The sequence below is a fragment of the Lutjanus erythropterus genome, chromosome 7, assembly GCF_056507025.1.
Source record: "Lutjanus erythropterus isolate fLutEry1 chromosome 7, fLutEry1.hap2, whole genome shotgun sequence".
In the NCBI taxonomy this organism is placed as follows: domain Eukaryota; kingdom Metazoa; phylum Chordata; class Actinopteri; order Lutjaniformes; family Lutjanidae; genus Lutjanus; species Lutjanus erythropterus.
In genome coordinates this window covers 15,496,181-15,623,099 of record NC_139323.1, presented here as the reverse complement: position 1 = coordinate 15,623,099, position 126,919 = coordinate 15,496,181, and the positions used below count along the sequence as shown (strand labels likewise).

Below are 126,919 nucleotides of genomic sequence, written 5' to 3'. Positions count from 1 at the left end.
ACAAAGAATATAATACATGTATGTGGAGACTACAATATATGCTAGGCACTAGGTACGCACAGTACATGTTATGGGATGTTACAACTGTAGAGTGGCTCAATAAATGAAAATCAGGTCCCTGACAAAGACACGCTTGTACTGCACTGATTTCACACACAGTGACTGACTGCCTGAGATCACCTGTTTGCTTCAAGGACATTAACAGTTCCTGGTGAAGATCTTAGTGTATATTATCTGACCTACATGTCTGTAGTGCCAGTACCAGTTAGTACTCAGTCACTGTATTACTGAATGCCATTTTACCAACCGACAGGGCTGGGATCTGAGAAAGAAAGAGTTAAGCCAACAAAAAGCAGGGATGTAAAGAAAATAAGAAATAAACGGTTGATAAATGGTTTGATATTAAATGATAAAAATACATAAACAACTACTATAAAAAATGCATTATATATTTTTCAGTGTTGGTGTGGTGGTTTTTAGGAGGAATGTTGTGTGACAAAAGTTAGTGACACAAAATCATGCCATCAGTTAATCCACACAAACAGCCCTTGTACGTAAACATTTTAAACATGCTGAAACCTCATGTTTTACTGTCACTGATAAACCAAAAGACACGTTTAAACAAAAATTGGGATGGAAAATAAAAGGATTCTGATTATTTGAAGTGGGGGTCGTATGAGATACTTATTGATAGTCAGTGCCATCTACCTCCAGTGGATGGTGGTTGGTGCGCCCCCAGTTTGTAGAAGTAGCAGATGTCTCAGTGTAGGAAGCTAAGTAATGTACAGCTGTGGACAGGACCAGCAGCAAAATATTTTAGCCATTTAAAATAGGCACAGCTAAAAAAAAAAAATATATTAGTTTAAGTGTACACTATATTTAGAATATTTTCACTGCTTTACCTCGATGTTAGACATCCTTTTGGGATTGGAAACTACCATTATATAAGACAAATGTCATGTTCTCCAAACCAGCCAGTCCTCATTGGCAATCATCAGAAATTTTACCACACAGAACATAGGAGTTGCTGGTCTTCTGCTGCCTTAAACGGTTAGTTTGTTTGTGTTGTTGTGTGACTTTGGTGTTTTAAAAACATAGTACAGATTCACTGAAGTCCTGCAATAATACAGACAAACTAACCGATCAAGGCAGTGGAAGATCAATTCCTGTATTCTGAAAAATAAAATTTCTGTTTTTGCCAGTTGGCTCTGGTTGAGCGTAAGAGAACAATATTAGGCTAATATAATGGTGGTTTCCCATTGGAAAAGGCTTTCTGATGTCAAGGTGAAACATTGAAATTATTTTAAATATAGTGTAGGCTTAAATTAATATTGATTTTTTTTTTTTCAGTGACTGAAATGATGACCCAAACCACAGCAGTACATTGCTGGTACTCCTCTCAGTCTCTCCAAACTGGGGGTGTGCTGACCACCATTTACTGTCAGTAATATCCTCATGCAACCTCACTTCAAATACTCTGAACTATCCCTTTAACTCTGGAGAAACTATAGTATTGAAAACAGAAAAAGGGGAGATTGATGAAGAAAATCAAGCATTTTGTAAGTGGGCAAATACAGATCTGTTGATGCTGATGTTGCTGCTGCTCCGTGTGTGTGTTGCACGGATGCCATTCATCCCAAAGCCTGGAGTTTGTACTGATAAAACTGAACAGCTGAGTTGTCGAAGCATTTACATAACACTAAATATGTTTGTAAAGTTGCAAAAACAGGGAAAAGTGCATTTACAGAGTTCTGGACAACATGCTGATTAGATGGCAGAGATGAAGGCATTGAAGGGGAAAAAAATCTAAAGGACCAGGCTTTGCAAAAGGACTGGGGTGTGAGATTAGAAAAATAAATAAACAACTTAAACAAACACAATAGAAACCATGCAGACCTCACAGAAACTGGCACAGGATTATATACACACTGTGGGTGGTTCTGTGAGCGACTGAAGAGAAAAAAGTGATACATCTCTTGTAATGCAAACAGTTTTGTTCTGCTTTAATTATATGCTCAAGTAATATCAGTTCATATCAGATGATAATATGCATTCTGTCAAAGATTAAAAAGATATTCCATTTTCACACATTTTCTTTTTCAGTATGTCTACAGTTACAGTAAACTAGGCTAAATAAATAAATAGTCCGTTTTACATGATGAACACCATGTTTACACAGAAATAACAACCATGTCAATCAAGTTATTATGTGTTTTAAATCTGAATATCTGTTCAAGTTCTTCCAAAAACAGACTTTAAAGAAACCCTCAGTAAAGTTTGGGAAATCAATCCGAAAGGCGAAATATTGCATCTTCATTAACACCCCAAGAATACAACAGAACATCATCTGCATAAACGCACCCTTTTTCAAACAGTTATTGCTTTGTGCGACAAACATCACTTTTATACAATATGACTGAATGAGTTTAGTGTAATATTCTCTGATTTGTATGTTTAGTCAGTGCGAATGAGTCAGTGTCTAACATGTCATTCATATCTTAACATTTTGAAACATTTGCATACACGAAAAAATACAGCCTTGAAACTTTGGTTTCACTCTGTCATTCTTCAGCTTTTATGAAGGGGACACTTCACCCCACACAAAATCAAAAATACTTATTTTTCCTCTGTTCTGTAGTGCTATTACTTCATCTGAGATGTTTTGGTGTGAGTTGTTGGAGACATCAATATATCTGCCTTATCTTGAATATAAATGAATGAGATGGCATGCATTGCTAAAAAAAAAAGAAGTAAAAACTAAACAGCAATGTTGGTTACTGAAGATAATCCACAGACCTTCTTGTGAGTAGATTAATGTGGAAAATTATTTTGTTTCTACCACACTACACTCACCAACTGTAACACAGTGCCAGCTAGCTCACTGGTGCTAATGTTACAACTCAGCTGAGGATGAAGGCATTAACGTTTACATGCCGCACTGTCACAAGCATGTTTATTCTAGGGTTGGGCAATATGTTAAAAATTTCTAAATGGCCACTGTCAGCCCATTAAATGGCAATTCAAGCATGTGTGTGTCTGAGGCCTTCCGCCAAGTTTCAGTCACGATTGGTGAGTTTGCTATGTTGTGTACGCTGCTACGTCCAAGAAATAAACAAAATAGACTCACAGAAAAACACAGCTGAACACCGCTGATCAAGCCTGTCTTGTTAACTTACTGTAAAAGACACTTCCTCCAAACCTGACAGAAGAATACAATAAAACTCACCAAAACCATCCTAGTTAGTCTTTCCACTGTTCCTACGATCAACTCTGGCTTGATTAGATGTGAAAATATTCTTGCTCTACAGGCTGTTTTCCTCGTCGTCTGGCTCGGGATGTACGGTGCCGCTGAATGAGACTGTGCTGCTGACAGAGGTGTCACACATGTGCAAGTCTTAACCTCAAAGTCTCAAGCAAATCCCAAGTTACTGTGGTGAGAAACAACTGAGGGTAAGCAAGTCTCAAAAATAAATAATAAATAAATAAATAAAGGTCCATGGAGCCTAATGCATGCTTCCTTCTGCACAGTCATTCGGTTGGCAGTGTAGTTCAGCAGACAGAAAGTAGTTCCTGTATGAAACTGCTCACAGCAAAGTCTATTGGTCGTGTTGAGTAACCAGGTCATGATTTCTTTAAATAGTATATCTGAGAGAAAGCAGACATATCTGCTGTTATCTCTAAAACCCAACAATTCACACCAAGACTAGGTGAATAAAAAGTACTACAGGTAAGAGTAAAAATATGTATTTTTGATGTTGAGGTGAACTGTCACTTTAAAATTGTGGAGTTGAGTCACTATACCTGCCTGTGATTTAGGTTTAGCTACTAAGCCTTTTTTTTTTGCATTGCATCCAGTCTTTATCTCCTTTGTCTTTCCTCTTCTGTCTTCCTCTACTGTGTGCTTTCAAATAAAGTACAAAATGTCTAAAAACTTATTTTGTCACTAAATGCATTTCCTGACCTAGGACGGTGCCTCCAGGACACAATTTGAAGTTCAGTAAAATACCAGTCTCATAACAAGCCTCTATATTAATTATTTTTGAGCATCCAAATAGGTTCCACAGGGCATAATTTGGGCATAAAACAAAACACAACAGACCTCAAAAGCAGTGTATAAAAATACTTACAAACCTTCAACTTTGTCCCATTCAGAACTCTCAAGGTGGATAAGAATGCAGGAACTGAAACCAAACAAAATGAAAATGCAAAAATGATCACAGAGGAGGAACTCATCATTGGCACTGTATAATGAAACCCAATCGAAGGAGAATATTAACAGTCCCAAACAGACCCGAGGGATTCCAATTTCCACTCTCATTACCCAGTAATGGTCCAGGCATTAGTGAGATGAGGTGAAGAGAATGTCAGGTCCAGGAGAAGAGGTTCCTTTCCTAATGCTTTTGGACACAAATCAGCGGCATCCGATGAACTCTCATTGAGGCATTAATGTCAGAGGCACACTGCAATATACATCCGGCAAAGTAACTGCACTGTCCTTGGCTGTTGGTCAAAACAGTAGCGTCTACAGTAGGGTTGAGCTTTGCAGGAGTTTCATTATCTGTAGGAATTGACTTTGGCATAGTGACACACTGGCCAAACTGCTGCTACAAGAAATGCAAGATTCAGGGATAGAAAAGAATGGATTTATATTTTGATTATGAGAGGTTGAATGAATTTACATTTTGAGTCATATAAAATTCTTTAACTGGCAGTGAATTATAATTTCTAAGATACAACAGAATACTTTCACGAAATGTGAGATATTACTACTCACATGACTACAGTCCATAAACCTGTTACTTCAGAGATCAAATCTGCTGTTCAAAGGAAGCGTCTTTTAAGCAGGTATATTTTTTATTAGATCTTGTTAATTCATTAATCTTAAAGCTGCATTAATCGATTTTTGGTCATTTGGGGGCACACAAACAGCCGTGACATATTGTTACCTTATTAATTTGTTAGCAAAGCCTTCACAAAGCCACACCCTCCATAATTACTGTTGCTGCAACTGTCAAGCTTTCCATTCTTGCACCGCACATATTCAGTTTACAATGACAACGCTCCCAGCATTAACATCGAAAGTGGCAGTTATTTTTGAAACACTAGGTCTTCAAGCCCAAAGGGAAGAAAGCAAAAACCGGCTTCTCATTTTAAGCTGACAACAGTGGATTTTGTCAGCTAAAATGACTCCCGCTAGCAGATTTCATGTAGCTAGCTAATGTAAGCTAATGCTTCAGCTCCTTGAATCAGCTGAGAAGTCGGTTTCCCTGTAAAAGGGTCTTAAGGATGTAAAATTACTTAAAATAATATAATGTTAATGTAAAAAGAGTGAGACTAAAGCCACACCCCAGAAAACACTGGTCAGACTGGGAAATACAAATTAACGTTACATTAACATTGGAAAAGGAAGTGGAGGGATTAGATTAAGTGCAGCGTACCTTGACCAGCTCAGACTCACCGCCACTCTGTGACTGCCCCAGAAAGAGAGCCAGGATAAGAGCTAAGCTAACCTAGCTTAGACCTAAGGCTGGAGATACACTTGCTTTTTAACCACGCATTTGCATTCACATATCACTAATTTCTACGTGCACAATCATTGCTTCAGATGGATGCAGGATACACGAGGCAGCCATGATGCATATAAATGCGTATGTGAACTTGTAGTTAAAAGTAAGTGTGTCACCGGCTTAAGACAGCGAGCCAGAGAGTGGGAGCCCTACTTTGTTTCTGCACCAGCGCACATCCTTCTCCTCAATCTCCCCACATAACAAATCCCAATTTAACCCCTGGTGGGAATAACTGCCATCTAACACAAGTTTTGCTGGAGGAAAAGTTACTGCAGGTAGTAAGCTAGTTAGCCAGACATATGCACACCTCACGTAAGAGCAGATAAAGACAAAGTTTAAAGCATTCCTCATGTTTGCTTGTATTTTAGGTTTTTGAAAGAACAACCCTTTAAACTATAGAGACACAGAGTATTGCTCTTCTTAGAGCCCCATGCAAAGCTTGATAGTCCTGTGGTGTCTAGTTGCAGTTTCTAATCTATGTTTGTTCAGTCGCTGTTTGGGGGACGGGCTTAGCAAAGAGTCAGTTGGCTACTTACATATCCAGCAGACACAAGCAACCACTGGAGTCTTCTTTCAGGCAGCAGAGTGGAGATTTCTGGCACAACTTCCAAGGTGCATTGAGAGGGGAAAAAGTCTGAAGAAATAAAAACCTCAGCAATGCTAGTGGTATGTAGAACGTTGAATTTGGAAAGTGAAGCTTTGACCTCTTCAGATCTGGTTTAGTCTACACCAACTAATCAGGAAAAATATGTCACTTTAGCTCACTAAATGTGCATATTACACATAAAGCTTTTTACTGCCTTTCGCTACTGGAAACAGGGTTGATGAGCAATAAGACTGAACTGTAAAGAAAATCTGTGGTCTTCAAACCCAAAAAGAGCTAAACTAAAAGGCTCTACAGAGATGCAGATTTGAGCAATCATTCTCTGTAGGTTCATCACTACGAGCAACTCCCCTCACATTACCCTTTGTCATTTGATTCACTGTAAATATAAAAAATATTGATTAATGCAGCTTTAAATTAAACAAACATGCAGACATTTCCTGTAGAAATCAATGACTTGGCCGGAACGGGACAATTTGTCCCACAGCTGTAATTTCAGTATGATGGACACTCATTGTCTGGGACTCAAATATTTATCTGTGGGGACTCTCGGAGGCAAGGAAGACTTAGAAAATAGGCCAGCTAGATTTTGAAAATGCAAGTTTGATTTATAAATATACCCATTCATTCATATATACTGTGTGTAACAGTATATATCCATATCAATAGTCTGGGGGGATAATATGGCTTAAGATAGTGTAATAAATTTTATTGAATATGATCTCTTATTGAATATGATCCAATTTTGTGCTTACAAATTTGGTATATAAGGATAGTTAGAAACATAAGAAAACACATCATTTTAATGTTTTTTTTTTTTTTTTTTTACAAAACCACAATTATCCTAACTTTGTATCATTTTTTACAGCCAGCCAACTGACACAATGTGGTAGATACAGTAGTTAAAACCCATTAAAGTGCTAACTTCTGATATCTGAAGCAGGTCCCTGATTTTCTTTTAGTCCAATCCAACCCCAAGTTTGAATTAAATGAGGTGAATGAAAGGATAATGGAGCAGATGTGCCCCTGTGTTGTTGAATATGTTGTGAAATACAGTAAATAAAGGAGTCGGGGATGGGAAGATGCTACTTTACCACTACTGATCTGTGCAACTAATATGGTCTGTGAGTAGAAACATCTCAGTGCTGCAGATTCAAAAGTCACCATACAGACTTTATTATGTTAGAACAGTCTCCTCCTGGATTCTCCCTGCTGCCACTCACTCGACATTCATACATTCGGATAGTCAAACTGGAGTGGGTAGAGAGAAGAGGAACTGTAGGAGAAAGAGCAGAAATCCCCCCGTGTCCCTGCAGTCAAGCCCCTCACTGAGTCACTCCTCCAGAAGATTTAATTAAGATCACAAGTTTGAGGATAGCCTGGATCTGACTTTAATGTGGTCTGTCTCAGGAATGCTTGCTATAGAGTCCTTCTTGGGGAGTCCCGAATCCCCCAGACCTGCTCCAACACCCCCTACTGCCATCCCTGCACCACCCCCGAAACCCTGCATAGAACCGGGCAGGGATGCTACAGGGAAGGCACCCACAGACATCTGGTGGGGCAGCACCACCCTATGTGGTACAGCGCTCCGGATGCCTGTGTGACCTGATGGGGTCTGGGGGGGTCCAATGGAAGTGGAGGAGACTCGTGTAGACTGGGGCGGACTAGGGGCAGCTGGTTGTGCCCCCTCATGAGGCAGTGAGGGCTGAGAGGCTGACAGTGCCCTGGCGTCTTGGCTCAGACTGCCCATTTGCAAGGAATGGGTACTCTTATGTGTGCTGGGCCGGTGTGCAGGGCTGGGTATGTGCTGCTGGGCTAGAGAAAGCTGGGAGCCTGAGGTGGGACCAGCTAGGGCACTGGATCCATACTGGAATGATCGTCCTCCAACTGCCAGCGGGCTCTGGACAGGGGGGCTGGACAAGATGGGAGCAAAGGCACCAGAAGCAAGGAACTGAGACTGCAGTGGAGAGGCTGAGACTGGGCTGGATACACCTTCAATCACCTGGAACCTCCTCACCATCCTGGGGGACTGCAGGTTTCCTGTTCCCACAGAGTTCCCTTGCATGGGGGCACAAAAGTTCATGGCTACGGCCTGCTGCAGAGTGGCGATTGCTGAATTCTGGGGCTGGGCGGAGAAACCTGGATGAGATGAGATCCCACCATGTAGAGGAGGTGTCATGGACATGGCCCGTGGTCGAGGTACATCAACTTGCTGGACCATCTCCCGATCATATTTAACTATCTCCTGGATCATCTCATTCTCACGGTTGTTGAAAACACCCGAGTTCAGATCATGCTGAACTTTGTGCATCAGGATTGAGTTCTTCTTGCCTGCAATGACATGGAGACACACAGCAGCATTGTTGCTGAAATAAAATGCTGAAATAAATGCTATTGGTTGCAAGAAAAAAACTGCCTTAGTCGTACAAGTTAAGTTTGTTCTCCCAGCATCATCTTACTTTCTCCTATTCTTTACTAGACACGGAAATAACAGCTTTATTGTTTACCTTTATCCTTTATTCCCGGCCATGATGGATATAGTAGCCTATATATGGAACTATCTGACATTTTCTCCATGCACAAAATCCAACACACACATACACACACACACACACACACACACAAATAGAGAGAAATAGAGAGCATCTCATCTTGTGCACTGATTCCTTGTTATGGGGATAGACCTGTGTTTTTGCCAGCCAGTGTTTTTGCAGAGTCATCTCAGTGCTGACAATGTGAGAGAAAGCATGTCTGTTGCCAAAGCATTTCTCTATTTGTGCTTTTAGGTCTGTGGATGTACTACCCATACTGGATTAGATTATACACGTGCTTATGTGGGTGTGTGCTTGCACATGGCCGGTTCTTCGCATGCAGTGGCCCTCCAGGAGAAATTAATAGTTATTTGGCTTTAACTCCTTCTATGAGAATGGGTGTGCTTGCCATCTAACAGGCCTTGCTGTTGCTCAACCCCCCAAAAATATGCAGCACTAGAGAAGCTGAATTAAATGGTGGCATGGCCTACGAAAGAGCAGCAAGCTCACAGCTCAGCTCTCCTTAAACCAAGAAACTGAGAAGAAAGCACCAGCTAAACACACTGCTGGAGGAAACAGACACAGTGAGTGGTCTGTGAATCACAATATTCACTGTGCATCTGTGAATACTTCGTGTTGTGGACAAGTTGACTAGTGCCGTGTTTCCACACACTTGAAAATGTGCATTGAAGTGAGAACACACCCAAAACATATGGAGAGAAATTACTATATGCAACATAGAATGCACAAACCTGCAGTATACATCAAGAAATGCAACAATCCCTGGTCTGGAGCCAAAAGACAACCTTTTCTGGTTGATGCTCAGCAGTCTATGCCATGCTGATATCCCTTTGCAAAAAATTTCACAGCAGTTTACACCTTAAATCAAGTGACTCTGATGACTCATGAATGCCACACCACCTTATTAACTCACATGTGACCTCAGCAACTCTCATGTGACATCAAGCTGTGTTAAACTCATAGATATTTTAATGGTTGTGATTTCGCACCAATAAGTTAAGCTTGGCAGCCTCTTGGAAGAGCACACTGAAAACTAAGGGCCTACCTACCTTGTTCTTGTACTTTGGGAATTTTCAGTTTTATCTGAATGAAAATTACAGGCATGATACTTACCTCATGCCACATTCTGGACCAAATAGCCAAACCTTGGCCAAAAGAACTGGTCTGGGTCCTGATCAAACTGAACCATGGTTTGATGGTTGGCTGGTTGTTTCTAGTGTAATTTTTTTTTTTTTTTTTTTTGATGGATTGAACTTTTGGACCAATTACAGGAGGTTTTGGCACTCACAAACATTCCTATATTTTTCAGTTATTTTCAGAAGGATGAGAGCGAAAGGAATTTAAGTAACAACACACCAATGACAGACGCACCCATCTGCAAACCAATCAACCGCAAGTACAGGGAGACGCAGCTCAAGTGGGTGATGATGACAGGATGTAGGTATGTCATGTATAGCATCTGAAATATGAAAATGAAACCAATAGGAAACCAAAACTAACCTGCTCAAATGCATGGAATGTAACAAAAACATGAACTTCAGGTGTGAAAAGGCCCTGAAACAACAAGTCCCAGATTAGAGGAGAGGGTCTGTAGAATACATCTCAGGTGTTTGCAGACTGGGAACTGAAACCGCTTTCACGTTAGTAAGATGAGTGTGTCAGAGACCAATGTGTCTGGAAACCTCCTAGAGCTTAATTTATAAGTTCATTCTCTCTGACATGATAACCAGAATGACTGATGGAGGAAGTAAACAGAGACATCTTTCTTCTTGATGAAGTGAGAGACAGAGCCTATTAGGGGAACAGTTCTTTATAACCCACAAATCAATTGCTTTGACAAGTGAAGAAAGGTAACGAATGCTGCATTGAGCCAGACAAACCCTCAATGTGTCAGCTGTTTGCTTTATTAACTTATACCTTAAGATACCAGAGTTAAAGAAAAAGGGATAAAGTCCAACCTAGGTGACATGCCTCTCAGTGTAGATACATGGAACCATTCCTCAACGGAAACAGGATGTTCAGTTTGAAGACAAGATTTTTCCTTGAAAGATTTGTTATGTGTTGGGCAACACCCCTTTTCATCCATTTTTTATTGGACTTCCTGCAGGCTCCATGGGGTTGGCACTCTATGCAGGCTTGCACTAAGCTGAAATGTTGGAATATTAGGAGCAGCCAGCCAATGATAATGATTTTAAAGGTCAGTCATGGTAGCTCTCTGCTCTCTGTTCAATGCTATTGGGGAACAAGGCTGGGAGCAAAGATTTCATCAGCTTGCTGGCCGTCTTCACTGTACCCAGATGATCCACCATCTGCATTACCTTGCGGGCCAACAGGCAGTCACAGGAGATGGTCACGTAAAGAAGTGTATGTGTGCCTGTGGGAAACTTGAGTAGCACATGTAGCTCTGCTGCTCTACTGTCACTAGTGGTCAGTTTATGCTGAGTTCACACTACAGGATTTCAGCTTTCATGTTCCACTTGCTAAAAGTTTTTGGAGATAGCAGACAAAACCTCCCAGATCAGAGGCAAATCAGCATCTGATTGCTATGTATGAACTGTTCAAAGATGTGATTCAAGAGTTTGCCAGTGTCTTGCAGACAACCAGCTGTGTCTGGGAGAAGTAAAGGTGCTGTGTAATAAGCTACAAGAGATGGAAGAGCACTGGAGCAGCAGCCAGAGAAGTCAAAATAGCAAAAAGTAGTAATAAAACAGTAGTATTAGTTCAAATAGTGCCATCTGCAGCGTCTAGAGCCATAATACACTGCACACTGATGTGTCTTCATGATGCGTTTTCATGACAAAACATAGTCTGGAGACCAGATTGACTCGTCTGGGAATCCTCCTCTCTCTGTCACTGATCAGTCATGTAGTGTGCACAGCATAGCAATTTCAAGATTCCAAATTAGAAAAGGAAAAGTTCTGTAGTGTGAACAGAACAGCGATCTGATGACTTTGAAAGTCATGTAGTGTGTCCAAAGCATCAGTCCTCTGATGCAGCAGGTGGCCTCGAGAGCTGGCAAGAAAGCTTGGTTGTTATTCAGCACAAGAGCATGAGTGATACCCATGAAACGAAGAGGTCAAAAAGCCTGGTGATGAACTTGTTCCTCTTTAATACTGTCAGCTGCCTGGCCAGAAGGAGAAGGATGGGAGGAGGCAGATCCAGACAGTGACGACTCCTGTGTCCTTCTAGCATTCTGTATGGGTTCCATCTGTGGACTGAAAAACAGGGTGTGGAGGGAGGAGATCTCGCCACCTACAGATCATTGTGGGGTTTCTACATGCAAGATAGTTGCTTGAACAGTAACAAGAATGGCTGCTAACAAACCTATGCCCCTTACATTTTTTCAAGGACACTCCTCTTCTCTTTCTCCTTTTTTTCAGTTCTCTACTGAGTTTCCTCCCAGTTTTAACAACGGCAGCTAGGAGATTGCCCGTAGTCTCTACTGAGTGAAGCGTTTAGAGACTGACTTGTGAGTCTAGGAAAAGCCTGGCCGTAACGTTTAGAGTTCTGCCTCTAGGTGCACCACAAGGTCTTTGCAGAAATGGCAGGGGTCGTTCTTGGTACACTTACTCCTGATGAGGGTAGAAACATGTAGAGGAGAGTGTCTCCCTCTGCCAGGTAGCACCAGCCGAGTGACCATCTTGGGCACTCATGGATGGCAAATATATCCTAGGATGACAATAACTTCAGATGGTACTTACAATAATGGTGCGTTTAAAGGGAACAGGAGACGCACCACCTGATTGGGAGGTAGGCACACAAATTATTTCAGTTCCCAAAGCAGAGTTTCACAGGAGGCTGAAACCTTTCAGAGGCCAGAGCTCTTTGGAAATGGAATCCATTGGTAAGTTAAAGTAAATCTTTAAATCACTTCTTCTACTGATATAATGTGACACTGTATTTACAATTTGATGCATTAAGTTATGAATACAATGGGCAAAGGATTAGCCGCCTATAGGAATGGCTCACAGGCCAGAGACAGTGTATGGATGGCTGCTGGAGGAAGCCTGGTACCATCAAAAACATGAGCAATTATGGTCTGTCAGGCTGAACTGATCCTAAATAAGCACTCCTGGTCACAGGTGCTCAAAAGACTTGTGGGTTGTTTTTTAAAGATTCATATTTGAAGCAATGGATTGGGGTGGATTTTAAAACATGGATCTTAAAGAGACACATTCAACAGTCACTATAAAAAGGAACAGAGCTTGTGTTATTATTTGAAGTCCGTATTTACATTTCATATTCTATACATGGCTTCTGATAACTGTCTCCGTGTTTGATCCAGATCCATTTTTTCCTGACAAACACTGTTGACAGAGCTAAACAAAAGAACACACTGGTGATTAATATTCATCAAGTGCACATGGCGCCCATTGGGAATATTTGGGTGGCGGTTAGGTCTTAAAGCAGACATGTCAGTCTTGCTGGAAATATGTGAGCCGACTGACTGAAGGCTGCTCATGTGAGGAATCTGGCTGCTATGGCAACAGCTGGCAGGTGGTGGATGCTGGGCTTTTGTAAACATGTTAAGTGTGGAGGGTGTGACATCAGCAGAAAAATAACATGTTTCTGTTTACACGCTAACAAGGGGATCCCAAGGCTTCACTAAGACAAGACAGCCTCTGTGCAACGTTTGTGTGTGTGTTTCTGCATTCAAACCAAAGACATTCAGACAGTTACTGCTGAGCAATCATTTTAACAAATCAATAAATTAATCTAGAGAGAGTACCAAGGGACAAAAAAGTGATTACAGTTTCTACTGCAATAAGTGTCACATATGTTAAGTAGCTGTTTTGACACATAAATGGCAGATATCCACAGGAAGCGTTCAATTGCTATGACTGATTTACAGTCGAGAAACTATATAATAAATGATTCAAAGCCATGAATACATTTTCAGCCTCTACTGTGTTCCTCCATCATCCACATCGTCCCTGTTAGGATCATTCATACAGTACATCACAGCTGTCAGACGGTGCAGCGTGTTGACAGAGACATCACGTTAATGAATGAATACATTTTCCTTATGCTTCATTTCATCTCGTGAATGACTCACATACTTATGAAGACACCATACCTGCAGCTTTTATCAGTGAAGCGTAATACTAATCATGCGTCACTAAATCGCCAAGACCCATTTCTTATATTAAGTCTGGAGGGAGAGATTGGATGTTGCATTTTTGTATTTTGTTCTAAAGATACAATAAATGGATTAAAGGTTGTTGACTGGACAGTGATTTGGCTTCTGTAGGGATGCCACTGTGAGGAAGGAAATAAACGTATGAAAATACTGATGTTACTGATTACAACAGACGTTTTACAAGATATTCAGCAATGGCGCTCACTATCTGTAGAGCACTTACTTTGATCTTTAATGTTCTACCCTCTTTGGTCGACCTTTCACTGCAGGGCCCATTTTGACAGCCTCACTCTTGTGATGCGCTAGAAGGTGTGTGTGTAGATCAGAGGTGTTGCCTCCAGATGCTGCCACCTTCATCAGTCAAAGCTTTCAGATTGTCTTTTTATTGTTACCAGGTTCCATCTAAAATCCATCCAAAATATTGCTAAATAGGCACTTTTTCTTTCAGAAAAATGATGACATCAAATCCACCACCATCATCTTGTTGGTCAACCCTTACTCTCGTCATGTGATAAGTGAAATCTGACCTCTGCTTGTCTGTGCTGCAACACACAGTTTATAATTGTAGTGTCATCGTCAGATGATGTATAGATAACACACTTACTATTATACAAATGTGATTTTTTTTATCTTTTTTTATCTTACAAACATGGTCACTGTATTTGATGTATGCCTGAACACTGAGTAACACCTGTAAATCCACAGCAAGCCTACTTGTCAGTCTACTATGGTTTTTACACCAAAATTAGCATGTACATGCACTTTTAATGCACGTACACATGGCTAAACTCAAAATAAGTGATTGACCATTTTCACATTACCAGTGTCGCTGGAAAGCAGGGATGTGTTTGTGCAGAAGAGCAGAAAAAAGGCATTTTTAAAAATGTCTTCATGTTCAGTTCATTTCAGATTAGTTTGAAGTTTTCTTTCTCTCCTGTGTTGCTAAAATCTTTAAGATAAAAAAAACCGGGGACTGTGACTTTTACTGCGAAAAAGTTAAATGTTTATCCACCTCTCAGACTCTCAACTAAAGATGAGCAGCCGTCAGTTAATTACACACCACCAAGCGGGCGCAAACTCTGCTGTACTGAGTCAAACTGAGTCAAGCCATGACTGAAAAAAGTAGCAAAAGGATCACAGAAGTTACTGACCCAGGTTTCATGTTTCCATCACTGCCGCTCGATGTGGAGCCGACTACTGCAGCGTCATTTGACCAGGGAATGAATGCCGATTGTATCCTTTCCCATTGAAATGTTAGTGGATAGTAGTGGATGTTTTTTTGGGCTTATGAGACTGAAACTGTGTATAAATCTGACATTATTTTAAATGGGCAAAGTGGAAAACAAGTAATGAGAAAAATACCAAGATCTGAATATAATAGTATCACTCAATGTGCTCGTGAGTTTCAAAGGTGCAAAACAAAACAAAACAAGATCCAAACTAAATCTTTGGGACTTTGACTGAGCAGTCTACAAAGGTTTGAAAACACCAATCAATACTACCATGTTAGATAATACGTTGCTAAATGATATCAAATAAAGGCAGCTGGTGGAGTTTTGTTGAACCAGATGGCCGTCTTACCTATCCTGTCCAATCTGTCAATGGCAACCGTCTCAAAGGCCCTCCTCATCATGGGATACTCCTCCAGCACCTCATTGAAATTGTCCACAGAGAGCGAGTACAGGCGACAGTAGGTGTCCGCTCGCACACTGGCCGTCCGTCTGCCACGGGTCAGCAGACAGATCTCTGATGGGGTGAAAGAGAGACCAGACGAGAGACGGTCAGATCACAAAATGGCAGACTGGCAGATTTCAGGGTGTTTCAATGACAGAAAAGAAGAGAGATACTGCAGTTTGAAATTGATACAGTGCTTTTACATTATTACAAAACAATATACACAAAGATCTTTTATTGGAGATGATTAAAGCCCAGTCCTGGTTGCTTGTTTTTAGTATTGTTAGGAAACTTTTTGGTCTTAGCCAAAGCTGATATCCACATGCATTAATACTTCTACTGGTGAGTAATTCATACCACCTTAGGTAAAAAATTTCCTCTAAATATCCCTTCAAGATACTGTATATGCAATAAGTTGGATTTTTTTCCCCCAGTTGACTTTAGTCTAAACTTTCAGTGTATTTCAGTCTGTACAAAACTCAAGGCCTTGAGCAAATGTGTAATCAGAATGAAATTGGTTTATACATGTTGTATGTAGTCAGTACGACCTGCTGAAAACCGAGTATTTCTTTCAGCACAGACAGACGTGTGAAGGAAGCACACTATATTTGAAGATGTGCAGCTAGGCTTCATTACATTCAGTTGTTCCCCTTCCCTTCCCCTGGTATCTTCTCTCAAGCTTTCTTCTTCTATGGGCTGGGGCTGACTGTTGTCTTGACAACCATATGCACTCCTTTCCCCCCCCCCGCCTGAGAGGTCGACCTCTCCTGACTATCTGTGCGAGAGTGAGAAAAATAACAAAAAAGCGAGGAGACTCCATTAAGGCCATGCATTGGGGCAATATAGTGAAATGGACTGAAAGGGCATGGGTCTACATAGATTTTTTTTTTCTGAGCACCAACATATTTGTTCAATTGCTCTCGATGAGAAAAAAACATCTGCTGCAGCTGAAAGACGCTGTGAGCATTTCCAGTTGAAAATCTGAACATTTCAGAAAGGTGCTGGTGTCGTCACTGTTGCTTTTATTCATGCAACGAATCATACATGGAGGAAAAGCTTGTCCTGTCCATGTCAGATGGAAACCCATCGTAACAGAGACAGACAAGCCCATTTACAGGAGCAGAATGGTTGGACACTGAATGTTGTTGGCGAGTGTTGTCCTTTTACCAACCTACTTGGTTTTTAACTGTGTAACAGCAGTTTAACAGCATTAAGCTAGCTTTATAGTTATGTCAATCATAATGTCAAACCATGCACACAGTTTTTTTTCTCACTGCACATCTCAGCAACCTGCCAGCAGCAGAAAAAACAAAAACTATGCAGGCACTTGACTAACTGTCTATTCATGACTGTTGGTTCTCCAGCTGCAAACAGGGCGCTGCACAAAACAAACAAACCAGGAGAAAAATTGCAGACAAACAAACAGACGCATGCCCTTAAAAAGCATAAAAACATTACAAGCATAAATAACTGTTCAATGTTTATTAGATGGATAGTTTGACATTTTGGGAAATACACTTATTTGCCTTAAAGAGCTTGATTGGATTGATTGGATTTAATTGATCATTTCTGTCATGTAATTTGAAAGTGCCACCTGCAGCCGGTTCGCATAACTTAGCACAACAACCAGAAACATACAGGACATAGTTAACCTGGCTCTGTCCAAATGTAAAGATAAGCTCATAAGAAGCGACAAACACTTTTTTTCCACGCAGAGTAAACTGATTAAACTTCAGTGGTAAAATAGAAACTATTAGATCTAATTTGTTTCAATCCCAGTCTATGAATTTTATCACCCCTGAACCTTTCTTTTTATATGAGGAAACACTAGAGAAGTTTGTTCTGGTTGATGCTAAAATGCTTAGTAAAGTAATTTCTCAATTAAAACCAACAACCTGCTTTTTAGACCCCATTCCCACATCATTTTTAAAACAGTTTATAGCTTTTTAGATGAAGACATTCTTAACATTATAAACCATTCGCTTCAGATGGGTTCCCTGCTGCTTTTTAGACTGCCATGATTACACCTCTTTTTAATCAAAATAATTTAGATGCTTCAGTGCTTAACAACTACAGAGATGTGTCCAATCTGACATTTTTTAGTCAAATTTTTAAAGAAGGTTGTTATTAATTAGTTAAATGATTTTATGATCTCACACAGCAGTCTAGTTTTCAAGCCAATCACAGCAGAGAAACGGCACTGATCAAGGTTGTTGCCGACCTGAGGTCAAAAAGGGATATGAAAAAAACTCTGTATTAGTATCACTCAATATTACTACAGCCTTTGATACAGTCGACCATTCAATTCTTTTTAGATAGACTTCGTGATTTGATTGGCCTCTGATACTATTTTTAACTGGTCTAAGTCTAATCTGTCTGACAGAATTTTATGTAACAAAGGATGAATGTTCATCAAAAAGCTAGAAAATGGATTGTGGTTCTCCCAAGGTTCAATTTTAGGTCCAACATTTTTTAATCTTTACATTCTGCTACTTGGAAACGTCATCAGGACGCATGGTATCAATTTCCCCACTTATGCTGATGATACACAGTTGTACATCGCCGTGTCTCTTGAGGACTCACGGCCAACTGATGCCCTTTTTAACAGGCAGAGAACTTTCTTCAACTCACCCAGGACAAAAGCGAGGCCTTGATTATTGGTCCTGAAAATCAGAGAGAGAAACTCAACGCAAAACCATAAGAACTGGCACTTTAACTCTGTCAACACGCAAAACATCTTCGAGTTATCAGTGATTTGAATCTTAGTTTTGAAACACATATTAGAAGTATAACCAAAACTGGATCTGATCATCATAAGAACATCGCCAGAGTGCGACCGTTTCTCTCTGAAGTCAACACAGAGACACTGATGCATGCTTTTATTACCTGCAGAATTGACTACTGTAATGCTCTACTTTCTGGTCTTCCCTACAGTTATTACAAAACACAGCTGCATGTGTGCTGATGAGGACAGAAGGTTTTATTATTTTTATTGTGTGAAGCACTTTGTGTTGCTTTCTGTTTGTATGAAAAGTGCTAAATAAATAAAGTCCAACTGATTAAGAAAAACAAAGTGTAACAAGTTAATAAGTGAGCTCACTAATTTCCTCTTTGTCCAGTGTTTATGCTGAGCTAAATTAACTAGCTGCTGGCTTTAACCGTTTTACCGTACAAACATGTGGTAATAATCTTCTTGTCTAAGAGAGCAAAAAAACCCCTTTCATCCCAAATCTCAGACTACTGTTTCAATGCAAAAACAAAGATTAACCATAATGGCTGGCATTTACATCGCAGACCACAGATGCCAGATATTTTCAGGGTGTCCTCCCTTACATGTGAGCACATACGTACACTGTCTCTATACAACAGTTGCATACTGCACTGCACATACAATACACACACACACACACACACACACACACACATTCACTGACTACGAGTCAGAATACAGTAGTTTTTTATTGAGAGGTTATTTAAGTGTAACCTTGAGACTGTGACTTTCCTCCCCATCTGATAAAGCAGATTAATGATTAATAGCCTACACAGACAGACGCTCCACTACTTACTGTATGTACGTCAGCTGCTGTAATGGAAGTAAGAGTGGTGGGATGTACTGTATGAAACCCTTTAGATATAAATATAACATGAAGTCAGAGCATTACTCTGTCAACTGATGAAAAATATGGTGAGTCTGATTATAAAGCATAGTCAGCGGAATGGCAGTCTTCAGTACCACGGTTTTGAGTTTTGTCCAGTCATGTTGGAGAAATGAAGGTTAAGCGTTATAGATGCTACAGTTTTGTAAGAGTCGGGCAAAAACTCTCCTCAGAATCTACAAGATGCCCCAGACGTCCTTGCATAAATTGTCAGTGGGGATCTCCCTGCTTATACATAACACAACCATTTGCATATTTTTAGAATCATTAGCGGGAAGTGCTGGGAGAGGAAAACTAATGAAACCATGGGGGCTGCATTAAAAAGCTGTTCAAACCACTGGGTAACCATTTGTAGCTTGTGGACAGGGCAACTGTCAAATCCTTAAATATGATTACAAATAAAGAGAAATCCAGGATGGATACAGTGAATTTTAGCAGTGACTTTCTTTAGTCTGGGATACACTGTTTCCTGTTCTCATTAGTGGAAAATATAATGGCCGGAATTCTTTGCTGATTTATTGCCTGATATGTTCACAGTGAAACTCCTTATTCTGCTCCTGGTACCAATATTAGCATATTTTTTCCCTTATTCTCGTCTTCTAGATTCTGAAACTGTATGCCAGTTCACGGATAATCAGTTAACTACATAAGCCCCTCCATCTGTACCATTATAAATATAAATGATTTTAATTACAAGACACAAAAGTGACTTTGAGGCAACATATTGTAAAAGCTTTGGTGGTTCACAACAGTCACCCAAACTAATAATAAGGCAATTGTGCAAAACTTGTTTCCAGTATTTTTTCACCAAACCTAATTTTGGCTGAAGATCCTATTTACTGAAAAAAAGCAACCAAAGTGATGTGATGGCTGTGGCTGGACAACTTGAGCATTGTTCTGCCAGACAGCAATTTTGAAAAAATAGCCAAAGGCTAAGCTGCAGATTCAGCTGCTTTTATAGCCGTAGAAAATTGTTTATAAAGCTCTGTCTTTTTCTAAATGTCATAATACAGTAATGGAGCCAATGTTCCCAAAGTTTGCTGATGAGAAATGTGTCCCAGTAAAACAAAACCGTAAATGGAAGGAAACAGTACAAGTAAGTGTCGTTGCATAAATCCTCTGTGTGCACGTATTCGATTAGTGCAGCTAATCTCACATACTACTGGACTCATCAGGCTATTTTTTTTGTGTGCATGAGTTCATGACTGTACACTGAAGGATCTCTGAGATTCACAATTTTGAAAAACCTTTAAAAAACTTTTTTATGCCTTCACACCAGCAGAACTGGAAAGTACTTACTTACATGTAACTAGTTACATTACAGTTACAAATCAAAATCATGATGATTACACCCACATATTATTTTCGCATTTGCCTGGCAGAGCTCTGAAATCTACTGAGTGCACTACTCTAGCTGTTGATGTAACGAAAAAAACACAACAGTTTATTTGCCCCCCATTTCCCTTGTCTTCTTCCTTCCAACCTCGTCCACGCCATCCTCTGACCCGTGACATGATGAACCAAAGCAGTCACTGATGTATTGCGTTCAATATTATGTTGAGGTCTGAAGCCAACATAAACACCCAAACAGACTTTCAAAGGACTTTCAAGGACTTGAAAAGCTCTTTTAATGACTAGCAGCCAACGAGTTTTCACAGAGTGATTAAGGCGAGGATGCTTCAGTGAAACAAGACGCGCCCAAACAATAAACGGCTGTTTCAAAGAGCCGACCTGTGTCTGTGTTGTGATGAGAGCTACTGTACAAACAGCCAAAATCCATTAATATAAACTGGAGCAAAGTCACTTATTTGGCCTGACATCACTATCTACTTCCTGCTACTGACTAATTGAGAGATTTTACCACAAACACACACAGCACAGCCATGGATAAACCATGTCTGACTAATCCAGCCCACTGCTAGTTTTGTGTGAGAAGAGACCGGTGACTTCCTCCCTGGCGGCTGGGATGACTCTGAACACTCCATGTATGGTATTACAAATGGCCCCATCATCACTGTTGTGCTGCTAATTAACTGTTATTAATTGGATGTGTGTATGTCTGATGTGTATGTGCGTGTGTGTCACTCCAGCAGTGCCCAGGGCTGCTGGCACATCAACATCGCTGCCAGTGGTCTGTTGCAGAGGGCACCGGATGGTAAAAATGTAGCCCAAACCATGCGTCTACAAGACTTTTAAAAAAGTGTGTGTTTATGGGTTTATGGGTGGTGATGGCAGCGGAGACACCACATGCTTTTTAACGACCACAGAGGAACAACAGCCGGGGAAAGTGGGACAGAAGTGGCTGTAAGGCAAGACTGCACGAGAAGTCCAAGTAAAATGTCAGGGTGCTGTTGTTTGTCCTCATCTGCTTGTTGCTACAATTCTTATTTAAATAGTAAACACACATCTGTGGTACCGGGGTGTAATCTGCTGCAAGCATAAATAACATATGGCTTAAACAGAATAGAACAGAATAGAAAAGAACCATCTATTGTCATGTTCTATTCTACTCTGTTTTATTATGTTGGGTTCTGTTATGTAATGTAATGAATAGAATAGAATAGAACATAACAGAGTAGAATACAATAGACTAAAACAACAAGACAGAACAGATAGTCTGCTCTGTTCTATTCTATTCTATTACATAATGTTCTATTCTATTATATTAAGTTATATTAAGTTCTGTTCCATTGTTCCATTCTATTCTGTTGTTATCTTTTATTCTGTTCTGAATAGAATAGAATAGAATAGAATAGAATAGAATAGAATAGAATAGAATAGAATCATAATTATGATGATCCCAAGGTGACAGACAGTGACATACCTCCAAAGTAGGAGCCGTCCATCAGCTTCATGCCCATGTTTCCTTTGGTCAGGACGCTCACCACACCGTGCTGGATGAAGTACATCTTCTTGCCGATGGTGCCCTCTCTGACGATGTAGTCTCTGGGCTGGAAGACTTCAAATCTCAGTTTGGTCAGCATGGCCGTCACAAAGTTGGGGTCAGCGTTGGCAAACAGCGGCATGGAGGCCACCAGCTTACGGCAGTTGAAGTTGACGATTTCCTAAACGGCGACAGGAGACAGCGTTTGATCATGATGTTGTATTGAACACTGTGAGATCGCTGGGTGTGCATGCTACACAATATTTGTTTGTGTTTCCATGTAGCAGTGTAGCATTGTTAAACAGTTACAGGAACAGACAGCTGTGGGAAACGGATGCTAAGATTCAGTGTTATTTGTTTAGGGGGTATTCTAGCATTTCAGAAAGAACATTTACAAAAACTATTGAGTTCATGATTGATTTACCTTTATAGATGTTTACTTTCCTTTTTTATTTGAAAAGGGGGAAATTAGGACTGTTTACTCTGAAAATCAGTTAATAAAGACAAATTCCACAACAAACACTCATCAGGAACCTTTTTTAATTACCTTGAAGGACCCTTGCATAGCTCCTCTGAGCGTTCTCTCTATTTTTTTTCTCTTCATTTTCTGTTACCTGAAGCGTACTCTGAGCTGTCCTTGAAGCAAGTAGAGGACTTTGTTTACTGTAAACTGGAGTAAACAGTTTCCGCTGGCAGCAGGAAAAACAGATTTTGGGTGCGTGGGAAAATAAAAACCATGTGAACCATTTATATTTCTTTAACATTCCTCAGCGATGAGACCATATCTGAGCATTATAATGAATTTATTCCGGTCCACTTACTTGCTGGAGAGTTGAGAAGTGTGTGTATTTGTGTGTGAACTGACACATTATCGTGGATGCATGGGTGTTTTCATACCTCGCGCAGAGGCTCATTAAGCTCCTCCAGGATGCTCTCTTCATCAAACATCTTGCCCTGGTATCTGTGCTCGTAGTAATCATGGATTTTCTGTCGGAAGTCGGCCGGCAGCTTGTGGAACGACATGTACTGCTCCACTTGTTTGTACTGAAGGATGGAGAAAGGCATGAGAGAGACAGAAGCATCAATGAAAACACATTCTAAGAAATAAGGGTTCCAAAAGGGTTCTTCCTGAAAGGCTAAGGTTCTACTCGGGCTGTGTATTGGCAAGAACCTGGTGATTGATACAATATGTATCATGATACAGAGGTTACGATTCAATATATTACAATGTATTGCAATACTGTAAGCAAGGTGATATATTGCAATTTTTTTATCTAATTTGAGGAAAACTGCCACAGCTTAAAGAAAACTACATCACAAGTATGACATTTAAGTGTAAAAATTTTATTTCTACTACAATCGGAACAGGAAAGTGGGATAAGAACACAGCTATTTAGCGGTCGGTTTCAAAACAACACCAAGAAACACAGACGGTTCTAGTTGTAACTCTTTACGTTGGGTTCTAGGTCAAACTCTTTGAAAGGGTTCCAAGTGCAACCTTCATTAAAAAGTTTAGCCAGGAACAGGTCTCTCCTATAGAGACAAGCCAAAAAAAAAAAACTTTTATGGTTCTAGTTAGCACCTTTATTTCTAACAGTGCAGGATTCAGCGTATCTTCTGTGTTATCTCTGCGATCTTACAACACAAGTTACAGCAGCTGTGGGGACACCACGCATTTTTCTCGTTTATGGTCAAAAAGACTTTTTCATTGGTTCTTTTTTTCACTGGTTATAGCTCGTTCATGAGCGCCGTTATTGAGACGTATGGCTCTGCAAACATGATGATCCTGTGACCCATTTACTCTGAGAGGAAAGCTGTGATGAAGCTGCTAGGGAAACATGAACAGATCTGTTAAGCCCATGAGGATTCATCACGCTCTACCGTGTTTAGAGAAGAAAGATGCTGTTACCATACATCTAAACTACTACAGTATGTCTTTCTGTAGTGGTGCACAAAATGTTTTATTTTGAAAGGACAATTCTACAGAAACTATAAGGCTTTAGTACAATGTTCTGTTTCATTTTCCATGAGAAAAATATGAATGAACTATGATCTATGAAGACCACAGTACAAGACACAGGTAAATAATTAAATGGAACCAGTGGGCATGTGTGTACTTGAGTTACTATTCTGAGAAAAAGATGTTTGTTATTTATGTTGGAATTGGTAAAGATGTAACTATGTGGCTAGAAAATAGAGGTTGGCTGCTGCACATAACATCTGCTCACCCAAGTGATTCGCACCATCATATGTTTATCTGCATCAATACAGCCTGAACGTCCACTTCTCTCAACTCATTATGACGCTCCATAACACATTTCATGCCTGGATTCCCTGAGAAAATAGCAGCAGCTGAATCTACTGTACAGCATCTCTTATGAGGCGGGACTGCACGGCACTGTGTCAGTAGGGGAATAAATCTCACCATTATTCACTGTAAACACAAATGGCTTTGGGATATTTTTTATTTATATCAAGAAGATGGGGCATTGTGTGTGGTTTCACACGTCACCACCTTCCTGTAAACACAAAAATACATCCTGACATACACACACAACAACGTCCCGAGGGTGAAAAAGTGACCACATGTTTCACAACAGTAGATAACTCCTGTATCTACATTCTTGGAAATTAGGGTTCCAAAAGGGTTCTTCCTGAAGGGCTAAAATTCTACCCAGAACCATGCGCCTCTGAGGAACCTTTTCTTTTTTTGAAGAATGGGTTCTTCAAGGGTTCTGTATAAGAGTAAGGGGTCCATTAAGAACTCTCTTCATCTACAGAATCCTTTTTCCAAGAAAGGTTTGAACAAGTCTCCCATCAAAGGTTTGCCGAGGGTTCTCTGTACCATAATATAAAAGGTTTCTTTGTAGAACCCTTAGATTATGTTCAAATTAAAAGGGTTCTTGGTATAACCCCCTGGGTAGGTTCCAGATGAAAACCCTGGCAGATACAAGTGTTCTCAATAGGACTCCCTGAGTGGGTTCTAGATAAAATCTTTGGAATATAGAAGGGTGTTTGGTAAAAACCCTTTTGTAGGGTTCTACTAGGTAGAACTCTCTGAAAGGGTTCCAAGTGAAACCTTTTTAAAATCTTCTGCGAGGAAGAAAAGAAAAAACACTTTTAGGTCTAAGAGTGGGGTGGAGAGCTGCTCACTTCCTGTTATATCAGCAGGAGACGAAAAAGATACGGAAACATGCAACACCTGGTACACAAACAAAAAAAATCAAATTGAGCAACAAGTTTCCGCCACATTATGAACTGTGATAATATGAATGAATGAGCTTTTCATTGACAAAAAGAGATCAATACTGTTCAAGAGGTACAACAAATCCATGTGGCCCTGTTGTATGAGTGGCCTTAAAATGTTACATAAGGTCTCTAAAGTGTGTGTGTGTTGAGCAGCGTGAGTCATCCCACTGTGGAATAAACTGAAAATTGGATGAGTAGTAGATTTCAAGGGAGGGTCAAGGGAGAACCTCCCCTGTGCAACACCACACTCGGAAAGACACAAGAAAACGCAGCTCAAATCTTCTACACGGAGCTCAGATACGAGGGTTAGATAGGTCCTGTTCAAACAGACTCTGGTAATAACACCGAATTTTTACAGCACCGCTTACTGGCAGTGAAAACGAAATTGATTGCACCCTGTCAAGCAAAGCCGCTGTTGTTTACAGCGTAGCCGTTGTTTTGCAACGTCTATATTAATCAGCAGTTATAATTCTTTTGCCTTTGAAGTTAGAGCTGCCGTGGCTCTCTGTCATGTCATTTTCACTGCTTTAACTTCACCTGAGGAATCATGTTAGGAAAACTGACTAAAACAAAATAAGTAATTTGGTAATAAAATCCTTTCAGTTATCAGTTAGATAAACTGAAAAATCATGGTCGAGCTAAAAAGACCATCAGCCCTTGGAAAATGGAAAATGTGGCGACATGTCCATCTGACATTTAACACCATCACTGTCATCATTGATACATAAAAGGAAAAAACAGAATGAATGAGTGGAGACACAAATGCAGACACATCCATACATGCTTCAAGAGGACAATGAATGTTTTGACAAGCATGAAAATGACCTAGAAGTGGACAAAACAGGAAAATCACAGTACATCTATTTTATATTGCAATATCAATACACATCACAGTCTGTTATTGTCTAATTCAGAAAATTAAATACCTGATAGATTTGGGTTCTTCATTACACAGATGATATTTAAATCTATACAATATAGCAAAATATCTGATGGTTGATAAAATTATGTTATCTTGTGTTGGGCAGTGACACATTCCTTAGTAACAAGTAATGTGATAACTTTTTAAAATAACAACTGGTGTGAGGAGATTACACTTCAACGCTCAATAATTACACAACAACTATGAAACACAGTATTGCTCTCTGACTTGACATGTATGGAGTCGGCTTTTACCACGAGAGAGTGGAGGTTTTAGGGCTGTTTGGTCTCTGTGCATTCAGAGGACCGACTGGTCCAGAACATGTTAGCTTGGCACAGTTGCTTGAGGGAAGCAGTAAGAGGAGGAGAACGCGGTCTCATTTATATGTTGTGTCTTCTTAGCTAGCTTGCTAATATTAGGGGGATAAAAAAGGAGTGAGCAGTCACTGGTGTTAATGTTAAGGTAGCTGTTGATGGTCAGTAAATTTCATTTTATACTTTGTGTTTTTAATTCAAAATAATGTAACCTGTGGGTGTGTAGTCTTGTTGTTGTTAAAAGACATCTTTGACAGAACTGGACTGTGTAACAAACATAATGTCATTTACTTAATTTTGCTGTTGAGTAATTAGTAAAAAGTGCAGTAATCAAATCTGGAGAAAGATGGTTGAGTCTCCTTCTCAGGTTGCTAAAATACTGTTTTGGGATTGAGATTCAGCAATCGTTGTGATTGGCCAAAGTCTCCTGTCACAGGCTGAAAACAGAGCCAAGAAGAGGAGCAGAACTCTACTTTTCTCTCAGACTGCTTGAATTAAATTATGCTTTTAAAGTTATTATTGAACTTTTGCCCAGTGACGCCAAAAATAACTTGCCTTCCTCAGCCTTAAGTTTTCTTATTTTGGATGCTTAGCACAGCAGATCATCTGTTTCCATCTTGCTGTCAAACCAGAAATCTAATAGGCTTTTTTTTTTTTATGTCCCAGGCCCTTCCTGGTGCAACTCTTGCCATTTACCCCAGTGTGGGACAAGCAATGCACTGGCTTGTACATCCCCAGTGGCTGGGAAGCAACCTGGGGTTCAAGGTCTTGCCCAGGGACACTCTTAAATGCAGACAGGGGAGGTTGGGATTGAACCGCTAACCCTGTAATCAGAAGACGACCTGCTCTATCGCCTGAGTAAGTAGTAATTTGTAAAATAATGTGACTAATTTGTCATGAATAATTGATTTCAGTGTTCAAGTAGCTTTCCCAACACAGGACATATCATCAGATCACTCAGCCCATATGTCACCACACCTCAAATCAACTGGACACCTCAATAAGATCTTTGAAAGTAAAAACACCAATGAAAGGAGATCTTCTGTTTAGACTTGGAGACTCTGTATGATGTCAGGAATCACTGGAGGTTTGTTTATACAGTAGCTCAACACTTGACACCAATCTGTATTTCATTAAGTCACTGGATGGTCAATAAACATATGTACCGACTGAGGTATAGAAACAGCGCAGAAGATATAACAAGATGATCTTTAGCTGCCTCTGTGTGTACATACATCCTGAATGTATGAAGGGGAATCCAATTCTTTAATCATCTTGAGTGCCAATAGCTTCCTATCTGTGAGTCTTGACCGGACACTCACGATTTATAAGGACACACCATGTATGGACGACCCGCGAGGGCGCTGACAATGACCTTGCTTGTAACAGTCGATGACACGTGCATGGGATGGGATGGCTCGCTGTCCAGGAAATTACATTTTGTCACACTGTATGGTGACATATGGGTTATAGAAGAAAATGGAGGCTTGACCCCGGTGGATTGGGTGACACGGCAAATCACAATATCCTTAATACAGCACATACTGGCTGTCATGGGAGGACATCATTAATTTTGTTTCTCTACAGCAGGATTTTCTCTCCATAATATGAAGCAGTGAGTGGTTTTCACCAAATGGGAAAACTTGGGTTTATGTAAGAATTGCAACGTCAGTGAAAGAGACTGACATCTGGCCCTATTTATTTTTATATGTACTGCACAAACAAAATACCACATACACATTCACTCTTAGATATAAAAATTCTAACTAGAACCATAAAGAGTACTTAGGCAAACCCTTTTTGGTTCCTGTTAGAACCTTTTAAAAAGGCTACACTTGGAACTTTCCCTTGAACTCAACACAAAGGGTTATACTTAGACCAATCTGTGAAAGGTTTAACCCAAAATGCCCTATGAGAGGTTCTACAGAGAACCTTTCTCTGGTGTAATGGTTCCACCCAGGACCCTCTCATGGGGTTCTATCCAGCTCTTTTAACCTTCTAAGGGTTCTTCTAACACAAACCTATCCAGGGGGTCTACCAAGAACCTTCTGATATGAAGTTCCACAGAGAACCGTTTTAAATTCCAAAGGTTTTATCTAGGTCCTACCCAGGGGGTTCTACAGAGAACCACTTTATATTATGGCCCTTGACAAAAGAGTTCTTCATGAATTTCAGCAATCCTTGAAGAACTCTCTCTTCCAAAACTAATTCTGTGGATGAAAAGGGTTCACAAAACAAAGGGTTCCTCGGAAGGAAATGGTTCTGCAAAAAACTTCAGCCCTTTAGGAAGACCCCCCGTGGAACCCGTATTTCATGTAGATACAGTATCTGATGACCTTATACATACATACATACATACAGACAAAATGACATTCTGCATGGATCACTTACTTTAACGAACCACATAATGATAATACATCTGCAAAAACAATTTACTGCATCCTTTTCTTTCTTACGTAAACCAATTTTAATCTCAATCTCATTCAGTTTTAATTAATTGCCTTGAGACATGGTTCATTCAGCATGAAAAGCCATGGCAGCACTGACTGAGAACCTGACAGGTTGTCATCCTCAGATATTTTTTCAGATCACGATGGTCGTGACACATTTGAAGGTAAACCCATAATCCAGACAACAAAAACTTTCTTTGCAAATTATTAAGATATTTTCATTTAATACATATGAAGAGACTCCCAAAAATGAAAGTAGCCTAACAAACCTAATAAAACAAAAAAATGACTAAAGTCGTTTTATTCAGACTTGACAAATTGAGGCTCATTTGCCGTGTGTCAGTAATAATAAAGATGCTGCCCACTACCAGAGTATCCAGCTCATTCAATCAGGCATGCTGGGGATAAACTGGGAGGCTTTCTATTAAGTGTTTCCTGCCTGGGGATTCAGCGTGTGGCAGTCTCAATTAAACTGAACTGACATCTCTATCTCTCTCGTTCTCTCGTGTCTTTAAAAGTGGTTGTTGAAGGAGCTGAGTTTTATTGACTTTCTGATTTTCTCAGCATTAGACTTAGATTAGTGACCGTGTCAGTCAAAGTCAGTGGGATCATGGGAGACTCGAACAGCCTCATGGTTCCAAAACAAATCTGCTCTCTTCTTAATTACAAAAAAAGACACAGTTTCAAAGTTGAAATGTGTTTCTCTCAAAGAGGGAAATATCAAGAAAATATGTTCTGGAAATCCATAATGCATGCTGTGTTGCCACATGGTTATGTTTGTTGCTTTTTGAGGAAAAAAATCATCAGGGAAGATGGAAGAGATGACGAGCGTCTGACACTCTGAACTGTCACTGAAATGCTCTGAATCACAAACACATTTAAAAACAGAGAACCTGAATATATCAACAAATCCCATGTTTACAGCCAGATACACACTCCTGCAGTGACTAGTTTCCAAGACAGTAGGTTTTCAGACTCTGAACTTCAAAATATTCTCTAAATTCCACTTCCAAAAAGGAATTTCCTGAAGTTTTTAGGTTCTACACAGAACCATTTGCTCCTAAAGAACCCTTTTTTTATGAGTGTCCCTCAGGAGTTCTTTGTGAGTTCTAGATGAAACTCTTGCAAAATAAAAGGGTTCTCTGTAGAACCCTCTGGGTGGGTCCTAGATGAAACTCTTGGAATCTGAATGGGTTCTCTATAGAACCTGCCAGATCAATTCTAGATGAAACCCTTGGAATATAAAAGGATTCTTTTTAGAAAACACGGGTGAGTTCAAGACAAAACCCTTGGAATATAAAAAGGTTCTATGTAGAACCTGTTGGATGTGTTCTACATAAAACTCCTGCAAAATAAAAGGGTTCTCTGTAGAACCCCATGGGTGGGATCTTGTTAGCGCACTTAGAATGTGGACAGATCTGGAAAGAATCTCCAGAGTGGGCTCTGGGTGGAACCATTACATCACTTTCTTTGTAGAGCCTTTTATATAAGCTTTTTCACCAACATGAAACCTAATGAAACTTGCACCTAATATGGACCATTCAGAACAATCCACCAAAAATAAACTGGTACGTAGCCCAAAAATTTGGCTCCCAGCTAGAACCAAAAAATAGCAAGTTCCTTGGGAACCAATGTGGGCGTGTCAAATCTACAGGTTGTTGTGCATTGTGCAGCTGGTTTACTAAATGGCGCCAAGGTTCCAGGTATCTTGAACGGAACTGGTTCAAGAATCAGAAATAATTTGGTTGGAAAGGTTCTAGTTATAGCCTAAAACTTTGTGTTGGGTTTTAGGTAGAACCCTTTGTAAGGGATTGAGGTGGAACCTTTATAAAGGTTCTACCACACATGCCTGACCGAACTAAAATCCTCCTGAACTGTATTAATGGTGCAGTGTCCATCTTATAACATCAAACTCTGTGGTCGGGGATCTAGACCAGACTGGACTGTTAATGCAGTACTTGTATCAAACTAACAAATGCATTACATTTCTTAAATCCAATCTGTTCCTCTCAGGCTGTGGACTTAGTTAAGGGAGGGCCGAGGAAGCATGGAGGTTTTTTTATGGGACATAAAGCCTCTAGTTTGTGGCTTGTGAGCATGATACATGGCTGTCACTGTAAGCTGCCATAGAGGGAAGAGAGAAATTGAATTGGCCATCCTATTAATGGGCCATGTCACTGAGCGTCAGGGCTCAGGATGTGACAAGTCTTATATCTGTGTGTGTGTGTGTGTGTGTGTGTGTGTGTGTGTGTGTGTGTGTGTGTGTGTGTGTGATGTCCTAAGTGTATAAAACCCAAGTTGACTTCAGCAGCATCCTTTAGCTCATTGACTGAAGAGCGAAAACAGACTCACAGAAATAAACACACAAATGTGTACACACCCTCAGGCACACACAAGTCTGAGTGCATATACTCACTACATTACCAATGTGTATGTTGATGATGGCATGGAGGGACTAAAAAAACATGTCAGAAGAGACGAGAAACGTTCATAATGTCCATGTAATTAAATGTGTGACAAAAGACACATGATTCGGCAAAAATATATTTCTAATAGTGGAGACATTTGCTCTATTTATGAAGGGCATTGATGACATGAACCCAGGTAGAAGCCTTTATCAATCATTAATTTATATTCTTGTATATTAGAAGCAGAGTAAAGGTTCCTGGCACAACTTCACCTACTTCCAAGGTGAATGGAGAGGGGGGGGAATGGAGAAGTGGCTAAAGAGTTTAAACTCGATCAAGACTAGCAGTCTAAAGGACAAATTAATTGTTAGCCCAAAAATAGAGTTGTTCTTCATGTATATAAACCAAACATGAAGGAGAAAAGGTAGATAAAGAGAAGTAGATAAGGAGGGCCATCAGTGGTAATATCCAAAAAGTGACCATTGAGAATTAATAGGCAACATCTGGACTGCGCTACTTCTAATCTGGATTTATTTGACAGACAAACATACTTTTGGTTTGAAATAAGTTTAAACAATCTTTAAAATATGAGTTGATTCAAATTAATTTCAGGTAACGTTGAGCATGAAAGATATTCTTGACTCTGGAAACAGTGACTGACAATACAAAAATCTGAACTCAAGTTTAACTTATTAGTTATTTAACCACACTGTCAGAAATAAAGGTGCTAACTTTGAACCATAAAGTCTTATTCCACTTGTCCTCATAGGGGAACCTTTTTTGGTTCCTGGTAGAAGCTTTCATAAAGGTTCTACTAGGAAGCCTTTCAGAGTATCTTCCTAGAATCCAACGCAAAAATACCATTTTGGAAGACCGATTTTGAAAAAGTATCTTATTGCAACTATTTTGATTGATGCTGAAATTGTGATGTGATTTGCAATATTAGAGGTAATAAAAAAATATTCTTATTTTGATCAAAAACATCTGTACCAAATGAAGATGTTTTTTTAAATTTGTAGAGTCTGATTTGTAGGACAAGATATCTCTGCCTCACAGTATTCATTAATTTAAACATTTTTTGACACATATTTTGCCTTAAACAAATATTGCACCTCCTGTGATTTGAAAATTGCAGAAAGCCATATTGCAACTTTGATCAAACTTTGAGTTTCTTGGATGGTTCTTGATAGAGCCTTCAGTCTTTCAAAGAACCCTTGACAAACCCTTTCTTTAACAAAGGGCTCTTCAGAAGCAAATGACTCTGGGTAAAACCCATAGCCCTTCAGGAAAAACCTTTTTGGACCTCTTATTGCCAGGAGTGCATCTGTCTCTCTTTACTATGAGATGTGGTTGAAAACTCCAGGAAAAGCAAGTGGATCTTGAGTTCAATTTTAGTTTATGTCAAACTCTAGCTGATGATTTAATCTATCAAATCTAAGTGTCAGAGTCACAGGTAGGAGGTCAGGTCATTGTCCAGTTATGAAGCCACTGTTTGATGTGTCGAGGCCCAGTGGATCCGTGCTCATCACCTCCAGGGGTCACATCTCCCTCTCCTCACTACTGTTCGAACATGCTGCTCTATTGCTCTTGAGGGGGAGGAAGTGCTGGGGGAGGACAGGCGGGAGTGCAGTTACATAATGGCTAATGCCCTCCGTCCATGTGCGGTGTCCGCTGGCAGATGGTGTATTGCCCAACAGTCAAGGGCGAATGGACAGATGAAGCAGGGGAGGGCTGGAGATGGGAAGAGTGTTGTTGAGAAACACGGGATGAAGGCACCAGTCACCTCGACGTGAAGAGGGGGATAACAAAGAAGCGCTAACTGCCTTCTTATCACCAATTTCCTATATGTTTAAAATGGTTATGTTTCTTGAGAATGGAGATGCACGACCGCGATTCCCTACCAGGGGCACTTGTGTGTACTTTAGTTATTACCAGGGGGTATGTAGAAAGATTGCCAAGTGGCTCAAGTAATTAAAAAAAATATAGAAAAGGAAAATAATCATCCACAGAGGATTACAAATTGGTGTGATGATGCTCTTTGGTAAATTTTTCATGAAGCAGTTTGTTAATTTGAGATAAATATTGTAAATAGTAAGCTGAAATGTGACCAAAAGTAACTGATAAACTGGTAATATCATCACCAAATATTAATAGATGAACAGGTGAGAGAGCTAAAAGTAATACATAAATGGTTGATACAGTCAGCTTAAAGTGGTGAACTAGCCAAAGTAAGTAAAAATAATGGATGAGTATTAATTAGCTAAAGGTAATGGATACATGGTTGAAATAGTTCGCCAAAGCAAATGAACAAACAGCTGAAGCAATTAACTAAAAGTAATGGATGAATGGTTGACAGGTCCAGTATTTGCCATTCCAAGTCACAGTAGTACAAATTTGTCCAAACCAACTTCAACACTGACAATTCCACTGTCTGAAACAAAAAAAGGCTGACAGTTGGGAACCACAGTGTTTCTCATTAACATCTCCCGCTCTTATCTCACACTTACTGTGTGTGTCTCTATTTATATTTCTGTCCCCAGACCTGCTAAACACACCGCTAACCAAACAGCGTGTGTCCATTCTGATAAAAAAGTACAAGCATGCTTTGTCTAACTCTTGAACGTACAGTAAACAGTCAGAATCCACATCTCTCTTTGGTCAGAGGGCTCTTTGGCGGCTGACAGCAGGAGATGCTTAGTGCCGGAGCTATTATGACATTTCTGTCTCAACTCTGAGCATGATGCTAACTGTTTATTCTGTATTGTGTCAATACAAGTCCACACTGTCGCCAGCATTTACACTATCTTAGACAAAGAATGTGTTTTGTCAGAGAGGCCAGTCCCAACCCATAGCTCTGTCTCCAGTCTGTTATCTGATGGCGAGACTTATTGCGGTCTGCAGTGCGGCACGGTTCAGTTCATTGGTTAATGATGAACAAACAGTCACGGGGGGCTGGAGAGGGACAGCATGTTGGATGAGTTGTTTTAGTCAAGCCTGGCAGGGTGTTGCCATTTTGTTCATTATTTCACTGTTGTACATCATGGAGGAAGAGGAGAACGAGAGCGATAGCAGGAACTGATGGCTGCAGACGTCACACCACTGACAGAGCACAGCCACACGAAACTGACACGGAACAGAAACTCCAGCAAAGACTCAGCAGCTCATTTACCCTTTCTCTCAATTTTTCTCTTTGCTGTCTGTGTGCACTGCAAGAGGATGTCCTTTAGACTTCTGACATTAATGTCAAACAGCCCATCTGGAAACCAATTACAGTATAATCATACAGCAACTTTCTTCAGCTAAGCTGCATTCCAAATTTGGTGAGGACTCAATGAAGTTTCCAGGAGGAAGCAAAAAGTGTTCCTCTATGTCTTCAAGAGCTATGAGGTCATATGTTTAGCCACTTGGTAGGGCCAAACACTAATCACGTCCTCCTCCTTTAACTTTCCAGCAAATTCCACTAAAATCTGCTGAGATGTGCCTGCTAATTACCAGCAAACACAGGCTGAAACAATAATATGATCTTCTTTGCTGAGGTAATAAAGACAACAAAAATAAGAAACTTTGTTTAGTGTTATTTTCAAAGTTCATTACAGGAAAACTTAAAGTCTTGAATGAAATAATAAAAGACCAAATATTAAAGCATAAAATCAGATGAAGACATAAAAATAGAAAACATGATCAAAAGAGAAATTACTGAATGAAAATGAAATTAGATTTAAAAATGCATGGAGAAACAACACAAGGTTAAAAAGTTGGTGAGATCAAAAGGCAATTATAATAAAGTCTTTGAGAGTATATTCTGGGATGTAGATTTTAAAAGATGGTTCTGAATTAGTGGGTCTGAGTTCTTTGGGCAGGATGGTCTAAAAGTTCAATATGCTGGTCACTCTGGATAATACACAGTACACACTCTCCATGGTTTTAACACGCAGTCACAGTTTTTTAAGTTATTAATTAATGTTGTAATCATGTAGCACCATAAACAAACTTCAAATCACCTTCTTCGTATTATGATGGCAACAGATTTCTTTTTACTTTGAGTAAACTGACCCTTCATATTACACTTTATTTTTGACCGTCATTATTAAAGAGTAACTGTGCCCCCAGCTCTGAACTTAACTCCACTCACTGCCTAGTTTTGGAAAATGCAAAAACTGGGCAAGGAGCTGAGGAGTTGGTCGGGTGGGGACACACAGGACAGTCACTGTAGCTAACCAACCAGGTTAGCTCAGACTCTGACAGCTGCTGTCAGACTCTCTGCAGCTGTGGAGAAACACTGGAGACCCCAGAGTCTGCTGGGCCCTTGACAGGCACTAGAAGCATATTTGTGGCCCTTTCTGTAAAACTGTTTGTGTCGTACCTGTGTCTTAGCTGTCCAAGCTAAGGCTGCATGTGTGTCTGGGGGGGGGGGTGCTATAAGAGCAGCGTTCAACACGCTCATATCCCTTGTGAACGGTTAACTGAACAAATCAGTTTGCAATTAATGAACATGAACATCAGTGTTATTCACTTCTGAGAGGGATAACAGCACTCACATTGTCAGCTGATTAAAAAACGTGAAATCACAGCAGCAAAAGAGAGTGTGCGAAAAGTGTCAACATGATGTAAATCAGTTAAGTGTATGAACTACACTGCAGGCTGGAGTCTGTTAACAGTGAGAAACAGACAGATAGTTCTGCATTACACACTCATCTCCAAACATCTGTACCTGTGGGAGTACATTACTGCAAATATGATGGAAAAAAATAAGATCCTGTCGTTATAACTCCAAAATAATGATCTAGAATGACAAAATATTGACTGTATATCTCAAAATAAAGGTTTCTCAAATAAAACTTTCTCAAAATGGCTTATGGACATATTAAGTCATTATTTTCAGGAACTCTCATTATTTTGAGATACTAAGATAGGGGAGACTGGGGGCAACTGTGACTTTTTTTAAATTTTTCCTCATAACTCACAGACTTCTTTAAATAAATAAATAGTCATCTTATGATATGAGAAACATATATATATATATATATATATATGTATTTATTATGCAACTTATATATTTTCAAAAATAGGGATAAGATAATAACATTAAAATTCATGCAAGAAGTCAGAGTGGCACCATTGCCCCCTTGGTGGGAACAATTGTTGAAACACTAAAATAAGTAATATCAGCCAACTGTATCTCAAATAAAAGCACACCTCGATGTAATCACATTACTGCTGTAGTATCTAATAAAGTTACTTACGTTTTTAGGCTACTGTTCTAAGATCTTAAGTATATACACTTAAATGTAATTTTACATTTAACATTTTCAAATTAAATAGAAAAAATATTAAAAACAAAAAGTCTCGATTGTCATGTTTTTTGAAAATGAGCACTGTTTCAAAGACTCCCACTCACTCATCTCTGATTAGAGTCCCAAATGGTCATCTGTGTCTCAGCAAGGTTCGGGATCATTTAAAACACTATGTGTTACTTTGAGCCATTTTCAACCCATGAATTGAAGATGTTTTATCACAGTGCAGTCATGTACTTCAGTTTACAGCTCAAAAAACACATTTAATTGTGCAGGACCTTTTCAAGGTGAAATTATGGTCAAACATCATGGACCCATTGTTTGTTTGTGTGTTTCCACCATAGACAGTTATACAGTCAGTAATTATGGATGTTGTACCCCAGATCCATTGATAATGTATCAACTACCATGCTCATGAATATGACACATGCATACAGTAGCTTCATCACTTTTTAAAGACCACCACAGGAGGGTTGGTCTGCTATAAACTCAGCATCATCACGGATGCTTACTGATATGATGACCTAGAAAATAAAGCAAGATGTTTTTCTCCCCAACATGATGCTCCACCAAGCCACAAGAGCAAGAGCATAAACAGAATAAAGCTACACGTTGAGGCTAAAACAGCATTTGACGCAGAGCGAGAGATGTAAACCTGATTTTTTCTCTAAACACTGCCCAGAGGCTTCACCTAAACAACAAAGCTTGACCAATCACTCTGATGTGTATGTGCGTGTCTGCATGCATGTGCATGAGTGATAGATAGCATGAGACATCTCCACATCAGCCAGGATCTGAGGAAGCTAACGAGACACAGAGCACCGCTGACACCATGGCCTTATAAAGCAGGAGCGTGCTCCCCTCCCTGGCCTGCAGACACAAGAAGCTTTGATCTGCCGTCGTACAGAGATGACAGACAGGCCGAGGCCCGGCGAGCTGCAGCCATGAATATCGAACTAATGGAACAGATGCTGTTCCTATCAAAGTGTGTTGGAATCAAATGAGCAAACCCTCTCTGTTCATATCAAATGTGATAACCTTATCCACATCGTTGTAGAGGACGAGCACTGTAGATTAAATCTCCTTATGGAGTCTCCTTATGGTGTGTTTTCATGCTCTAGACAAAGGGGCCACATGGGCATGTAAGGTAATCCTGTAGCTAACCCCCTAATTTATCTCACCAGTGATTTAAAGATAGACTGTAGTTAAAACATTACTCCTTTTCTCAGTACTTTTCTCCACAAAAGATAGCAAGATGTACTATTTACTCAGACAGTTTGAGTCTGAAGGATTGGTCCAGTTTTATCTGGACACGCAGAGAGGTTAAGGTTATTTAACTGAATCTCAGATATCCAAATCTGCTGCCACCCCAACACAGCACTGAGAAACAAAATTCAATAATATCAACAGTAATATCTTGTGTGTCCCAGTGACTCTGGATAATCCACAGAACACACAGTCCGCAGTTTTCACCCGGATTATTTGTTCGGTAGAAGGTAGCTCCAATGACAACTGTTTACAGCGAGGTCTGTGGATTATTCACAGTGACCAGGACGAAAATATATGAAAAGAGATGTTGCGGCTGGATTTAATATAGGGAAATATGCTTATTCTCTCTCTTTCTGGAGAGTTAGATGAGAACATCGATACCACTCTCAGGTCTGTCGATTCATTGTGGGTCAGGAGCAGATTAATCTAGCTTTGCATAGACTGCAGGGGCAAAAAGATACCCTGGACTAAATTATTACAGCCTGTAACTCCCCATAAAAACACAACTTATCATTGCTACATTTACTGCGCTGTGTTGGTTTGTTAGATATTTTACCAAATTGCTTGAGTTGAAGCGGCCACTTTTCATAAAATGGTATCAGGTGTGGTGTTATCAGACAGCATCAGACTAATACCCAATGCTGGTATCAGTATCTGTGCATCCCTACTGTGCATGTTTAGACACTACTAGGAGTAAGTGAAAGAGAGTGGAGTTATTGTCCTTTGGTAATTCGCTTGAACTGACTATTTATCTGCCCCGATTGATCAACTCTAGCGTTATCCGCTAACCCAGTCTCAAACTTAACATCACAGTCTCAAAAACTAGTCAGATCCTTACCTTTTCTTGGTATTGCCGTCTGGATGAGTCCAGAGACTGGATGAGTGCGGTTGCGTGGCCGATGAACATGGCATAGCAGGTGGCTCCGACAATCATACTGAGCATGGTCAGCCAGATGTCCGACATGCTCTCTGGGGCTTGTCTTCCATACCCAATGCACAGCATGTGGCTCATGGCCTTAAAGAGGGCAAAGGAGTAGAGCTCACTCCACGAGTCGTTCTGTAGGGAGAGACGGAGGGAGGGCAAAGAGCAATAAAGGAAAAATAAGATGGGAAAGCAAAATATACAGAAGGTGGAAGAGAGACACGAGAGAGAATGGAGAAAAATCGGGGTTATTCTGTCCTCCTAGAATAGCTCCTTACTTTCACATTTTTACTTTCATGCTACGATGATTTTGACCTGATGACCCACGCCTATCGTCTCTGCCAAAAGTAGACAGTTAAAGGAACATTTCAGTGAAAGCTATGCAAGTTAGAATGTGACAGAAGTGGTGAAAGAGAGTGAGTTAAAGAATAAGAGGGCTCAAGAGTGAGACATTCTGGGTGAAGTATACTGTGTGGCTCTGTGTCTGATTGTTTCAGGTTTGGTGAAGAGCCTTATCATCGTCAGTGAGCAGCCTCGCCTCGTCCAAGCAGAAGGAGAAGAAGGAAAAAAAGCAAGCGTTAATGAGGAGCCTGTACATCTGCCTGCTCCAGTCTGCCTTTGATTGGTGCTCACACACTCAGTCAACCCTAATTCTCCGATGTTAGATTCATTAGAAAGCCCTCCACAGACACTGCTGAACCTCACATCCACCCCTCAAACAGCTGTGGTTCACACACTGTCCGGAGGTTAACACTTTATGCGTGTTTCTGTTTCTCTCTGGGACAAGTGGTGCCAATAGTCACTGATTGAATGTTAGGATTCTTATCTGATTTGTATTTTTCCAGGGGCATTTGCATTTCATTTGAGATTCAAATTTAGTTGATTTTGGAACAGGTGAAAGAGGACATTCTGGCAAGAGACTGTCCTCAGATGTTTAAAAATAAGTGTTTAGAACAGTGAGTTTGAAAAACAGCAAAGAAAGAGGATTTTTTTTAAGTGTTTTTAAGTGTTTTAAGTGTTTCCCCTAGGGGTACATTGGAGTACTGCAGATGTTATTTTAAATGTTAATTTAAAAGTATCAGGCATGCATATTTCCCAAAAATAATTATACTATAATAAGTTGAAGTGTAATCAAACCACATATCCTATTTTCAAAGCAATTATTAACTGCCAAACCTGTCAACTGCCATAAAACCTCACACATACAGCTGTGGCACGGTTGAAAGAATAAAGTGAAAAATAAAAACAGAGCCAACAAATACCGTCAGTATCCAAAAAAATATGTAATGATGGGATCTACCTGAACAAGCTGATACTGATAGCACAGCAACATATTGTTTTTTTTCCCCACCAAAAATGTTTTGGGTACTTGGCTGAAAAAAAATGTTTCAAAGGGGGTACATTATTGAACAAAAGTTTGAGAAAGACTGTTTTAAAGGCACTTACACACAGAGCGGTGGAATAACCAGAAACTCGTCCCTGGTGTCAAAATGTGAGCTTAGCTCCAGCCCCCGAGCACGGCTCAAAGTTTCCTATCTGTTTTGAGCTGTCAGCTTGATCAGTAGTTTGGATTTCTTTGAAGAGATAAACTGGAAGTTGTAATCTTAGATAAAAGACGGAGGAAGCCCATGACAACAGTTTGAAGCCTTTAAGATTATAAGCACTATTGTCGCATCTCCAGCTTTGTTGTTATTTCTATATGATGTAGCCCTGTAACTGCAGTCCTTGTCTCACTGTCATCCATAGCCCTTAAGCCCATTATAATAAGCAATATATAAGCACAAACCCTGACAGGACATTTAAACAGTCCAGCCTCAGCCTGAGCTTCATCCCTGCTGTCCCGGGTGGTGAACAAACCCGGAGCTGAATCCCTCCAGTCAGCCATCAGCATGCTGGCCACATTGCTGGTGGGTAAACAGCAGGAGCAGGAGGCTCTAACCCAGAGCCCAGGCACAGAAATAAACATATTCTCACACACCGCTGCATCTGTCTGTCTCCCTCTCTTACAGACAGTGGACAGAGCATCACTTCACTGAGCTCTCTCTTCTAAATGTAGCGTACAATGCACTGTACAAAGGAAAATATATTACAAAAATGAAAAATGGACTGCTGCCAAGTAAATATTGTACAAAAAAAAATCAAGAAATAGCCCTTGGCTTGTCTGTCTGTGATCTATGCAACGACTCCTGATGATAAAACAGGCTATCTACCCCTGTCACATGCTATTGTGGCATTTATAAGACAACATTACTGTAAATCTACTGCCGTCTGGGCAGTAACAATAACTTATCTATGGGTCGAAGATGCATTACTCTTACTCTGTCTGTGTGAGTGTTTGTGAAAGCCTGCAGGTATGAATCAGCTTCTGGAATTCCTGGAAATGATTTTAATGACGTCAATGCCGATGCTGCAGGTGAGTCTCATGTTTCTGCTCTTATTTCCATAACAATACACGACACAACCATGAACCTGGACTAGGCAGAAATTATGCTTCAAGTGGCTTAGTGAAACAAATGGATATATTTGTGGAAGTGGTGGATATAAATGGAAACTGTTTGGCCAACTTTGCTTAAATTTGTGCATGTACATTTTTTTTTAGGTGGAATTCCAATCTATCTTCAATCTACAATCTAGCTTCTGGCAACAGCTAATGTGACATTATCTGGCTGATCTGCACAGAGAGCAGTTGCGCTCACGTCCCTCACATCAGGTTATGGATTGCCAGTGTACAGTGACTGATGGGTTGAAATTGTTTGCAGTGTATGTATTGTGTGTGTAGATTGTGTTTCACAGATGGTTTGGCAGTTTGGGTGACATTAGACAAATATACAAAGTTATGGGTCTGTGTATTGTGGTTATTCATAGTAAAGTTTAAGGGACATGCAAACTACCGGAGTTTTGGTGGAGAAACACCAAAACAGGAGGGTGATGGGAGACAGCCTTGGCTTGAAATATAGAAGAAACCCAGAAAAAATAGACATGTCGACAGGTTTGTATGTACTGTAAAGTAAAATAGAGCATGTCTAATTACAGGTGTGCTTCAAAGGTGGAGGTCTTGTCTTTTTTCCAAGCTTTGTCTGAGAGGAGGCAGTCTCAAACGTTGAAAACTGTTGCTTTACGTGTAAGTGCAAAAAAGTTGCAACTTTACGTGGTCTATGTGGTCTGTGCAGCCAGCAGGCTAGTTGTTTCTTCCTGTTTCCGATCTGTATGTGCACATGGGAGAAGTTAGCCAGAAAGTCCTGTCAGAAATCTTAATATTTTAGCACAAACCATGATTTTTTTTCCTAACCTAATCAATAAGGGCTTTCTGGCAGAAAGTCTTAAAGGCTTACTTCTCTGAACCATTAATACTTTAAAGATTGATGACACATTTCCTCTTCAATCCACTGTAGAAAAACACTGTCATGTTGTCCATCTTTATATACGTCAATGCTCTCACCAACTCATATATACTAAGCTAAACTATCTACTGCCTGAAGTAATTCTCTGCAAGAAAGCACATACAGTACAGATATTTTCCCAAATGTTTAACTATTCCTTTGTGACTGCATGAGCAGGAAAACCCTTAGGGACAGAGACAACACATCCTGAGCAGCTGTAACAGGTCAGTATGTGTTTAAGTTTGAGATAATAGCTGATTAAAGCTGACACAGTGTACAGCTGTCTCTTACTATAGGAAATTACAGTCTTCATAGTAACACAATAAACTAATTCTACAGAGATACCACAGTGTGTGAGGGGAGGGGGGCAACAAATGAAATTACCTCTTGTGTTCATTTTATTTGCCATCGGTCTTCACTGAGCAGCGTGGATGATAGTTAATTGTATATAATACATTTAGGGAGGAACACAAAGGGAGTATGGGACATCTATGATGCATGGTGGCGTAAGTATAGAATAGTGAGTGTACGTGCACGCTGCCATGTCCATCTGGGTTTACATGCTGGTTTACACACAGCTTGTATTTGAGTGTGTGTGTGTGCCAGCCGTGCTGCTGAGCGTCTCTTTGACAGGGTGCAGCGCCTCTCAGTGTAAAACTGCCATGGTAAGTTGTGTTTGCTTGATTGGACTGACATTTAGATGACACTGACATTAAGAATTTTAATGTGTAAACTGCCTTAAAAGACCTTGTTAAGATTCATTATTTAGAACCACTGGGATTGTGGTTGTATTCATTATTTACAACCAAACGAGTGGGAAAAGTTGCAACATGGTGTCTGCAGGAAGTACTTGACAATATTCAGAATACAGACATTAAAAATACTGAAATGTTTCTCTTGATTACTCATGCATAAACCTAAAGTAGAGTGTTTGTTGAAGTAAAACTAATGGATTTAAGGGAAAATTAAAGCACACTGTGGTGGTTGCATCACATGATTGAACTCATAACTCAAACTGCAACGTCATATTCTTTTCTCATTTTCTGAAGCAAAGTTTATGTTAACCAGTCATTACTGCAGATGCTATTTGCACCCGGCTTGGAATAGCCAACGCAGCTATTTACATCCAGGTGTCCATAGCCAACAGTATTGGCAGATAGACACCATGGTCTTTCTCTAAACCTGCTCAAGTAGTTTTCTGTCATGACCTAACTAAGGAGGTTTGCTGCCTGAGCCTGACCAAACTGCAACTGAAAACGGAAAAATAATACTGTAATAATATAAACTGTAAATAACAGATACCACTGACATGTAATTTTAAACTAGTGTCAAGTCCCCGGGGGAGACTCAAACCCTACACTCCCCCAGGAAGCCTTGCACTTAAGCCATTCACCCACCACAACCACTTCCCTAAAGTGAATTTGTCACTGTTTTTTTTTTTTTTTTTGTACCTGGGTTTCAAACAGGCACCTTGTTTTTTCTATGTGTGGAAGACAACAATCTCTCAGGTTATTATGTTTGGTGAAAATAATTCCCTCTGAGGCTTATACATATTACAAGTTATGGAGAGCCGCCTGGCACCTTTTATTTTAAGTCAGCAGCTACACACTTCACAGCTGAGAAGAACATAAGAAGTAAAATTACAGGAGCCAGTAATAGGTTATAGTTATTTTTTGTTTGCTTTCAAAGAGGTTTCACTCTATTTCATTCTATCCAAGAAGAGGCCAATATGGAACAGAAATTATTTGATTGCAACTTGGCAGCAGCACACTGTAATTAAAATGTCATGAGACAGATAGGCCTACATGTATTTTTTTGTTTGGGTGCAAATAGTTTGTATTTCATTTTGTTATCTTAGAAGGAAATTATTTGTATTTGCTTGTTGCCCCAACAAAGGAAGGCAAGGGTAATATTTTTTAAAACATTGTAAATCTGCATGGCTTGATTATATCAATCTTCCAGTAGTCTGCCTGTCAATTGTTTTTTAGCTAAATAAACACATAATATTTCTCCATTTTGTCCAGGAAATTGAAATTTTCCAGAACACGTGGACCAGCACCATTTTTTTCCAAAATTAAGCTTTTACTCAAACATAGGTGTGGTACCAAATCTTTTTTTGGAGGGGGTCATAAAGCAGAATAATGGACAAATTACCATTTGGAAGAAAAGTTGGAAGATTTGCAAGTTAGTAAGATTCATCCTCTGAGTGCCATAAATATTTGCAAAACATTTCATGGCAATCCTTTAAATAAGTGAAGTATTGTTGGACCGACCAGCTCTGCCATCCCAGGAGCCTATCATCAACACAGCTAAAATATTAAGTGTGTTTTACTTGAAGTGTGCCTGATTTTAATCATTTATATCTGTTTGGTTTATGGAAGTCTTACTGAGCTGACTCCTGCATGTCCTTAATTGACTTCAGATGTAAGACGGATGCTTGTAAATCATGTGGCAAGATTGTAATTGATTTGTGAGAGAATTTGACGCAGTGTGTTGTTGCTCAATAATGGCTCGCTGCTCAGTATGCTGCTGTTATTTGGTTTGAGTTCATTAACTTTAATTGGTATTTCTCCTTTGACAGATATCAAGAGGGAGAACTTCAACAACCCAATGAACTCCAGGAACTTCCATGTAATGCAACAGATGAGATGAAATGATCTGTGTGGTGGAGACTCAGCAGTTATATTATGTATACATCACTGAACTGTTGGATAAAAAGGTTGCAGCAGCTGAATTATTTGGGAGAACAGAAAAGGGAACAGATATCTCTGCTCTGATTTATGTTTTCAGTCCTTCTTCATACTGTCTGTTGTACTTTTCTGAAAGTTGTTAACTTCTGCTGACACAAAATATTAAAATCCAGTGCAATTTATTTGTGATCACACCCTTCTGTTCACTCTGGTATTAAGCCTTACTAATGTATGAAAACCATTCAGCTCTTTTTGCCAGCTTTACACCAGTAGTGTTGAGCTGTCAACTGTCTTTCTAATCAGCAGATTCATCCATGCAAGTGGAACTTTTTGCAGAAAAGGTGTGCAGATGGATAAAACTGACGGGTGCTACTACTGTAACTAATCTCAGTTTTTGAGGAGAGACTCATTTGCATTTGGGCGAGCAGGTTTTCCAGTCCTCTCAAGATCCAACCTTTGTAGATTGTGTCCTTTTGAGGCTCCAACCTCTGAACTGACATATGAATTATAAGGAAGTATGAGGCATGGATGGCAATGCTGGTCCATTTGCCTAATTTGTTGTTTGTGACCAAGTACCTGCACAACTAATGACATTTGCATCAGCCTCTGTGGTACTTTGTTTTTAGTTCAAAATATTTCTGGGAGTTTCCAGAGATGGTGGCGCATAAAAACTGAGTACTACGCTTCTCCATGTTTAGTTTGGACTCTGGGGACAGAAAGCAGACCTGTTCCAGACGACTTGAGACGTCTGGACGGTTCAAAATGGAGGAGCAGATCAGAAACGCATTTTGGCCCTATACCATTCAGTACACGCTTTATAAACAGTAGTATTTTAAAGTCATTTCTTTTACACACAGTTCAAAGACCTGAGAACTAGAGTGATATTATCTACTCTCCTGGTCTTAAGGAGGACTCTAGCAGAAGGATTCCAGTTTCATCATTTTATTGTTTAAATTTAGAAAAAAGAAAAGAAAGATTTTATAGGTTACTTTGTTGTCTGTCCAACTCAAAATACACCCATAAATAACTAAATAACTAGAAGAGATCACTGTAGAGTCCCGACTCTTGCCAGGCAACAGATGTGAAGCACCTGCTGCAATGCCACCACAACTGCCAGATGCAACCAGGAGAGATTTGTAAAGTTACACCAACATTAACATGACCTACACATATGTTGTCCCTATCTAAATTTCACACCAAAGCAGTTGGTCGTGTGGCCGGTTAAGAAGAGTGAGAAGTAGAAGAATTACTGTCCCACAGTTTTATCTATGTATTTTTTTTTTTTGTCAAAACGGAAGGTTTCACTATACATGTACAGTGAGAAACATGCTATCTTCTCTTAGACACTGTTTTGACATAGGAGCACAGATGACTGGTGGAGAACTAGACATTAAGATGTCACAGTGAAGCTGACCTTTGGGATATATAATGTCATCACCTCATCATTTTTTCCTATTAAATATTTGTGTGAAATTCTTCCATTAGCATATGAAATCTTGAGTTATGACCAAAAATGTGTTCAGTGGGGTCACTGTGACCTCATATAAAATCAAATCTAATTAGCTCATTGTTGAGTCCAAGTGAACATTTGCATCAAGTTTGAAAAAAAATCCCTTAAGGCATTCTTGACATATCACATTCACAAGAACGTGTCCAGACATGAGGACACGGTGACCTCGACCATCGATCACCAAAGTTTATTCAATTCATCTTCGTGTCCAAATGAACATTTGTGCAAAGGAGATAATCATCATGTTAATGCTAATACAGAATGGGTGGAGTTTAAGACTTATATTGCAACCAACCACTAAGGGGCAATCAAGATATTTCTCCACTTGTGGGTAGCTGTCATGCCATCCATAAATACAGTATGGTACAACCTCCCTGAACCACTAGCATGGCTGTGGACTCTTATTAAAAAATAAAACATAAAGATCCATACAACTTTTCTCCTTAAATTGGGGTTGGTCTCACGGGGGCAACCTGCCTCACAAAGACTGCCGCTCCAACTACATACGCATAAAACTGTACCACACACTTTAAATTATCTTCTGTGAAAATGTATTTAAGAAGTGGAGTTTGTGCTACTGAGATCTGTTACACTTCATAGTAAATGTACCACATTAGTACTGAAAGAGGTTGTCGGATTATAACAGGCAATTGTCACTCATTCACACACACACCAACACCTCCACACACAGATCTCAGTAACTGTCCATTATTCTTACGCTCGCTGACAGGCCTGGCTGCCAGTTAGATCACTTCGGTAATTGAATGGATGGTGAATATCCTTATTAACTTTCAAGGCAAGAGGGTCTCTTCAAGTCTATCTGTGTGTGCGTATATGCAAAGATAATAATGCCACATGAATCGGTGCAACTGCAATTATAGCAGCTCTTCTTCTACAAATGTCTCTCAGCAGCCTACATATTAATACAGAAAGTTCAGACTGAAGCAGAGAGAAAGGGAGAGGCTGTCTTCTAATAAGAAACGGGACTGAGCCGATCCAATATCAGTAACAGGGCCCAATACTGATGTAAGGCAGTGTTTCACAAACTAAACTTTTTTAAAGTGACAAAGCATCACAACCCAATTCACAAACAGGCCTTATCAATAAATCTTATTATTGCTAATTATCATCAGGGTAATATTATTATTACCTTATAGTATTGTAACACAGTTATTAAAAATATATACATATGCTCGACGACCCAGTCTTTGGGAATGGCTGATGTAAGGTATTCATTTGAATCGCAACACTGATCCACATCCCAATCTAATCTCCACAAAACCATGTGTTTGCTATGTGTTTCCTATTTGTAAATATTGTGTTGACCAGTGCAAACTGAGCCGATTGTGTTTTTCACTACAGCTCTACATGTCCATGTAATATAAGGGAAATAAATTCCAAATTAATATGAAACGATCCAGCTGAAGTGAAGGAATCTGCTAGCTCCTGTCACTCATGGTGTATCAACAAAAATGACAATTACCAACACAAACCACCATTAACCAATATGTTCTTACATCGGAAACACTAACAAATAGTAAAATTTTATTTTGGAATATAAAATAGCAAACTCTCAGCAGAGCATCATGGGAAATTATGCAAATGAGGGCCATCTCTCAACCTATCAGCTACACGTGCAGCTGCCAGAATCCTACTCTGTCCCACAATGGGCGAAGGACACCATTACACAAGTTACACTGCAAAAGCTTTCCAGACTGAAGTTTCAGCCTCATGTAATTTTACTACTAGTACTACTACTGGTACCAGTATAGTATCAGTATCAGTATCAGTATCAGCAGATATCCAAGATAGGAATCAGATCAGATGCATCTATAATTCTAATGCCACTGATCCAAAAGCCAATCAGGCTGATGTAGATGGGACAAAATCATCTGCTACTCTTGTAACAGCAGATGATAATCATGTGCTGCTGATTATCAGGCTCATAATACACACCACTGTCTGCTGCACGCATTGTTTTTACAGGTCACAGATATTGTTTTGAGTGTTTCCAGGCAGAACTGAATACATTACAGGAAGGAAATGAGACTATATTGACTATCACTTACTTGTGCATCACATACACACACACACAGACACACGGAAGCAGGTGTAAAAGTGCATGATAGTGCCCTGTTAGGGAGCAAATGAATCACGTGTTGTTTCTATCTAAGTGCATGGACTAAGTAAAAAGAAAAATAAGGTGGAGTCTAGTAAATGTCCATCACAGGTGGACGGCCAGTGAGGCTGAGGTGAGGCACAAGGACGAGGGTCATTTAACGCTTTGTCTTTCATTCAAAGCCTCTCTGAAGAGGATCTATAACCTTGATTACCCCGAGATGAGAAAACAGTGCAGGCTCACCAGTCAGCCACGCCCACCCGGGTGCTCACTGGCATTGTGGCATCTCGCTTGAAAAATGACACACAGGCAAAACAACATGCATTGCTTCTGAGGCGTCAAACAAAAAAGTGAATGTAAACACACAAGAGGGAGGAAAGAAGTGTAGCAAGTCTGGAAAAAGAGGGGAACCATGGATGACAGCTTGGAGAACAACATGTTTTCTAGGCATTCATACATTTTGGTGATAATTAACATTACACACAAAAATGTAACTGTGCAGTATAGAAGCTGCCTGGTGTCTGAGACTAGAAAACATCGAAACAAATGCTTAGCTCTGAATAGGAGTTGAGGGCTAACGAGATCAGCACATTTATATTTGCAACTATGAGCTGAGAAAATGAGTGCAGATGTTGGAGGAAAAGGCTTGTTTGAGCACTATGGTTGCAGACCAGTAACATCCAAAATGCAGTCAAATTATTCCTTCATACTAACTTGCTATTTAGTACACTAAAACAGTATGTGAGGTGCATATCATTTCTGGGGAATATTACAGTTTGCCAGCACTGGACACTACATGCCATAAATATTAGGGGTGGGAGAAAAAAATGGAAGATTTGTGATTCTTTTTTTTATGATTCCTGAATATATTTATATATTTTTTTTTTTTAAATTTTACTGTTCACTACTTGATGAGCAGGAACAGTTGACTGTAATTTCCTTCAGGAGGTACAGATTTTTTAAATTCAATTTTATTGCACTTTCATTTTCAGGTTCAATTTCCAATGTGAACAAAGTTAATTTTTTCATATTAGTTAACGAAGAGTTGTGCTGTGTGCAGTTTTCAGGGGCCCTATTAATAAACTGTAATATGTAATTGCAATAATTGTAGAATCACAACACAAAAGAATCGCAATACATATCAAATTGGCACCCAAGTAACGTGATTGAATTGAATCGGAAGATAAGTGTATATATCCCACAATCCAATGCAGTAGTAACAACAAGAACAACATGACATACAAAAGCAGTAAGTGTCTGTGACAGCTCTATGCAACATGAATAATGCCTCAACTCAAATGAGGTTAAGTAAATAAGGGTTCAATTTGCTAGCCATAACATATTTTTTAAGATTAGTTCATCGTTGGCTCGGGGTACCATAGTTACACGACTCCAAAGTGGCAAGGAGGCTCTCAGGAAGTGATGTGAAATGGGGTAAGCAGGGCATGTGGAAAAAAACATGCAGCAACAACAGTAACAAACGGCAGTAGACATTTTGGTTATGGAGGGCATAGTATGTGATTTCTGAAGCAACCAAAGTCTACAATATTGTTAAAGTTCACTGCAAGCCAGACATGACATACAGAGTTGGCAGAGTGTTTTGAGAATTGATATAGTATCACAAAACATAGTAATGTGATACTCAAGTGTACTGATATTTTCTTACAGCCGTAGTGTATAAAGCAGGGGTCCACAAAGTTTGGATGACTGAGTGCCAGTTTAGGGAGCCAGCATATGATAGATGGCCACACAGGAAAAATCATGAACTTGTCATGGGATTTGTGATTGGTCTCATAATGGTGTCTAACATTTAATTCTTTGAGCACCAGTTTCATTACATAATAGGCAGATCACTTTATTTTTCCAATGAAGTAAGAGTCGATCCATTTTTCCTGAAACCTCTTTTTTCTCCACAACCATACAGGTTTTTTTTTTTCTGTGGTGGCTTTTCCATCCCACTTCCACATTTAATTGCCAAGTTTACACTTGGCCAAGTTTGACAAGTCTACGAGAGACTTTGGCCAATCAAAGGTCAGTAAGAGATGACTGTTGACACTCATTCCCAAAATGTCAATATTTGATGACCTGAAAATGAGATGCAACAACTGACTATTTTGTACTACTTTTGTACTTCTACTTAAGTAGAGTTTTACTTTTTTTAAATGCAGAATGTTTACTTGTACAGTGTGGTACTGTACTTCCACCACTGGCCTGTGTGTGTGTGTGTGTGTGTGTGTGTGTGTGTGTGTGTGTGTGTGTGTGTGTGTGTGTGTGTGTGTGTGTGTGAGAGTGTGCGCGCATGGAGAGAGGGAGAGTGAGAAAGAAATATGGCCAGAGATGAAACAAGAAACGAGAGATGGAACGACAGAGACGCAACAGTGATGTCCCCTAGGGTCAATGGGTGTGAGATCCATCTGTTCCTGGAGATCTCACACTCAAACACACACATACACACACGCAAGCATACACAACAGTGTGTCATAGTACACAGTGTTTTCAGAGGTGTATTTTCGAGGCCCGAGTGTCACAAATTCATGTGCCAAAATTAGAAGGTTCATGATGAGCATATGAAACATTTCTTAGCGGCAGCGTCAGACGGCTCAGAAAACATCCTGCGCCTGACAAAAGCACGAGGAAGGAATTATCCAGTCTGCTGAACTTCCTCGGACACAACGACTCTGTGATTTTCCCTCCAAGAAATAGTTTAAGCTTCCTCGAAAGCCAGTTAAAATTATTTGCAGCTTCTGATGTCGCAGCTGTAAGTAGCAGTCAACCAGAGTCCTCTCTAACTCTCAAACCATTTATCCTATCCTATCTATCCTTTTATATGTCCTATTTATCCTACGTATATTGCCTATATACAGGAAATATGTGTGAATGTGCATGGTTGTGAAATACAGTAGATAAGAAAGAAAAAATAGGGCAACGGTGCAAACAGGTACATGTTTCACTGCTCATATCTCCTGACTTCTCCATGCCTCTGGCGCTGTCAGTCACAAGCCTCCAGTCTGTTATCTCTGATACAGAATGACGAGTCAGACAGGATGGAAGGGTTTAAGGCCAAACTGATAAATACCCAAGCAGGGAAAAAAAAGTTTTGCTGGTATTCCTCTATATTTTGTGTGTGTTCACTCTGTGTTCTGAATTTGTGAGTTATGATTCGTTTAAGATATGTAACGGCATGTGAGAAAAGTAGGAGTTTGTCTTTGGTGGACTGCAAGAGATAGGAAGAGACAGATGCCTGTCCACCCCTTTAGTAAGGTCAAACATACCAAATTTAACTTATCCCTTCCACTCAAAAATGTGTTTTTGTTCCATTTTATGTGACCTTGACTATACTGAATTGTGTCTGTGCAAAGCTTGACACTTGAAAGGTGTTTTCACATTTTTCACATCCTCCACTGAAGGGAGAGATGTCTGCGCATGTCCATAAATATAAGATTCAAACGTAACCGAACAAGCTATATTTGGTACATAACAAAGATGAAAGCCAGTTGTTATAACAAATAAACCGGCAAAATCAGTCACGCTCACAGACCCTGCTGTAAGCCGGCCTGAGCTCTCAGTCCAGCTACCTGTCTTCAGCAGTGAAGGCAGAGCTGCCTGGGCTGAGTTGTTCTCTTCCCAGCTCTGACTAGTTTGTCATGCTGGTTAACATCATAGGTAGGCAAATGTCAGCGTTCAGCAGAAGGCTGGAGCGCCATCAGAGCCAATCAGAGCAGAGTAGGGGTGGGTCTGTCCGAGTCAGTTCCATCTTTCCCCCATCTTGATGGACACCGCTCTTCCAGCCTCTTTCCAAAATATTTAAAAACTTTTTTACATGAGAATACCATGTAAACTAAATAGTAATCATAGCAGTGTTGAATGAGTCTGGAACTTGGTTTCTTCTGAAGAAATTTTATTTTAATTTCTACTTAAGTGAAGTTCCTACTCAGATTTTCCAAAGGTACCAAAATGTTAGACTGGGTTTTTGAGGAAATTTCTCTAAAAAGATGAAAATCATGTTGAACTTTCCCTAAATATTTCCCTAAAACATAGTGTTGTAACAAGAAGATGCAGAATAAACCCCCATTTGTCAGATTACTAGGCGAACCAAACACCAATACAGTCTAATATAACAGCCATGCAATAAATCCTACCTTCATTACAGTTTTAATATTCAGTATTCATTGAAACTGTTTTACAGGGGTGCTGATTCAACTTTATGGCCATTTGTAAGAATTAATTTTATTGATGTATGCGATTCTATCAAGTAGAGTAGTTTTTTTTCTAGCCCTAAAGCTCCTTGAGAGGGGATTTAAGGGAGATATTTAGGTCCAAGAGATTTGCCAAAGACCGGCTGGCTAAAGTTTGAAATAAACACACTTTTAATAGTGATTCTTCATTAATAGTCTGGTTAGATAATTGTTTTTCATGCTGCTTGAGTGTTGCACCGCTCGTTCTCCAGAGAGTTTTTTTTTTCTTCCAAGCCGGCAATCATTTTGGAGAAAACCTCTCCTAATGGTGTGTCTATCAGCAGATGGCCAGAAGCTACCTGCCAGCTTAGAAAGGAGGAAGGACATCTGAGAGGAGAGGGAAATAAGAGAGAGATAAAGAAGAAAATGGCTAAAGTACAAACCACATGACGGGCTGCACAAACTGAGAGAAAACAGGCTCTGTATTCATTCCTCGCATTCTGTACACTGGCATGTCTCCTGGGTTTAAGAAGAGAGGGTTTTTAATTGAGGCAGATTCTGTGTGTGTGTGTGTGTGTGTGTGTGTGTGTGTGTGTGTGTGTGTGTGTGTGTGTGTGTGTGTGTGTGTGTGTGTGTGTGTGTGTGTATGTGTGTGTGTGTGTGCTCCATGAGGATGTTTTTCATGCCCTGCGTTTGCACACTGTTCTTGGAATTATGTGACTTACAACCCCCTGCAAACAAACACACACGCACGCAGTAAGTATGTTTTCTTACCACCATCTTGTTGAGGGAGACCCAGCAGTCAGACGGAAAGTCCTGCAGCATGGGAACCAGGAACTGGAGACAACCATCCCAGTGACACAACAGCAGCATCATACCAATCAGGTTGAATATTCGCATCACAGCACTGGCCAGGTCATAGGTCATGTGGAAGATCTGTCAGGAGGAGACGAGATGGGCAGAGAGAGGGTTATAAAAGTGGAGAGGAGGAACAGACAGAGAGATGTGTGAGAGGAATGAAAAATCAGCTTATGTTTATACAGACTGAGATAAAAACTAAAACTGTTGAATCACAAACAGCATATCCAGCATGACGTTACACAGAAGAAAGAATTAGAAACACTTGAGTTTTACTATGTGGCTACACAGACTATTTTCAGTAGATGTAGTTTACATTTAGTACATGTTATATTTGTAGGGCTGCAAGTAACAATTATTTTCATAGTCAATTAATCGGCCAATTATTTTCAGAATGAGAGTAAATCAAAACAGTAAAGTTGCAGATTTGTAATCAACTAGTTAAAAAGAAATGCTCCACAGAGCTGCAGGGAGATGTGTTGGGTGACAATTCTTTTGTGAGTTTGATAACATTGAGCAACCCCCCTTTCATATTGCAGGCAGTCATTTGACCAATTGTGAGTATAAACGTATTGATTAGTGTAGCTTTAAGTAAAACAACACTCTTAGAGGAAAAGCCGCAGGGAACTTTGTGGTTAAACAGCCATTTTTCAGTTGGTTTTCCCACTGATGCACAGTGTTTGTACTCGAATTAGTGAATATGACATGACACACAATTTAAAATGGTGTGATGTTACCAATCAGTGACAAAACTGGTGATTTGGGTTTTGCTCTACGTGCTGAATGCCATTCCCTCACCAAATTAGTAGAATAATGAGCACGACTGAGGTGCTCCATTATAACCAGGTGGGTAAAATGAACAAGCACAGAGCGCGTGGTCTGTACTCATTCATGATAAAAACCTCGTCAGACTGTGATGAAGCTTTGATCAGCAGCCCAGGCCGGCCTCTCCGCTGTTTCTTACATTTACTCCCCTCAGGTGAGAAGGCTCATTATTGTGGAGCTGGTGTTGTGGTCACAGCCTTGTAAACACCACTCACACTGCGGCTTCATTGGCTATCAGCCAGGCCTTGTTGCCACTGAGTGTGTGAGGTAGATTTACACGCACGTGTGTCCACTTGTGTGTAATCCTCACTTAGCTGGGCCAAACGGAGGCTTCACTAAAATTGTAAGTGAAGCAGGTTTCCCACTCGGGACAGAGAATTGTCCTACAAAGGAAGTAGGCCAGATACTGTACGTATGTCTACATATAATAAATATATTTATGCATACCGGAAAGCCCTGGTTTATGGGCCAAATTAATGGTTTCGTACATCAAACACAAAGACTCATTTCTCACTTGAGACAAGAGCATCGTCCTACATGTGAACTAGGCCAGACACTGTGTGTGTGTATGTGTGTATGAGTGTGTTTGTCTAGAAAGACACACACCGTTGTGAATTTACAGTTTAGGAGTAGCCAGGTCAGGACATTCAGTGACTCATCCCGTCACCTCAGAGGCCTCGCTGCCTTAAATGTGCAGTTCTTTAAATGTCATAACATTTAAGTATTGGTTATCTTAGCTCTCTGGACACTAGTGCTGCAACTTACAATTATTTTCAAATTAAATTCTGTTGATTATTTTGCTGATAAATCAATTTTGGTCTATAAAATGTCAGAAAATGGAATATTCACTTTTAAGAAGCTGGAATTAAAGAATTTTGCCTTTTTTCTTAAAATTTTACTCAAACAATTAAACAACTATCAGAATAGTAGCCGATTAATTTAATAATCACTTAATAATCAGTGAATCGATTACCTACAAACCCCAATTCCAAAAAAGCTGGGACACAGTGTTTAATATAAATAAAAACATACTGCAATGATTTGCAAAAGCTTTTCAGTGCAAGACATTCAATGTTCAAACTGATTACCTTGATTGTTTTCTGTAAATATACACTGGTTCTGACTTTGAAAAGTTGGGACGGAGGCATGTTTACAGTGATACATCGCCATTTCTTTGAACAACACTCAGTAAGTGTTTGGGAAATTCTTTCTCATTCTTGCTTGATAATCGACTTCAACAGTCAGGGGTCTCTGTTGTTGTAATTTGCTCTTCCTAATTCATCATGGTGAATTCATAAGCAACCACACATTTTCAATGGGAGACCAGTCTAGTACCCAAACTCTTTTACTGTGAAGCCATGCTGTTACAGCGTGCAAAATGTGTCTTGGCATCGTCTCACTGAAATACGCAGGGGCATCCTTTCAAAAGATGCTGTCTGGATGGCAGCATATGTTGCTCAAAAACCTGCGTGTACCTTTCAGCGTTAATTGGGCCCTCACAGATGTGTAAGTTACCCAGGCCATGCCAACACATTTCAGAATGAATTTATCTCACGTCTTACAAAAAAGAAAAGTTCATCAGTTTGAACATTAAATATCTTGTTTTTGCACAGTGTTTAATGAATACAAGTCACAAAGGGTCTGCAAGTCATTGCATTATATTTTTATTTACATTATACACTTTTTTGGCATTGAGGTTTGTAGAATATCTAGATATATACAGCAGCATGATATTGTTTCTTATTGATGGATCACGTCCTGTTTGAATATCTATGAAAACATGAGTTTCTTCTTTATTCTTCACTCTTCTGCATATTTTAAGTTTCATCTCCTCTCCTTCATATCAGCCTTGGGTTAAAAATGCAACTCATCAGCCAAAGTTACCACTTTCTACATTTTTTTTTTAGTTTTTCCTATAATGGCTAATGGCCTTAGTTAATTTGGAGAAGGAGAAAGGGAAACACACTGTGAGGCCCTGCCCTGTGATTAGGAAGCGTTCCCATTATGATTAATGAGGCACCAGGACTAATGTTCCCCCCCGACACCAGAACAGCACCTGGCCATGTGTCACTGTCAGACCACAATCTGGGTCAAGGCATATCACTGTGACCACAACTCACAGCCTGACAAAACACAGATAAAGTACTTTCTACTCCTCTCTGCTGCACACCGTCAAAAGCACGGTGATCCGGACGATTCAGACGAAAACATTTAGAGAAAACTACTGAACCTGATTAAATACTATTAACTCCCACTACCAATGTGTGCACTCTCATTGGGCCTCACGCAGAAAGCCATTTATGAACAAATTTTCTTTTGGTTTCATCCACTGATATCTGGGATTCACCAGATGTTCTCCTATTGATTTCTCTTCTATTAGCTACCAGAAAAAAAGTGGTCGAGATAACTCATACCAAGATAAGAAAAAAACATCTTGGATTCACAGTCACACACAAAGAAAGTCAAGTTTTAAAACTTTTGGGGAAGCCGGGATGTTACAGAACATTTGGACTAGCTACGTTAATGATAAGCATTGATCACTTAATTGCTGTTAAGAATTTAACTGGTTAAAAATGGACATAATTGATGATCGATAGTCTAGAAATGCCAGTAATTGAGTCTCATTTGACATTGTTTGGGCTGGCAGAGCCATTTGTTGAATAAGTGCTCTTAAAATGAAGAAAAGAAAAAAAGAAGTAAAAATAATAATGTGGCAATAAACAAACAGTTAAAGGTGCCATATGTCTTCTCACATCTATATCCTGCTTCCCAAAATTGCTGCATTTATTTATTTTATATCATCTTAAATTAATAGTTTAGGGGTTTTAGACTGTTGATAAGAAAAAAAAAAATAAAACAGCTATTGAGCCCATAAACTGACACAATCTAATAAAAGGTTATCAGTAAGTAAATACATTCATAAATAATATTGTTGGTTAAATATTTAAAATTAACGTGTAAAAAGAAATATATAACTTTTCCTTAAAGCTCTGATCAAATAACAAAATAACAAAAAGTCTTTTCCTTTCATTTACAGCATCACAATATGTAGGTTTCACTACTGCTGAAGTTCCTCTTTTTGCAGCTTTTTTAGGGGCATTTCTCCAATTCTCTGCCAGAGTATTTGCACACAGCACAACACTTGCCCTTGTGTAGTGTGCAGGAAGGCATTATTTATGCTAATAAGAAACAATTGGCCACACCCCTCTAATTCTTGTTCAGGTGGGATTCATCATTTGGATGGTTACGAACGTTTAGTGCATCTGGAGTTGACATCTCTTTCTCTTTATAGAAAATTAAGAGAACATAGATGAAAAATTTAAGAGAATACTGCTACTTGAGGCCCAACGTCTAACTCATTAAAGAAGGCATTCTGTGAGGCTCACCAGCAAGTGGAGAGCCTTGATACGAGCTTCCTGCCTCAGGAAATTGCACTGGTTATTCCTGACAGTGCTTATCTCTGCTTCAACAAACACACGCGCCGGTCTATTCAAAGATCATGAAGTCAGAAAATACATACAGTCAACCTGCTCGGTCTGCTTTTTTTAAATCATGAGCACGATTCTTGGACGGTATTCTATTCGGTTGGCCTGCAGCTGAGCTAAACGGTGAAATCATCTTTTAGGGAACCCCCCGCTGCAGCTGAGCTGAGCTGAGCCGAGCTGAGCTGGGCAGAGGGGAATCGCAGCCAGCAGCAGAGCTCAGCTGAACTAAGCTGATGGAGGGCAGGGCTGAGTCCAAGCAAAGGAGCGTTCACTTGCGAGTGTTTGAATCAGTAATTAGGGTTCTCGTCGAGCTCAAATTACCGCTCTGTAATCAGAAGAGCGGCGGTTATTTTCAGAGTGAGGGAACACACACATCTGATTCATAGATGCTCGTTTAGTCCAAACAGGGATCCTCAGTTTATGTACGCAAGCACCCACACAGCAGGCCAGGGTTAATTTTGTTTACGCAGCATACGTTACACGATGGATGATAATGTATCTATCCATGGACCGACATTATTTCCTGCCATGTCATCAGAAAGCTTGCATTAGCCAGCCTGTCTGTCCCCATTTCCAACTGTTTCATGAAGCACTGATTTAGTTAAGACGTAAGATTAAAACAATTTTTCAAATAAGTAGAAGGCAGCTCTTGTTATGAGAGGAAGAAAATAGCAATTAGCGTCTCTGGTGGTTCATTTCTCAGAAAATTCCTTTTCACTTTCCCACTGATAAGCACAAATTAATTTTTCATGAATTCTTAACTGCATCAGTACACTTCTGATGAGCTATTATCCAGCTATCAGGCTTATTGTTATACAACATGGCAAAACCTCATTTTTCTGTGTGTCAGGAAGTAATTATACAGAGAAGGATTGTTTTGATACACAAACAGAATTAGTTGTATACTGACAGAAACTACCACACTGGAATCCAATATTGTATTATTAATTAGAGGCAGGCATTCGGGCCAGTTTTTCTTTTTTGTTAGCAATACAAAGTGCTGGGGAAATACTTTGTCATAGAAACCAAACTACAGCTTAGTTCTGCACTGAAACATCAGTGATGATGAGGCTGATGAGTCTTTTTGTTAGAGCCTAAAACTCATCAGCAGGATTCATAATTAACATTCTCCTTTGTGAAGGCTTTCTTACAATCTGCACATTCCCTCACAGATGATGGTGATCCTACATCACTGCACATGTCATTATGGTAATTTAGGATGCTTCATCTTGTTAAAGTAAATGTTGAAAAAATGTTGGGAATACTGTCTACAAAGGCAACAGATAATATCCTATGTAGCCCGACCGATATTATTGTTGTGAGGCCAATATCAATGTTTGGGATTAAAAAAAATCTGATAATGATGTATCGACCACTGCTAATTGTTTTAAACATAAACAACAATCTCAATATGGTTCCCATATCTTTTTTTAAGAATTGTGACAAAGCGGGTTCTCCCCTCTGTACTACTGAAAAAAAAAACATGATGGTGCAACATGGCTCCTTCTGCAGATATAAAGGGGTTAATCCTAAGGTAACAAAAACATAGTGACCCTAATTTGCAGGTGATTATACACTAATGAAAACATAATTATCGATATTACATTCCATTTCTGCCATTTTCTGCCAATAAATACCCATAAACCTTTGACCCAAAAGGAATGGGGAGGTACACAAATGGTTGAACTTCATTTTAAGTTATTTTGTGAGATTTGAGAAAGATGCCATTCTCAGCAGAAATGGTCAAAATGCATCAATGACCAAGTCGATATTATTGGCTAAAACAACTATAAGTTGCAGTACATAAGTATGTAAACAGTTAGGGTGGATGGATGATGTCATCATGCATCACCGATGGCTGACAGTCATTGACTACTGAGCCCTCTCCCATCATAATGTTGTGATTTAAAAGCTCTCTGGGGCTGCAAGGCAGGAGTTGTTGGCAAAGTTCTGTTTTTGGTTTGGAGGAGAGAACAGAAACAGAAGCTGTTGCTGCTGGTCACTGCACCTGGCCAATTAGACGAACCCAAGATGCCCTGTTACATTGGTGGCAGTGGTGTTTCTTTTCCGCAGGCCACTATTCGTGTATTTCTTTCAATCACGCCATTGTTATTTGCACTGTTGTTTTCTGAGCCTAGTTTCTTCAGTATAGCTAGCTGGCTAACTTTGTTTCAAGCTTCAGAGGCTGGGAGTGACTGTTTAACTCAGTTGGTAGAGTGTCCACCCCATGCATGGAGGGTGTCAGTCCTCTGCAGTGGCCACTGGTTCGACTCCCGCCTGCGGCCCTTTGCTGCGTGTCATCCCCTCTCTCTTCACCCCCTTTCCTGTCTACTCTTCAGCTGTACTATCAAATAAAGGCAAGAAAAGCCCAAAAAGAGGAGAGGGGGATATTTCAGAGGTACGCCAGTTAAGGATGTGAGCGTTAATCTGCCAATTCAGTTAAGCTGAGAGAGACAATGGAGGTTGCTGTCAGAGTGACAGCAAGAGGCGGTGGTGACTACAATGGTGAGCTGGAGAGCAAGTTGACATTTCTGCTATGGGGCAGCCATAGGAACCAACACATCCTTATATAAGCACGCCAATTTAAATGTAATCTTTAAGATTAATTCTCCAACCAAACTTGTTCTCCCTTTACTGTTCAGAGAAACACCCAAACTCTTACTTGTCCCTGTCATTGGATCAGAAATGTTGAACATCAGCCTACCTCCTCCCATTGATGAATGTAGCGGATAAGTCTCGACAGCCTCAGCAGCCGCAGCAGACTGAGGATCTTCGTGAAGCGGACGATGCGGAGCGCCCGGGCCGTCTTGTAAACTTCCGAGTCAATCCCTTTCTCCACGATGAGGAAGATATAATCCACAGGTATGGAGGAGACAAAGTCCACCACGAACCAGGTCTTCAGGTACTTCTTCTTGATCTTCTCGGGGTCGAGGATGATCTCGGTGTTGTCCTCGAACACGATCCCCGTCCTGAAGTTTAGCACCAGGTCCATGAGGAAGAAAGTGTCAGAAACCACGTTGAAGATGATCCAGGGTGTGGTGGTCTCATCCTTGAAGAAGGTGATGCCCACGGGGATGATAATCAGGTTGCCCACCATGAACATCAACATGGTGAAGTCCCAGTAGAACCTGACAGTTTGGAGAAACACAAAATATGCTTTAAATATGAGGAGAATAAAGACATGATGGTCACATAGGAAAGTGCTAAATTTGAGCCAGTTAAGTGTGGGTGATGAACTGAGTGAAGTCTAGACACTCAAAGATCTGTTATTTGCAATGCATATCACATGACACCAAATGTGCTGATGCTATTTGGGTTATGACAAGTGATTTTTCTAGCTTTCATGAATCAGTGCTATCTCAGTGGCCCATCTAAACACAGTGACAAAAGGCTGATTGCCTGCCTGCGTTTTTCACTAAGTGCACTGTATCTTCTCCAAGTGAGGTAACCTACACCATCTGACTCAAGACAAGGTCAAAGCAAGGACAAACAGAGAGACAGGAATATTACAGGAAAGATAAGCTGGGTGCAACTCATTCTAAATCAAAGAACGACAGACAGAGGATGTCTCAGTGGTTAGCACAGCTACAGCTTTGTGTTCCATATCTGATTCGCAGTCATTTACGTTTAGTCCAAAACAAAAGGAGAACAGGACACATGGGTGGGCCGTCACAACCCTTACACAACACTCAATAAAACCATGAAACCAGTAGCTTCTGCATTTTAAAGGTATAATGTGCAGCATTTTTCTAAAAACTAGTGTGGTGGTCGCTGTACCTGCAGAGGCCCTGCAGAGACCCTGCAGAGACCCTGCAGAGACCCTGCCCTCTGCCTGTATTTCCTAATTTTCTCATACTCTGCTCCACTCAGGACGCTCCTGGACTTCAGCCTGTTTGACAACACTGGTGTGTAGCCCCCAGCCAATACAGTGCATATGTTTTCAGGTCACAACTCTGTAAAAACGTAGCAACAAATAGTTACATCGTATTCTCTGTCTCTTTTCTCTGCTGAGAGCAGCAGAAAGAGTTTTACACACACACACTGGTGGAGCAGACCGAGAATTGCTTTGGCTGCATTTACAAAAAATCTAGAGTTGAGCAGAAGTGTGGGTATGTTTATTTGTGTCTTAAAAATGTAACTGTTGTGAAGCAATCAGAAAATAATGTTTTATTTCTCTGATTCACTGCTTTGTTCTTGCTACCGGCACAAGCTCACCTAATTCACACTTGCGCCCTCTCTCGTCCGTTCAGTCGGGGACGAGGGGCCAACTTTGAATGGTGCAGTTACAAACAATAGTGCAAATTATACCTTTAAAAATGATGAATTGATTAGTGGATTAACATATAGTTAATTAGCAACTATTTTGATAATCCATCAATGAATTATCGAGCAAGTATGTCAAATATACACTGGTTCATCTTTCCCAGTATGTGGATCTGCTGCTCTTGTCTAACACAACATTGCAACACTTCAAGCTCAGTGATTTTTCACTATTTTCTGATATATTATAGACCAAACTATAAAAGTTTTCTAACATCTGGAGAACAAGATGTGTAGGCCAAGGCATCTCTGCAACACTGCAGTACTTCATTATAATGCTGTTTTGTCACACATTTTATCTCGATCACAACAATGCAGCTTCTGTGGTTTGGACTGGATTTTGGCCATATTGCAATTTCAATAATATTTCAATTAAGTGTGCAGTTCTAGGTGCAGCCAAATGCTGTTTTTGTCATGTCAGAAAGCTTTAAGTTGCTGTCTGATCGGCTGAAAGTAAGTGTGAGGGAAGGGAGGAACTGATTGAAGAGTGCTGCTGAGTCACGACTTCAATCCTCTCTGTTTCAGAAAACATCCTATTGCTCAGTTTGGAATGTTTCATTACAGAATTCCCTGTAAATCCTAATCAATATTCCACGAAATAACATTTTGATAAAGTCAAAATTCAATTAAGACCTCAGATAGGTGGTTTATCTTCAGACGGCTTCTGTTTTACGCTTGAGATGACTGGAGGAGCTGTCCTTGGTGTTGAAATGTTCCAACACTTTCCAGCTCAACAACAGAACCTTAACAACTTTAAGCTGGTCTTTAAGATGAAACTCATTAAACAAAGCCTTTCTGCGGACACATACACATGTCGTACTGCAGTTGGACTAATACTTTGCCACAGCTATCAAGAGCTGTCCAGAGATCAAAATACACGAGTTTAACCAGATGGTTTACAGTACAGCCACAATCTGCATGAAGAAATACAAAAAAACAAACAAAACAATATTACTTATGATATTCTTCTAGAAAAAGGGGACTATCCCCTTGAGGCATACACTGTTGAGATTTTGAGTTTTGCTCATGTTTAGACAAATTTAACCTATTTGTCGTCAACAAATAATTCATAGTCTTCATTATCATATTTAGGGCTGCAACTACTGATTACTTTCATTGTCAATAATCTGTTGATTATTTTCTTGATTCAGAAAATGGTGAAAATGTCTGTCAGTGTCTCCCAAAGCCAAATATGATATCCTCAAATGTTTGTGCTGTCCACAACCTAAAGATATTCTGTTTACTGTCATACAGCAGAGGGTCTGAACCTTTAACCCAAATTAATCACGCTGGTGTTCACAAGCCTCCCACCTCCGTTTGCCTGAGACCATTCAGGGTAGACACATCGAACCACATACAACCTTATGGGGATATAAATGATTAATCATTAATCAATTAATCACCACTAAGAATTTGACTGATTAAAATGTATTAATCAATAACTAAACAATAGCCTAAAAATGGCGATAAGCGCACCTCATTTGAAATTGTTTTGTTTGGCAGAGACATTAATTGAATAAAAAAAGACATATGTATTGGATCTTATCAATTATTCGTGATTAATTGATTGTTAGAATTTTCAAATATCCTTTAGGAAAATGCTAAAAATTTGCAACTCTGTTCTCTTATGTTGAATATCTCTCAAGGGCTGACAGCGCTGAGAGCTGCTACTTGGCTCTTATTCCTGGCTGCATGCCACAGTATGCTCATTTATTTCATTCTCACAACCATCTGGCAACCCCCAGACATGATCTTTTCCGACCCCCTTGGGGGTCTTGACCCCCGGGTTGAGAACCACTTCCATAGAGGAGAAGAGAAACCAGACAATATTAACTTGTAATGAGCTGGAATCAAATAATTTTGTCTTTTTTTCTTAAAAAAATATTGACACTAATTGATTGTTAAAATAGTCGAAGATTAATTTGATAGCTGCCACCTAATTTATTTATTTAAATTAATTGTTGCAGCTCTAATCAAATTTTAAGCACAATGAAAATGCAAGTGGAAATATCTAACATTGTTCATTTATGTTTATGTTATTTTTATTCCATTTTCAACTTTCACCTGGATGTTCTCTTAGATTTTCACTCCTTTCTGGTGTAAAGTTTGATTTGGAGGAGTACCAGACAATGTGTCAGCCTGCAGTTTGCACTCTTTATGAACCTAACTCAGTTTGACCCATACCTGAAGTCGCTGTATGGGTGGATAATCCAGTTACCCGCTGACTTTACGCGCTCTTGTTCTTTCTCCACCGCTTTCTGGCTGCCAAACATGCGCAGGGAGAATTTGTTGACTCCGGGCTGGAGCATGGAGCTGAACTGCCGCTGCATGTAAGTCTGGTTCCCCCTGGAGTCTCCATCGTCCGGCACTATCTGTGAGCCGTCCTCAGCTTTGGAAAAGGTGACAGAGTTTCTGGACTGCTGACTCGGAGTCTGTCCCTTACTAGTCGGCGCGTTGGAGAAGGAAACTCTGGAGTCCTTTTTCTCCATCGCCGCCGCGCTCTTGACCTCAGCCCCTGGTGGCCCCTGCTGTGCCAGGGACCCCGCTGAAGTGACGGAGCCGTCCATGACTACTGCAGCCTTGCCGTCTTCAGCTGATCCTACTCCTCCATCGGTTTGCTTCTCCTGCCTGGAGATGAGAGAGGAGAGGCTCCCTGAACTGGTCGGGTCCCTTCTACAGTCTCCGTTTTTGTTGCATATCATGCCGCTGGCTCCCGCTGTGTCCCCTCCAGCAGCAGCAGCAGCATCAGCAGCATCCCTCTGGCACAGCAGAGCACTGACAGGTGCGGAGTCCTGCTCGTCCTGCAGGAGCCACAGCTCATTGTTGTTGGAGTTTTTGCGCGCAATGGACGCGGCTCCGCCTCCTCCCGGCGTCAATTTCTTCATCTTGGTTTCTGCGCTGCTCCCATGATTCTCGCGTCCTGGCGAGCCGGAGCCGCAGGCTGCTACTTGAGGAGGTGGAGGCTGCTGGAATTTGGGCTCCTCCTCGCTGTCCTCCGCCTCGTCCATCACAGACACAGGCAGACAAAGACAGGCGGACAGACACCTTGAACCTGGCGAGACTGGGCGGCGGCGGAGGAAGCAGGGAGTGTGGAGTTCAAAGCAGCAGCAACAGCCCTCTGCTTTCCATCCACACACCACTTTAAGGATAACACAGTACTGGCGGCGTTGCTATGGCTGCAACCTGGCTCCTGTTATTGTGTGTGATGCATGTGTGTGTGAGAGAGAGGGAGAGAGCATTACCTCTGGGCTGCAACCATCTACAGGTAGCTCACATTGAATGAAAAACTGAACACGCGCCTCTATTTAACTAACAAATATAATATTAAATGCAAACATAAACTCACCTGATAGGAACAGGGATCAGCAGGACAAAGGTGAAACATGAAGGTCAAAAGAAACCAACAAGTTCTCCAGGTTTGGCATCCAGCAGTTGATCTCAGGTGGATTGACTCCAGTTGGTAATCTATACTGACATGGTCAGCTGATCCATAGTTACTCTGATACTAGATCTTTCTCCACTAGACTGAGAGCCTGTTTCATCACCGTCTGCCTGTTGCTTTAGGTTGCTAGTCTGCAATACGATCAGGGCCTCCCATTCTTGGCTAAATGGCGCCACCTTGTGGAGAAAATACATTATTTGCACACTCAGGTTTCGTGAGCAGCCAAAGGGCTTCCTCTGATAGTCAGGGGCTTTAATTATATAACCTTCTTAATAGAAATAGAAATGCAACACTCACGTTTTTGTTCCAATTTTTCATGAGTTGAAGCAAAAGGTCTAAGACTGATGTGCACACAAAAGTAGAGCTGCAAGGATTTATTGATGAATTAATTATTTTGATGATTGATTGGGGGGGGGGGTACAAATTTGCTTTTCAGTTTTGTAAATGTGAATATTTTCTGGTTTCTTTATTCATGTCAGTAAGGTCTTCTTGGACTTTAGGAAACACCTATCAATATTTTTGACCATTTTATGGACCAAACAACTAACTGATCAACAGACTGATCAATAATGAAAATAAACACTACAGAAAGGACTTGAAAGGACACAAAATAGGTTTGAATCTTTTTTTCAAGTGACAAGATTGTAACAGGATTAATCAATCAATAAACTGAGAAAATGAACGACAGATTAATTGACAGTGGAAATAACAGTTGCTGCCCTACACTAAAGGTTTATTTCTCTTAACTTTTGTTTACAAATTTGTTGAAATCCGTTAGTGTGCTCTTGGCCTTTGTCAAGATAATAAATCTACCTGACAGGATAAGCATACAGAGATGCTTATTAAAGAGCAGGATTATTGTAGAGCCCAATATTGGCCTGATATGGATCTGATCTGGGCCAGTTACAGATATATTGGTATCACTGTATATGTTTACTGATGTACCGTGATATTAAACCATTTTTACTGAACATATCATGCAGAAAACAATGTTTAGGCTGATTTAGATTTAGCACAATGGGGAACATTTAAGAGGACAAGAGGAGCTCCCTGGCAGGTGTAAATGCTGAAAAGAATTTATTATCTGAACTTTTATTACGACCAGATTGAGGCATATCTGTGCAATAATACTTTGGTTGAATCAGCATCTCTATATTCCACACCTGTCAGGTGGATATATTATTTTGGCAAATGAGAAGTGGTCACTAAAATGGATTTGAACAAATTTGTGAACAAAATGAGAGAAATGAACCTTCAGTGTACCCAGAAGTCTTAGATATTTTGCCTAAACTGAAAAACTGCAGCAAAACAATGGTGTTCATATTCTTCTTTGTGCGTATCATATTGCTTTTGCCAAACTGCATATCAGTTTTTTTTTCATCACTAAAAGTGTTCTTAAAGTTACACATTGCACAACTTTTAATCAGAAACTCTATTCTGCTGCAGCTTCACACTGGGTTTAAACATATTCCAACAGAAATATGCCTGTGAATATTCTCATTCATCCAGGTCATAGTTATCTTAGGGCATTAAATCGATCGCAACTGGACTGGTAAAATTGTCTTGGAAGACGTTTCGCCTCTCATCCGAGCAGGCTTCATCAGTTCATGCTCATCAGACTAGATAGGACACCTGGCTCCAGGTGCCTCCAACGACCATCGTTAGAACAGAATGGAACACTTACGAGTGAGGACAGACCTTCTTCACAGCAGCCATTTTGAGAAATAATCTAAACAGATGTTAGCGATGATACTGAAGGTTGTGTTCCAGTCAGGTCAAACAGAGTCAGGACACTGCTACTGTGCATGTTGGTTCACTGGAAAGGCTTTGCTACAATAGATGGGACAGGACCTTCATCACTGGTACCACCTGTGTATACCATACTGTTTTATGTCAATATGGCTACCATGAAAAAGGTCTATGGGGCAATCATTTGAGCATTCAAAAATAAGTGTCTTACTCTAAAAGATAAATCTCCTTTTTCCTGTAAAGAAGCACACAAGGTAACCAAACATATCCACAGTTCTAGCTTTGACCCGTCTTTGCCTGACAGGAATTTATACAAGGTAAAGTCAAAAATTTCATTTCATTTTTGTAGAACCATAAATGTCCAAACTTTAGTATGAAGTTCCACTTTAAAAAAAAGGGACAGTTCACCCCAAAATCAAAAATCCATAGTTTTCCTCTTAGCCATGGTTCATTTAATAATAGAGCTACTGATATTTCCAGCTTTCAGCTGACTAAAGGTGCAGGAACGTGGATGTCACACTGACTTATAGTTATACCTCGAAACACTGACACATTTGTTTGCAGAACAGTACATCCTACAAACAAGTATTATGATCTTCAGTGCAGCTATTTGGGCCAACAGGTTAAGGTTTACTGACCTGCTATTCTAGGACACCATTTCATCATTTGGAAAGGATGAGTAAGCAAACAGACATGTAAAATCCAATACCTTTATTCAGTTTGTGCAAGTTGTACAATAGATGGTACTCCATATACTTGGGAGGTACAACAATTTACACAATTCTGGCTAGGTCGTTTAATTATTTGTGTAATTCTGAAATGGTAACATCCAATCACAACACTACGCAGGTTAAATGGAACATATGGCTTCTGTTATCATCTACACAGTGAAAGGAACAAGAGACGACAGTCCAACAGTCGCACACAAACGTTTTATCTCAGATCACATAGAGTGAGAAAGAAAAACATCTTAATAAACGTTTATCTGCTCTTATTAGATTGAAACATCAGTGCGTGGTACTCAAGTTGCATTCAACAGACGCAACAGATGTTACATCTCTTGTACTTGGTCCTCAAGAATATATTTTTATGTGGATGTGACATTGGCAAACAAAAAGATTTGTGATTTCTGATTTAAAATATACGAAGAGAAAAAGAAAATAAAAGCATGAATTACAGGGACAAAAGCTTTCCTACAATAAGAACTGTAATTTCTTATGGCAACAAAACCTAGCAGACTTCAAATCTTAAGTCATTTCTGCATTTAATTTAAATGTCACGTTTAAAGCTTGTGACAGGTAACAAAATGCAAAAAAGACAAAAAGAGAAATGGTGCTTGTTAAGGCAAAGTATAAAACTCTGCTAAGGGAGGTTTCTAGTGGTGTAGGGACAGATCAGATGTGTGACTTCAAACACACTCCAGTCGTTGCTATAAAAGAATGGCAGTGACTTATCAGGATCAAAAATGCTTCAGATCCTCTAAAACACGACTTGTGCTGCTTTACAAGTAACCACTCCCGATCTTGGAGGATATAAAAGCTAAGGACTGACGAATGTGAGGTCAGTGTAGGAAGCATCTGCATTAACGGAAAATAACCACAAACTAAGCATTCCTCACATTAACTTTCTAAGGATTTTACAACAAACACACACTTTTCTAGAACAGCATTGAAACTCATGCAATATTTGCCCCGTGGCCTCAAGCAGAAAGTATTTCACACTATGTTCTCTGGCTGCACAATGTGGAGAAGAATAGAGAAGAAAAAACAAAATGAGAGGAAATCAGTCAACTTCTTAAACCATTAACACCCAAGCACAAAAAAAGGTACTTAAAATTGCAGTGTGCACAGTAAATGTGCAACACAACAGCTGAATCTTGGACTGCCATCTGGACGCCCATCTAGGAAAAGAAAAAAAAAGTTGTGAGTTAAGAATTACATTTGTTTCAAAGGCTCTGCAATATTCAGATTTTACATTTGCCTTATGTTCTAGATCTATATATATTTTATTCAAGGGTGGTACAGACCTTTTTCACAGCAGTCATTTCAACATGAAATCATATGACGAACACAGGTGTTACCAATGATACTAATTAAGGTTCCATTCCATTCAAGTCAAACAGACCCGGTTTTCCAAATCTAGAGAGAGCGAGCCAGAGATGCATCTCTGTCCGTCCACTCTGATTCTGCATCAGCCCGCATCCTCCTCTAACCCCCACTGGGAGTAAGTAAGTAAAATGTAGTGGTATCTAACACAAGTTTGGCATGAGGTAACACTACTGCAGCTAGTGAGCTAGTGTTAGTTAGCCAGGCATGCTAACATTTGCAGCTTATGTTAGAGCAGATTAAGTTTAATCCATTCCCCACGTGTCCTTGTGTTTTTCATTTTTTAAAGAAATACCGTCCAAACTCATGACACACGGAGTACCACTCATCTTAGAGTCCCACACACACCACTCTAACATGTAGTGAAATCACAGACTTGTGAGTGAAATACAAAGCTTGAAAGGCCTGCAGTGCCTTAGTTACAGTTGCTAATCAATGATTAACAAAGGCAGCTAGTGTTTGCAGGAGGGGTTTAGCGAAGGGTGAATTGGGAGATACTACTTCCTCATAACATTGCGCCTTGAACTTTGACTCCTTTGCTCATATACCCATCACAAAGGGTTTTGGGGGTGAACAGCAAGAACAGCATGCTGGCTTGCATACTTCAAAACACGAGTGGATGTGTCTTGGCATTTTTGGAATACTGCATTTGACACACTATGTATTGGGACATACAAATACTATATAGTATGGTAGTATGGGTACTGGGACATACAGGGAGTCAGACTTCACCGGTTTTCATTGATTACACTGTTTTAAGCCAGACAAGCTTGTTAAGATTAATACTGCACTATTGCCTAAGTTAGTCTGGCTGTACTGAGATGTTGTTATAGTGGTTTAATTTTTACAAACATGATATACTTGCTGAGGCTTAGGGCAAACACTTTTGTTGCCTGGTTGTCTATCACCAGTGAAGGCTGCAGGTCATTGAGACGTGGATCATTGCTGCTCTGTGGGGCTTCAATGCTAAAGGGACGTCAAAAATGGAGGGTCTTGTGCAGTCTCACAGAATTCACTATGAACGCCATTGTGAGCATTACAACTTGTGATTAACAATTGATGCAATGAGCCAAATGTAAAAACTAAAGCATAAAATTTGAAAAAGGCAAAATGGCACTTATCTAGGTCAGAGGACAAGAGGGCAGGTGCTTGAGCAACCCCTGCAGTCCATCTGTGCATGTGTCTGGTGTTTAAGGTAGCATATAGCAAGCTAAAGGGAAAGTCAGGAAAGTGCTGCCATAAAGATAACTAGTGATAGAAACCATGTCAATACACAGTTTAAGAAGCACTGAAGTAAGGCACCAAAATTGTCCCATGTTGGCAGAGCACTCAGTACCCAACCCTACCTTTCAGGTCAAACAGAATCAGTGCTAAGGTTAGGGTCAGTGTTAGAGTGCTGCTATTGAGCATGCTGTCTTGCTGGTGAAGCTCTGCTGCACCAGTAACAGGACCTTTATTGCTTTGTGGACCTTAGATAGTGTTTATCTACCATTTCATATCAATATGGCTGCCATGAAAAAGATCTATTAGGTGTGCATACACGGAATTGAGGTGGCACACAATCAGCAGTTTTGACTTCAATTTTAAGAAAAATTTCATCACCACATACCTCTTTCAGCTTCTAATTAGAATTTCTTTGCCTCACATTCTTGTCTTTGTGATTTGCATTAGAATTGCTCTTCCTGAAAAACAAAATGTACAGCAAACATTAGATGATTTTCAAAAATAAAAAAGGCTCAATTTTATGTGACAATCAAGGTACTGAGCTGTGGCTGTACTTACAAAGGAGCAGATCCTGAGTCATCATCTAGACGGCAGTAAATGGTCAGTGAAGAGAAGGCAAACAAAAATAAGAGTTAGTCAACAGCAGGTAACATATTTGTGATTGGTGCGAGCAACACATGCCACTCCCCTCCCCCACAGATTAAGATAGTCAATGTTAGAACATGACATCCTCTGCAACGTGATTCCAATGAGGTTATGGTCAAATCTAACATGAACTGAAGCATGCCCGTCTGTTGCATTTCTGACAATGAATGATAAGACAAAATCCTTTAAAAAAAATCAAAATTATCAAGTAATTCCACACACAAATGTTATTTCCTTTGTATAAATGACATGTGACTATAAATGTCACTTAAACTACTGTCTGTTTAGTAAATCTGTTATAAGCTTTGAAAACTGCCATTTATGAACATTGTCCGAATCATCCCTTAGCATCATAGAGGCTCATGCAATACAAGCAAAGGAGACCACAGGAACACTGCAGTGGCTGTATTCAGATGAAAAAACAGTAAACATCTTTTAACTGGCAGAGCTAACACACAACCTGGCATGGATAGTGGCAGTATTCACACAAGAGCAAGAGCACGTATTCACAAGGTAAGGCAAGAGTAGGCTATCTCTGTGGCCAAATGGTGAATGAGACAAATGTAAATGATGACACTAATCTTGAGAAGAGGACTGCCTGTCATTTATCATGCATAAAGTACAAGATGCAGAAAGCATGCAGACAGAATGCTGAAACCTCTCACTTTACAACCTATCCAATTTCATGTCAAACCTTTACACTGGCTTATGTGTTTCATTTGACTCTTTCAGTGGCTCAAACACAGGACTTTACAAGGGACCAATAAAAGAAGTGAAAGAAAGAAGGAAAATATTTTTAAGCTTGCTCTGAATGCAGGGCCAGTGAAAGAGTGACCAAATCTTTGAGCAACATTCCTCTTAGAAGTGGCGACTATGAAAGCAGTTCAATCAGGCTCCCATAGCTTTGTCCACGCTGTCATCTCAGCTCAACCACTTCAGTCTGACATGCAGTTTTGTTCACTTACCAAAATGCAAAATCAGCAGCGAACAGAGAAGTAAAAATGTAAATAATAAAAAATAATAGTTTCTATCACAGATTGATTGAACACCTGATCTTTATTTTAAAAATGTAAATAATAGCAAAACTAAAGACAATAAGGCTCATACTGAATGCATGCAACAACAATCTATACATCTCCACCTACAGAGCAATGCTTTGTCTTGATGGTCTTTAACTAGCCAATGGAGGGCACTAAATATTCTCCCCTCACTTCATTACACAAGGCCTTTTACACCCTTCATCATCAAAAAGCTGCATGCGCATTTTGGTAACCGAAGTATCAGTCTCCTCCAGTCATCAAGCTACAAACATTGAATTAGACAGTTTACAAGCACCAAAATGACCAAACTGTCTAGTTGTTGCATGTACAGTTGTCAGAATCAATATTCCACAGGTCGACTCAAGTTGTACAGGATTACGACAGGATCACCACCATTTTAAGCAATTAGTGGCATCTAATTCTGCAAGCTATCAAAATGAACTGACTGGACTGAGGATGCCATCAAAACTGCTCTTGTTTGAAGCACCCACTGGTAAGCTGTTGTGGGCTGCCATACTTCTTTTGCCAAAATGCGCACGCATCTTCCTCATCGTTTACAAACCGTAAAAGGGTATATAGTTTGATGTGTTTTTGTACTGCAGTTGAATGATTTGAAAGGGGCTTCTTTGTCGTAATGTGCAGCAAAGAGCGCAGAGGACCGAAAAGTTGAGCACAGATTGGAAAATGGTCAAATCTATCTAGTTGAAAAGGAACAGCACTGGTGGCAGTGTATGTCAGGTATTGTGAAATTAAATACAATCTGGGTCCAGTGTTCATCAATAGCACTTTCTAGTACAACCCCAATTCCAAAAAAAGTTAGGACATTGTGTACAATGTGAAGAACCCTCCAACACTGTGTAAACACAGTGGTCCACTGAAATAAATGAGACAGCAAAATGTATCACACTGTGCTAATGTTGGTCAGAACACAATCTTGGTGTTGATGTAACATGTGGCAGTGAAGGCAGTGTGGCGTACGTACCGTCATTGATCTCATCAGGCTTTCTCCTCTTCTCATAGATGAAGATGATGGTCACCAGGATGATGACCTCAGCCAGAATGCCAAGGAAAGGCCACAGAGCGGCCAAGCGACTGCGGACACGCAGGTGGATCTTGTCTGTAGCTGCGCCAAGGTCATTGGTTCCAGAGCAGATGTAGTCTCCGATGTCGCTTTCGATGCTCAGGTCATTAATGGTCAGAGTGGTCTTGTTAGGGGTGTTCTTGATTTCATATTTTTCGCTTGTGCCATTGGTGATAAGCTGAAGGTTATGTTTAATGAACAGGTTAGTAAAGAATTGCGACTAGTCCCCATCATTTCATTTTGTAATTGAAACACTGGACATACATCATTTGGCACTTACAAACCATCACAATTTGAAAAAATAATGAAATGCTTAGGTTCATGTCCTCTAGTTTAGAGCTGTGCATCAAGAACATGTCATGAATAATTTTAGGACAATATAGTACCGTTTGGGCGCCATCTTTGTCCTTGAACCAGGTCCAGTCAGTGGGCAGTGGATAACCATGGCTCACACAGACCATCGCACCTTTGTCCTTCTCATTGCCATGCTCAGAGTGTTTGTAGGCAGCAACATGGGGAAGAGCTACAGCAGGAAGAGAAATGTAAATTATAACATGAACATGAACTGAAGAGTCAACCTCACATAAGAATCAAAACCAAGAGCTGACTGGAATGTGTCCAGAACTATCTTCATAATACCAGGACTCAAAATATACTTGTATCCATCAGCCAAATAGCTAGTGTCTGTTCAAATTTTACCAGCCATTCAATAGATTTCCATTGTTTTTTTTTTTTGGCTGGGGAGCGGAAGGTGCTAATCCTTTGAAATTAATTATTAAAACTGTCACCTTCATATTTTTTCTCTTTTCTGCTGCACATGCAGGTGAAATCCAGTTTTCAATTGTATTTGACACATAATCACTTTCCTCAACAGTGCAGAGACAAAAAGGTTATGGCTCATATCCTACAATGTTACAGAAAATATCAAATATTACAGATCTTCAATTACGTATGTTGCTACACTACGCACAATTTTTTAAACATGTTTTTGTACCAACTGGTAGCTTCCTCCACTTTGTCAATAATGGCTTGCTTATTACCATAGATTCAGGCATACAATCAATGAGATGCATTCCAAGCAAATCAATAGGGCACTATCAACAGTGTATGAATACATAATGCTTAATGTTGTGAACAAATAGCCACACCCAGATAATGGACATTACCACTAGGAGAGCCACAACATCAGCTTACAAATTATCAGCACTAAGGTTTATTGAAATCATAACATCGCACAATGGTTCCTGGAAAATGGCTGCCTTTAACAGGTAGTTCCTGCTGTGAAATTGAATCAGAAGAATGTACTTAATACAAAGGCTACTTAATCTGTAACTATAAGGAACATAACATTTGTAGCCGTGTTAGTTACAACTCCAATGTAAGCATGAATTTGAAAGCAACATCTGTGATATTCACTGACTAACTTACTTTTGACTTCAATTATCTGCTTCACCTCTGGATCAGTCTGGAACACACATTCATACTTTCCACTAGAGGTGTGGGTGATCTTCTCCAAACTGTGGAAAGAAAAAAAAAATGCATATTAGAGAATACGGTGCATCACTTTTCATAATAGGAATCAGGTGTATTCTTCTGCGGGTCTACCATATCACAGATGTTGACTTCTAACCAATTCTGCTGAAGCCACATTAATGACAGTGATTAGTTTTCCACTTAGCTAAGTAGAAAATCACAATAGAAAGCTGTTTATGCTCAAGAGCTGGAGGTAAAAAATAAAGCTGCTTGTCCATGCAACAAATATTTCAAATTTCCCCTGGTAATCACAATCCCACTTTTGTTTGGTGCTGTTGTCCCGTACAGTACTGCCTGCTCTCTCTAATGGGGAATTAAGGTCAGGGCTAGTGAGCACACACTACTAGGGGCGTTTATCCCTGCTGCCAAGACTACCGTCAAAGCTGCACGACTGCACGGTCCATCTCTCTGCTAATCAAGAGAAGCGAATGCCCGCATGGCGCCCCTAGCTCTGCTGCTAATGGAGGCAGCCAGGGAGGATAGGAGGATAGTGAGAGGGGGAGGGAAGACAGACAAGCAAAAGGCAAATTGAGAGGGAGGAACATTAGAGGATAAAGATGGCTACTGAATGTAGTAGCCAAGCCAGAAAAGGACATCATAAGAATCACAGTAAAGGAGTGAAGAAGACTAAAGCAAGACACACAATGCCAGCAGCTCTCTTTTAGAGACATTTTGAGAAACGGTACCAATGTCAATAATGCTCACTCTTTAACCCAATGGACATCTAAAAGAATTAAAGCCAATTGGGCTTGTCAGGTCTCTCAGATTATAATTTTTTATCTATTTATTATTTATTAAGCTTTTTAACCATGTAAACATTGTCAGACTCGAGACAAAAAACATTTATATTGGTATCAGGGAAAGACAACCTTTATTGTGCCCTAGAGAGTGCAGGGAAGATCCATTCAAATGACACATGGGTGGATGTAGCTACTTACCGGAGGGTTGTGAATGGAGCAGTGCTAGTAGACTTTGAATCTTCAATGAGTTTGCCATTGTGCAACCAGTGGGAGCCCTTGATGGGAAAGCTGGACTCAGTCAAGTTGCAGCTGAGGACCGCAGAGGTCTGGTTGCTGACTTCAGGAGGATCAGCGATGATGTTTGGGTCTTAAAATAAACAGAGAAGGGAAAAAAAGTTATTTATCAACCTTTTCTATGTAAATCTTCACTTGTTTGGCCTTGCAATTATGCAATATTTTTGCAGAGTTAGACAATATGGCTGTCTTAATCTTAAATTAATTGCTAACATGAAGGTATTGCCTCAAAATGCATCATCATTTTTTAGACTTTAGTTTATTTGACATTTTGTCTCTTGACACTCAACAGTTGTCTTTAAGGAAACAATTTGATGGTACAAAATGTCATAGGGCATACCATGTAAAACAAGACAGCCCTATGCACCATTCTCACACTCACTAGTGAGCAAAAAATTAAAAGGTAGGCACATTGAAAGAGGACAACAAGATCACAGCATTTAATTGTTTCTCAGTTATCCCTCTGTCACCAGGGTGTAAAAATGCATTAGGATGCAACATGTAATTTTCTATTGAGACAATTGTTGAGTGATAAGTAGTAAAGGGGAAATTAGGAATTACAATCCAAGTCCTTCGCATTTTCCTTCAACTTACCAAGTTTAAGAAGGAAAACACATCTGTTCTTATAAATTAAACCAAAGAACATTGTGACATGAGTAAAGGTTCTGAACAAATGCACAGAAGATTCAATGCAAGGTGGCAAGAGCTCCCCAAAATGGGGAGATCTGTCCCACCAACAGTAGAATGGAAGGGAAAATAGGAGTTTTATTGGAAATCTAATCATCTGTCTACAACAAGGTCATGGGGAAAGATGTTTTCATTAATACATGCAGAAGAAGCAACAAGAAGGGGATCAAAAATCATTGGCAGTTTTATTGCCAATCACATGATAGCATGTAAAAATGAAGTATATTTGCTTCAATCGAGTAAAGAAACTGACCAATTATTCCAAAGTGACAAAAATAATACTGGACCACAAGGCAGAAAGATACCCCATGGCTGCAAATCTATTTTAAACAATTAGTTGCCACCTTCTGTGCCTACTGGTCAGTAGGGTATAAGCCACAGGAATGGTCTACAAGCATAAACAAAAGGGGCCTTGTCAGTGTTAGTATCAATTAGGGAAAACATGAGCAAAGTAAATATCTACCAAGAAGCAATATTAATCAAGTAATCTGACACCCCTTTTTTGTTTTTCTCAAAATAATGAAATATTCATATTTCTCTCTCATTTGGATAATTGTCCTGCAGGAGCCATTTGCAAATTTCTGACCTTATGACCAGTATTATTAGAAAACCTATTGTAATAAAAGCTAAGCCTTGAAACATGGGGAAAAAAAAGGCATCAGATTGAAGACATATTTTGCGCCAGGTAATACGGGATTAGGGAGTGGCCCAGCCATGTTTTATGACCAGGTTCATGTTCTACTACAGGACAACCTTGGAACTTTCGGGGAGAAGAGGGGAAGAGTGTATACTGGGTGAAGCAGGATAGAGGGGCTACTGTACTGGGAAGCATGGGAGTTGAGTGTAACAGGAGCTGAATGTCCAGGATTTCACTAATGAGGAGATGACAGCCAGGCTATTTCTCCTCATGCTTCCTCTGCCACTCACTTTCAACCACAATAATGTTTGCCTGCGAGCGGATCCACTTGATTTTTGGCGTCTTCTTCAGTTCATTGCGGTCAGGGTCGTTGGAAGCGCGGCACTCATACGTGCCTGAGTCGTCGAAGGTGAGGCTAGTGAGGTGGATGGTGCTAGTGGCATGTGCTACATATGTGGCGTTTATGTGCACACGGTCATCCCGTGCCCCGTCAAAGAGCTGGGTGAAGGTCTCATTGGGCTCTTCGCCCTCTATAAACCACCACTGCACCTCAGGGATGGGGTTCCCTATCACCTCACAATGCAGCTCTGCACTGTCACTGATCAGCTTCATCTGAGACAGGGGAGACTTGATAAAGCCGGCTGAGCACCGTTTACAGTCAGCCCAGCAACCACATATTTAAAAACGTTTTGAATGTGTTTGTGTTTTAAATGGTTTAAAGCAAGAAGCCAGGCGATTTCATGAATTGGTGATAAAAGGCAGTGATGGAAGAAAGACAAGCAAACAGGAAAAAGAAAGAAAAAGAAACAAAGTTAATAAGAGACAAATGAAATGAAAATATGAAAGTAAGCACATAGAAAAGGCAGAGATCAGAGCAACAGTTTCACAAAATAAATGCAACATAAAAGGCAATTAGGGATGACTCAAGCTGATCTAAGAGTGCTCTATTAAGCTCTACAAACCATTTTCCTCCAATACGGCATCCTTGCAATGTCATGGAGGTTAAAATGTTTTATTTTGTTCAAAGAACAATGTTGAATCAATGCTATAGTGGTATTTGTAAACTGTACTGCTTGGAGCCGTTTCTGATATTTTTCCATCCCATTTATATCATTGAGAAGAGACAACTGTTAGGTATGGGTGATTCATTGAATCTGTTACTAGTGGACTTTCATAACAATTTAATTTAGGCTACCCACTTAAAACAGAGAAATGTGTTATATCTTTAGTGCAACAAATCATAAAATTACCATTATATGTCTTTGGAGATCAAGAAAACGTGAAGTTGAAATGCCCACTTCTGACACCAACACTACAGCTGTGGTTTCCCCTTTAAAATTTCTATTTCGGGACAGAATAACTGTTTTTATTTGCCTGTTTAACATTAATTACAGTTCAAATTCATGCTGAATGTTTGCAGAGTGAGTAAGTGTCTGTTTATGAGTCGGAAGAAATCTTTAATAATCTTGTAGAAAAAAGATGTTTATAACAAGATTAGTTAGAGGAAGACAGCCAGTCACGCAACTCCAAATCTAGAGTGTTTTTTAAGAGCAGAGCACTTTTGTTTTCAGGATAATAGGCTTTGCTTTACATTGACAGGCAACTGACAGTTTTAAACAGCTGACAACCTTATAGTTTAGGACTTGTAGTTGCTAATTGTTGTCAACAATATTATTGTTGTTTACACTATTGCACGCGTCTTACGCTCATGCAATGTCACTGAAGCCAACCTGGGGGAAACAACTTACTTCAACCAAAGACTGTATATTAAATAGGATTTCAACCACTCTCTATGGCTCCAACTTGCTATTTGAACCACAAGGCTCATTTTTGCATGTGAAATTCAAGTGCCTTTACATTGGTATTTGTTCTATTTAAATTGTTTAGAGGCATAGTATTAGCAATAACTCCATAATAAATGTTGAGACTACTGGCAAAAAAGCTTGGTTGAGGCAACCCTAGAGGGAGTTAAAGCAAACAAAAACATTAAAAGTATCCAACAGCATTCCAATAAAATCAAAACAATATGAAATGAATGAAACAGAACATGAAGAGAAAAGCAGATGAGGCTGAAATGAAAAACATTCACATAACAAAATGAAATTAAATTAAAAATCCATGAAAGCCTTTAGACATGCACCAAGAATTTTGGGCTAGTTCCCTTTCTCTGCCATGCTTACGGCCCCTTTCCATACACAGAGCTTGTCTGGCTCATCTTGGTTTGACCTAGCCTGTCAGCCCATCACAGCAGGGGTCTGCAGTTCCATTACAACAGGGCTACCCACTTGGAGTTTTTTATCTGAAGACGAGCTCGAGGAGGCTCGAGTTGAGCTGCTGTAAAGCGGTGGATAAACCGTTTATATTCGTCTCTAGGATAAACAGTTTTCTTAACTTTTTCAACATAGAAGTCCAGTGTTGTTAAGTTATTTAAACAATTTTATTATAAAGTAGCACAAACAGGATTTCTTTTCATTCAGGGGTTCATCAGCACTAACTTAACATGACTCAGACACAGCTGAAGGCAAATATGAAATGGCAAAATAATGCAGATATCTGAGAGTACAAGCAGCGACAAAGGAGAGAAACTACATTTCAAACCATAAAGATTCTGTTAGAAGCTACAAATGTACTGAGAGCTGAACATGAAGAGACTTAGAGAAACTTATTTCTCTCTGTTCTCCTGCAAACACATGAGCTGAGTATCACAAACTTTGACCCCACTCCAAAGTAGGCCCAGCTCAGGTGCCGCTTGGCACGCAGAAAGTGAAAATGGAAATGCAGTTCAGTGAGGTACAGTTTGGCTTGGCATGGTGAAAAGCACTGGTGGAAAAGGAACATTCTGTTGATTATTAAACGCAGGCACCGCACATGACCCCAATGTATGTGGAAGTCAACATGGTCAATCCTCACGGAGTGGCAAACACTAACAATCAACATCTGCCATTGTTGCATTCATATGGGAATAACACTAAAAACACTTGTTTTTAGCTGCTGCACAACTTACTTTACCAAACAGATTTAGAAAGAAGTCAAAGTATTCTTTTGATTGATCTTCTGAACTTGATCCTCTTAAATGTGGGTGAGTTTGATTAGGCTGTCAAATCCTGCTTGAGTGTGTATGGGTGGCAGCGTCAGTTAACTTACTTATTTCTGGCTACGCTGTCATTCTCACAAACCACTGCAATTGTTCTGTCACACACGCTCACATTCTGATGGATTTACTTCTCAAGATATTTGTTTCCTTCCCAGTATCACAGCTCTACACATTCATAACAGGTAAGGTGGATCTGTTTGGCCACACAGTGGTGGTCAGGGGCGTTAAACACTTAGGTGGGTCCAAGGAAGAATAACATTCCTCACACTACAGGCCAAGGCACAGTGAGCTTGTTCCCATCCTCTCAGAAGACAAAAGACAAAGCTGAGCAAAACCAGGGCTGGGCTTGGGGTACCAATAAGAAAAACAACAGCACAAATTAAAGTTGAGTTAAAACACTAGCCTATATCAAACTGTAAATCTTCAAAGAGCATGCACACCATTCTTATACATTCCCTTCAAGAAGATACAGGTGGTTTTGTGTTGGAGAAGATTAACTTTCAAGAATATTTCACACAATACTGTCAGCAGATATCAATCACACATAAAACAAAACAGGCAGACTTGCAACAAGAGCCTCAGTCTCTAGTACATGTATATCATGTAACCTTTCTTGCTTAGTGGCTTCCAAAGGTCACCTTCTTAGCAACACCTTCCTAACATGCTGCATGAAAGTTCAGAATTAAATATAGTCCAGGCCCTATTCCCACCAAAGATGGGATGTAAAACACACCTAGCTTGACATTTGCTGCCTATAGGCCTCTGCTATATTATGAGAACCAGCTCCATTTGTTCAGAGAACAAATTCCATAGTTGATGTACCGTGTTTACATAGGTCAATAGCAAGCTAAACAGCCTATACAACAGAGTGCAAAATTAACTTTGAGTGAGTTTTAAAATTACAACCAGTCACTTAGTAGATCAGTGGGTTTATCTGGCTGGTGAGTAGGGCAAATCTACCAGCCACTTGCATATTTTATCATCATTTGGCAAGTGGCTGGTGCCCTGTAGAACAATGTACAGAAAAGGCCTGGAAAGCTACATGTTTAATATACGGGGAGGAAGTGAGTATATATAGGCCACCCAAAAGAGTATAAATATTTGATGATATGATTTGACATTTGTTAAGCATAAAAAAGTAGAGTGGCGCAAATGTGGATACATGCTTTATCTTCATAGAAAGTTAATCTTTCATTGAGCCAGCTGGTTGAAAATTAACAACTCATGCTGAAATGTACTCAGTCTTTAGAGAATATAACAAAGAATAAACCATGTACTCCTCAGGCCACTTTCAACACTCACCTAACAAAGTATATTGAAATGTTCATGCTGAACAGGAAAGGCTAATACAATGCAACGTCTAGTCCTACAGAAGATGGATGCCAGTGGTTCCAACATGATGAAAGCAGCGACACACATGGAAACAGACACATTGTTCAGAGGCCATTTCAAGCTTTCATTTCAGCCTTTTATTACTTAGTCTAGAAAACTGTTCGGAAATTAACACCTTCTGTTGGGGAGGGGGTGGAATACTTGTCACTTTCTATCACATAAGTCCATTGGGCGCGACCTGATCGTTCAAGTATTTTTTTTAATCAAGAGGCACACTTGTACACAAGCACACAAATGTAATCATTCAGCCACAGTGGACTGACACAGATGTGTCACCACTATAAGAAGAATGTCAACTCCCACACCAAAAAAAAAAAAACAACTGTCACAGTCAGTGCTACTGCTTAGACTGCAGGATTTAATCAGAAAATGATAATTTGGGCTAAGTGAGAGCAGGTTAAGCAGCTGGAGTCTCAAAATGGTGGTCAATAACAAAATGAGTCTGTGTTCGACACCGTTTAGCAAATTACTGGGACTAAAAATCAAGTCGATTACATGTGTGAGAAAAAACTAAGTACTAGTAGCCTTACCTGTGTGTCTGCCTCTTAACCTACTTTTCACGGCAAAGTGAAGCTAGAGAAGAAGCTGAATGTCTAGGGAAATCTAATTTTACTTCTCATCTGGTCCAGAGCTGTCATTACAAAAGCAGGAAACATCGAATCGAATGGTATGAGAGATACTTGTGTTGTGTTAGACTAATACTCACATGCCCGTTACATTCATAAACAGCCTGGTTGCTGGTATCAACCTGCTGTTTGCAAAATAAAGGATAACCCTGTTTTACCCAAGCTGTGGGAAACCAGGCCTAATAATGGGTAGGGCTGGGCAATATATCAACATCATATGAATATTGTGATATGAGCTTAGATATCTTCTTAGAATTTGGATACTGTTAAATGGCAAAAGTGTTGTCTTTTTCTAGTTTTAAAAGCTGCAATACAATTATGTGATCGGTAATTTTCTGAACTTAACAGACTGTTCTAGCTGTTCCATTACTTGTCTTGACTCACTTCATTATCATATCCATATAACTTTAAACGGTTAATCAAAAATCTTGTTTTGTTAATATTTTGTGGAATCACCAACAGTCCCTAAATCCCTAAAATATTGTCACAATATTGTGATTCCTGGTCCAAAATATTGTGATATTTGATTTTGTCCACAACATTGTCAATGGCCTAAAAATTGTGATATTATTTACAAGCCATATCACCTAGTCCTAATAATGGGAGAATTTGACTCCATAGTTTTATAACATATTACATCAGTGCAAGTACTTCTCTTAACTGATTCAGGATGATGAAATACTGAGAGGAAACTGACTACGTTTGGGTATTTTCTGAGTACCTCTAATACGAACAACTCTTTTAATGTTAAAACTCAATAACAAATAAATTGTATCAAAGCAATTATTCCATTTAACATTTTTTTTGTATTAATGTCATAAAAACACAAGACAATAAAATCCTGACATGACATGAATGATAACCGCATCAGTCCCCTACAAGTACATTTTATACAGTGTGTGGACTTTCATTATATTTGGGATCACAACAGAGTGAAAAATCTTTTTTTGTTCATCGGGTTAGGGTGTAGGGTGATGTATTCACCTTTTTTTTTCTTGAGAAAATTTGTATATTGAGATATACTGTATGTTGGAGCATAGCCTAAACATTTAAAGATATGATTTATAAGCCACATCACTCAGCCCTACTATGAATCAATTAAGTGAACAAGCTTAAGTTCTTAAACCTTTATATACAACAGAAGAGAAAGCTCAGAACACAGTATCGTGACAGCTGATACACATTACGTGGATTGGGCCTACAGGCTCACTGAATCAACTTGTGACCAATTCATCAGAACAAGCCACCAACTATCTTTACGAGGGAGGAGTTTCCAATTGCAGCGTTACAATCCAGGGCTCCGACCAGGCTGCGATGATCAAACGCTTACCAAAGTACGACTATTATTTTACCCTCACGGTGGTTTTGGAAAATGCGGCCTAGTTCAGCGAGAACCACAATTGATCAAACGTTAATTCCCAATGCGAAACAAATGCGAGTTCAGAAACTACAACATCAATCGTTACTCAACCACCATACGGACCGAATTAACATTCACGTTAACGCTCACGTGACTGATTACATTAGTAAAGCTTGACATCAAAACACTTTCTCTAAAACAGTGACAGGCGAAGGGGAATAAAATAAACACATTCAGCGTTAATGCTATTTTGTCACGAAACGCCCCGACAACCGAGTGCAAATTAGCTAAATATGACGCTAGCAATAACACTGCAGCTAGCGTTGATAAACGACTGTTTCTGACTAACACTGGATAAAGTGGTTTAAATTTAGTATCCGTGTCACCTTTAAAAGGTCTTCGACAGCGGAAAAACTAATCTGTCGTTTCGTTAGCAAAACAGGAGCCGGGATGAACATTTTTAATGTTCGTTATCAGGGCAAAGTCTACATCTTCAACCAACATGGCTGACACAAAATTCTTACCTGTGGACGCATTGGCTCGCCAACAGCTCAACAGAAGGGCACTGACAGCCCACAGTAACTTCATGGCTGATGATTAATTATTGATTATTAAATCGTCGAAGAGACGCGGTGTTAACTACGAAGAGCTCGATCCTCTTCTTCCTTCCCTTGTGAACTTCCAGCGAGATGTAGGAGCTGAGTGTTCCTCTCTGGGGCCGATGTACTGCTAGTCGTCCTCTAGTTGCACCTCACGCACACGCCCTGAGCAGCACGTACGAATGACGTAAGCTTAAGAGGCGTGGTTACGTCAGCTGCATTACATTGGTCCTCTGCTGAAGCCATTTAAACTTATTTAATACTTTTCACCATCACCACATAGGGAAATAATATGTAACAACGGTAATACTACTGTCAACAACGTGAGTGTATTAGACTTTATTAGACCGTATTTAGGAGCACTTTACAACAGAACTGTACTGAAAAAAAGTATTATTTTTTCCCATTGTTATTGTTAAACTCTCACAATAAGGTAGGTAGTTTACAGTGCAGTTCTGTTGTAATGTTTCCCTAATTACCCCCTAATAAAATCTTAGAAGGGTCTAATATTGTCTAATAAAGAACATATTATTTCTTGTTTTTGTCAAATTTAGTAAAACTAAAATCAAGTGCAACTGAATTTGCCTCTATTCTCACAGGTTTAACTGAGTTGATGAAGTGTCACTTGTCACTATCAAGGTGTTAATGTTCAGGAACCTTGTTTAACTGCTGGTCTTGTAAAATTAACAGACATAAAATGAACACACAAACTTAAGAAACGAACTTCAAAAATATCACAAGAATTCGCCCAAAAGTAAACTTTTCTTGGAAAGCACAATTAAACAATATGAACTGGCATAATAGTGGTGCCCCTTACAATTTTGTATTTCAAACAAGATCAGAGTTCATTTTAAGACTGTGTATAACATTTTCCCATGCAACACCATAATCTCCAAATTTGTTGATATAGATGCAAATTGCAGCTTTTGTGACGCTGAGCCACAGACGGTCATGTATTTGTTTTGTTACTGCCCCTCCTCATCTGTGTTTTGGAGGGACAGACTTTTAGACTGGACATTATCTAACAATTAAGCCAAAAAATGTTATTACTAAATTCAAATGCAGCAATAAGCCTTTGCGTTTCATGACAAATCTTATAATTGTAATCAGTAAAATATGGATACCTTGTCCTTCATGACAAAAAAGTGCATGCACATATGTTTATTATTTACTCTAAACCCCAATTAAGATATACTGACTGTTGATGTCATTCTTTTTTTAATGTTAAGATGTTTTAATATGTTATTTAATTGATCTGCACTTCACACACTGAATATCTCTGGAGTGTCGACTTCATGTTCGACTACAGTTGCCGACTGTCTGCTCCTTCATGTTCAATAAAGAAAAGAACTAAAAACTTACTAAAAGGCCACGGTGCTGCAGTGATTTTGCCGTACCCACAGATAACTGGGTGTGTTAAGATATTAGGGTTTCAAATAAGTATGTAATAAATAATCATGTCTGTGTTTAGTATCAAGTTTCATTTTACAAAGAAACACATCTCATATTGCACACTCACAAAACTAACATGCATGCCAGCCATGTTAACATAGTGTCCGAAGGAAAACCACGCAGATATACTTTATATTAGAGGAAAAACTGCCAAAAGTATAGATTTGTTTCATGTCTTAACATTTGTGATTGTAATGTTAGGTAAAATGTATGTATTTTTGTTTCTTGTCTTAATTTTTATCGTCGTGTAATGTTGCAAATGGAACTGCTGTAACACAAGAAAAATTTCAGACTCATTCTGACATTAAAGTATTATTAATTATTAAGGAGGGATGTGACTTCATGCTCAGTACACTATGTCAAAAATCCAGGCTGTGTTGCAGAGTGACCAGTGACCATATGGATCACTGCTGGAGTTTTCAAAAAGGCACATAAGGACAGACGACACAATTCAGACATTAGCAAAGAAAATATGGTGATGCAAGAAATCCTGCTGTGGGTGCAGTTCAAATAGAGTCAAACGGAGACTTCTCTTGACTTGACCGATTACTACTGTGATGTTCCCTTATCAACTCAAACAACAAAAAATAAACCCTGAGTAAATGCATGAGAAAGTATGTTAGAAAACCCCAAAATTCAGATGTGCCATGCCGATGTTTCAGAATAGAACAAGACACAGACTGCCAACTTATTAAAATCTACTTGAATGTTTTCACTTTGTCAAGAGATTTTGTGTGGATTAAAAAAATCCAATAAAAGGCTGTTACATACATTTCAAGGTATGAACTTAGGTCACACATACTTCCAATGTTAACCACAAAGGTAACAATAAACTGTGAATATGAATCAAAAATTTCACATTGTGAAGTCAAACTCGTATCCATAGGTCAAGTGTATCCATCGGTCTTCTAGCTTGGCCAATGTCCTGTCCGTAGCAACAATCCCTTCAGATTAAAGGCCTTTGAACCAAAACCCCAGAGGACAAGAAGGGTAACAATGCAGAGGAAATACACCCATGCGGCTAAACAATAAAAGGAAGCAGAATTTATTGGCTTATTGATAACACTTAACAGGCCAGTAACCTGTTGAAAGATTGAATATGAACTGTTTACCATCTGTACTTTGAAAGTACAAAACAATCTCAAAAATGCATTATGCATTGAAAACACTTCCAGCAGAGCTCGCTAATGATTTTATTGTTCCCTGGCTGATGCTTGGTTGTTGTAAGAGTCTGCAAGACGCCATTAAAGGGACAAATAATTCAGACTGGGAAACACAGACCAGCACAGCTCAGAACTTGTCTGTTTGCAAAAATATTTACCAAACTATTATTTTATTTGTTTGGTTTTAAGACAAACAGTTGCTGTTTTTTTATTGAATGATAGCTTATTCACTCTACCAATTACATTTTTTTTTTTCTTTTTTTGGGGGGGGGGGGGGGTCCTACTTGTTTTACTGCACTTCCATCTAGTGTCTAACCACAGCACCACACATGAAGTGCAGAAAAGAAAAACCCAGTGGTTGTTTACATACAATTAAAACACATTTGTTCCACAAAGCTCAATTTTACCATTTTATGACTACTGTTGCTCATGATTAGACCTTCAAAGAATATTATATATACACACACTGAGAATGTTTTACATCAATTTTGAGTGGTAGCACTCAAACATCTTTATTTTTTATATCAGTTCATTTTTTGGACACAATCATACTGCAAATCAATAGTTTTTCAACTGGCAACTTTAGAAAATATTTAATTTACCTTTAAGTTAAAATGCACAATGTTTTTTGTGTTTAAAGGGACAATTCACCCCAAAACGAATATTAAATATCTTTTCTTATCTTACCTGTCAAGCTTTTATTTATATATCTAGATTGTTTTGGTGTGATGAGCAACATTTGGGAGATAAACGGTATAGATGTCTGTCTTCTCTCCGAAATTATGGAACAAGATGGCACTCGGCTTGTGTGCTTAAAGTGCCAAAAATACATTTGAAAAACTCAACAGAAATGTCTTTTTGGGAAATTCTGTTATTCAAGATAACAGTCGTGATTTCTGGTCATTTTACTAGAAAGAAATTAGTTCAGTCATTACCTTGAGTATTCAGGTCACGATTTCTAGAAAAGGGACACAGTTTTTGAGTTTTTCAAATGTATTTTTGGTGCTTTGTGCACCACATGCCATTAAGTACCATTATATTTGAGAGAAGGCAGACCTATCTACCATTGATCTCCAGAACTCTGCAGCTCACACAAAAACTATCTAAATGGACAAATGACACTACAGGCCAAAAGAAAAATGTGTATTTTTTATTTAAGGGTGAACTGTCCCTTAAAAGTGAAAGGCTGATCTACATCGTAGGCTTGCAGATAAAATAAAAAAAGTCCCTATGTGTAATTATTGTAATGATTATCCACATCATTATCCAAACAGCACAAAATTACTGCAATTTGACGCATAATTTCAAGTGCAAACACTGGTACCTGTGAGTTGTCAGGTAATTTTAAAACTGTATTTTATAAACTATTTTTACTTTGTTTTCAGAAACTAAATGAATCACATGTAATATTCTTCCAAACCATGAAGAAACTTAAGTGCACACTTAAACAGTGCACTACGGTGCACTTTGGGTCATTCTATCTGTAGATATGAATGCTACTTATAAAAAGGAGTAACTGTACATATCTGTTTGCTTCATTGGCAAAGTGGATCATTTTAAATCATACAAGTCTGGAGATTAAAAAAAAAAGAACAGCAACTGTCTTGTTGTCCGGAGTCTTCTACCTTTGGATTCCTTTGTCTTGTCTTCCTGTACGAGGTTATTCAGGCAGATCAAGCCTTTTGAAGGTTACGTGCTTCTCCACATCCTCCCTGACAGAAACTGCACTCCAGGCCTCCGCCCCTTCCTTTGTTCAGATTCCTGATGAAGGTGGGAGCAACAGGACGGGCAGAAATACATGGACCTCACGTATCACTTACCCCCAGAATCAGGCTCAAGTGCTCCTGGTGAGATGCACTCAGGTCTCTGTCCCTGCAGCAGGGAGAGACTGGAGGTCACCGCTCTGAAGTACAGCAGCCTAGGAGCCACCAAAAGCCCCATAGGGTAATAAGGACAAATGGTTCTCTATGAGTTATCAGTGGAGTTCTCATTGCTGGTCGAACTTGAGGACTGAGGGGTAGAGGAGGATGAAGAAGATGAGGAGGAGGAAGAGGAGGAGGTAAAGTTCATCCCTGATAGTTCTGGAGGGTTTGTTGCTGTGTTCTGTCCACTCAAGCTTTTCCTGCACACTGGACAAGTGTCATGCTGGGGGAAAAGAGTGGTTGAAATATGTTAAATATGTTTAAGCGTTGTTGTTGTTACCAAATAGTTTCAACTGATGAATATTCAAGAGTGAAGAGCATTAGATATTGGAGCCTGATACCTGTTCCAGCCAGGGAACTATGCAATCATTGTGGAACATGTGATTGCATGGGAGCTGCCTCACATTTTCTCCAACACTGTAATCTTCTTTACACACTGGGCATTCCAGTCCTGAAGCTGAACGACACAACATGGTTAAAATGTAAAATTGTTTAATATGATTGCTCAAGTGTTTTAGGGTAAAAAGTTTGCCAGTAGTGGCATTACATTATGAATCATCAATGTTATTTAGAAATTCCTATCTTTAAAAGGGACAGTTCACCTCAAAATCAAAAGTACATATATCTCCTCTTACCTGTAGTGTAGTTCATCCTTCTAGATTGCTTTGGCATGAGTTGCGCAGTTTTGGAGATACTGGCCATAGCGAAATCTGCCTTCTCTCAAATATAATGGGACTAAATGGCAATCAGCTTCTGGCGCTCAACATTTGAAAAATTCAACACCAGTGTCTCTTTTTACAGAAATCATGACCTTATTGTGAGCAGTTTCATGTAGGAACTATTTTCTTTCTAGTAGAAACAAAGTAGTTCTAGTACATTCTACTACAAAAAAGAAAATAGTTCTGGTAGAGTCCACCATAGAAAGAATATAGTTCCAACATAAATTTGTTCACAACAAGGTCTGGATTTTCTTGAGAGACCAGATCAGGATTTATGGAAACAGACATTGCTCTTGAGTTTTCCAAAACCATTTCTTGGGTGCTTTGAGCACCACAAGCTGAAAGCCACTGACTATATTTGAGAGAAGGCTGACATCGTTATGGCCAATATCTCCCAGACTTGGCAACTTATAACATTAATCTAGATGGAAAAATAACACTACTGGCCAGAGGAAATCACTGTATTTTGGGGTGAGGTCACATTACACAGCATCTAGGACCAAAACAAATGCACGCTTTATTTACCTAATAAAGTTGGAAGAAACAAGAAAAATATCACATATCAAATTTTATCTCAGGGGCCTTTACAACCTGTACAGTGTGCAATAACACACTTTGTAAACCCTCAAAAAGTAAGGAAAAAATTCCCTTTTGCCAGAGGAAAAAAGCAAGAAACCTGTAATACAAGAAAACTCAAATGCACTAATATGCACATTCACATGCACTAACATGTGGCCACCACAGATAAACGGTGTTCAGATTACAACACACACACTCTCTCTGAGAGAGTGTGACTTTATTCTCTGCTCAGGACACCATTACTGCACTATATCTTTAATGTACATTAAAAAAACGGTTGTTTGTCGACATCTAGTATGGCTGAATGTCACAAATCTAAAGCGAACAGCCACAGTAAAACCCTGCCAGGGTGCTACGCTACTGGTCTGTCTTGCCTTAAGCTATGCGACAAGCTAAGTGACAGAACCAGCTCTCTAAAACCTGATGTGGTTGGTGAGTTAAAGGTGGGGTGAGCTATTCTAATCCAATCAATTTCTTATCAAATTTGGTGAATATCTCCTCACAATCTTCTAGCTCCCCATTCTGTGTGTGCACTGCAAAAAACATCAGATTCTGTCTGACAAAATGGCACCTGCATTACAATTGCACAGCAGTGTCACGACAGCATGCAACAATCAGATGTAAAGAAAATTATACTGCCATCCAAATGTGCAAATAATATAGTCTAAGACATAAAATGGGAAACCACCAGCCATTAAACAGTCTATTACATGAGGTGCCAATCATCAAGTTTTAACTTACCAACATGCTCATCTGTAATTTGTACTGTGGGAAGACTTTTTATTTTATCCCTATCAGCAGGCGGAGGCCCCGTGTTCTCAAACTGGTTTAATAACTGAAGACGAGGGAGGAAAAAAGGTTAGATAAGAAATTAAAAGACATACATGTGGTATGAATTTTACTGAATGTACTGCTTATTTTCTTATGCAAGCAATCAGATAAAACCTTGCTTTTCCCAAAAACTTGCTTTGAATAAGCATAATAATAAGTTTAAAGTTATTCAAAAGTTTCTTAAAAATACCTGAGTTATAATTGCATCTAGTCCATTAGCACCCCAGGCATAATCCATAGGATTTGAATGAAGAACACCCCTTTAAAAAACATTAAACATTACAACAGTGAGAAGACACATTTTGTTGAGAATTTGTATTCTGGTAAAACAAAGGTCAGTTACAGAGACTTACCAGGGTCCAACACCAATATTTGGCATTGCAGTAGGTGCAATTATTCCATTCACTAGTTGCTGAATGATTCTACAAAAGAGAACATACAATCATGAAAAACTAAACTGGTTTCCAAGCGTTAATGTTTGACTAAAATCCCACAAGTAACAGACTGTAGTCTTTACCCCTCTAAAGTGGGAACTCCCTCATGTCTCCCTCCTTGTCGTCTTGAACCATGACGACTTCTCGTTTGCCTGGCACCATATCGTTGCCGTGATGCATTTTCCCTTTCCCGCCTGTTTTCAGCATCCCTGTTGTCTTCTGTTCCCAGCCCGGCCCCAAAGTCAAAGCGGTCATCAAAGACACCCAGGGCAAACTGACCATAGCCCGAAGGGAATGTAAACAAATGCTGATCTGCATTCTGGGAGGAAAAAAAAAGATAAAAGCATAAAGAAAAACCTGGATGCTATAATGTTGATGGTAGAAACCAGTCAAGCTTTGAGATTTCTCTGCATGCCTGCAGCTATTTATGGTCAATACAAAACACCTGATGCATTGAGAGTTTTGTTATCAGGTCAAATTTCAGCCCTAATGGAAATGCATGCTGACATACAGAATTTCCCTGTTTACTGAGGTAACAATGTCTCCTCAGCTCCAGCAGTTTTTGGTTAAGTCTTTCTACAGCACTTCCATAAACTACATATCAAGCTATGAATGTTACCCACCTTTTAGCCAATTTAAAACAGCCCAATCATTCAGTATAATACTAATATAAAGAGCGAGACTGTGGATGGTCACAAAAGCAGAAGCGGAAACACGAAGATGACTTCCATCATGTGTAGTGTTACATCAGTAGAAAACGTCACTGGAAATATTTTGTAACAGTGTGGGAGAACAGAGAGAGGTTGTGTAGAAAAGAACAGGTTAAAAACCTCAAATGGTTGCTGGTTCTGGGGCCCGCTGGAGATGGTAGACATGGAGCCATTGTCAGCACTAAACAGGAGACAAACAAATGACAAAGTTATGGCTCAACTTACTAATGTTAAAGGAAATTCTGCTTTTTCTCCACCATGAGTCATAGTTTCCACCATTCCTCACATTTATGAATGATAAAATGTTTTTTGTATCCTATTTCTTCCCCTTATCCTTGGTCCTCCAGCACATGAAAAGTAGATGTTGTGGTCTCAATTTTAACTGTGACACCTTGAGATGCCAGGAGAATAGTTGGAGAAAAGTGGATAAAAGGACAGTTATACAACATAACATTAACTGGCCAAGAAAAATATAACAAACCATGCCACCAGGGCACAAAATAAACTTTTCTCCCCACTGGCAAAGCAGCTAGTGTTTCAATTTTATCAGCCACTAAATGGATTACCATTAAGGTTTTTTGGCTGCTAAGTGAAACAAATCTACCAGCCACTGGCGTATTTTACCAGCATTTGGTAAACATCTCTACACAACTTTACAATGCCACAAAAAACTAAATTTATCATAACAATACACATAATCTAAATCACTTATTTGAGATACAAATCAAATATTCATCTTAAAAGTTGTCACCTGGAAATTTGATCACAATCATTCATGTGATAAAGGCTTGTATATAAGCACATACGGAGGCAAAGGCAGTGTCTTGCTGATTGAATCTGTTGCAGAAAGAACAGGGTCGAAGCTCGTGTCCTTATAGATGATGGTAAAAAAAAAAGAGTTTTGCAGGGTGCTTTCATCCTAGATGTCAGCTTACTCTATGTTAGCGGTAACATAACTATTAAGAATGATGTCCAAACATATGAAAACGAGACCCAGATTTAAAATTTTGATTCCTTGATTAGGTCAGCTGTCTTTAATAAGCACTTCATACACACCTTCTCTCCTCCAGCAGCTCCTCAATAAACCCTGAATCACATCTTGGACATGTGTACTCCTGTAAACAAACAAAGAGCAGTAAACACCAACACACAAGGCTCACCATGACAAGCTCAACTATCTATTTTACAAACAGTCGCTGAAATTCAATTCAATTAAAAAAGATGTCATTTGCATGAATCCTACACCTGTATGACATTAGTGTGTGAAAAGTGTGAACCTACCTCTAACCTCTATAAGCAAAGAAAAGCAGTGTCAAGTGTCTGGAGGTGTGACAAAAGACTGTTGGGCAAGCAACACCCCAGTGCCCCATCTATTGTGGCAATACAACCCTAAATTTCTTCAAGCACATTTGAGGGGGGGGGGGCTAGAGGATGCTGAGAAGGCTGAAGTGACCAAGCCTTCCCAAGCCATACTGCTGGGACACTGTTGAAAACGACCTGATCAGCTGTGTCACTCTCTAGTATGAGACCTGTAGTCTCAAACACTGCACACAGCTTAGAGAAGCATTTGGGTCTCTTTGCTTAGAAAAAGCCTCCAGGTATTTGGCAAGGGTGGGAAATTCATGCCACCCACCAGCCACATGCTAGAAAACTATGAAAGTGGCTGGTTGATTTCAGACACAAAATAATGATTTACTATTGAGTGGTTGGTGAAAATTGGGCCGATTCCCACCCTGATACCAGAACATACAGCTCGAGATCACTGAACAATGTACCCGACATTCAACACACTTTTTATTTAATATAAACACACATACACAAACCTTGTCACTTTCAATAACTTCTACACCTCATACCTGGATGTATAAATGTTTTTATTTGATTTCTCGCCCTCTTCAGCACTCTTCAGTACTCTTGGAAAGGTGGAAAATTAACTTTTTAAAATGTGAACATCTACCAGCCACTAACAAATATATGAATACATGTTCAAATTCAGTGGCCACTCAATAGTAAATCATTATTTTGTGTCTGAAATTTTCCAACCACTATCATATATTACCAGCATTTGGGTGGCGGCTGGTGCCCATTTCACACTCTGACTTCAGGTAATATATCCTGGTTTCTCAAAACCAGGGCATGGTCTTCTAGGTTTCTGAAACAAGGATAACCATTTACATGTGCAAAACATGATCCAGATACTGAAAAAATCTAATCAATTAAGCAGGATACTAGTGTGCATGTGAATGCATTCATTGTCACTGAGCTGTATTTTCTATGGTGAAACAACAAAACAAAGATCAATTTAAACCATGGCGGAAAATTTGATTTTTATAATGTAAACATCTATTAGCCACAGTCAAATAAATGTTCAAAATTCACCAGACACTCAAGACTAAAACATTTTTGTTTCTAAAATTCACAAGTCCATTTCACATTTAGCCAGCATTTGGTAGGTGTTAATTTATTACCTTGATTTAAGCTAATACAGAAGCGAATATAAACAGTTCATAAACAGCAGTTGCACAGCTGTATGCGACCACAGATCATTACCAGCAACCTACAGAAACACATGGCTGATCTTTTACATTGTGGGGGGCACATTTACAGCTCTATGACAGATCATTCTAGCCTGGGACAGGCATGCCACTTATGTGGTTTACTGAATGGCAAAACAAGAAAAGGACGCAGTGTCATTGTTGCCGCTGGATCATTCACAGAATGTGAATAACAATCTAGTGGACAAAGTCTTAAGGCAGAGTAGCGGTAGAGCGCTTCGTTAATAAAATAAAGACCTAAAGTCGCTGAGTAAACGCGACCAGTGTTACAGTTAACAGTTTACGTTACTGCTTGTCAATATAGCTAAGAGTTGGGCTAACATGCCTCGTAAACTCACAGTTATCAAAAAGAAAAGATCCCAACACACGTTGCCACATATTATGTAAGAAAAGCAGCAGTATTTTGTGTATACTGACTAAGCAGTTCGTGCGTGTTTGCTGATAGATTCACTACTTAGATAAGAAGCTAACTAACACTGGGTATTTATAGTGTCTAGATGGGAACCCCAGACCCGCGAATGATCTCGCGAGAGCTATCGTTTCAACTGACACCATGATCTTTCGCTAACTCTAACCAAGCGTTTTTTTCCCTACACTTAGTCAGATATTCACAACAGCGTTCACACAGTACGGACAATAATTACTTGTATAACGTACAATAATTCAATATCAAATCTTACAAATCTCGCGAGAGTTCAACATGTCGATGGTTCCCTTCTAAACAAGACCCTTGGAAACGTTAGCAAGATCAACGGGACCTCGTAGCAAGCCAGCTAACACTATTAGCATGCTAACGGTTCGCCCCGCCACTACAAAGATATCTACCACACTAACAACAACACCACTGTGTTTTTCATGTGTCCAAATGTCTCCATCCTTACTTTCTGTCTGTGGTACTTACAGGAAGCCGAGGACTAATCTCTGCCGAGCATCTGTGACAGAAGAACCGGCTGGGCCATGGAGGAGCTTCAGCCATCTTTAGCCACTAAACAGGTAGGGAGGAGGGGGAAGAACTACGGAGCACCGGAGAGGTCAATGTTAACCTCCTAGAAAATACGACACCCATGTGATTGACATGACTGCACTGCATAATAGCCTTATTTTATTTACATTTTTTTTTGATTCCACACCAGCGTTAAATAGATGTTTTATTTTGCTTTTATCTGTTCTTTTATGTATATTTGTTCTTTTCTTGTGGCTCCCTTTTTTTTGTACATGTAAGTCCTTTATATAAAAAAATACATTTGAAAGAGTGCATTATAATATCATACGGTAGTATTTGAGCAAATGTAATGTGAACTTTGACTAAAAAATGAAAAAAGTGTAATATTATTGGCTAGATGATACATAAGGTATTATAGAATTACATAGTTGGACTATTTTGCAATTTTAGAATATATTATATTGACCTAATAAATTCTGTTAACACAAGGAATAAAAAACAGCTTATTTTACTGTAAAAAAAATGAATAATTACCTTTTTGAGAACCACAAACAATTATGTGTCTTATAAAACATTGCCACATGGTGGTGCTTTTGTGTATCAAGTGTTGGAGAGTGTTACTGTATTTCACATTGTGGCCATTCACTGAAGATATAATCTTCCGTCAGGTTATATATGCATGTTGGGAAAACCAGGATATTGTGTCCCTGATTCATACTCTTACTCATACTCATATTTGGTTCCAATTAAAAGCTTCAGAGACAAGAACTAAAGGCAGCTTCAGTGGTTTTCAAACTGGGGTCCTTGAGTGGGTTGTAGGGTGTCCAGAATAGGCTCTTTTAATTTTCAACACATCTTTTGGAAGTTGGGACAACAAGGAAAGAAATAGGGTTGGCTGGGTTGACTATGAAGAATTTATTATCTTCAAACATGAATAATTTAAAAAAATACCTTCCTTAGGACAAAATCCTCTCGAACTGGGGATCCATAGTCTCATGTGCATCTATTTTAGAGGTCCTTGACATGAAAAGGTTACATATAATACCCCAACAAATCTGTATCAAATATCACCACACTGTGTCTCCACTGAACTCACTTATCCCTGCAGGTTCAGGCCCCACTGCACATGAAAACCAGAGATGTGTTTTTGCAATCTGGCATTGCACTGGATTTATTTTGACACATGTTACTTTTCCACTGGATTCCTGTCAACCACCTCTTGAGCCCATACTTTATTATACTTAAAGTGTCTAAAAGTTGTGCAGCATCTGTTTCTGAGCATCTCGCCAGAAGTGGATTTGTATGTTGTCCTTGACTGTAGTTGTTGGAACAATTTTATCAAGTGTCAAATTTGAGACACACAACAGTAAATAAGTGGCCTCTCGCATGGGAAAGACATTGTCTCCTTTTGTGTGAACACAGCCAAGTTCTTGTTGACGGCTATCTGGCAGCAGTGAGATAACAGTGAAGGTCTCAGAGATCTCTTAGTTGCATAAGAACTGGAGGAGAAGATGATTGATTTTATTTTGTTTTCAGGTCTGTTTTTATTTTGGAAGTTGTAAATTAAAATTTCCCCAATATTTTTTTTTCACAGGTGTCCTTAATGCGATTGCCATGACTGTAGATTGATGGCTATAAACATGTCACACAAGTCAGGAGTGTCTCTTGTGCTTGGCACCGCATGTCGAGAGTAAGTAGGAGTTCCCATCCGACTGCCCATCAGCCAATCACATCCCTCAAGCCATCTGGCCTGATTTTTATTTACAAATGTTCCGTTTTATGCTCTTGAGGAAAGAAGCCCGAGATGAAACCCACCCTTGTGTGTTTAATGGGTGTACTGTTTTAAATCAAATATGTTGTGTGGTTATAGCCATGTAGCCATATTGTATCCAGTATCAGCCATACAGCTAACACACTCTGTTACTTTCAATGCAGAAACATTTGTTCTATTACATGTTCTACTGGCCCGGAGTGGAACAACTGCAAACTTTCAGTGACACAGTGGCTTAATTTCCAATGTGGCACTTGGAACATATATATCTGTATATGGTTAACTACATGGTTATACTTGTGTACCCCACAGTATATATATTTATTTTACTACCTGTGCATCAGCTATTTATCCATCACAGTATTTATCTATCACAATATTATAGCTTTATTTATAGGTATACCTGTATACAATCTTTTCTCCTTGTGTGTACATACTACATGCTGCATAACTTGTTTACATTACAATTTATATATTTGACTTTACTTACCAGGCTTATACAGTTATATATGACTTTATTATTTATGTTATATTATATTCCTATATTTTAACTCATGCACTATTTTATGTCATAGACTCAAATTAGATTTTGTTCCACTTGCATGATTTTTCTTTATACATATCTGTGAGAGTACAGTTGGGGCGAGCCTGAGAATTTCATGAAGATCAGCTGTTTCACTTTGATTGTTGCATACGTGACAATGAAAGAACTTGAACTTGAACTTGAACTGACGTCCTCTCTAGGCTGGCGTTGTGTCTGCTCTGGCCATGTGGGAGCAGGAGAGACACGGCTGTCCCATGGGCTGAGATTAGAGAGGGTCTGATAGCACTAAGGTTTGCTATGTCTGCCTGGCTGAGGTAAGCTATTGTCTCTCTGCGCCCAGTGCGTCACCGCCATCCCAGTCGAATGCTTATTGTAGCAATGCAATCTGGGGAATGACTGACTTTGGGTCAGAGACAGGTCATGTGAGGAGCAGAAAACAACTCTACCGGACAGAGGGACCTTCCACGTCATGTAGTTTTAGGTCACGGCTAATCTGAATTTGAAATAGGTTGACCAAAAACATGATATTGTATAAGTGAACCACACTGCTGGAGGAAGACTAGATGTCATAAATGATATTTTCTTGCTGTGATATGGATTAAAACGCTGAACAAGGGGTGGAAGTAACTAATTGTATTTCTTCCTGCCACTGTAATTATGCTGCATTTAGACTTCCTATGCATGTGCAGAGTGTGCGCATACACACATACATCCACATACAGTGACTTGTACAATAGAATAATTGTTTTTTTGACCCTCTGGTTACTTTTTACTTACTTCTGTCATATCCTTAAACTGGATTGGGTCAACAAAGATGAATTTAATCCAGGTTAAATAATTCAGTTCTAATTATAATTAAATATTCCGATCACTTTTGCTAAATTAAGGTTAAAATGAGCAAGTGCAGGTTTAAAATTAAGCAGGGATTTGTTGTACAATTAATAATTCATCTCAGTTTAGTAAATCCAAGTTTAGTGATGTAAAATGAAATTAAATAGAGTTTAGCCCCATTACATTATTTGCTAGCTGGCTAAAAAGTTAGTTACCCTAGTCAACCTACTCATGATGGATCTGCAGCTCTGTGTTCCTCTTGTTTTAGAAGAACTTGTTGGCCTAATTAATCGAGCAATACAACCATATAATCAAACATTAAAAACAGTGTTGCAGACTGTTTTAACGAATCATCTGGAGTGAAAGAAAGAAGAGACACATCATAAAACTCAGTTGGATTGAGTTTGTCCCTTAAGTTTATTTGAGGAACTTGATTATTTTGCTCAATCCATCTCAGAAAGACAGCTGTTTTAACAATTTTATCTTCTCAAGTGTAAAGGTAATGTTTATACCAGATCACATTTTAAATGGTTAAGTTTCAAATTTTATAGGTTTGAAGTAAAAGCTAAACTGAGGCTCAAATAGATGTTTAAATTGAATCTTTATTTATTTTAAGATGGCTTAAAAGTTTGGTGCATCATAACTGGAGTCAAATAATGATTTAGTCTGGCTTAAAAATTAATCCTTGTTGGCGCAACCCAGAGGCGATAAAGTGTTGCAGCCAAGGCAGCAGACAGATATGCTGCAAGGGACACTGCTGCTTTTGTCACTCCATAGAGTTTTTCCAGACACTCCAGCCGGGATTGCCCCACACAGTCCCTCTGGGCCCCCGAGTCACACTCCCACACACACACATAAACACACACATAGACACACACACACACACCCACACACTCAGCAATAACAGCCGCCTGCTGGAACTTCCTGGGCCTCTTAGTCATGCGTCACTTGTTTTCAGTCCCACCCATCGAAGACTCGCTCTCCCTCCAGACACACTCTGTCTGAGGCCATGTGTCACAAGAGCTGTGCATCTCTTTCTCTCTCTCTCTCTCTCTCTCACACACACACACACACACACACACACCATAAGACCCCTGCACAAACAGCAAGAAGGCTGTAAAGGTCAACATTAGTGATGGACAAAGCTGTCTTTAAAAAAATAAACCTAACATGTCCTCAACATGTATATGAATCACAGCAGGTATCCCTTCTGCTCTGTAGCTACAATGTTTTTCCGCTCTGCTTGTGTTCCAGAACAAAATCCCTCGGTACTACATTGGTACATAACTGTTTGGGATTACATCACTGGGCAGCTAACAAAATATAGATGTTGCTGGAGGAACATATGTGTACAATTAGATTAGGTTCAACCAGAGTGTTTGTGGTCTGTCACTGCAGATGTTTCAGCAGAGTTTGACTTTATCTGCTTTTATTGACCCATTCGTGCACAGCGCAATACTGTGTTTTAACAATTCTTTTCACAAAGTCCATTTATAATTGCAGGACTTGTCACAAGGTGACTTTAGGTGTAAAACACTTTTTTAACACACTACCAACTATCAGTCAGTCAGTCAGTTCACCACATTGGTCCAGACTGAGTCTAAGGTTGTTCTCACACCCATCTCATTTGATCTTGACTTTTGGACTTTTCAGTTTGATCTGGACCTAAATTACAGGTATGAAACCTTCCCTGGACCTTCCAGACCAAAAAGCTGGACTTTGGTCCAGCAAAAATAAATGGAACCAAGGTTTGGTTTGTTTCTGGTGTGATAACATTTTTTGGATGGTTCGGAATATTTGGACCAATTATAGGAAATTATGACAGGATATCATCAGCCTCGGAAGAAGGAAAAACAACGCACCAAAATAAAATGAGCCACAGGAGCACATGGGGACAGGAGGAGACCAGATGTTTAATTGACATCTGGTCTGACAACTTCATAAAGAGTCAACTGGAAAAAATATGGACACTTTTCAGTTGTTGTTCCAATTAGGTACTGCTGGTAGTAGAGCCGTAATAATAATATTTTGGTGACAAAGTGAATCTGTTCATTCATCTCTCTATAAAAGTACACTGAATTCAGGCTACCTGCTGAATTGTAAACATGACAACGTGAAAAATACACCTGTTTACAAAGCAATCAATGGCAAATATAGCGAGATGCACCCCATGTAGGTGATGACGACAGATTGTAGGTATGACAAGTGAAGTTATTCACTCAGCTTAGATAACTGCAATGTGAAACCAAAACTAACCAGACCAAATGTAAACAGTGCCTCAAAAAATGAACCTTTTCTGGACTTTTAAGCATGAAAGCACCCAAAGTGGTCATATTCATACTCATAGTTTATATCCATGGTGCCATGGGGATAAATCCTAATCATATAACTTTTCATCTTACATCACCATGAAGGTGACGCCTTCATTTTTTATTGAAACATCTCCACAACCATTGAATGGATTGTCGTGAAATCTGGTACATACACAGTGTCGCATAGCTGGACCTATCTCCACAAGGCTCAGCACCAGAGAAGGGTCTGGCTCTACATATTATTATTATTATTGTTCTACTGGGGAAAAAATACTCTCACTTTTTTTGTTTTTTTCTCTAAGTCAATTGCAATCCTCTAGTGTGGTGCTAAGCCCAAGATGCAGCGACGGTGCCCCAGAAAAAATAGTGTCAGGGGAGTTTTGCTAGCCCTGGCATTAAAATGACTAATTGCCCGCAAAAAAGATAACTGCTGCTGTCTTATTTCTGTTTGTACCATTAGCAACCAATGTGCTAATTTGCGCAGATAGTGGAAAGAAACAGGCGTCTAATGGCAGGCTTATTTCCACAGTCTATATCCTATAGAACAGAGCCATTAGCCTTGCTGTAGACTTTCAGTCCTGTATAACAAAATAATAATAATCATAAACTTTATTTTCAAAACAAAACTTTTCAAACAAAGTTTACAAAGTGATTTATGGTAGATCCATAATTAAAAAATAAAAGTGGGAAAAGTAAAATTTGGCAGCTAAAACAAAATGAAGCAAAAATGGAAAAAAATCAAAATAAGAAAAAAAACAGCAATAAAAATAAATAATAATCAGATAATAAACAAACATGTTATAAGTGATAAACACTAACTGCTTATAAATGCCATTTTGAAAATGTCAGAATGGCACTTCACTTGTGTATGATATTACATTTAGCACAAGACACAAAAGATTTTGGAAAAGTGTAGTCTTCTCTGTTCTACCCATCCTACATAGCAATACCAACCACAAACCTCCACAGGAGACAGGAATTTTAATTTCAACAAGAAATCCCCCAGCAGTGTGAAATGAGGACAAAACAGACAATTACAAACTGCATGTATGAGAAGATGTGTGTGTAGGATTATTTCTGTCTGTATGAAAGAGTGTTTCCAAAGTGTGTCCCTTTAGAGCAGGTGAATGTGTATTTTGCCCTTTAATTTAACTATTAGTTCACCCTTATTTTGTCTGAGTTCGTCCTTTATTTTGGCATAGTTTACCCTTATCATGAGTTCTTACAGTCCATTTTCCTTGAGTTATTTTGAGATTTTGTATTTCTGTTTAAAAAAACAACTGGGGTATTTGTTTGTTTGACTATTTTGTGTTAGGTCTTTGTCTTGCAGAAGCAGTGAGCCCTGTTGTTGGGAGGCTAGGCACCATATGGTGAGGTCCCTTCACTTTTGCTTGTGAGTAATTGTGCTGGGACACCACATAGACTGATGTTTGCTGTGTGCACCTGTGGTGAGTAGTGGAAGTGTAGTCTGCCTTTCCACAAGTGGCCTCTGCTTAGTTTCTGTAGTCCTTTAGTTTTGGTTTACTTTTAGACTGAGTTTTATATTTTATATTCACTTTAGAATTTAATCAAGGCCTTTTTAGTATTATTTGTGATAAACTAATTTTATCTACTACATTCATTTTCAGTTATTTTTGTTTGTATATTATGTTTTATATTTATCCTTTTCAGCAGTTCCAATCCTTCTTTGTTTGTTTTGGTTATTTTGATTATTATAAATTAAACATTTGTTTTAATTGTGAAGACACGTCTCTGCCTTATCAGTAACGTAACGTGCCTTACGATCTACTTTATAAACGGGATTCGATGTTCTTTAAAGTATTTCCTGCGGTGAAATTCCCCAGGTGGCATCATATTCACCCCTTGACACCACTGCACCCGTCTCCCCACACAAGACCCAAGTAAGTATCAAGTCTTAGCAGGCAAGTCCCAAGAAAAGACTGATATGTCCCAAGTCCTAAACTTTGGGTTTTGAGTCCTACAAGTCATGGCCTAATGTCTTCTTCACCAAATGGAACACTGAAGTTGTTCTAATCTTCATCTGTATTTTTTGACCTGCATGTTTTTCATACTGTAATTTTTTTTTTTTATAGTTTTTGTATGCCATTTTTTCAACTGGGGCTCAGTAGTGTAATCCTATTCACAGTTCTCTCCTGCAATTGACCTGGATGCTGTCGGATTGTTTCAAGTCTGGAGAATTAAGTGTCAGCTAAGGCTACTAAAAATAAATGGCATTAACATTAGTTGATTCAGGAAATTAAAGGAAATGATTTAATTTGTGGAATTTGTGACTTTTGTGATTCTGAACTAACTTTTTAAAACGCAAAAGTTCCACAAAAACAAACTAACCAATCAAGGCAGCAGTACACTAGCAACTCCTGTGTCTTGCAAAATGAAATTTGACAGACAGAGTCTGGTTGCTTGGGAGAGAGTGATATAACTGCTTATATGACAACAGTTCCCCATCAGAAACAGCTGATGTCTGATGGCAAAGTGAAGTGACATTTGAAATATATATTCTAAATATAGCATACACTGATTTTCTTTTCTTTTTTCTTTTTTTTTTTTAGGGTGGCAAATACGTATCGCAGCTGACCCTGTCCACAACAGTATATCGCTTCCTACAGCACTCTTCTTGCTTCTTCAAACTGGGCGCATGCTGCTGCGCATGAAAGTCCATGTTGTGTTTCAAGTCTTTTTTTGATTTTGTCATGTTGAGTCTAAAGTCATCAAATTTGTGACTTGAGTCCAAGTCATGTGACTAGAGTCCACAGCTCTGATAGTGTTTGTGAGTGTGTGGATATGTATTTTGCTCACATAATCGTATGTCTAGTAGCCTCCAAAGTCCACACCAAGCAACACAGGGGCTGATAACACAATGCCTGGGTGCAGTTGCTGCTCTAATCTAACACGGACCATCGGTGTGTTTACAAGATGTGCAGCTATGTAGTCTGAGGGAATAGATACCACATGGGCCTCCTGAGTTCATCTGTGGTACATTGTCCCACTTTAACAAGCAGAGGATCTCCTAACAGATGATTTAATTACGTGCATCCTGGTGACTATACTGTTCAACTGGATGAAGCTGTTGATAATGAGCAGGCAAAATCGAATGAAATAAGAACCAAGGCAACATTCCCACTCTCATCTTTGCTGAATTTGCATGGCATTCCTTAATGCATGACGGAAAATGAAATGTTCAACCAATTTTCCATGATAACCAACCAACTTTCCATTATAAACAAGCAGGTATCTGAGCCAAGGCTTATAAAAAAAAGGTATTTGTGTCTTGTTTGCAATGCTTGAGCCACCTGAGAAGCTGATGTGAAATTATGGTCATGGCCTGGTGAATTTCCAAGCCTCAAATTGCACAATTGAACTCAATTTGAGTCAAGTTTGGGAACTAAGTGTAGCCCAATTATCACACTTCATTGACTTTTTTTTCTCAGTTATGTGGCTTGATATTTCAACATGAACCCAAACCAGAGTTAATTCAATGACCTTGCCGGTGCCAAGACAGTCGGAGGCAACAATCTCATACATATCTCAGGCACATGTGTTCCCACACTTTAAAACCCCTGACGAGTCTCAGAGAGCAGCTAAACTTTTATTTAATACCATTACAAAGTGAGTTTATCTCAGATCACGAGTCATATCTTGTATTAACATTAAATTTTCTAAAGCTTTACCATACATTTTGTTGTCCTCTTGTAACATATGGGCCAGACCACACATAAAGTCAGAAGAGAAGCCGTCCCAGAGGTCATGATGAGGAAGTGAAACAATTCAACAAGAATAATTAGGGACAATTAGCATTTGCCCAACTTCCTAACTCTGCTTATTGGCTGCGAGTGATCTGATCCTGACCAAATCACTGACAAACACTGATCATTTACGGTAAAGCTGCCTGGATTTTCAGTTGTTGCTCAAAGTGGTGATAGTAGCCTCGGCTGAACACATGAATCGCCTGGCAAATATGACAAGCAGTTAGTGATAAACAGTAATTTATTTTCAGGCCAAAACTATTCATTTGAAAAGCTCTTCTTTTCTTTTTTACAGTTATTGCATTATGTTCAGTACACGTAGTTCCAGCAGAGTGTCGAGTGTATTAGTATTGGTCAGTGTTCAAACACTGTTTAGGAAGCCACTGATACAGAGGAGGAACACAGATAACAGAGGCAGATCCTTATCTGTGTGGGTTGATTATTCGCTGATCTGTCTGTAATGCCTCGGGGCTCCTGTAGGAGAATCGTGCTCCTCTTCCTCACTCGAAACAGACGAGTGAAGGCGAGAGCTGGATGTAGTTGTCTTCCTTCATCCTTCTGTCTCACTATTCCCCTTTATTTAAGTTAATTACCTTACACCAAGCACTTCAAACTTATCAACACATGTTTTTAAGAGTTTTTGCTGTGACTTTATATGAAGGAAAATTTGCATTTTTGTACTATTTTTAACTGTTTCTGAACCATTGTTGAAAGAGGTTTTACCTGGCTTGGATGCTGTGTAAACAGCAACAGGAGAACCCGTGGTCTTGTTTACATTTAAGTGACCCACTGTGGTATTAATACCATTTGCGCTGTAAGGATTAAGCTGTTCTTTTAATTCATTCAACTGTGAGAATAAATTAAGAGGGCTAATAATGTCAAAGATTAAGAATGCATTTGTTTAAAAATGTATTTCATAATTTAATGTCACATGTGTTCATACTTTAGAAAATGGTGTGTATATTTTGTTTGCATTGTTATGTGACTCAGTACAGATGAGTGAAGGCGAGAGCTGGGTGTGGTTTTCTTCCTTCAACCTTCTCCCTTATTATTCCATTTTATTGAAGGGCACAACACAAACATTTCCTTTGTTCTTCTCTATAAAATTTTGTCATCCTCATCACATTTATAAACTGTTGAGTGAGTTTTCAACTATGATGACAGTTTGACTGACATTTAAAACGCCTCATTAAAATATAGATGAGCTCACATCATCATTAAACGCATTTCTGAGAAATCCATAAAATTTAATCTGCAGCAGTACAAACTAAAACTAAGACTGAAGTGTGGGCTGTTGTGTCAGGATAACGATTAACTGTCAAAAGTTAAATGTCAGGCACATATGGAAAATTTAAGACTTGCCGTGTAACAAAGCAAGTCTGGGAAATAATGTCTGAGGCAGATATATTGTGATAGAGTGATGGATCTGATATCTATTACTTTCAGCTGTGGGACTGAGCTGTTTACAATCCAGTGGCGCGATCCAGAGAGTGGGTGGTCTCTGAAACACTCTGCAGCGTCTGGTCTCATCACAACATCATTTCAGATCTAAATGTTGGCTGTTAACTTACTGGAAGTAGTAAGGCAACTTGGCGGAAATGATACCATGTGGACATCATTGAGAAAGAGGCCTGACATATCAGAGCAGGATGATTACGCATCTCTGAAATGTCAGTGTGGGCGTCACATTATAAGCCCATGTGTTTGTAGGGATATAAACAAGTCAGCCAGAGGCTGTGATGTAATACGTGTGACTGATCCCATGCTTATAACAGGTGAGCTCCAGCAGGAGAGAAGCACCCACAATGACACCCACTCACTAAAACATACAGACAAACACACACGCACAGATCTGTGTTTCAGTGGAAGTGAGGCTGACCCCTCATCGACTGCACCACAGACCATAACAGGCAGAAAAGAGGATGAAATATGGAGAAAAGTGGGCAGAGAATTCCTGAGGTCTCATGTTGAGTGTAATTAGAATAGCTCTGAAATGGCTCATAGGTTTACTCTGTGGTTATGTCATTACCACCACTGGTGTGACACAGGCGCATCATATCCGACATCAGTCAGAGGGCTGTACGGTAATGATATACAGGTTGTTCCTGGAGAAGGTATTACACAGTCATAATGACAACAGCACATGGGCTTTTATTTGTCTTGTATCCATTGTGATGGCTTGTCCAGATCCGTGTATCAAAAGTGCTGTCTCAATGTATTTTTCAGTTGTGTATTTTACTGGAAGACCACAGCCATTTCAACATATGCACCGCAAAGTGTGGCAAATGCCTTATTTTAGTGGGTGTTCTCTGCAAATTCCTGTGGGGTTGCCACTTTTTAAACTATGGCAAGAAACACTGGTTCGGTGAGTTTATTGTGTGGGTCACAGAGGTATTTATAGATGTCTCGCACTCATAAAGGTATGTGAATAATTGGCTTTAACATTATATTTTCCACATAATGCGGGGTCGATTATGCAGTTTAAGTTGGATTGAAAATCTGTAATGTATTTTTATGTAATAAAACTATAATATCTAACATTTTTGCTAATGCATGAAAATGAAATACCAATTCTTTATGTTTTGGTGACTTGTGCACTTATAATGCAACCATACAACCATTGGCTGTATTTCCTACTAGCTGCTAGTTGCTATAACTATATGTTGGATACACTGTAGGAGGGAAGTTAGCAAACGTGACTAAATGTGGTGTGAATCACCCTTTATACATTATTTTGTCTGTGAACATTATTTCTGCTTGAGTCGTGTCAGGTAGATTTTCATTGACTATGGTGGTTTGTATAACAATGAAGAAAACAAATCCCATGATCCCATGCTACTTCAGATGTCATCAAACCACGTATTTTGTTATTGTTTTAACGTAAGTGGCCCCTAATGGCAGAGCTCAAATATTGGGCTTTTAATCGTAAAGTCACATGACTTCGGCTTGAGACTGACTCAAGTCACAAATCTGATTACTTCTGACTCGACAAAATAAAAAAAGACATGCAACTTGACTTGGAGTTCAACACCAGTGACTTGTGACTTCGCTTGGACTTGAGCCTTTTGACTTCAAAATAGCCTACCTGATACCTTCCCCCAATTCTTAAAAAAGTATCTTATTTAAAAAGTCTGCCATAATCAATTTTTTTCATTTCCAAAATCAATTAAGGTTAATGCTATTATTCTCAGCATGTCCACACTTAATTACCCAGTTACACTTTGAACTAATCTGAACCATGAAGAAAATTATACCAAAAGCTAATTTTGTCTGCATGCAAAAGCTACAAGGAAGTTCATAAAAAATGAACTGCAGAATGAAAACATGCAGGTTGAAAAATATGCATCGAGGCAACAATTTTCTACCTTGTTTGACATTTGAAGTTGCAAAAACAACAGAAGTCCCAGGCAAATATTGACAACAAGCTTTTGCTTAGCTAACGTTATCTTGACAAGTTTGTAAATCAATGAGGCTGGAAATGCACTCCTAAATTATGACTTGTTTAGGACTCGAAACTCAGTTGGGACTTGACTTTGGACATGAGTGCAAAGACATGAGACTTACTTGTGACTTGCAAGACAACGACACGGTCCCACCACCATAAAATCTAAACTGTTGTGAGGGGTTTCACCAGACAGGAAGTCTTCCTCTGGCCAGACAAGTCCAGTGTGCCACACTGAGGTCATGTCTGCATACCTGATGACAAAATCTGACCAATATGCTTATGTGGCTAAACAAAGTTCTTTGGATCAGTCAGTTGTGTATAACCTTCCATCCAAAACACACAAGCAACATTTAAAGACACATTTCTGACGAGGACAAGTTTGTGTGTTTTATGTGTGGGCACAGCAACAGCCCCTCGTGCCATTGTTATTTGCCCTGTTCGAACTAACAAAACATCTAATTCCATTCCCAGTGTAATAAAAGGGTACTTGGACAGGAATATAAACATCTCCCTAAAGTTGAACCAGATGCTGCTGCATGGCGGAGTGCAGGATTCAGAGGAGGGAGAGAGAAAGACAGAAAAACAAGGGAGGTACTCTACACAGGAAAGTGAGTCAGTACCCAGGCCTCGGCCGTTCGAAACATTCATTCCTCCATTCCTTCGCCCTCCATCCTCCTGACCCCTCCCACCTAATCTAGAGCAGGGGGATATCCCTGAGGAGAAAAGCCACCCAGCCTGGATTTGATTCTCCGTCGCCTCTCACATGAAGCCTCGGAGAGGCGACTCAGCCGCTGCACGCACAGGAGAGGAAGTCTAACCACGGCACGCATATAAACTGGAGACAGACCCCCTTACCCTAAACCCCAGTGTGAGAGCAGAGTTGTCCAGTTCCCTTTAGGGTGCAAGTATGATCTCATTTGGCCGAAAGTGGCTATGATTAAGACTGTGACACACTTTAGAAAAATCCAAATATTTGAAAATACATGTCAGACACAGTTTTATAGTTGTAGAGTAGTGCGTGTGTTGGTTTTTGAATAGATTTCAGGCAACATGTTGAGGCGAACTGACCCCTCCTCTGTCCCACCCATTTTTGCTCAGTGCTCCTATTACAGCTGAGGAAACTGATATCATCGTCCACTGTCTTCTTTTCTTTTAAATGACCAAACCACCAGTTAAAAAGTTAGGTAATGTTAGCAGAATGCTAGCTAACTAGATGGTTAATGATTTATTTATGTAAATTAGAGGGTTAGTTAGCTAACATTAGCAAAGTTAAGATGTGAATATATATCACTTTTACAGGTCCCTCAGCAACATCTTTTAACCATATTCAAAACTAGATTTATCTCTTCAACATAGATGAGCCTAGCACATAGCATAACTAAGTACAAACAACAGAAAAGGAGAAAACTGTCATTAGGGCACTTAGCAAAAACAGACAGGATTCAGCAAGAGTCAGCTGAGATGTAAGAAGGAAACAAGTTTGCAAAGCTCCCTCTGCCAGGAAACAAGTATGTTTCTGTTTTGAAAGGTGTAAAAGAAAGAAGACACATTGTGACAAATATTAAATTTTATGTTGTTTTGAAATGGCAGTACAAAAATACAAAAATATGTTGATGCATTCATCATTCAAATTTCACAGTAGGTACACAAGTAAGGTACACATGAGACTGTTATTTACACAAGAGTCGATGAAATGTTCCATAATACACTGAAAGGATTATTGAAGGTATTTCAGACATCTGCTTTGAGTTGAAAGATTTAATTGGATCACTTGAACAGCTGAATCTGGACATTTGTGTCGATATCTACCAGGCGGACAAATGGCAGTATAATACGGCAGTAATGGCAGTATAATTGAGTATGTTCAGTTGGCCTGAATATCAGTTCATTCTCAGACAAATTAAATTTTTAAAATTAATTTAATTGGACAACGCTAATTGCATTTGTCTGTCCAGCAAGTTCTTTGAAAAAAATCCAATTAAATCAAAGCAGCAAAACAGCAACGGAATAAACTAGCATGACCTACAAAAATGCATTTAGAAAACAAAGCCAAGCGCTCAACAGAGGAGGTATTGTAGAGGGTTTGGGGTTGTACTAACAGTCTTCTGAGACTCCTACAAACACGACTAAACTGTTACTTTTTGTGATCAGTGGCTGAGAGTTTGGGTCAGCATTCAGAGTAAACATGTGTGGGGGCAGAGTGAGACTATACAGATTTGTTTAGGCTGAACCCCTTCCTCACCTCCAGACTAAGCCCGCAGCACGTACGTTACCACTGTAGCTGTCCTGTTCTTGTCTGTGGTGAATTGAAACCACACTGGCAGACTATGAAGTGGTATCAACTTTCCAAACAAATTAGCATTGCTTTCCATCAGCTTCTGAGGGAAAAAACTGTTTGTTTGTGGGGAATGGAGACTGTAAAAACTGTAAAAAGGTTGTAAAATGCCAATGCCAGTGACCGCTATCGTACCGACACAATAAACAAAACACAATAAATACTTTTTTTTTGCATCAGCTTTCCCAAGGATATATGGATTTGTTACTAGGATAAAAACATAAATAGAGTTTGATACCTTCTCCAATAAATAGTAGTGGTATTCTATTTACAATATGCACACATCTCCCAAAGAGCTCATGAGATATTCGAGACACATGTGCTCACCTGCCTCTGTTTCACAAACTAACACAAGATTAACACAAATTGCTCACAGATTTTTGTACCTCTTTTTGAGGCAGTTACACTGATGCACATCTTCCACCAGAGGTCTTCCATATGAAAACATTTTGTCATTCTGTGTACAAGGGGGAGGGGGGAGTGATTGTCAAAAAGAGGTCATCATGGGAAGCTAGTGGTGTGACACTTGGACATGTTTGTTGACCAACTCATCTCTTGAAAAGGGCTGTGTCAGGAGTTGTACGTCTAGACCGCATTTTCCTCACTGCCTTCAAAATCGTGAGCTTTCCGAGGGGGATCTGCACAAAAACAGAGAGTCAAAAACCACTGGCATGTAAGCTGTAGCAGTCTTGTTGTTACTTAAATTGTTACAAGTAAATAGACAAGTGAGTTTATAGCCTTACTGTTGCAGTGGCCGTAGTGGCGGACTCCTATGGAGCGGCCGAGGAAGCAAGTGGCCCGGCGGAGGTGGCAGGCACTGGGGTAAGTGATGTTATCATTGCCACAGATTGCCTGCTCAGACAACATGGGTATTGGGCAAGGAGTTGTGCGGCACATGACACAGTGAGCACTGTTGGTCTGATCAGTCACACAGGTGTGGGTACCTGGACATACCACACTGGAACACGACTCTGTGCAGGGCATTGAGAAAGGGGAACTATTAGCAAAAATATTTTTATAAATAAGGCAGATACGATCTGCACTTGGGATGGAATAGCCGATGTGGCAACTGAGTGTATAGACTATAGCCTAGCATGTGTCTGTAGCCAACAATAATATTTGCACACATTGGCTACAACAGCCATTTTGGCTATTTATTTATATTTCCTAAACTTAAACAAGTAGTTTTGTTGCATAAAACTGACCAAGTAGTTTTGTTGCTTAAACCTAACCAAATAGTTATTTCTCTAAACCTAACCGGGTACTTTTGTTTAGTAAACCTAACAATGTAGTTTTGTTTCCTAAACCTAACCAAGTAGTTTTGTTGCACAAAACTAACCAAGTATTTTTTTTTTGCCTAAATCTAACCAAGTAGCATTGTTGCATAAAACTAATCAAATAGTTTTGTCGCATAAAACTAAACAAGTAGTTTTCTTTCCTAAAGCTAACCAAGTAGTTTTCTTTCATAAACCTAACCAAGTACTGTTGTTGCCTAAACTTAACCAAGTAGTTTTGTTTCCTAAACCTGATGAACTGTTGAAGCCTGCTCTCTCATGGTAGAATCCATGTTTACCTCATTCATCCACTGTAATATCTTGCCTGCAGGGAATTTGTTGTTCTTTAAAGCTAAACTAAGGGTTGGGTGTGAATAGCCAAATAGCTGCCATGCGCCTATTCTCACCAGGGTGCAAATAAATAATAATCTTGAAGGCAACCACAGATTTGTGAAGATTTGTACACACTGTTTCTTCAGTGTGCATGGTGTACAAACTAATTATGTTTGATAATGTGACACTGCATAGGTTTAGGGACAGAAAAGATCTGGTTAATGTTAGGGAAAGATCATGGTTTGGGTTAAAATAATTGCTCTAGCAAGATATTTCACAGGTCTGTGGTTCCCTTCTGGACAAGACCCTGAAAAAATAAAGTGTAATACTTTGCTTTAGTGCATAAACCAGATAAATCTTGCTTACTTTTGCAGTCTCCTTGGTACATGACCTCCAGGTCCGGGTGTCCCATGCAGCGGGCCATCAGCAGAGTACACTCATCCTTATATGACTTCCCATCGCTGCCGCACACAGCATGCTTCCGGGAAATGTGAGAGCAGTCTGGAGAGCACACACACTGGGGCCTTCCCATCTTCATTTTGCAAACCTTCCCGGGACTGCATCTGACTCCATCGCAAGTCTCTACAAAAGCACAGCGAGTGGTTTTATATGTGCCTGAGTGTCAGTGTAATGTTACTGTATTAACAAGTCTGCAGACATCAGGTGATCTGCAAGCATTTTCATACAAAACAAGCCTGAGATCTGGGGTTTTCCCAGACCATAACACAATTTTCACCTTGCACAATATTTACAATAATCACATCTCTTTATTGACCATTACACACAGGGGTGTCTCGCCTGGTGGAATGTGAGGCTGGAGTGTTTTCATAACAGATCTATGTGTACGGCTGCACCACAGACTGGGCTAAGCTCCTGCAGAGGGGACGGAGGGGCTTGGAGGTAGATGGAGTTCAAATAGCTGTCAGAGAGGTTTACAGGCTGAGAAATGAGGAAGCCCCGGGCTCCTCTGACACCCCATAATGTCAAAGCGCAGGAGGAGCTGTAATCCTACACAGTGCAGAGTCAACATAAGACAATGCACACAGGTCTCTTCCCAGGACCTTTGCGAGTCTTTAGAGATGATGCCTGATCAGCTCTGAGTCCCGAGGAGTCTGTAGACGATGAGGAACTTATTTTTTATTTCCTGTTGACACATCAATATCCTGTGCTTTTTTCCTCTTTTGCTTGATTTCCATCTTTCACTCCGTCTCTTTCTGTGTATACATTCGCTCTCTCTCTCCCCTGTGTGTCTCCCGATGAGGGAGTGTCTGGAAACAAACAAACATCTTGTGATGATGTAGGTGTCTTATCTCTGAATTGACAGGCCACTGTTTCATTAACATTCATGATGCCAACGTTTTCCTCCCACAGAATTCCAAATAATCAAGATAGTGTTGCACATTATGAGTCCCAGACATCTGGGCATGTGGCAGGCATTTATTCCAGCCTGCAGGAATGTATTTTCTTATTTTGCTCCTGAAAGCAAAAAGGGCTCAGTTTTAACTAGCTTTAGAAAAACAGAACACATAACAAACATAGATGTGGGCTACCTTTAACTGTGGCCTTTTCCAGGTTTATCTAAATGTGAACCACATCTCAGTAATGTGACGAAGCCAAAAAGCAAAAAACAAAACTGGGCCTGTGGGAGGGTGTGTTTCCCTAAAAAAACCATCAACAAGAGTTTTACTGGAACTTGTTAACATGGAGAAAGTTACATTTTTGGCCTATGATCATGAAAGTGTAAGTCCTGCTTATGAAAACAGAATTTATCTGCAAGTGAACCTGAATGAACCTTGCACAGATTCCAGGAGTGGGAAGCTTCTCAGGACAGCTGGGTGGAGTTATGTGGAACGCCTCTCCTCCATCCACGTCTGCATTTTGTTAGAAAGCTGCACCGGGAACTCATTGTGTAAATATCTTGATTCACAAATGATGTGGTTTGAATTAACTTTCACTAACTCCCCACAGAGAGACGAGTTATTTTGTCTAACATAACAGTCAAAATGAATACTTCTGTTTTACAGCTCCGAATGATAAAACTCCCTTTATGTACCTTACACATACCTTAAAAACATTTATAATGTTTATTCACAATGACTTTTAAGACTTTAAATGTTAAAACTTTTGGTTTACATGCAATGACTAATACTACACCCTACTGTGATAAACCAAAGCAAAACACAAGTAATTGATTCCTTATCCATGGCAGATTCATTTGTTGTTGTTTTTTATGGTTTGTTTGTTTGTTTACCTTTGCATGGTTTACAGGAGACGATTCCCAGGAAGCCCAGCAGGCTGACCTCATTCATGGGCAGGCTGGTGTTGGACCACGCTGTGTCCAGACGGCCCCCGGCACAGCACTCCTCTCTGGTCACCCCTCTCATCAGCACCATGTCGCACCTTTGGTCTTGACTCTGCTGCAGCCAGCACATCCCAGCTGGAGACAGTAACGTATTACAATTTATATTTAATTTACCCACACACAAGTAAACTAATATATAAACACATATGATGTGTATCATAGCATCTGAATTATTGTTAATTGGATTTCTTTGTGTTTTCCATGAAATAAATGGCTAATTACAAAGCTGTAGTATTGTGTATTTCCATTATAAAATACTAACATATAGCACCTGTCTGTTTGTTTTCACATGTATTAATTGTACAAATATATATATACACATATATACATATATGCACACACACACACACACACACACACACACACACACACACACACACACACACACACACACACACACATATATATAAAAGATATAGATATTCCAAAAGGCTTCAGAAAAGCTACATAAATGAGTATGAATTCTGGAAAAAAAAAAAAAAAGTAGTATCTCATCATTATGGTAACTGTAAGATGATTTCATTCATTCAGTCAGGCTATTTTAAAAAACATACTACATTGTGGTCCTACTTTTTTCAAAATACAAAAAAATCAAAGACCCAAACAAAAAGTCTACTCACCACTGGCAGGATTCCTCCCAATCTGATACACAGTGAGAATCACCCCAAAAACATAGATGAAAAAGCTCATTGTGTTCTCGAGTTAGTACAAAAGCTTCCTCTGAAAGCTTGTCTAAGCAAATATCAGCAAGAATAAGTGATGTTCCAAACAGAGCGGATCACTCTAACTCCTCTCTGGAAGTAGCTCTCCCCTTATGTGAATGAATGTGTTGTGGATAAGTGATGTCGTTCCCCCTCTGTATAAATATTTAGCCCAGATGGAATTATGCTGCTGGGATGGGCGATCCTCTCAGCCAGTAATAAGCCAGGGCAGGACACAGTTTGACTCTGACTCAATTTCCAGAGTCGGGAAATGATCCATGCCCTCCAGCGCCAGACGCTGGGCACTTAAATGACCTCGCAAAACATTTTCACACCATATTAGACTAATTAAAGGCTAATTAAGTCCTGGAAAAGATTTAGGATGGGTTTTACATTTAGCTTTTTCATTATTAAGCTTCAATGTTTTTTCATGCAGCTTATTGACTAATTGAATTAGCTGCTCAGGTATTTGGGAAAATACTTTATTGCATAATAACCTCTAAATGTGACCTTATAAGTCAGTAGTTTTCTTTTATTGGACCTGGAGACTTAGCCTGTATTGTCTCATTCCTCTCAGATATAATATACTGTTTGATTATGGAAGTTTTCTGTCTATAAGCTGCTCTATGCACTGTAAATATATACTTGTTTTGTCAGACTGCCTTAAAATTTTAAGTTGATCTGAATTTTGTTAAGATTCAAAACAAATATTTTTCTGAAAACTTTTCTAGTCAAATATGAATTCTGTTGTATTTGAGAAAATGTGCTCAATAAGCTTAAGATATTAATGAAACCAATAACTGTCAGCCACAATGATAAACTACTTTGTTCCAGTGTTGGCACAAAGACAATGTGAAACTGTTTCTGGTGAATTTATTAAATTCTAAGTATAATGAGGTAAGGACTGAACTCACTACAAAACTTCATCATGGTTTTGAAAAGTTTTCATTATTATGAAAAAAAAAAAAACATATTTGACTTATCTTAAAGTGTATAGAGAAACACATCACTTTTAAAACTCAAACAATGCATGCTGGGTAGTTTGTCAATATACTGATCATGTTTATTTAAAAGCCAAATTTCATGATTTGATTTAACTCTACACAGTACATTCATTCAACTCATCATTTAAAGTCAATAGAAGAACTCATATTCATAAGTTCTGAAGTGTCCTGAAAATACATACTAGAAATTTTAAGTGTAATTAACTCTAATAAATAATTAAAACCTGTATATTTATGTCAAGTTAATCAGAAAAGGTTAGTTGATTCCACTACATTTCTGTATTTTACAGTGTGTTGTTTTGGAGGGAAAACCGTCCAATAGAAATTACATACTTATTTATTATCATTGTGTTGAAATAATAATCTTTTAAAGGAATGCATAATCCAGCACAGACTCTACAGTAAAGTGTGTGTCTTTGTGGTGTGGAAAGAAAGAACCACAGTAAAGTGGTTACAGTAACGTCTAAGGTTATTCTTAAAGAGTTTCCAGCCATATTAATCACAAGACCCTAAAAATATCCATAACAACAGTATTTGAATATATGAAGTCATTTGCCTCCCCAACAGTCAATAAAAAAATCAGACACCAATTTAGTGGAATCAACTAAATAAACAAATTTAATGTATTCAGGCAAATTAAACATAAAAATTCTCGTATTTATTCTCATACATGACATGAGTACTTCTAACTTGAAGTCTTTTGACATTGAATGAATGTACTCTAAGTTAGTTCAATCAACCTATTAAATTAAGTTTCTAAAGAAACAAGGTCAGTAGACTTATTTGAGAAGTCAAGCACTGTATAAGAGTTAAAAACTCTCCTCCTATTCAAACTGAGAAAAGGTGAGAAGAAATCACAGCTGTTGGTCCAACTTAATATTTAAGTTTACTGAACACGTTTTCTCAAGTAAAAAAGAATTAATATCAGCGTTATTTGGCTTAAAAAATTGATTTGTTTTGGATCATTACAAAATTACCTCAACTTGTGTTTTCAAATTCAGTCAATTTAAAAGTTTAAGGTAGCCTGGACACTAACTTTTTTTTTTTTTAAGTTAAAACAAGTTTTTACAGTGCGCCGTTCCTCATTTTGTTGACTGTCTGGGTTTATCAATGGATGCTGATATTTCACTCTACAGCTGCGGTTAGAATAATACAGAGAGATGAGGGGAGGAGTGGGAGTGAAGGTGGTCTGCCCTTGAGCAATATATCAAGTTCAATAAACACGACCATGTTGGAGCTTATCAAGAACATTCATGTCTGCCCCCTCATTTTTAGTCTGTGATCAAACACAGACAGCCACAGCGGGCGAGACTCAAAACACTGAAACACTGTGGATATATATACAGTATCTGTCTACCGAGGGGACAGGCATGTTTGTTTAACGCCATCCACCCTTCAAAAACCGCTCACTTGAGGTGACTAGAGGCTAATCTGCATTATCATCATGTATGATCTGAACATCTGCGCCGCTCCTCTCTCTCCCTGCACTCATTCACCTCTGACACTGAGAACTATGCACTAATGCCAAAGTAATGTGAGTCTGCCCATCTGTCTGTCACCGATTTTTTTATGTTCCCTTTTGATCGTTGGGGGGGGGAAATGAAGGTAGCATATGCTGTAGTATCTGAGTCTTTGTGAATGATGTTCCCTTCTTCAGCGGAGATCCCCAGGGCACCGAAGGAATGCTGCCTGACCTAGGAGGGGAGGAAAGAGAGCAGTGAGCGATGGCTGTGGGTGGCCTGCCTCTTCACTGGGTCTCTGCAGATCCGCTCAGCTCCTCATATGGTTTGGATCACCACTGCCGAGCCATACAAATGAATACAGCATGGTGGGAACTTTGGAGCACCCACTAATGTATGATCTTTATTAGGGTGCAGCTTACTGCGTCCCATCTTTGAGAAATATTGGTCTCTTTCAAGTGGCCAGGCTCTGTGGGGGTAGCATGAAATTGAAGAAGCCCATGGTGGACTGTGTCTAATGTGAAATAGAGTGAGTGCATCTCTGACAGGCAGGTGTGGAGCTCAGTCTGTTATACTGTACATCTGCCTGTTAATAAAACAGAAATGGCAAGAACACCACTGCCATCTAGTGGTTGAAGTTGTCAGGTTTTTGTCTTAGGTTTGTTTTTCTCATTTAAGTTCCACCGCGTGTATTGTTTATTTGTGTATATGTTAACTTACTATATTTTAACATTATAAACATTACAGGGAAAATACAAATAACACTGTACTTAATATATGGACACAATGTAAAAGGCAAAATGGAACTTGTAAGTTTTTTTAAAAAAGAAAAACAACTCCAGTGATTAGAAAGCAACTGTGCATTAATCAGGGAAGAATGGCCAGAAAGAAATGAGACTGCAATTAACTGTAATTTTAAATTAACCTACCTCCATACAACATGTTACCATGTATTCATCTGGAATAAGTCTTACGTTAGCTAACAAATACTGTTCTTGCAGGTTCTGGAGTGGAGTTCTAAGCCCCATGCCAAACTCCCAACCTCGAGGGCCAGGTGATGAATTTGCCTGACTTCTTCCCTGTTACCTACCTTGGTTAACCTGCCTACAGGGTTCACAAGGTCTTTGAGGCATGGTAACTCTTCTAACAAGTTAAGTGGGTCTTGTGCCCCAGTTGGGACAAGGATAAGTAAGTAAGTAAGTAGACCCAGGCAATATAAATAGAGTTAACATTTAAAATTAGTTGAGTAGCTAGCTAATAAAACTATATCATGTAACGTTTAGCTAACGTTAGTGAACTAATTGGCATTAATTGATGCTGTAATGGCATTATACATTGGGCCAAAATGTAGCATTAGTGAACTGCTTTGGGGGGTGGTGTTGAGGAGAAGCTATTGGCCATGGATCTTTGACATTTATATGCTTCAGTTTTACTGTTTCCTGTAGAAACATGGCGGTGCTACATGGTGGATTCCATGAAAGACGACCCATGCTTAGAAAACAAGTCAATTTATTTGCTAGCTTATCAAGTTAATTATCTAGCTAAAGTTAGCCAGTTAGTCCAGCGAAGTAATGTCAGAAAAAAATCAATTGCATTTGTTCATAGTAATTTTGCAATAACCTACCTCCATTCAACATGCTGTGACGTATTCATCTGGAATAATTATGCCTTTAGCGAACATAAGTAGACTTAAAACTGACATTGCCAAGTACCCAGCTAGAGCCCGTTCTAAAACTGTAACATATAAGGTTAGCTAATATAAACCAACTAATCGGTTAAGTAGTTGCTATAATGTTATGGCATTATGTCGTTAAAGTGTAGCATTAGTTAACTACTTGGCTGTGGTGTTTGGAGAAGCCACTTGCTATTACCATGTGACATTTATTTGCAATCATGTTCAAACTGACTCTGCCCTAAAATGCTGAGCTTGTCCTGGTGTACAAGTTACAAGGTAAATTTATTTATCATTATACAACACAGGGTTTTGTTACAAGTTTAAGTTGTAGTTCCGCTTTTTGCTACTGATTAAAATAACATTTTTACAAAAATTACATACAGTAGATAAGAATAAATAAGTTAGGGAAATAGAAATATGAGATGCTTATTACTATTATACCTCTCAAGGATATCCTAAGGATAGGATATCCTAAGCTGTAACTGTTGTTCAAATACACTTGGCCACATGTAGCACAATGATGATGCTGCACTGCTGGGAGTCCATGCTGAATTATTGCAATTGACCTAAATGGCCAGATGAGGGCGCCCCTCACCTTTCTCCCAATCTTCCATCCTCTCCACAGCCTGAGTCGTTCACCTCTGCAGCCTCCTTATGTCACCACCTGTCCTCACTTAATAAGAAGGTCATTAGCCTTTAATTTTGGAGATCAGAGCAGTCCTAAATTTAATTTGTACTTGCCGTCTTCCAGATACATCTGTCATCCTCTAGTAGTGTTGTCTGTCACAGTGCCTGCCCTGAGGAATGCCAGCTGACATGTCAGTGAGGATGAGTCTAGCAGTACATGACCATGAGACCTTGAGGATAAGTCACACGTTTTCTTCTTTAGGTTGACATATTGAGCATACATTTTTTTGTATCTGTGTATTTTACAATGTTTTTTTCTCAGTTTCTTCAAAGACATACAGTTATTCCCTTTCAGTGACATTATTTTGCAGCTTTTGTATGAACTACATCCTTCATTTCTCAGGTGAAAGAACTCGCACTCTTGATCGATAGAGGTTATTAAGTCTATACCTTTGTGTAGAGAACGAAAGAAAGCACTTGTTTTATTGCTATTACAGACATCAAATCGGTCGAGCAGACAGAAATACTCTCACCCCATTACAGTCCACCCACTGCCCTGTCTGAAGTCACAGTGTTGGTGTGTACGTCACACGGCTAAACAGGGCTCAGCGGTGGTAATTGCTCTGTCTGCCCCAGACTGGCTGAAAGCAGCTGCATCATCTATCCACTCAATTTACTCCTAATGTGTGTTACTGATTGAACCGGCAATGAGGGCAGGAAAAGTGACAAGGCCGGATAGAATCACCCCCTCTGTCCCTTTGCACACAACTTTCCTCCTCCTCCTCCTCCACCGCACCCTCTTCTTCCCTGCTTCCTTCCTGTGTTTTCTGTCGCCCATGTGAAGTCCCTCCAGCGGTTCATTAATGGGGAAGGTTAATGTCGGTGCACACGCTGCTCATACAAACAGCACTCCCTCCCTTTTCACCTTTCTCCCTCCCCCTCTCTGCCCCCATGTCACCTTTTCCACTCTCTTGAGCCCTCTCTTTTTTTTCCCTCTCGTTTTGTAACCAGACCAGGTGACCGGTGTGGTCGTGACTAAGGGTCTCCCTCGGTGTCATCTAGCTTTGTATGTGCGCTGCTCCGGATCTCTGTGCTCTTCCTCAGTGGGCTGGATTAACCCCTGGTGTTCAACTCCTCTATAGACGCATCTTGCGCCTGCATTCATGAAGACTTGTAAAAAGCTCTCAAGTGTTTTTATTCAACTTGCGTAACACACTTTCATGACCCCAGTGTCTCCAGCCTTGACAGTTAGATCTATAATAAGATACACATTTTTGGAGGGATTGCGAGAGAGAGTTTTTCAAAAGTTGCAATTTCCATATGTATTTTCCACCACATTCAGCCAATGGCAATTGAGCCTCCTAGGTCCCGCCCCATTTTGCTCTGTGCTCCAATAACACTTGACCAAGCCTGGTGCGCAGTGGGACCTGGAATCAGTTTTTATATAATAATGGAATCGAGTCACATTTTAAAAGCTACCACAAGTAACTTTCATATTTTTTTGATTTTGGAGGTCTCTTTGAACAAAAGCAGCAGTGTTTGCACTGTAATAACCACAAAATATATAACATCAAAGATAATCTAAAGAAAAAACTGAAAACCCCTTGTAGTATCTTTAAGTTAGCTAATGATTGATGTAGATTAGCAAGCTTGTTTCTAGTGTTTTACTAACATTAGCTAACTTAATATGTGATTGTATGTAGTTGTTAACAGTCCCCCAGCAAAATGTTTTAACCATCTTCAAAATCTGGTTGTCTTTTCCACATATAGCGTAGCACATAAGTACAGGAAACAGGAAAGGAGAAAGTTGATCAGCGTTCCAAAAGGGGAAGGATGCCGATGCCACTGTTTAGTCAGTTTATTAACATTGATATATCCAACATATTGGACAGCAAATATAATCTGTGTCAAATTATTGTCATATGAGTTGATGAAAGTATCTAATTAGGCTTTTTATGGCTGACTGGAAGTGAGACCACCTCAGTCAATAGTTCTGGTGCGCTCATTGCAATATGTTACCTTGTAATTTCCTTAACTGTGTTATGTGGTGATGGACTATTGATTGCATGGGATGCAGAAACAAGTGAGAAAACATTTTCTGTGTGTTCATTCCCTTCTGATTTGTTATTCTGTTTGATACAATGGCGACTCTCCTGTTAATGACCCCAAGCAAAATGTAATTAAAAGTGAACAAAATAATTTACACTGGAGTTTTGTCTGAAGTGATGCATAATAGTGGATCTCAACAAACCATCAGTTTGATTGTTTTACACTGCATCACTCAACCTTGCTGCTATAATATGTAAAATTTCTGCACGAAATGTGCCTCAGTGCTTGCTCTTGGTGGACACTAGACCTAATGGGTTTATAAAGAGTTTGGTATTAAAAAAAAAAAAGAGTGCCATGAGATAACTCTGCTATAATATTGGCACTGTACAAATTAAATTTAATTGAATTCAATTAAAAACACATATGTTATAGTTTGTTGAGCTGTGAACTTACATTATCCCAAAAGTTTCCAACAAAGTTCAAACAAAGAGAAATCTGTAAATTATTCAAGGCCATTGCTAGCTAGCCACTAGATGCTATAATTTCCAGGAAAACACGGGATACCTCAGAGGTACATGTGACTAAACATAACGTGAATAAAACTTTAATATTACCTCATCCATGAACGTAATGTATGACCGAGTCTTGTGCAATAGATTTTCATCAGCTTAGTAGCAGGTGAACACACGTGTCACCAATAATATTAATTAAGGTCCCATTCCATATAGTGTAGCAGAGCTTTTCCATTTAGCCAACATGCAGTTTCTATTTACAATTTCATGCCAAAATGGCTACTGTGAAAAAGGCCATTAATTAAATAAGAGACTCAAAAGCAGCATTAAATATTTCCATGTTATCTTCTCTGTAAAGTTGGGTTTGCATCACGAATATTGAATTTCAGCTGTGTCTTGATGACAGCTGCACCCTCAACATATTGGTCTACATACCCTGTCTATGTAGTGATTGCAACTGATGTGCCAGGAGCCATCTGCTGTCTTTACACTTCAAGTTGCCGTATGTTGCTGTGAGAACTCACTTACACAAATGGTGTTTGTCAGACTTCATTTAAAGTTGCCACACTCCCTACTGCTAATTGGTATTCAACTCAATATGACTCACTTACTGTAGGCAGACAGCCACTACTTACTGTAGTCACTTCCTGGATGGCTGGTGCAGCAGTCGAAGGCACTGCAAAAATGATGTCATCGGAAGGGAAAAAGTCTCAAAAGTCATGGAGATATTTAACAAACGCAGGAAAGTGCATTAGAAAAGAAGAACAGTGATGGCAAAGAAGCTTTCTGACTCTTTCCCAGCACTGACTGAAAAACGCTCATAAGATATTTGCTCAACAACAATACAAACCTACGACTTGAATCAACAGAGCTCGCTGTTACCGTGGAAATGTCAGCCGCATCTGTGACCGTGCAGTTTTGCTAGCAGACTGGCTAGTTAGGTTGTTAATATTAGCTAAAATGAGTTGTACTAATCATGCTGTTATGCCGCACTTTGTACAAATGAGGATGTGGGATCAGCTATGTTGCTTCATATTGTTTTCAACAAAACAAAAACTACAATATATTACAACACTGTTATAAACAGTATAACTACAATAATAGTGACAAAGGTTAAATTTTAGAATCAGTATCATGCACAGTGGTTTATGGAATAGTTTCTCCACTCTTCAAGCTATAATATTAAAGTGAAATCCATAATTTATTCATGGTAACAGTGCATTTCCTGCTAGTGATTTTTAGTCAGCCGCTAGTTGCTATAACTTCAGAGAAAACATGTTTTCTCTCTGATTTGCAGGATATGTCAAAGAATGAGGAAGGAAGCAGGTATAATGGAAAACACAATGGTTTGTTTATTGTACAAAAACAAATACAAAAGATAATGTCATCCATCAAAAAAAATACATCTGTTGAATACTACTGTCTGAAATGCACTGTGTCTGATGGAAAATGTGGCTTTACTACCATTATTTGACCAAAGAGTGCAGCCTATGTTTGTTGTTTGTCCTTAAATTACACCAAAAAAACAGAGCCCCTTGTCCATTTTTCACGATGCTTGAATATGACCCCGCTGAGAGGTTCTTGATACAACACATCACGCAGCATGAGTAAGTAATCATTCTCCTGTTTCCCTCTGAAGCAGCAATCCAACTCACCTTCATACAGGCCTGAGAGAAAGTGCCCCTAAAAACTGAAGTGCAGATTACATTTCAGATGAAATGCAACGCTGTTGATATATATTTATTTTTTTTATTATTATTGTGCCGTGTGTGAAAAACAAGCTCTTGTTCTGTCATTTGCTTTAAGCCTTGTGTTTTTGGCTCCTGTTTTTTTGTAGCCTGTATTGTGCTGAAGTGAAGCGTATTTGTTTCGAGCCTTTCATCATTGTCTTGTGTGTTTGCCTTGCGTGTTTTGTTGAGATGGGTTCATTGGCAGCACATAGCGAATTGCTGTCAGACCTGTCTTCGTCAAACTGATCACTCCCTGCAAAATGGGACACGCTGTGCAGCATCCCAAACATAAGAAATATGACACTAGTCTAAGTAACTTTATCAACTTTCATTGAACTTTTGCATTCTTATATAACACTGGCAAAAAGCTGTTAAGTAATTAACAGGGATATTTTACCCATGTAGCCTAAAAGTAAAAGTTTTCACTGGAGCCTCAGCTGTCTAAATACACAACAGGTGACTTAAAGGGATAGTTCTGATTATTTAAAGTAAGGTTATATGAACTACTTATTCATAGTCAGTGTATTACCTACAGTAGATGACAGCCTCCACACTCCCAAGCAACAAGAATACAGGTGTAGGATGTTAAGCAATCTGGGCAGGGTCAGCAGCAAAACATATTGTAGTCACTTAAAAGGGTCCACCTAAAAAATTGTCTGTAACAGCCTAAGTGTACCTTATACTTAGAATATTTTCACTGCTTTATCTTGATGTCAGAAAGCCTTTTTGACAGGAAACCATTGTTATATAAACCAGACATCTCTCTCTCCAAACCAACCGAACTCCATTGGCAAAATCTGGTGGTCTACTGCTACCTCAGTTGGTTAGTTAATTAGTTGGTGCTGTGTAACTCTGGTATTTTAAAAGGCTTTTTTGAATCCATCAGGGTCACACAATAATACAAACTAACAAACAGATCAAGGTGGTGGTAGACCAGCAACTTTTACTGTTTTTGCCAAAGGAGTTTGGTCGAGTGAGAGAAAGTGTTATTTGGCTTATATAACATTCTTTGAGATAAAACATTCTAAATACAGTATAGACGGATTATATTGATTTATTTGGGTGGACCTTTTTTAAGTGGCTACAATACCTTTTGTTGCTGACCCTGTCCACAGCAGTACATTGCTTAGCGTAGGTGCTGGTTCTCCTCTCTGCTTCTCCAAACTGGGCTGCATGTCGACCACTATCCAACATATGTAATACATACCTTATACAACCCTACCTGGAATTTTACAAACTGTTCCTTTAAAACTTCAGCATCTTCCCACTGTAAGAGCATGTTTGTTGTCAGACTAGAAAATATTTCTATACTATTCACTCCTAACGTTACACCCTGTCTCTCTCTGCGAGCTAGCCCTTTAAAGACTCTTGACTGCACAAGAGCTGATGCTCATGCTGGCAGCAGTTACCATAGCAACAAATGACTGAAGTGTATTTGTTGGCAGTGTTATGTTCAAAGCTGTCAGAGACAGATAAATAAAAGAAAACAGAGGAGGGAAAGTTTTGATTCTGTCTTTCAGCAATAAGCTCCATGTGACAGCTCTGCAGCCATGTGACTTTGATTCACTGCAATCGGGGAGAAAATGAATCAGTCAGTGATAAAAACAGGCACATTAATGTGTCAAGTACTCACAGACTGATACTACTATTGGTTATTGTCACCATCAACATGATTTTACATCTCAGCTCTTGATATTTGCTGCTGTTTTTTGGTTGCAGATCCATGTTCGACAAGCTGATTAATGGGGTTCCTTTGCCAGACCTCTCTCTGGTCATTAACAGCGATGAATTATTCCACAGAATTAAATCAATCTCTCTGGCTGCCATATATGGTAGCTGCTTCCTTACAGTGCCAGGCGGCTGTATAAATATTTAAACAAGCAAAAGGGCAGATGGGTCTTTAGAATTAATTACCCCAGTCAGTGTAAATATGAACATTAGAGGCGACTTACAATCAGTGGAGGCACCATGCTGGAGTCTATGCAGTATTAATGCACCTCACCTCTTAAAATGGATCATGTTCACTGGGCTACAGATGCAAGCATCACAGTGTTACTGATGCTATAAGGAAGACTGAATGAATTTTAATTGATCCTTGACAGCACTCTTTGTTCAGTATGAGCGTAAACATCAGGCACTACACAGGAATGGCTCTTAAGTTTGTGATCACGATCCCATGTGGAATCATTTGTTATGCTCAAAGTGTTGCAGAAAATTTCTAAAGCTAATGCTGTATGCTGGTATTAGAGCCCACTGAGCTGATAATAGGCTGCAAGGGAGTGTATCAGCTGATAAGTAACAAGAAATTGCAGTACTGAAGACCAAAGTTATGTTTGAGGTGGTTTGGTGGTGACTGTCTGGATGGCT

At 39.5% G+C, this 126,919-nt stretch overlaps 4 protein-coding genes across 6 annotated transcripts; all 4 read right to left on the bottom strand.

Annotated features, from left to right (window-relative positions):
- Positions 1 to 5,689: 5,689 nt before the first annotated feature.
- hcn2b (hyperpolarization activated cyclic nucleotide-gated potassium channel 2b) lies at positions 5,690 to 65,560 on the bottom strand. Its single transcript, XM_084722906.1, has 8 exons — positions 64,452 to 65,560; positions 60,652 to 61,075; positions 53,554 to 53,715; positions 38,822 to 39,040; positions 22,975 to 23,121; positions 22,018 to 22,258; positions 15,445 to 15,609; positions 5,690 to 8,502 (listed from the first exon to the last, which is right to left on the bottom strand). The coding sequence occupies exons 1-8, from the start codon at positions 65,273 to 65,275 to the stop codon at positions 7,532 to 7,534; spliced, it is 3,153 nt and encodes a 1,050-aa protein (XP_084579032.1). The 5' UTR covers positions 65,276 to 65,560; the 3' UTR covers positions 5,690 to 7,531.
- Positions 65,561 to 68,154: 2,594 nt separating this feature from the next.
- On the bottom strand, positions 68,155 to 84,683 carry bsg (basigin). Of its 2 annotated transcripts, XM_084722905.1 has the most exons (9): positions 84,441 to 84,683; positions 77,735 to 78,085; positions 76,025 to 76,193; positions 74,982 to 75,070; positions 73,940 to 74,076; positions 73,455 to 73,731; positions 71,346 to 71,370; positions 71,173 to 71,245; positions 68,155 to 69,358 (listed from the first exon to the last, which is right to left on the bottom strand). In XM_084722905.1, exons 1-8 carry the CDS (start codon positions 84,502 to 84,504, stop codon positions 71,185 to 71,187), a joined length of 1,173 nt encoding a protein of 390 aa, XP_084579031.1. In that variant the 5' UTR covers positions 84,505 to 84,683; the 3' UTR covers positions 68,155 to 69,358; positions 71,173 to 71,184. The 2 variants fall into 2 exon arrangements, with proteins under 2 accessions (XP_084579031.1, XP_084579030.1); XM_084722904.1 differs by lacking the exon at positions 77,735 to 78,085 and having other exon boundaries at positions 84,441 to 84,677.
- A 3,798-nt stretch (positions 84,684 to 88,481) lies between these two features.
- LOC146323786 (E3 ubiquitin-protein ligase RNF126-like) lies at positions 88,482 to 95,899 on the bottom strand. The gene is made up of 9 exons (XM_084722901.1): positions 95,782 to 95,899; positions 93,382 to 93,440; positions 92,446 to 92,506; positions 91,699 to 91,934; positions 91,535 to 91,603; positions 91,372 to 91,441; positions 91,092 to 91,185; positions 89,394 to 89,509; positions 88,482 to 89,275 (listed from the first exon to the last, which is right to left on the bottom strand). The coding sequence occupies exons 1-9, from the start codon at positions 95,854 to 95,856 to the stop codon at positions 89,096 to 89,098; spliced, it is 960 nt and encodes a 319-aa protein (XP_084579027.1). The 5' UTR covers positions 95,857 to 95,899; the 3' UTR covers positions 88,482 to 89,095.
- A 14,140-nt stretch (positions 95,900 to 110,039) lies between these two features.
- On the bottom strand, positions 110,040 to 115,643 carry fstl3 (follistatin-like 3 (secreted glycoprotein)). 2 transcript variants are annotated; one of them, XM_084722902.1, is made up of 5 exons: positions 115,415 to 115,643; positions 114,684 to 114,869; positions 112,799 to 113,014; positions 111,569 to 111,796; positions 110,040 to 111,491 (listed from the first exon to the last, which is right to left on the bottom strand). In XM_084722902.1, the coding sequence occupies exons 1-5, from the start codon at positions 115,482 to 115,484 to the stop codon at positions 111,436 to 111,438; spliced, it is 756 nt and encodes a 251-aa protein (XP_084579028.1). In that variant the 5' UTR covers positions 115,485 to 115,643; the 3' UTR covers positions 110,040 to 111,435. The 2 variants fall into 2 exon arrangements, with proteins under 2 accessions (XP_084579028.1, XP_084579029.1); XM_084722903.1 differs by having other exon boundaries at positions 110,040 to 111,463; positions 115,415 to 115,640.
- Between the last annotated feature and the right edge of the window lie 11,276 nt (positions 115,644 to 126,919).

Coding starts and splice junctions, on each gene's coding strand:
- hcn2b (XM_084722906.1), bottom strand. CDS start 65,275: ATGGACGAGGCGGAGGACAGCGAGGAGGAGCCCAAATTCCAGCAGCCT. Junction 23,122..38,821: donor GACGGCAATACCAAGAAAAG/GTAAGGATCTGA, acceptor TCCATCCTTCAG/TACAAACAAGTGGAGCAGTA. Junction 15,610..22,017: donor GGACGGCTCCTACTTTGGAG/GTATGTCACTGT, acceptor TCACCCCATCAG/AGATCTGTCTGCTGACCCGT.
- bsg (XM_084722905.1), bottom strand. CDS start 84,504: ATGAAGTTACTGTGGGCTGTCAGTGCCCTTCTGTTGAGCTGTTGGCGA. Junction 76,194..77,734: donor AAACATTATTGTGGTTGAAA/GTGAGTGGCAGA, acceptor GTTTATTTTAAG/ACCCAAACATCATCGCTGAT. Junction 74,077..74,981: donor GCAGATAATTGAAGTCAAAA/GTAAGTTAGTCA, acceptor TTCCTGCTGTAG/CTCTTCCCCATGTTGCTGCC.
- LOC146323786 (XM_084722901.1), bottom strand. CDS start 95,856: ATGGCTGAAGCTCCTCCATGGCCCAGCCGGTTCTTCTGTCACAGATGC. Junction 91,935..92,445: donor AGAACCAGCAACCATTTGAG/GTTTTTAACCTG, acceptor TTTTCCTCCCAG/AATGCAGATCAGCATTTGTT. Junction 91,442..91,534: donor AATATTGGTGTTGGACCCTG/GTAAGTCTCTGT, acceptor TGTTTTTTAAAG/GGGTGTTCTTCATTCAAATC.
- fstl3 (XM_084722902.1), bottom strand. CDS start 115,484: ATGAGCTTTTTCATCTATGTTTTTGGGGTGATTCTCACTGTGTATCAG. Junction 114,870..115,414: donor TGGGAGGAATCCTGCCAGTG/GTGAGTAGACTT, acceptor TACTGTCTCCAG/CTGGGATGTGCTGGCTGCAG. Junction 111,797..112,798: donor GTACCAAGGAGACTGCAAAA/GTAAGCAAGATT, acceptor TGCCCTGCACAG/AGTCGTGTTCCAGTGTGGTA.